A 143134-nucleotide genomic window follows, 5' to 3' on the forward strand; every position below is an offset into this window, starting at 1 on the left:
TCTTAGGAACTCACCCTGATCCGGTGCCCAGCTCTGATGGTATTTGGGTTGGATCAGGGTCTGCAAATGCCTGGTGCACCCAATAACACTCCTGTCCACCACCAGCTCCTGCCTCCCTGATCTGCATTTTGGAATTTAATGCCCATGTGAAGTGTTACCTTAATTTTATGGAAAATAATTCAGCTTGCTCCATGGGATGCTTGGCTCAGGCAAACCTGTAACAAGGAGTGGGAGCTCAGGTAGATAGGTGGGAGGGGGAACCAGGCTGATGGGTCTACAGTCTCTAAAGCACATTTCCCTCCTGAACCTCCATTTGAACCCAGGCTTCCTGACTCTGTATGTTCCTGTTCCTGTGGCAGAGGCAAATCACCTAAACCAAAATGTTAACAAGTGGCCACTAGTTGTGTACCGCTTGTTTTCTGGGTGTTCAAGGTGAGATGGCCATGCAGATGTTGAGCACTCACAGCTGAAGTCTGGGAACGGAGCTTTGGACATCTAAAGTGCAATAAAAATGTGAGCTAGTCTGAAGACTCAGGCCCATGGTGTCTCCAGTTGGTCACCAACAATTAGTGGCCACTGTTGACATTTTTTACCTTTACTGTTTCAATTGCCCAGCCTTAAAATGGAAATAATAAAACCACCTAATCACAAAGGAATGTTGTAAAGATAAATTCATTAATGTTTGGGGAGCACTCAGACACTATTGTGAAAGCACCATACAATTGCCCAGGAGGAACTTAATAATTCTGTATTCATTGCAGGATTTGGATGGCATGTGGGCCACAAAATGAATGAGGAGGATTAAAAGAAATATTGAAGAATTCCTCATTCACTGATGGTGGCAGGGGTCCTGTGGAGGAAGTGGTATGGGATCGTGTCATTAAAAACTGTATCATCATGTGTATGTACACAGGTTCTGAATTAAGGTGACACCAGCAGCTTAATTCTGGCATTTCCTAACTTTTGATTGCTGAAATATGAAACCTTAGTGTTCTTTTAACATAGCATTTTGGGGATGTAATTATATGGCTCACAGCATTCCAGGTGCGTATAGCACGCTACAGAGACAGTGAAGGCCTGGTCCATGCTTTAAGAAGCTGCAGTCGAAGGGAGGTGCAGCAAAAGGTGATGCAAGGAGGACAGTTGACATTGGGCCAGGGTCACTGTGAGAAAGAAGAAGAGTTTGGAGGTGGGATTCAGGTTGTGTGGTGGACAGGCCCAGGGATTAGCCATCAACTACCAATGATGAGCAGCATTATGAACCTCCAGAGAGGCCAGAGACAAGCTAGACGACCCCTCCTTGCCCCTGCAGGGAAGAGCTGCCTTTCACTGAGCTTGTCCATTGGTATGGCTTGCTCTTTCCTAACTTGGCCCTCATTTTACAGAGATCTTCCAGGGGCGTCTGGGGGCATCTGAAAGCAGGACAGTGAAACTGATGGAGAGGCTCCTCTGAGGGTACATCTACACTGCAGCTGCAACAATGCTTCTTAGCTTGAGCAGACAGACACACTCCCTCTGCTCGGGCTAGCTGTAACTGGGGGAAGCACAGGTGGGGCTTGGGCTAGCCACCAGCCTCCAATGAAGCTGGACCAGTGAATACTCAGGTAGTTAGCCTGAGCTACTGCCCATGTTACCCCCCGATATGCAGCTAGAGCAGAGTTAGTGTGTGTCTGCCAACCTGAGCTGGCCGCACGCTCCCAGCTGCAGTGGTGGCTCCCTGGTGCACTCATGCGCCTGCCTTGTTCTGAATCACACTGTTATCGTTACCCTTCCTGGGAGCTGCTTCTGGGTATCCCAGCTCTTTGCAGCTAGAGGGCTCGGTGCTGGCTGTTTTCACAGATGAAGGGCTTGGGAGTGAAGGGCTGATTGCCTCCTTGAGCCCAGCAGCTCTGAAGTTCTGCTTTGTGCAGTGTGACACATGGCCTGAGTCTTCTCTTACTCCCAGCAGTGTAAATCAGACCAGCCTAGAACCAACGTGGTGGGAGAGGAGACTCTTACCCTTCCGTGACTGTAGCAGGGCAGAGTCCACATGGGCATGGGAGAGAGGACCCATGGCAGGGCGGGACCATCCCTTCCCCTAAAGTAGTGGTTCTCAACCTATTTACCATTGTGGGCCGCATCCAATACTACCTGTATGGCCCTGAGAAGGTCATATGGGCCGCAGCTCTGTGCTGATTGGGCTGCAAGCAGCCCAAGGGCCACAGGTTGGGAACCACTGCCTGAAGGAAGGGCAGGGGCACCTGTGCAGCAGGGATGTAGCTGCCTTATAGTCTATAGCAGGTAGGTGTGTTCAGGGTTAAGTGTCAAATCTACTGGCCCCTCTTTGGAGCCCCCCAGAAGCTCGCCCTCCCCTGCACTTTAGTGGTGGCCACAGGAGGCTGCTGACTGCAGTTATGTGGCTTCTTTGCAGGGGAAGAGCAAGGCCCTGGGTGGCCAAGCAGGGTGGGGATTTACCCTGGGAACATTAGTTAATTCATGAACCACCATGTAACTGGTGAGCTGGGTCTGGTGGTATACAGAGGAAAACTGAGGCAGAGAGTGGGACGTGCCCCAGGGCCATGCTCCCAGTTTGTAGCAAAGGTGGAGTTAGACTCCAGGCATTCCTGGCCAGCAGGCCTGTGTGCAGACTGCCAGCCCAGATATCTTCCCCGTGATCGAGCAGATATACCATGGGGCAGCGCAGACAGGGGCTCTCGTCCTGGCTTTACCATTGGCCGCTGGGAGATGGGGCATGGTTCTGCCCCTCCGTGTGCCTCAGTTTCCTGCCTCTTAAATGCCACCGCCCTCCCTTGCAGGGGGGTCCAGCTGGAGCTGACCAGCCCTGCAGCCAGCCGGGGTCGGGAGGGGTTCTCGCCTGGCAAAGCCGGGCGCTGGTACCCCCTCTGCCGCAGGCGGCCAGGCGAGCTCTGCCCCTTTAAGCGCCGGCTGCTTTGCCTGGCTCTGCCCCCTCGCTGACAGCACCAGCCACACGCCCGTGCGCGGAGCCCCGGCTGCAGGCGCCACCAGCCCGGCTCCAGGCAGGACGCGCGGCGCGGCTCAGCGCGCTCCCACTGCGGCTCCCTCCATGGCCGCTCCTGCCCGCGCGGAGCGGGGCACCAGAGGCCGGGCACCAGCCTCCCAGGGCGGGCGAAAAGGAGGGATCTGAGCCGCTCGCCGCCGGGCCCCCCCGCCATGTGGGGAGCTCCGGCGCCTCCCAGCCAGCAGCCCAGCCTGGGGCCGAGCCCCGCGCTCAAGGAGCTGCCGCTGCAGCGGGAGCCGTCCCGGCTGCCGTGCCCAGCCCACTAGCTCCGGCGCGGCCGCTGGCAGAGCCCTCCCGGCCAGCCGCAGGACCCCCAGGAGGGCTGTGTGTCGGCCGCAGACCCTGGCACCTGTGGAGCGGCCCGCGGGCTCTGTGCGCACGATGGGCCGCCGGAGCGAAGGCGGACGAGTGGCACTGCACTGTGGCGCTGGAGAGGGGGGGTGCGCGGCCGCCTCCCCCGCACACGGCGTGGCAGCACCCCTCCTCCTGTGAGCCGGTTCCGCTCCTCCACTCTCGGCGATCCAGCCAGAATAACAACAGGGCGCTCCCCCTCCCACGCCAGTCTCCCTTCTCCGCGCTTCCTGTCCGCCGGCAGGCTCTGCTCCAAGGGGCAAGGAGGGGACGGATCAGGATGGCATCTCCCGGGAGCAGCAGCCAAGAAGAGCCGCGGAGCTGGCTCTGGTGACCCCGGGGGCAACCGCAGCCGGAGCCCCTGCGCAGGAGACGGGAGAGCCGGGCTAGTAAGTTGCTGGTTTTCGTGGCCGCCTCGCTTGGCTTATGGCTCTCGCGGGGTGGCTGGTAGATAAACTTTGCGATGGCAGAGCTGGCAGCGTTTGACAGGCCGGCACGGCGCCCCAACAGTGCGCAGAGCCGGCAGCCGGAAGCTGGGATGCAGCATCCTCGTTTAACCTACCCCAGCGATGGGGGCTTGTGGCTGGTCACTGCGCCGGGAGGAGTTGGGCTTGAGGGGAGTCTGCGGGAGGGGCTGGTTCCTTTTGCTGACGCCAACAGTCCTCGCGGAGCCGGCTCCAAATCCGGGTCCCCTCTCGGAAAAGAAAGGGTCGTGGGTGGAGGGGGGACCCTTGCGATCCTGGCTCGGAGGCTGGCCTCAGGGCGCCCCGCTGGCCCTTGCAGGGATGGACGGGGCGAAGCTGTCCCGCCCCGCACAGCCAAGGGCCAGCCCGGCCCTTGGGGCCCCAACCCGGCTCGCCCAGTGACGCGTTACTGGTCTCTCCGCAGGAGGCCGGCGGCTCCCCGAGCCCCAGGACACCAGCCCCGGCCCTGGAAGTCGCCGTGGATCTTGCGAAGCGTTTTCCGAGTTCGTCCTGCTGCGAATATCCCAGGATCATCGTTCGCTGCCCTTGAGCCAAGTGGGCGAAGCTCGCCCGGACAGGTGGCCGCCGTGCCCGGAGCCGGCCCATGGGGGCTCAGTGCGCGCTACAAACGAGGCGGAGAGACTGAGCAGGTGGAAGAGGCGGCGCTGCTCCCAGCCTCTATAAAACATCCGGAGCTATGCCTTGTCCGGAGAGCCGGCAAGACCCGGGCAGACGGGCACTGCCCGCCCTCTCTCGCTAGCTGGGAGCAGGGAAGGAATCACTCAGGGCTCGCCTGCCAGTGGATCTCCATCGGCAGAAGGCGGCTCCTTGCGACCGGGCAGCGCTCCAGTCCCATGGGCGTGCGGCTGGGTCCCCGGAGCTGAGTTTGGTTAGTCCTGCCCCGCGCCTCGCTGCTGTGAGCTGCTGGTGCGGAGAGCGGCGAGAGGCAGAGCGCGGCTGCGGCTCTCTGGCGCGTGGGACGTTAAGATGGTGAGCTCTCCCCGGCCGAGAGGGGCTCCGCGGAGGCAAGGCCGGGCTGGGGGAGAGCAGAATGGACAGCGCCGGGCGCCCAGGCAGCTTGTGAAGGATGAGCTCCGGGGGCTCGCAGAACACGCAGCCCAGTGAAGACCCCGCCGGCGGCAGCAGCAGCGAGAGGCAGCAGATCAGGTGCCGCATGAAAATGGTGATCGGGCAGCTGGAGGGGATCCTGCAGGAGCTCAAGGAGGTAGCCAAGGAGCTCCGGGAGGTGAGCACCGCTGCGGCGGGGGCACCATGGGGAGTCCCAAAGCGGGCCAAAGTTCCAGGCTCTGCCATGCCTAAAGAATTCCCTTCATGGAGCAGGCCTGGCTAGGAGAAGCAAACTGTTGTGGGTACAGCCTGTGTATGTGTGTGAGTGTGTCCTCCATTGTGGGTACTGAGTGTGTGTGTGTATCTGTCTCCCCGGCCCCTGTTGTGGGTCCAGCCTCTGTGTGTGTGTGTGTCCGTCTGGTCCTCGATCTGTCCCGGTCCCCTATTGTGGGTACAGCTTCTTTGTGTGTGTGTAGGGGGCAAATTAGATTTCCCCTATTGCCCTAAACCCCAGACAGTCAAGTCACGAGTGCATATCCTGACTGCTGTCTGATTTGCACTCTTTTTGTGGAAAAGTCCATGACACCCCCCCACCACACACATACACCATGTCAGCGGAAAATCCGGCCCCCATTTTTTTGCCTTCCTCCATCTCCATGTTCAGGATAGCCCTTCACAGGAGAGAGGTGATGCTCCCCAAATCAGCGAATGCAACAGCTCAGTCCCAGCAGCGCCCTTAGCAGGGCTGCCTGTGCCTGTTTTATGTTTATGGTGGATGATTTCCAAGAAGCAAGAAGGGCTCCCAATTGCCCTTGACTCCATTGACTTCAATGCCATGGGCTGCCCAGCTCCACACAGGATCGAGCCCAGTGTAGAGCTCGGGGCATCTGACCCCTGGAGGATTGGGTCCAATAGGCCCCCATGTGGATCAGGTCCTAATATACCAAGCTGTGTCTGTGAATCACAGAAGTAACCTAGACATTCCACCTGTGTGAACAGTGTAGTAGAGCTAGTGTTGTTTGGGTTCCCCATTGGATGTTATGACTTGCTGTGCTTTGGACTGTTATGTGCTGCAGTCAGGTCGTTTTTTTGTGTTTAATTTCCTTGCCTTCTTTAAAGAAAAGGGGGTGGAGAGAGGAGACATCCCCTGTCCTTAAATGATACCAGATAAGCGTTGCTTCCTTAAGGCTGATCTGGTGAATCCGATTGAATATTTAGCTACAGTTCACTGCATGCTGCCCTGGGTGACGAGAGTAGCAGCCTGTCAGTTTGGCATTGTGAAGATTGGATCTTTCAAGCAGAAAGAGAGAAACTTAATGATGGGGGGGAGGGGTTAATTGGGAGCTGGCATAAAATTGTAGACTGCAGCAAATCTCACAGAGAAACCCTGAAATCAAAGGATCCAGGAGGCCTCCACCTAACCCTCAGGCCAACAATTCTCCTGTCCCTCATATGAGTGAATTTTGCCATGGATGCAAGTTATTTCCAACCTCCCTTGGCCGGTTTGTCCAGGTGGCAGGCCTGCGTCTGTCAGGCTGGGCAGGAGGAAGTGCTGTGATGTCACAAACTGGGTGGTGCATCAACAGGGTCTGCTAAAATCTCAAGGCCAGATTCTCCATTGATTTCCACAGCCCTTTGCTGGTTTACATCAGCTGAGGATCTGGCCCTTAAATGGCGAATTAAATGGGTTTTTGTCCCACTCCCCCAGCCAGGAAGCAGTAGTAGCTGAAGAAGCTGGCTCAGCTTTTCCAAAGGGCATGGCACCAGCTATGGGCAGAAATTTCAAACATTTCCCTGTGTGAAAATAGAAGCTCCTGCTGGGAATCATTTGGGCATGACTAGCTTTCACTATAACGTGTCCATGAGAAAACATACTGGGCCACATTCAACTCTGGCTGAGCTCCAAGGGTATCTTTCTTTGCTCTTGCCTCCCCTCCTGCGCTCCTCCCAAGTCTGGATTGTGCCTGGGCCTGCATGGTGGACAGCATCACAAGGAATTCCCCTCCTCAACCTTGCACCCCTGTGCAGGGGAAATGGATAGAATGGCTGGGGAGCAGAGCTGAGGCTCCAGGGACCTGATCCAAACCATTGGAGTCAACGGGAGTCTTTCCATTGACTCTAGTAAGCTTTGGATCAGACCCCATCTTAGCACTGCTGGCAACACTAGTGACGTGGCAAAGGCAGGGCCATAGATGCAAAAGGGAGTGCACGTGGCATCCAGTCCAAGTGAGGAGGAGCTGACTGAGCCAGCCAGCTTGCCAGATCCCCACTTGGCACTGGAAGTCCTATACCTCTCCATGCCTCTTGGCCAGAGCTCACAGCCACAATCAAGCTCTGGAGCCTTGCCCAAAATAACCCATCTTGGGAAATAATAGCAGAGCTTTAAAAAACCAGCCAAGGATCAAAGACAGGGTGGGGAGATGCAAGCAGCAATTGCATAGGAATCTATGGGGTAAATCCTGCTGCACTTATTCCTTGGCTCACTGGATTTCCATTGGGGCGAAGAATCTGTGGGCATGAAGGCTTTGCAGAGGACAGAGGGGCAGGTTGCTTATTGTGGCTTGTTGTTCTACATCTCTCTCCTGACTCGGCCCAACCTGTGCTGTGGGAGGTGCAGGCAGCAGGAGAAACTCTGTGTGTCTGAGCAATGATCAAACCCCTCTTGAATGACTGCTTTCAGCACCAGGGAGTCTGTGAAATACACACATTCCCCTCTTTGCCCTATGGGACACTTTGGAGCCTAGAAGGAATCATGCACCATCAGGCCCATCCTGATGGTATGTGCCTATGGGGTCACATTTGGTTTGTTGGGGGGCTTTAGGCAAACTTGTAGCCCTGTTGCGGAGATGCAGGTGGCCAGAATCATGGGCTGCTTGATGGAAGGAACCAACCAGCTAGCCAAGTGTTATGTGACTAACAGCTAATCCTTCTCCTCTTTGGAGAGTGATCAATACCTGCTAGAGGGGAAGATTAGAAATGATAACACTAGACTAGGGAGCAGAGCTAGGGCTTGGCGGGAAGAAGAGAGAGAAAGCAAAAGTATTGGTAGCTGCTGTCCTCTGGCTGGAAACACAATAGTAGCTCTAGAAGAGACGTGTCTTTCAGCTCCCCAGAAAGGAGGCTGGGCCATGTGGTTAAGGCATAGGAAGGTATTCTTGACCTTCAGCAAGTCACTTGGCCTTTCTGTGCCCCAGTTTCCTCCCCTGTAAAACAGGGAGAGTGATATCTATCTGCCTCACCAGGCTAAATCCTGTCATGTCCATAATGTGCTTTGAGAGCCTCAGAAGAAAGGGCAAAGCATTGTTCTTGTAACAAATCCTGAGAATCGGCCTAGCAGAGCGATTCAGACAGAAAACTCTAGTAACAGAGGCTGAGCTGGGAAAGGGCCTAAAACAGGGCACCCTTGCGCTGGAGGTGATGTCAAGTGAAGAGTGCCCAATGAGTTTCCATGTGGGCATGTGGCTCATGCCCACTGGAGATGACCAGACACTCTTGCTTAGTTGGAGTCCTTCATCTGGAGGCTGGATTCTTGGAGCCTGTGCATTTTTTGACTCTGCAGCTGAGACTCCCGTGGAATCCTGTCTGAGCTGATAGAGTGGGATGAGGTCAGGTCAGTACAGGGATGAGGCCAGGTCAGTGCTGGAATGAAGACCTCCAGGGAAAAGCCTAGAGGTGAGTTGGATGATTCAGTGCCTGAGTTGCCCTAGTTTTGCCAGGTCATGATTCTGAGGAATGCACATGTAAGCTGAGTGGCAGAAGCCAACCCGTAGTACATGGCTCTCTTCCTTCTAAGTCAGGACAGAACCAATGCGGGTGCAGTGTTTAATGAGTGAGATGTTACATGGAAATCCAGAGCACTTGTGCACTTTCAAGGCCTGTTAGAACTTTTCACAACAGCAAAGGGCCTTATCTCCAACCTCCTGGCCAAATGCCACTATGGCTAATTATACCGAACTGCTGCCATTTCAATCAGATGCATTTTTCTTCTTCGCTTCCTGGCCAAAACTATAACTCATTGTTGCTCCAAGCTGTCACAAGTAATGCAGCTGCCCAGCCTCAGCCCGGAAGAGAGAGAATGTCAGGGGCTGCTGAAGTCTTTGCTGTATGTATCAATCTGTAACATGTTTTGAGATCCTTCAGACTGAAAGGCAGTGAGATCTGTGGGGAAAAGTGCTCAATAAGAGCCAGTTGTCATTATTTATTAGCACGCGAAGTTTCAAAGAAGCTTCCTGTTCCAAGCTGAACTCCCCAAGAGCTGGGATAAGTCTTCCTCATCCACACCTAGCACCCCAGTTTTGCCAGCAGATTGGTCATAGAATCATAGAATATCAGGGTTGGAAGGGACCCCAGAAGGTCATCTAGTCCAACCCCCTGCTTGAAGCAGGACCAATTCCCAGTTAAATCATCCCAGCCAGGGCTTTGTCAAGCCTGACCTTAAAAACCTCTAAGGAAGGAGATTCTACCACCTCCCTAGGTAACGCATTCCAGTGTTTCACCACCCTCTTAGTGAAAAAGTTTTTCCTAATATCCAATCTAAACCTCTCCCACTGCAACTTGAGACCATTACTCCTCGTTCTGTCATGTGCTACCATTCAGAACAGTCTAGAGCCATCCTCTTTGGAACCCCCTTTCAGGTAGTTGAAAGCAGCTATCAAATCCCCCCTCATTCTTCTCTTCTGCAGGCTAAACAATCCCAGCTCCCTCAGCCTCTCCTCATAAGTCATGTGTTCCAGACCCCTAATCATTTTTGTTGCCCTTCGCTGGACTCTCTCCAATCTATCCACATCCTTCCTGTAGTGTGGGGCCCAAAACTGGACACAGTACTCCAGATGAGGTCGTTGCCTTCCCCATGTGACTCTCCACCTGGGAAAGTGCTTTATGTTTAAAATAGGGGACATGGTCAGTATCCATTAAGCAAAGCTTAATGGCACTGGCTCCTACCTGAGATCTACAGCTTGACCTACTTCTGAACGGCTATACTCTGACAGGGGCTATCCTTGGGACTGGAAGCAGTGTTTTGAAAGGGCAGTTTGAAAAAGAACATTTCTTCCTGACCATGGAAACCAAGTGTCGTGCCAAGACATACCTATGATTGCTGAATCTGAAATGAATACAAGGGAGAATTTTTCTTCCATTTGTTTTTTTTATGTACTTGAACCCACTTGGTGTAGAATCCATTTCACTGATTCCATGGTATAGTCCATCAGTCGGCATCTCCCTTGCAGAAAAGACCCTTCTAAACATCTGCAAGGGAGATGAAAAACTCTTATAAAAATCTTGTAAAGGATTTAAAAAAATAATCAGAACTTGAAGCTGGTTTTTCATCTACACTGAGATCTCTGTACACCACACCAGCAGTTTAAAGGAGGCTCACAATGAGAGTGGATGTAATTTATGCTCACTTTAAGACCCCTTTCACAGATTCACAGATATTTAAGGCCAAGTGGGACCATTCTGATCATCTAGTCTGACTTCCTGCATAATGTGGCCAGAGCAGTGTAAAGAGAACTAAATGTAAAGGACAATCTCAGCCATGCTGTTTAAAGGGTGAACTCGCAGAATCAAACTTGGAGTGGGGGGGTTCAACTGGAATCACCGATTTAAAAAAAAAAAATCAGGTGGACGGTGTCCCGTTGGAGAAGAACACTTGGTCATGCGCTCACGGAGTCTGCTCACCAGCTCACCCCTTCCGTGTCATAGGCAACAGTATTTGAATTGGGCAAAATCTTTCTTGAGACTCTGCATTGAAATTTTTAACCTTTTCCCTGTCTTTGTGTCTTTGTGTTAGTCTGTATCCACAAAAAGAACAGGAGTACTTGTGGCACCTTAGAGACTGACACCTTTATTTGAGCATAAGCTTTCATGAGCTACGGCTCACTTCATCAGATGCTCACGAAAGCTTATGCTCAAATAAATGTGTTAGTCTGTAAGGTGCCACAAGTGCTCCTTTTCTTTTTGTGGTGTTGTTGCCCCAAAATTGCAGCCAGTTGCTGTATTATTATTTATATTACACTATCACCTACAGGCCTCAAGTAAGACTAGAAATTGTGTTACGTGGCATTGGGGAAGATATTGTACAGACACCTAGTGAAAGATAGCCCCCTGTCAAAGAGTTTACAATTTAAACAGAGACAAAAGGTAAGATGGGAAACTGAGGCACGAAGAGAGGAAGTGACTTGAGCAAACTCACACAGCAGGTCAGTGGCAGAGCTAGGAATAAACCCAATGTCTCTTGATTCCCAGTCCAGTGCCCTGACTACTAGACCACAGTGCCTCCTAGTGGTTGGGAGGTTTTGAGGGAACAGCTAATATTCAAGAAATAGTGCAAAATATTTCTGTAAAATGAATTTCACTTTTGTAATGAAACCACAAACGTGAGTTTAGAATAAAGTTTGTGAAATCAGAGCTCCCTAGTATACCATGTGACTTTTGTGGCCAATCAAAACAGCTAGAATTTTGACTACACACTAGTCACAGCAAACTGCTCATGTGTGAGGTACAAACTAACTATTATTTGCAGAAAGCATTCTGAGTAAAGAGTAAATCTCAGAAAACTCCACTAAAGCCCCTTTACACCTCTCTGGTAATGGTTCCACAGGCCCGGGCAGGGATGGGTAAAGGAGCAAGGTTGGGGGTGGGAGGGAAGGAATGTGCCCAGGCAGGGATGGGAGCTGATGGGAGCACTCTGTTCTCCAGTTATTCACTGCTTTCCAGCACCTACAGGAGCCATGGTAAGCACAGCATAAGTAAGAGCAGCCCTGTGGCTGCTCTAACTGATGTCAGGCATTGTACTGGACCCCAAACAGCCTCAGTATATGGGGAATGCAAAGGTGGCTTGAAGCAATCTTTGCCCCCACTTCCTCTGCCCCTGTTCCAAGTGCAGGAATGGAGTGGATAAGAATCAGAGATAGAAATAGGTGTCCTGCTGGCAGAGTCAATCAACATTAACTCCCACTGTAGCAAGTCATGGTGGACAGCTGGGGCCAGATTCATGCCTGGTGTGACTTAGCTGAGAATGAATTTGGCCCTTTGTTTAGTGCAATGGGCATTTAACTGACTATCCACACTGGTGCAACAGCTGGGCCTGATCCAAAACCTTCTGATGTCAGTAGGAGGCTTTCCAGTGACATTTGGATCAGAGCCACATAGAAGAAAGCTAGGATGTGTGCGGGGAAGGGTGTGTTGGGGGGCTTATACACTATCTATAGAACATCACCTTTCCTTTTCACGGCATAGACATAACCCCAAACATCCTTGTAACTAACTCAAAGTACAACCTTGAAGCCTTCAAATATCCTATCCTGCAGGATGGAGGGATGTCTTGTGCAGGAATTCAGTGCTATTCAATGCAATTCATCCCACAGGATGAGAAATATAGAGCAGGAAAAGTCACAGTTTAAAGGGACACCATCCACTTGAAGTGCAGTCTATTTCTTAAAAAAAAAAAATCAAAAATCTGTTTAACTGCTTCCAAGCCCTAAATCTTCCTGGTAGTTCCCTGCCCGTTCTCCTGCTTTTATAATCACAGTTTTCTAATTTAACAATATTTGTTTCTCCCTTGTTGCTGCCTGAAAGACCCATGCGGACAAGTGAGGAAACTGACTAATCGATTGCACAGAAGAAGCAGGGAAATTGACTAGACAAAAAGTACAGTCAAATATACAAAGCAAATAAACTGGGGTGGGGGTGGGAGGGAGGAGAGTGTTTTTTCCTCCATCTCTGTTACGGGAATTATAGGTGTTACAGCTGTAGCAAGTGCAATAATTTCAGACAAGGGTAATTTTTAAGGCCCTGATGTCCCTTTAAGGTTCCAGGGCTGAAAATTATGTCAGTCTCTTCCCTCAGGGTGAAAGGCAAATGAGATCCTCAGCTGCTGTATTTTTGGGGTAAGTCCATTGACTTCAGTGAAGCTACATCGATTCACATATGCTGGGGATCTGGCCCACAGAGTCTAGCTAAGTTGTGAACTGAGCTGTGTGAAACCTCTGCACCATCGTTTCCTTTGCCAGTATTCGCACTCAAGGCCAGATCTTCCCCTATCTGCCCTCTGGCCCCGCAAAAATTATCCAGAGAAAATGTGTTCTCTCTGCCAGCAATTACATTGTCATGTAACACAAACAGTGCAGTTGCACGCACTTTCCTACCTGGCACAGCAGATGCCATGAAAAATCACAGCTGGGCCTTGTAGTAGGAGAGAAATGTCCCCATGTCTCATTGCAAAGAAAGCTGTGAAATCACTGAGGGGAGGTTAGTGAGGAAAAAAAGCAGTGGGTAAACTAACCGTTTTGGCGTTCCAGGCTGAGCAGTAGCCTGGCAGATGTTGTGGGTGAGCCGAGATGCCCGTATTATGATTGGGATTTAGGCTAGCATGACATTGGGCGAAAGCCAGAAGTGTCATTAGACTGTTTTTGGGCACTCACTTTCACATAGAAGTGACCATGCTGTGTTTTAATCCTTATTTAATGATTTGGCTAGATTTGTAAATAAAAGAAAATGTGAGTAAACTCCAGATTCCCCAGATGAGCAGTGGTACACTCTGTTCAACCATGTGCGACGGGCTGTCCACCTCACATGAGCCCTGAGTGGGTTAATGGGGGCCGGGGGGCCAATTAACCTTAGACACTGCACCTGGAGGGGAAGCAGAGCCTAAAGGCAGAGGAAGCCCAGCTGAGAGGAGCTGGGATAGGCATGTAAAGCCAGGAAGGCAGAGCAGGAGGAGGCTGCAAAGAGGAGGCCTGTGGTCACTCCCTGGAGGGAAAGGTGCATTGGTCAGAGGCAAGGAGAGGATCCAAGGGGTGAGTGAGCCCTAAGGTCCTGCCTCGTCTAGGGAGCCTTACAAGAGGCCTACAGGGGTGAAGTGGGAGTGGGGGAAGCTCTGATGGCAAACTCAGAGATAGGGGAGGAGATAGAGGCTGAGTAGAAAGGAGCCCAGGGAATCAGCAACCGGGACTTGAGAGTGAACAGAGCTGGATTGCTAGTCGGAGGGTCCCTGGGCTGGAGTTCACAGTAGTGGGTGGGCCTGGGTTCCCCTGCCAGCCACGGGGACATGGCCCAGGATCTGGAGGTGGAACAGAAAGCTGCCTGAGGTGGCATGTGGACAGCTTATCCAGTGGGACTCTGTCACCCCAGGATGGGGGACTGTGTAGTGACCTGGCCAGAGAGTCGAGTTGTAAAGGAGGCGGGGCGGGGGAGGGGAGGTGGGCACATCACAGGGTGAATAACCAGTGGTGAGCAGTGCCAGATGGGGAGAGAGCTAATTTCCTGACCTAACCACAAGGATGCACACCTGTGGTGAGTGGGGCCCTTTACACCATGTTTACCTTGGTCCATGGCTATGTGTGAAATAACAATGGATCCATCTGTGGAAACTGACTTTTGGAAAGGGAAAACAAAGGATTGAAAATAGAAGTGATTCTCTGTCCCACCCACCGCCCCACCCCATTAAATAGACATTGTTTCCTCACCCCTAGAAATGGGACCCCGGCATCAGGGGATCCGGGTTCCACTGTCAGCTTTGACTCAGGGTGCCCTTGGCCTGGAATAATTCGTAAGTACTGTAAGGCTCCATTAGTGAATGGTGAGCAAAGCAGGCAGAGATCTGACCCTGCAAGGTGCTGAAGAAGGGTGAAATGTCGTTCAACTTACCAGCGTTAAGATTTTGTTGGGTGGGGAAGGCAAAGTTCTCACACCATATGGTGTTGTTTCTGTCCCGGGGGGCATGTTACAAATGCCAGAAGAATGAGCAGCAACTGGTCAGCAGCATGTAATGTCAGCATGAGACAATAAATGCCCTAGCTAGAGATGAGCCCAACCTACAAAATTCAGGCTAAGAGGAGCTCTGATACAGCGGCTTTGTGAGACCCATTATAGTCGCAGGGACTTCTAACAGGCTAGCAGGTGCTAGGGCTCATATGGAGATGGAAAATCCCCGGAGTTATAGTCAGTGACGACACAAATGTTCCGGCAGGGATATTAGACCTCATGCTTCCAGGTTTAAACCAACCCTTAGCTACTGGAAAGCGGGGTGAGACCTTCAGTGGAGCAGATTATCCACATCTGTCTAGTGTGGGTTTCTTGTGCCTTCCTCTGAAGCAGTTGATGCTGGCCCCTGTCAAAGACAGGCTGCTGACCTAGATGGACTTCGGGTCTGATCCAGTTTGTCCATTCCTATGTTCAGGTGCTTGTACCTTCTCAGAAGGTTCACTGTAATCGCTGCTGACCCCTGCTGGGAAATGGGTCCATGAATAATACTGAGGTCTTGTAAACCTTACTTCCTGCAGGTAAGGAAAATCTTCAGGGGCCAGGCTGGTGTAATGGGGCTCCCCAGGAAGTGGGTTGGCCCATGGTATATTTACCATGGACCTGTGGTGCCATTACTAGATATCACCTCCCTGGAAGTCCTTGCCAAATCAGCCCTTGGTTGCCCTAAAAGAACCACACAGGATTCACAAATGCACAAGCTGCTAATCTGCCAACACAGGGCTCTTGGCAGGACAGAGGCGCTAAAGTGGAACTGTTTTACAACATGCCCAACTGAATGGCAATGTATAGCATTGATACAACAATGCATAAAACCCTATCCAAATGCATGAGGTGGCAGCACAGCATCCAGGCACGAAGACTCACCAAGCAGCCAGCTGGAGCTAGGAACAGACCAGAGCCCTGCTGTGCCCTGAGGTGGAGAAACTGTGAAATGGCTTGTAGAAAACGTGCTGGCGCAGGAATCTAGGACATGACATCATGCAACTAAGCCACCACTGAGAGAGTCCACCAGAGGGCACTAGCAGAGGGGGTGAAATTCCATGGCTTCAATTCTGTTTGTCCTGAAACTGAAATTCAAAGTGGAACTTGGGGACAGCAGCCCCACAGGGACAAAATACAAGTTAAAGAATCGCACGAGCCTCTGTGTAACAAAACTGAAGAGAGGGGCCTGAGTCTGCACCTTGTCGTCAATATCCAAACCATCCAGTAAGGAGGGGCTGGAACCTGGGATCAGATGCAAATATACGCAGCTGACTCTTTTTAAAAATGATCAGCTAATCCAAAATCCCAGAACCTGCTTGATCTGGGGGTGTTTGAAATCCAGGTCCAAAGTTTGTTTGTGTGTGTGTGAGAGAGAGAGAGAGAGAATGCTCCCATACAGAAAACTTTACATTAGCGGTGTGACTGTGACGTTACTGGGCTGTCACCTGACGTGCTAAAATTACCTCTGAGCCCGTTTTCCCTGCCTGCTTGGGACCCCAGAACCCTGTCTTGTTGAGCCAGACATGCTAGCCTGCTGCAACACAGACCCAGGGTCTGGGCCATGCCCCCAAAGCTGTAGACTTTAACTAAAAACAGCTCAGCATGTTACCTGTCTCCAGCACCCAGACACCCAGCTCCCAATGGGATCCAAACCCCAAATAAATCCGTTTTCCTCTGTATAAAGCTTATACAGGGTAAATTTGTAATTTGTTCATCCTCTATATCACTGATAGAGAGATATGCACAGCTGTTTGCTCCCCCAGGTATTAATCACTTACTCTGGTTTTATTAATAAACAAAAGTGATTTTATTAAGTATAAAAAATAGGATTTAAGTGGTTTCAAGTAATAACAGAACAAAGTAAGTCACAAAAGCAAAATAAAACAAACTCGCAAGTCTAAGCCTAATACATTAAGAAACTGATTACAGGTGATATCTCACCCTCAAAGATGTTCCAATAAGCTTCTTTCACAGACTAGACTGCTTCCTAGTCTGGGCCCAATCCTTTCCCCTGGTACAGTCTTTGTTAGTTCCAGCAGACATCTCCGGTGGTAAGCAGGGTTTTTTTCATGACTGGCTGCCTCTTTTGTCCTGCTCCACCCCCTTTTATAGCTTTGGCACAAGGCAGGAATCTTTTGTCTGTGCTTGTCCCTACCTCTGCCTCATCAGTGGAAAAGTACAAGGATTAAGATGGATTCCAGTATCCAACGGGGAGGGGTAGCTCAGTGATTTGAGCATTGGCCTGTTAAACCCAGGGTTGTGAGTTCAATCCTTGAGGGGGGCCATTTAGGGATCTGGGGCAAAAATTGGGGATTGGTCCTGCTTTGAGCAGGGGCTTGGACTAGATAACCTCCTGAGGTCCCTTCCAACCCTGATATTCTATGGTCATGTCACATTTCACTTTAAGACCCCCTCGTCTCCATTCTTCCTGGGTCAGCCCACACAGACACAGGAAGTAAATAAACCATTTATAACCAATTGTCCTAGTCAATGGGAGCCATCAAGATTCTAAACCACCATTAATGGCCCACACTTTGCATAATTACAATAGGACCTCAGAATTATACTTCATATTTCTAGCTTCAGATACAAGAATGATACATGCATACAAATAGGAGGAATATATTCAGTAGGTTATAACCTTTGTTATGATACCTTACAAGAGTCCTTTTGCACAGTTACTCATAGGCATATTTCCATAAAACATATGGAGTGCAACATCACACCTTCCTCCTGAACTTACTGCCATACTCTTGGACACTGTCCATGGCAGAGGCACTACATGTAAAATCCCTGTATGTCTGTGGTCACATGCCCTCTCAGTACCTTTAAACCCTATGATGTCATTCATAGGTGTTCAAGCGAAGTTCTGGGTTCCTGGTCTCTGGGTGCCTGAAAACATGCCGGGGTGTAGTATTACTAACAGAATGCAGACAGCAATATCTGCTAAAATGTAGGTGTCTTGGCATTTAGCCACCATGCCATGAGGTGGAGTGCCTCAGTTTCCCCTTCCATACAGAAGTGTAGGTCTGTTATGCTCTTGCTGCTGTGCTGAGCTCTAAGCCTGTTTACAGGTATTAGCTGAGAAGCATCATGTTTGTGGTACTGTCTTGTTTCCATCCCTAGCCTGTACAAAAGTTTTTTTCCAAAAATCAGGTATGTTACACATTTTCACAGGGTTTGTCCATAGCATCAGCTCCATTGTCTTGACCCCTAGATGAAGTATCAAAAGACACAAGATTAACAGCCAATTTATGACAGACAGACTTTGTTCACATAGTTTGACTTGTTCAGTGTCTATTGCATTTCACAAACTCTTAGTGTGCCATGGTAGGTGTTGAGATACAGATTCTCCTGTTTCTTTGGAGAAGGTTCTCAATTCAGGTATGTGTTTGGGGTTTTGGCAAGGAAAGGGTACACTGCAACCATGCCTCCCCTCTGCCCCTCCCTCTGGAATCTTTTTGTGTTGGGCCCCACTGTTAGAGGGCTTATTCCTTCACCCTCTCACTTCCCTGGTCCTTCTCGCATGAACAGAGAGCAACAATACCCGAAGTCCGAAGGGGCAAACAATTCAATGTTTATTGGGGTGAACTTCCGGCAAGCTTAAATCCAAGTTCCTTTTTCCTTATTTCCGAATCCCAATTTACTTCCTGTTTGCCCCTAATTTATATAGTAATATTCTCAGCTATACCTTAACCAATCATTTTACTGAAATTTACCTAACCAATCCTAACATATTGTAACATAATTCTTTAACCAATTATATCCCACTACCCTAATTAACTTACGTCTAGCAAAATTAATTATACAGCAGACAGAAACAATTAGAGAACCAGACAGATGAACAATAGAAAAGTGGGGGCCATAAAGATAAAACATACAGAAATGACGGTTTCACAACCACAGCTATTGAGAAGTGATTTTTTGCCAGACAGGAGGCTATCAAACTAAGTTTTCTTTAACCATCTTTATCTGGAGGTGATAGGCACTATCAGGACAGGATTGTATTCCTAACAGCCCAATAGCACCTTATTTCAATGTGAACTAGTTTGGAATGTGAGGAGGTGACTGGTCGCTTCCCAGCTTATGGCTGCCTCTGCTACTTAGCCAAAGGTCTTAGCTTAAGAACAGGGCCTCAGACTGTCACAGTGAGAGAAGGCCCTTACACAGGCAGACAGTGATTTTGATCTTTCTTTATGTCTCTATAACTAGCTAAATGATAAACATATACCTAAATTCTTAAAGTATAGGCCTTTACAGGCAGACCTGCATATCTATATCCTAACATTCCACCCCCTTTTTTTCTTTTGGGATCCTCCTGCCCAGGTATCCCTGGAAAAGCATAGGACATATGGTGACACACTTCCTGATAAGGCCAGGCATCAAGGTGGAAGATGTCAATGCTCCATCTGTCCCACTGCCCCTTGTGTAGTACCGTGCCCTGCACCTTCTCTCCAGGGGTGAAAGTAAGTCTAGGGACTTACCAGTACGGGGCTGGGCTGGGCTGGTGCCGGCTCTGGCACCCGGAAGGGGCGGGGCCTCAGGCGGAAGAGCCAGCCCCAGCCCACCCTGTACCAGCAAGTGCCTCCTTCCCCCTCCCCAGGGTAACAGCGGCAGCCAGGGGCTCTGGCAGTGGTTTAAAGGGCCTGGGGAGGTAGCGGCAGCTGAGCCCTGGGCCCTTTAAATCGTCCCCAGAGCCTGCCGGAGCCCTGGGGAAGCGGTGGTGGGACTTCAGGGACGATTTAAAGGGCTCAGGGCTCAGCCACTGCTCCCGCCCTGGGCCCTTTAAATCGCCGTCCCAGCCCCGCCGCTGCTACCCCAGGGCTCCGGCAGCAGGGCTCTGGCAGCAATTTAAAGGGCCGGGGGCTCCAGCCGCTGCTGGGACCCTCAGGCCCTTTAAATTGCACCTGGGGAAGCCGATCCACCCTGGTACGGCGCACCGGTTCTTGCCGGTACGCCGTACCGGGGCGTACCAGCTTACTTTCACCTCTGCTTCCCTCATATGGGCATACCACACCTATTCCAGTTACTGTTCCAGACTTCCCATTACAATTGGCCCGAGAAGGTTGGGTCTGGGTTGTCTAGTACACAGAGGGGGAGGGCTTACTACATTACTTATAGGTTATAATTAGTGGATGTTCTCTAGCGGGTTGTGACCCCCTTGATTGTTTCCATATGCAATGTAACACAAATACAGTTAACAATACACCAGCTGCTATGATAATCCACAGCAACACCGAGAGTCCTGACCACCGCAACATCCTGGCCACCACCAAAAACACTTCTTTTCCTCCTTTGATAGGGTTAAAATTTTGTCATAACCATCCTGTAGTGGATATTGTAAGTGTGTCCAACTGTTGGTGCTTGCAGCAAGTTGCTCTTGTAATCTTTGTGTACTCTTGTCCATATTGTGTGTCCATTGAATATCCGCAGTGAAATCTGGTATTGTCCAAACCAATTCAACTACTTGGTACAGCATTGGGTAGTAGGTGCTGGTTCAATTGTTTACAACGATTAAGTCCACTGATCCATGGGTGCACTATTGTCCAGGTGGCAGTGTATAGAAGTTCATAATTTGGTCATATACTGGAAGGATTTTGCCTCCTAATGTTATATTGCAGGATTGCATACATTCCCAACAGAATACACCGTTCCCCATATATGTTACCCCTAAATACCCCCCTTTGCAATAGGCCATTGATCCTGCTCCTCCATAGTCATAGGTGAAGGGCACATCCATATTCCTCCTCTGGATATACAACTGCTTAATGTGATGACTGTCCAATTTACGGGGCTTCCATCGCCCCCACCTATTTCCTAGTGGCTCCCAGTGTGTTCCCCCTTCCTTAGTTACTCCCATAGGGTTCAAGGGGACCACCTTATTTGCATTTCCTTCCCATGGTATCATAGTAACAATAACACAAGAACTGTCCCCACAGGTCAGGTATGTTATTTTCCAGGTAGATGGCTATGTTTTTGCAATTGTGGATAAATATGGGCTAAGGGCCCGATTTAATACTGAAGGCCATTGTTATGACCAAGCATCTCTCATAATATCCATTAACATTATTAACTGAGCATTTTGAATACCTTGACACACTTCTCCCCATGTTAATCTTCTGAAGCCATCCCCCACCCATGTCACCAGGTCCCCTGCCCAATGAGTTAACTGCAAGTTTACCTCTACTGCTGTCCTCCACCCTGTGGTAACTGCCAATAGTTGCTGTGCCATTAATTCATTAATTTGTTGTTGAAATTTCACATTTTGGCTTATTAATTGTTTGGTTAACCACTTGTCCCCCAGATTCCACGTACCCAGCATAGTGTTCCCCGCTGCCCACAATCCCCTTTTCTGACAACGATTCCAGGTGTGTCCCCTCTCACCCACCAATTGAATTGTTGTTTCAATTCTTTTATGTACATACTACAATTAGGATGAATTTGGTCCACCCACCATTCCTTGGGGCGTACCACCCATGTAATAGAGTGAAAGGACATGTTAAAAAGTGCTGGCTGCACCTGCTCCCACAATGGCTCCCAGACATTTGCTTGTTGGGGAATATTCTTAGCTCCAGGCTGTGACCACTTTAAATTTGGATTCTTCCAACTTGGCATTCAGATCACCTGTAGGGTTACAGCTTGTGAAGCTTCCCAAATGCAAAATTTTTCCTTCTCCTGCCTTGAAGAGACAATGTTAAATTCTATAACCATAGCAGGAACAACATCTTTCAATGAAGTGCTTTGGGCTGTAAGATCCCCTTGGTCACCCCACTCTCTGTTCCCAAAAGGTCAGCTGGGTGGACTCTCCCTGCCAGGAGATCTGACCGCCAGTCTTCCCTTAAAACCTGATCCACAGGTGAGGGGGTCTGGCATTTCAGATGCAGACCCTTCACCCTCCTCCTGGGGAAAAGCCTTCCTACAAAAGGGGGGTAGACCTTCCTGTCCCCCCTCACCTTCCATCTGGACTTCCCTCTCTGGGCTCCCGGCTAAGGCAGACACCCCTCTGTCCCCTAAAAAGGAATGTGACCCTGATCCAATTGTGGGCTCACAGCTACCAGCTGTGACAGACCCTTCACTGGCCAGCAAAATCCACCCCCCTTCACTCAAGTTGGGTTTGCTCCCAGCTACAGAGTCCTTGGGGTCTGTTCCCACCACAGCAGTCACCAGGACCCCAACTTCCATCTCCGGAATGCATGTCCCGGTGCACCCTAGGGCAGAGCCTGTCCCCTGCTGACCTGCAACTTCCTGGCAGTCAGCAGCTGGGAAGGCCTCCCTGTTACAAGGTGGAACATCCCCCTCCCCAAGGGAGATGATCACAGGACAGGAGCTGGCTCTGTCCACCTCCTCCCACAGGGACCTGCCTTGAGCCCGGGGGCTACAGTAACTGGTCTCGACCATCCCTGCCCCCACAGCCCATTTTCCACTGCTACAGAGGAATTAAAGAGACACTCTGCTATTTCCCCAGCAGCACATGTGACTTCACCCTCCCCTCTGGGGCTTTCAGCACAAGATTCCTTCTTGCTGCTAACAAACCCTGGGACAGATTCTTCCACATCAAAAAAATCATTCCCCAGTAGAAACAGTTCAAAACTGTGTGCCACTGCTGCAACAGTTAGTTCAGCCTGAAAATCACCAGTTTCCATGCGTACCTTAGCTAAAGATGCAAGGACTTTGTAACCTCCCACCAATTCTAATTCCTGCATTTTTCCTGGTAACAAATCCTTCTCATGGATCAGGTCCCTCCTGACCACAGAAATCTCTGCACCAGTATTCCTCCAACCTTGGAGCACTTTGCCATTAAGTTTAACAGCATGCATATGCTCACTGCTTGATTGTGTAAAAGCAACCTTTACAAATCCTGTATGGTAATAGGCAGTAGCCTGGGATACCCCTGTGCTGTGAGAATCAGCAGTTCCACGTGTTATCTGCTGCCCGTTCCCACTCATCCCAGGACATTTATTCCTCAGATGCTCAGTGGAATTACAATGATAGAACCTTCTGGGCTCCTCTGCTTGTACAGGAGATTTTGGATGAGTAACAGGGGATTGGGGAGGTGAACACCCAGCCTCCTTTTTCCCAGGGGTAAAACGGTGATCCTGCTTTCCACCAACCCTGCACTCCGCTGCCAGTGGTTTATGTTTAATTGCAGCTTGTGATTGCTCATAATCGTCTGCAAACCCAGCTAATTGTCCCATTGCATCTGCCTTTTTGTCCTACAAATACAGTTTTACATCGTCACTGCAGATATTCAGGAACTGCTCCTGAACAACCAAATCACACATTTCTTCAAAGTCTGTAATGCCTTTTTCGCTCATGCACTTGTCTAACAAATCCCTCATTTCATTTACATAAACCACATTACTTAATCCAGTTCCCCTCTTAAGGATCCTGAATTTAACCCTGTAGGTTTCAGGTATAATCTGAAACTGTTTCAAAATCAGTTCCTTAAATATACCATAGTTTGAAGCATCAGCAATAGGGATCTTATTGAATATGTCCAGCGCTGTCCCCGTCAATTTTGCAACCAAAGTAGTCATCTTTTGATCCTCAGGAATCTCATGGAGAGTGCACAGTCTTTCAAAGGTGAGGAAATATTCGGCAATATCACTGGATTCATCATATGGTGGGCATAACTGTTCCCATTTGTGGATTTTGGGGGAAGTGGAGCCAGCTGCTGAATGATTCTGTCTCTTCCACTCCATTACAGCCAGTTCATGCTTCTGGGTGTCAATTTGTCCTTGTCTCTGGGCTTCAAGTTCTTTGCCTTTTAACTCCATGGTTCTTTCGTGAGCAGCTTTCTCCCTGGCAATTTTCAATTTGCATTTCTCTTAATTCCATCTGCCTTTTGTGTTCAGTTTGTGCTTGTCTCTGGGCCTCAATTTCTTTGTCTTTTAAGTCCAGGGTTTGCTGGTGAGCAGCCTTTTCTTTGTCAACCTCCAGCTGCCTGAGTTCCAGGGCAGCTTTTTGTGCTTCAAATTGGGCCTGTTTCTGGGCCTCAAGTTCTTTGTCTTTTAACTCCATGGCTCTTTCATGAGCAGCTTTCTCTTTGGTAATTTGGGCATCAATTTCCATTTGTCTTAATTCCATCTGCCTTTTGTGTTCATTTTCCTTCTCAGTGATCCTCAACCTGTGCAGTTCTAGCTTCTTCTGAGCTTTACTCTCACTCATTTTGCTTACTTTTCTTTCCCTATTTCCCTTACCCGAAATAAGCAAACATAAAATAACAAACCAGTAACCACTTTGTCTGTTCTCCAGCCACCACACTCAAAACTCACTTAAAATCATTACCATTGTCTCAAAGCAATCAGCTGTGCACATACCCTGTTTGACTACACCACTGTGATGGGTTCGTTCACAGAGATGCCCTTGGGACTGTCACCTGATGTGCTGAAATTACCTCTGAGCCTGTTTTCCCTGCCAGCTTGGGACTCAGAACCCTGCCTTGTTGAGCCAGACATGCTAGCCTGCTGCAACACAGACCCAGGGTCTGGGCCATGCTCCCAAAGCTGCAGACTTTAACTAAAAACAGCTCAGCAGGTTACCTGTCTCCAGCACCCAGACACCCAGCTCCCAGTGGGATCCAAACCCCAAATAAATCCATTTTACTCTATATAAAGCTTATACAGGGTACATTTGTAAATTGTTCATCCTCTATATCACTGATAGAGAGATATGCACAGCTGTTTGCTCCCCCTGGCATTAATTGCTTACTCTGGGTTTATTAATAAACAAAAGTGATTTTATTAAGTATAAAAAGTAGAATTTAAGTGGTTTCAAGAAATAACAGCCAGAACAAAGCCCTGGTCTGAGGGGGGTATCGATCTAAGTTACGCAATTTAAGCTACATGAATAATGTAGCTGAAGTCAAGTACTTAGATAGACTTACCGTGGTGTCTTCACCTTGGTGAGTCAACTGCTGTCACTCCCCCACCGACTCCGCCTGCACCTCTTGTGGTGCTGGAGTACAGGAGTCGACGGGAGAGCGCTAGGGGGTCGATTTATCGCATCTAGATGAGACACAATAAATTGATCCCCATTGGATCAATCACTGCCTGCCGATCCAGCGGGTAGTGAAGACATACCAAAGGAAGTCACAAAAGCAAAATAAAACAAACTCGCAAGTCTAAATCTAATACATTAAGAAACTGATTACAAGTGATCTCTCACCCTCAAAGATGTTCCAATAAACTTCTTTCACAGACTAGACTCCTTCCTAGTCTGGGCCCAATCCTTTCCCCTGGTACAGATTTTGTTAGTTCCAGCAGACATCTCAGGTGGTAAGCAGGATATTTTTCATGACTGGCTGCCTCTTTTGTCTTGCTCCACCCCCTTCTATAGCTTTGGCACAAGGCGGGAATCTTTTATCTGTGCTTGTCCCTACCCCTGCCTTATCAATGGAAAAGTACAAGGATTAAGATGGATTCCAGTATCATGTGACATGGTCACATGTCACTGTAAGACCCCCTAGTCTCCATTCTTTCAGGGTCAGCGCACACGAAGGCGTGCAGGTAAATAAACCATTTACAACCAATTGTCCTAGTAATTGGAGCCATCAAGATTCTAAACCACCATTAATGACCCACACTTTGCATAATTACAATAGGACCTCAGAGTTATACTTCATATTTCTAGCTTCAGGTACAAAAATGATACATGCATACAAGTAGAAGGAATATATTCAGTAGGTTATAACCTTTGTTATGATACCTTACAAGAGACCTTTTGCATAAAGCATATTCCAGTTACATCATATTCACACTCATAGGCATATTTCCATAAAACATGGAGTGCAATGTCACAATCAGTAATGTCCCATCAATGCAAATGATAAAAAGCAAGAAAATAAGTGGCTGTCATGAAGCAGCACATCTCCACTCCACTCATCAGTTCCCTTCCTCATCCTCAGCTTCCTCCCTTCCACCGCTCTCAATCACACCTCCCCCCTCATCCTGAGAAAGTAACCAGCACCCTGGCACTCTCACCATGCTGACTATGTCAGTTTTTTTCCCATGATGAACATAGAGCAGGTGGGCTTCGTAACTTGCAGGCTGTGTAGTTCTGTACCTATTGGTGTTTGAAGTAGAGATGAGATGCTTTGCCTGGGACATTAGAGAGAATTAATGTGACAGGGAGAGCAGCTTTGTTCTAACTCCCTTATGTTTCATGTCCAAAGGGAGTGCTGTGTTTGGTCAGAGTTACAGCAGCACATGGGTTGTGTGTGTTACACAGGCTGCAACACCAGTAGTTAACGCTTTCCAGTTTTCCACTGCTGCTCTCGCTATTGGTTAACTCAAGTGGCAAAGATCTGTGTGAGTCTAAAATTTCCAGCCCTGCTGATGATCCATGTAGGTGTCAACGTGGTTCCCTGTGATGGAATTTCAGCGGAGAAGGGGAAGGTTTGTTTGGTGTGTTTCCATGTTTGTTTTTCCAATTTGGTTCTTTTAAAACCCTAGGAAATTACACACAAAAACTGTTACAAGAACACTTTGCAATGTCACAGGTGTCCCTAACTGTGTTCCTCATTTTCTGTGTGTCCAGCTTGATACACTGGGCTCTGATTTTTAGGAGCTCTGAATACTTCCAGAAGTGTCTGTAGTCAATGGGAGCTGGGCTTTGAACATAGAAGGTACTACATCATGCCAAGCACTCTGAAATTCAGACCCTATGTATGTCAAATTAGTGCAAACTTTTGCTGTTAATGTCTCTGTGCCCCAGTTCCCCATGTGTGAAAGGGGAAAACATCACCCTTCACCACACGGGGGCATTGGGAAAATACATTCATTAGGGTTTTGTGACACATTCAGGTACTCCATATGGAAATTAATAATCCTGTCTCAGAGCAAGGTTTGACTAGTGGATAATAAATAAGGCCTGGACCACACACTGAACAATGAGGAGAAAACAAAATATTGAACAGCAGCTCATTCAGTGAGCGGTGTCCATTCTGTACTGCAAATGAGGCTGGAGTCCTGGGGAAATAAAATTCAGAAACCATGTAAAATTCAGAGGCTCCAGAATGGCAGTGGGGAGCACAGGCTATTTGCTGCATGAAGAAGGGAGATCACCCTGCAGCCCCCACACCCGTGGGACATGGACTCAGTGGTAAGGCTGCACCCGACCGTGACATAGCATAAGGCCTGGGCCTGCCCCAGAAACACCCTGGAGCCCTGCACCTCTGTGCCAGGCACACCAGGTGCGGGGCAGGCATGCTCAACCAGACAGGATCCAAACGTGGCTTGGTGTGGAGGGATCCAGGTGTGGAGTGACAGGATTCTGTGTGGGACAATCAGTGGGGTGGGGGGTCTAAGTGTGGGGGGATCCAGGTGCAGGGACAATGGGACTCTGCAGGGACTTCCCGGTGAAGGTGGTTGTAGCTCAGTGGAGGGGTCTGGGTGTGGGGGAGTGCGGCTTGGTGGGATGGGGGTCTGATTGCAGCTAGTTGGGGATCAGTGGCATGGAGGCTGGATGTGGGGGCTCAGGGTGGTGCAGGGGGTGGGGCATCAGGGTGGGGGTTTGAGTACAAGGAGCTAAGTGGGGGGTGGTCTGGGTGCAGGGGTGGGGGCCCAGAGTCAGGGGGTCTGGGTGCAGGGGGTCTCCAGATACAGGGGTTGAGATTCAGTGGGGTGGGTTTTGGGTGTGGAGGGCTAGGGGGGCTCTGGATGTACCAGGTAAGGCTTGGCAGGGGTGTCTGGGTATGGTAGGTCCGGATGCATGGGGGTTGGGTGGATGGGGGAGCAGCTCCTCATACAGTGACCCCTCCCCGCCACAACTGAAGAGCGATGGGGGCAGGAAGCAGGGGAGAACGCTGAGCTTCCTGCAGCTGGGGGAGGGTGGTGGGTATGACACAGCCCCAGCCACTCCTTGCAGGGGAAGAGGAAGTCCCGTCGTCTCCTGCCTCCAGCCCAGCCAGGACTAGCAGCTGATCCTGGCTCAGGGTAGGAACCACTGGCTGGGGTATCCCCAGCCCTGCTGTGATTTACCTCTCCGCTGGCTGCTCCAGGTACCTGAAACAATGTACCTGCACTGCTAGGGAGTGGTACATGACTGCTCTTGCATTTTCCCTTTGCTTCCCTGTCAGAAAATCATTTTTCTATGGGGAAGCAAAGAAATCTGTGGGGGACATGAATTCTGTGCGCATGCAGTGGTGCAAAATTCCCCCAGGAGTAAAGACTGTATCGTATGAACACACTCCAGGAGACTGATCTGAGGTTGCAGAGGCAGTCTTCATGCTGGCATTTCCTAATTTTTGAGTGCTTGACCTTGCAAACAGAACATTCTTTTAACGTAGCTTGGTGTGTGTGTATTTACATATTATCTCAGACTTCGGGGCATAACTTTTGGCATCCACTTCCACATGTAGGCACCTAAATAGACTGATTTTCATGGGTACTGCTAACTTCAATAAAACTGCACCTTGTTGCACCATCATTTACCTCAGAACAATGAAGGGCTGAATTGATCCAAGCTGACTTTAAACTGACCTGACCTCAGGAGCCTCTTCATTCCATTGGTTAATGTCAATGGGAGCTGTGCGTGCAACTGACATGGCAGGGGCGATCCTTAGCTCCCCGACTTCAGTTAGAGCTATGTTGCTTTCTGCCAGCTGAAGATTCCAGCTAGCTGTGGTCTAGACTATTAAGCTGGGCATCCAGCAGGAAAGCTAGAGATGGGTCCAAGCTGCAGAGCTGAGACTCCGATCCAGACCAGAGTCTAATGTTCTAGTTCAGAACTATCCTCAAGAGCCAGCTAGCTGAGAGCTTGACTCAGAGCAAAGTTGGAGGGACAGCACTGAGAATGGAGTCAAGCAGGAAAGCGATGCTGTGATAATCCTCAGAGATTACACAAAACGACAGGCTAATGAAATCACAGAACTGTCTGCGAACAGCAGTGAGAATGATGATCTGGTGGCAGGGGCAAGAGGGAGGTTCTCAGAGCTCTGAAAAGAGCCAGAGCCAGCTTCAGGAGGAGCCACAGGACTGGAACTCAGATCCGTGGGTCCCCAGGCAGCTTTTGCAGCTTGGCTGGATCTGGTGGCTTGCTACTAACTGGTGGGCTGAGTGGCTAATGGAGTCCTCGCCCCACCAGAGGCACCACCCATGGGAGTCCTGACTGTAGGACTGCCTGGCCGCACCACTTGGTCCAGCAGTGCTATTTAAGCATGAAGAAGGTACAGGGTGTTTTCTGTGTAACTGGTAAATTCCTGGCTGGCTGCTACGGTGCCCCCTGCCTTCTTCCCTGATTCCTGGTTCCTGCTTTCCTGACCTGTTCCTGGTTCCTGCCCCTGGTCTCTGACTGGTTCTGGCTCTTACCCTTGGATTGGATCACTGACTGACTCCTGCTCCAACCACTAGGTCTGTCCACCCAAGCCCCAGTCGTGACTTGTTGCTTCCCATCGAGCAAAGCTGTCAAATTGGTAAACGCGATAGCTGAATGTGCTCTGAGGCCATGAGCCATCCCCAATGTGGCTGGTAGTTGAGAAGCAGGAAGCTGTGGCAGAGATGGTGAAGCAGGGAGGTTAGGAAGGGGACAGACAGGCTGGATCCCATGCTGTCTTTCCTGGGCTTGCTGCAGCAGCACTGCTGGATCTAAGGCAGCAGATCTTGCTGATCTCTCTGTAGCGCAGCTAGCTGGGCTCTGTTCCAAGTGGCACACATCACTTACCAAACCCAGGGAGGCTGCTAAGAATGCAGCACCAAGCAGCTTCTGCAGTCCTAGGGGCTCACTTCCGTTCAAGGTAAGTCTTAATTACAATGAAATTATATGTGCTGGGCCTGAAAGTTCCCATTGAACGCAACAGGATAAACTGGGTCCTGTCAGTGGTGGGGTGGAGTGAAATGACAGCTAGGCCTTTAGGAATGACTGCTACAGAGCCACACCATCACAGCTGTGTTGAGCTGATGGGCTCTGTCAGTGGGCAAGTAGAATGGACATTGTCTAATGTAATGAACTGGATGGTGGCTGTGCGTGCCGCTCTCATGGATAGAATCAGAATTGCTCAACTGTGTGACATGGGCCCTAGCAGCTTGGGGCTGTTGCTCTCACTCAGGTGCTGTGCTTCTGCAATGCAGGATCTCAGCTCTGTCCCAGCTGGTACAAGAAGGCCTGAAAAGCACTGGTGTGCAGCACGGCAGTGCTGGTCAAGTGGCTAAGTGGCCACTGATTTGCTTTGGTACAAATCCGAACCCCTCAAAGGTTTTTTGGGTGTTTTAATGGAGATCATAGAATCATAAAATCATAGAATATTAGGGTTGGAAGGGACCTCAGGAGGTCATCTAGTCCACCCCCCTGCTCAAAACAGGACCAACACCAACTAAATCATCCCAGCCAGGGCTTTGTCAAGCCTGACCTTAAAAACCTCAACTAAATCAGGACCAACAACAACTAAATGTTGTCTTGTGTCATGGAGCTTCCCCCGGATCACTCCCTTGTCCTGCAAGGGGTGAGGGCAGGGAAACATTTGTTTTTATTCTGTGAAGAGGCACTGTCAAGTGGATTCATGCCCTTGTAAAAACAAGGCATGATCTAAGATTGGTGGTGATTAAAGATGGGCCTAAGAAACTCAGATCTACTCTTGGCTCCTCTCTCTCCCCTTCAGTTTCAGGGAGTGCTGAGTCGGACTTGTATCCCTGGAGGACTTGCACCCCCTAAGTGGAATGGGCCTGTTTTTTTGTTATGACCCAATATGGCAGAAACCAAGGAAGATCATCAGATGGCAACCTCAGGGGCCTGGCATCCAAGATTTCAGACACGGAGAACTCTGATCGACCTCTAACCCGATGTGTGCACCTCAGCTGACCCATAGTCTGGAGCTGAGCAGCGTCCTGTTGGCCTGTCATGTTTCTTTTTTTTAATTAAAATGTCCACGAAAATAACTTTTGTTTGGACTTGACCCTCCCCTGCAGGAGCCTGAGGTGTGGTATTTTCTGCACATTTATTTCATGGCCTAATTTGCATATTTGCAAATACTTTGAATATAAATAGGTTTTAGCTAATTGCCAGCACACCTGCCTCTAGCAGTGACGGGGGTACAACTCACAGATGCACAAAGTGTGGCAGCTTTATCGGGAGGTTGGGGGGGGGGCATTAGGGCAGGCGTGGGGGAGGGTGTGTTGCAGTGTTGGGTTACATGGATGGCTCAGTGGGTGCTGGATGGTGTCTGATGGGTGCTGGGTGGGTAAGTGCTTCAGACTGGGGGCTGCTCAGTGCTAGTTGGGTGCTACTGGAGGGGTGAATGAGTCACATGGTGGCTGGGGGCCCTGGGGTGGGTGGGTAGCAGGGGTCTCACTAGTGGCTGTAGGAGTCTGATGCCGGTGCCGCCTCCACCCATTCCTCTCCGTTGCTCCTTCCCTGCTTAGATTCACCACCCGATTCCAGCAGAAGGAATGCTGCGAGGGCGGGCTGCGGGGCTGCATCCAAAGCAGGTGCCAAAGCAGGCCCAGAGGAGCCACCACAGCTACAGTCTGCAGTCCGGCTAGCCACATGGCATCCGAGGCGTGAGTGTTACATGAGATGCCTGGCACTTGGCAGCCCTGTGTTTGCAACCCAAACATTGCCTGCAGGAAAGCCAAACTGGCTGCAAAAACCTGTGAAATTGACTATTTCGTTTTCCAAGAGGAGTGCAATGCAGAAAGTGAACTAAGTGCACTGCAAGAAATCTGATCTTAAAAATTATTTCTGTTGCCATAATATAGTGTGTTATGTTTTCTTGTTTGGTTGGGTTTTTTTGTTTGCTGGCATCATAGATCCATAGAAGTTAATGAAGCTAGGCCAATTTATGTCAGCTGAAAATCTGTCCTGGGATTTTTAACCTGAGAGTGACCCATTAAGTTGTCTCCCTGGTACTCAGAGTACCTTCACTCAGTGTTTGGATGATATGAAGAGGCATTTTGTGCTCTGTGATATTTCCTGTAGTGCTCACAAGCGGATCCATGAAACTCCTTACCCTATGACAGTGGAGTGCTGTAGAACTCTACAGAGACAGACAACCGTTCTGCAATGGGGGGGTGGGGTGGCTTTTGGCTTTGATTTAGTGAAAAATGTGCTGGCTGGATTATGGTTTTGTAAATCCGGAAATGAGTCTGGTTCTGGATCATGTTCACTTGTCCCCTCCACACACACAGACACACAAGGCCTGGGCAGGCTGGGATAAATGGTTCCAGTTTGGGCCTGTCTCTATCTTGTAAATTAGAAATGAGCCTGAGTCACATACTTCAGTCCTAGATGTCAACATCTTTATTTGTGCTATATAGCACCACCAGGCCTGAGGGTGGTAGATGCTGTACAAACACACGGTGAGAAACAGGTCCTGTGCTGAGGAGTTTTCAGTCTTTTAAGCAAACTAGACAGAGATGACTTACTTAACCATCAGTGGCTAGGCTAGGGTTAGAAGTCAAGTTTGCTTAGCAGCTTGGCCTGGTAGCTATCCGCTGGACCATGGTGCCTTCCTAATGGCCTTTCTGCATTCAGTTCTGTTGGTTAGTTCAGCCTGCTACAGAGACACGGGGCAGCTGTGAAGTCTAGACCCAGATCTGTGTTTCACCAGAGTTCAGGGGTGTTCAGATGTAGGATTCTAGTTCAGGCCCATCTCTATAAAATCCCTCCCAGTTTTATCCATTCATTTTTAACAGTATTATCCAAAAGGGAGGTGCCACCTTCTTATACCCCGCCACTCATGTATTAATCTTGGTAAATTCCCCGTGCAGTTTTAGGTGTCCATTTTATTCCTGATTATATTTTAACACTCTTTTTTTCTCTCCCTCTCTCTCCTCTCCTTTCTTTCCCTCTCTCCTTTTGTGTATATAATTATTCCCCAGATCTCCAAGACAGGGCTGTATTATGTGTAGGGAAAATGATTATTAAATCTTTGACTGAGATCACACATTTGAAATAAGATAAAACGGGAAGGCAGGTAATGAATGGGCTTCCGTGCTGGCATTTCCAAATTGACTAACCCTTATCAACGTGGTGCCTCTCTGGGCCCTGTCGGGGCGGCAGTGCCATGTGTCAGCACCATGGGAATGGTCGCGACAGGCCCCAAAAGCTGCTTGTGAGCTTGCAATTACCTTCTCCACAACCTGTGGCAAAACTCCAGAGGAAACGCAGGCACGGGCATTTAGTCCATCAATCCCCACACCCTTTTGACTTCATTTGGAGCTGTTCCAAATAGGGAGGCTGTTCAGTGATGTGGGATTGTAAGCCTGGGCGTAGCGCAGGTTGGTCTCTGCCCACTGCACCCTCTGGTTTTCAAATCCTGGATTCTCCACCCTGCTTTGCAGATGCCCCTCAATCCCAGACCCATACCCCCTGGCTACCCTGCTGCTCCGTCACTGGAGATCCCACCCAACTCTGCTGATATACATCAGTCCTGACCTGCAGCAGTCTCTGCTGTTCCAGCCCTGGCATCTCCTGCACAGAGAGCTGCCCCAGTAGGAAGTAGTATGATGGTTCCCTCTACCCCAAGCTCCTTTAGTTTGTGTTTTGAATAGGATTTGAATGGGGCTCCGTGTCTTCTGCCCTGTTCATAACCCAGTGAAGGGGAGGTCAGGGGCTGGCTATGGTCTCTCATGGTATGAGAGAGCTTCCTTCTCAGCAGCTGTGCTGCTGACACAAACTGAGAGGAAGGAGAGATCCCTGCACACTTGGCTGGCCCTGGGAGCACAACTCACCTCACCCAGTCCCTCTGCCCTCCCCAGTTGCTTGGCTCCTCCAGGGTCTGTGTAGCTACTCTGAGCTCCTTTTCACACCCCCTGCCTGCTGCTCCAATTTCCACCTAGCCCCCTGACTTTGCTCTGTTAGGGAAGGAGTATTTCTTCACTGTCTGTGCTCAGCACCCAACATGTGGGGCCTTTGGTGTCAGCATGGTAGTGCTCCATTCTTGGCTCTGTCACTGCCACAGAGTGTGACCTTGGGTCACCCCTTAAACGCTCTGTGCCTCAGTTTACCCATCAGCTCTGACGCAGTAATGCTTGTCTCACAGGGGGCTTTATGGGGCTTAGCTAATTAACTTATTGCAAAGTTGACATCTGGATCAGCTCTCCCCACTCTTTGCAGATGATGGGAGCTGTTGTTATGCATATAATGCCGGGGCTGCCTTGTTTTGTAGTTTTTCCATTGGCTCTACTTTTATTGCTGAACTGGATCTGGTTAATAGATCTTTTTAGTGCTCTTCATTGCAGAGCCTTCCCTTGCCATGACTGAGTGTCTGTTTGCACCTCTTAGATGCCATCATCATGACCTCTGGGGTAGACTGATCCTAGGATATATTGTCACCCATGTCCTGTACTCTGGGGGCAAGTAGGGGCTCGGAGCACCTGGAGGCCCCTCAAACCTGCGTTGATGTGCAGTGTAGACAGAGAGGGGAAGAATGGCACGAAAGCTACTGACAAGTTCATGGAAAGACATGTGGGCCCAGATCCTCACAGGTATGTAGGTGCCTAACTCTCTTAGAAACCAGTGGGAGTTAGGCAGTTAAGTACCTTTGAGGATATGGTCCCTGACAACCAAACCTCTTAATCTCTGTGGGACAGATTCTGATCCTTACTCATGCTGAGGGGCACCTTACTATGTAATCAGTATGATTTCCCCAGGCACTGCTCCGGGTGCTCACAATTTGGCTGTGTTTTACCCATCTGTGAACTGGCTTTAATACTTTCCTTACCTCTCTGGGGTGCTGGGAGAACTATTTACCGTTCCTAAGCTTTCCAAGATCCTTGGCTGATGGGCGCTCCAGAAATGTTACCATTATTATAATAAATCCCATAATAATATTGCAATCAATAGCTGATGAGTAGAAATTGCTTTGAAAAGTAAATGGTGAAAAGATGGCTTATTGTTCTAATCACATGTTATAGAGAGCTGTGTAAATGATGTTTAACTGCATAACAGCTGCTGATATCGCAAATGATCCGGCGCACTCTAATACACTGGAATAGACAAGATAGCACAATCATGCTGCGAGACAGTGTAACAGAAACCCATCTACTCACCATTCACTGAGAAACAAGCTGCAATTAATCATTTACTCATCATTACTTGTTTCCACGCTTCACCTCCTGTGGAAGGATTTCGGGAAATGCAGACAGGGAGGGCCCTTGACCCGAAAAGCTGGATCTTGTTTACTCCCTGTTGATTGGTGGAGGTAAGCATCTATGAATGAATTTTCCAGGTTACATTGTTAGGTCTGATTATAATGCTGGTTTGAACAGTATGGCTAAGGAAGCTGTGCACAGAGCTGGGGGAGGTGTGGTTCCCACTGAGGTTAATGGTAAGGCTCCCCAGGACATCAGCGGGAGCAGAGTTAAGCCAGTCAAAGCCCTGCACAGGTGCTGGGACCACTCCTGAGCTCACTGGCAAAATGGGGGCAGGCCCATTCATCTGCTGATTTCCACAGTGCTGCAGGTGTGCAAAGAAAGCAAACTGCACTAATTAGCCTGCCAGTGAGGGGTAGGCCAGTCCAGATGGGAACTGGTTTGGGGGCTAGTATTCAGAAGGGCTGGAGCTCCCAGTGCAAGTGCGCAGACTTACAAAAGTCAGAGCCTTGGAGCTTATCCATCTGATGGCCATTGGGTTCCCCCTGACTTCGGTGCAGGCTGCAGGTGCTCTGGACCCCTGCTGTGACTGTGATTTTGAACTATCAGACCCCCCGCCAGCTTTGTACCATACTGACAGGTGACCTCACAGTCAGCAGAGCTGGGAAGATAGCTGTTTTAAATGCCCCTCCATCCCTGCGCCTTGCTCTGGAGCAGTGCAGCAGTGAGAGCCGGGGAGCAGATGGGGCGGCTTCCTTTAAAGCAGATGAAGCTCCATTTTGGATGTTTGCAGATCCATCGGTTGGTGCTTTAGGAGGTTGCCAGATGTGCTGGCACCAGCTTTCAAGCTTGCACCCACATTTGCTTCTCTTGACAACCAGCACTTACAAGGAGGCTTCAAGCACGTCCACAAAAGGGTTTCTCAGACAGATCACAACACATTGTGGTCCCTTCTACATCAGCAGGGCCTCTTGAGAAGGATCTGGCCTTGAACTAGCTCTAGGGCCCGGCTCTTCTTGTCGGTGCCAGCGCTGAGCGCTGTTAAACATCTGGCTGTAGGTTTTCAATGCTAGAGATGGGCCAGCACCAGACTCCCACATCCACAGCTCCTGAACTCAGGGGAAGTTCGAGCTCAAACCCCTCTGAGCCCACCTCAGTTGGGGAGCTGGACAACCCCCAGATGGGGAATTGGGGGCCTTAACTCAGACACCCATGTTTGCAAACTGGGGCCCTGGTGTTGCCTAACAGGAAAAATGTGTGACTGTGTGTTTGTGTGCACAGGGTCTGATGTGGGAGGAACTTCCTTCTGCCCCAGCAAGTTGGTATTTCTGACATGGTAATAATGACATTTGGCAATTCTCTTGAGCTTTGTGTCCATAAATCTCCAAGCTCTTCCCAGAGACAAGCGAGGATCACTAGCTTCCTTTGACAGGTGGGGAAACTAGCTCTACAAGTTCAAAAGTGATGTCTGATGTTAGGTGCTTCAGCTCACGGTGCTTGATCGGACACCCCAGAGCCCTGCATGTCAGAGATGCTGGGTAACCAGAACTGCTGTAGATGTCAGTGGGAGCTGCCGATCTCTGGCACTCAGTGTACAGCTGGCCAGGAATTGCCCAATACATACGTTTTTTGTCAGAAAATGCCGATTTGTCAAAACCAGTGTCAGTTTTGATTAATTTTTTGACTCGGAAAAAAGAGTTTTGAAATTCTCTAAATGTTTTAGAGAAAAATTCTAATTTTCTGGTTTGAAACAATGTTTTGTTCAGAAATGTAAGCTAATTAGAGTAAGATTTAAGCTAAGAAATTAACCATTTTAAAAAATGCTCAAAATCAAAATGAAATAGACTATTGGACTTGATCATTTTGACTAACCCAGATCAAAAATCTTTTCTGATTTTCCAGATTTTTGACTTTTTCTCCTGATCTGGGTCAGGAACATTTTTCACTATCTCAAAAGTTGTCATGAGCTGAGAAACCCGCTTCCCACCCAGCTCCACCTTGGCACCTTAGATTGAGCCCGAAAACAGAAGCCCTAAAATCAGAGGCCACTTTTGCAAAGTTTGGCTGTGTGTGGCTTGCCCAGGGTCAGAGAGGCTGCGTCCACACAGCAAAAAAAGCCATTGCAGTAGCAAGTCTCAGAGTCTGGGTTAATGGGCTCAGGCTCATGGGGCTTGTGCTGGGGGATTCCAAATAACAGTTGTGACAGGGTCGGCCCAGAAGGCTACAGGAGAGTGATAGAAAACAGATATATTAGCCCCAGGTTAAGCAGGTCCCTTTTCCCTGGGTAAGATAACAGGGGCAGTTCCAAAACAATCAGGAACTTGCTGGAACCAATTAAGGCAGACAGGCTAATTAGGACACCTGGCACCAATTAAGAAGCTGTTAGAATCAATTAAGACAGGTAGGCTAATCAGGGCATCTGGTTTAAAAAGGAACTCACTTCAGTCAGTGAGGGGTGCGCAAGGAGCTGAGAGTGAGTGTGTGCTGCTGGAAGACTGAGGAGTACAAATGCTATCTGGCATCAGGAGGATGGTCCTGTGGTGAGGATACAGAAGGTGTTGGGAGGAGGCCATGGGGAAGTAGACCAGGGAGTTGTAGCTGTCACACAGGTGTTACATGAAACACTATAGACAGCTGTGATCCACAGGGCCCTGGGCTGGAATCCGGAGTAGAGGGCAGGCCGGGGTTCCCGCATCTCCCCAACTCCCTATTGGATACAGGAGGAGTTGACCTGGACTGTGGGTCCCACCAGAGGGGAAGGTCCCTGGCCTGTCCCCCGACCCACTAGGTGGACCAGCAGAGACTGCGGGGATTGTTCTACTTCCTTTTCCCCATGCTGGCCAGTGATGAGGTTAGCTGAGTGAACGGCAAGTTTAAGCCACTAGCAAAAGTGGCCGAACTGAGGGCTGCCATGAATCTCTGAGGTGAGCAAATCTGCCAATAAGCACAGGACCCGCCAAGGCAGAGGAGGAACTTTGTTAGTGTAGACACTCGGGCTCCAAGACCCTCTCCCCTCCCCAGGTTTCAGAGCCCAGGCTCTAGCCCAAAGTGGGAATGTCCCTTTTGAGCCCTGTGAGCCCAAGTCAGTTGACCCAGGCTCTGAGATTTGGTAACATGGGTTTTGTTGGGCTTTTTTTGGGTGTGTAGATGTACCACAGAGACAGAGCCTTGACTGGAACCGAGGTCTCCAGATTGCCAGCCCCAGGTGCTATCCAGTGCTGACAGTACACGATGGTGGGGTAGAGGGGGGCATTCCACTTCTTCTGGATGGAGCGTCCATTGAGCAAATTTCTTCTGCATTCCCTTTGCACGTCCTCTCCTGGCTGCTCTCCCAGTCCCTGATCCCTGCACACCCAGATCTCAGGAACTCATCCCTGTGTGATGTCCATATTTCTGTGCCCTGCCCACCTGTCTCCGACGGCTTTGTTCCGCTCTGCGTTGACAGCCACTGATTGCCGTGGCTGCAGTGCTCTCTTGCTCCAGGGGAATTTGGCAGTCCCCTACACACCCCACCAGGAATCTTGAATCTACTAGGGGGTCAGTGATAGCAGATTGGTAATCAAGCCGCTCACTGGGCTGCTTCCATCTTTGGTAACCCTTCAATTACTCGGTCAGCCCAGGATTTCATGGAGCCGATGCCTCAGCGAACGGGGGCCTGGAAGGGGGCTAGTTGGGGCGGCACTCTCCTCCCGCATTGTTTTATCACAAACATGCAGGCCCAGTTAGTATTCGGGCAGTGTGCAGCGGGCACTGACTCAGGATGGCAGCCATGGCAGCCCAGCTCTTCTTCCCGCTCATTAAACCCAGCTCTTCTTCCCGCTCATTAAACTGGTGCACCAGAGGGAACTGGTGCACCTAGTTTCTGGGGTCAGGCTGCTATTGGTGCCTATCTACTGTGACAATCAGTCATCCCTAGATACCTTAGGGAAGGAGGAAGTGTCTGCCTGGCTAGATCCTTACAGGGACCCTAATAAACATGAATGGATTTCTCCTCACAGTTCTGCTGGGAGGTAGGGGAGCATGATCCCCGTTTTACAGCTGGAGAACAAAGGCCCAGAGTGGGTTAAGAAACTTGCATGAGGTCCCACAAGGAGTCTATGACTGGGCTGTTAACTGAACGCAAGTCTTCTGAGTCCTAGGCCCGCCTGCTCCCCACTAGGCCATCTCTCCTCCCGAAGCATCAGCCATTTGCTTTAGATAGTGTGTTGACAGTGGATCGGAACTGAAGCACTGGAACCAGCCATCGCTTGGACGTTAGGTCACCTTCAAATTCCAGATCTGAGTTGTCCACACTCCCTCTATCTGTATGAGCCAAACCAGAATCCCAGCATCACTGCTCCACATCTCCAAAGTGTACCCAAACCTCTTGGGTCTGCATAATTTAGTTGCAAAAATCAGGCACACAGTCTTTCTCATGAGCTTGCCTGGGCCATAGACCTCTGATTCACTCAAACACCCAGCAAACCCAAGCTTCTTAGTGCCCCTAGGGCTTTGGCTGACTCTTCTCTCTTCTCTGGGTCCCCCAGCCTGGCTGCACAGCCAATTGGCACCTGCCCAGCCATTGACACTCAGGAGCCAGGACTGTAATTGGCAGGGGTAGGGTTGGGGTGCATGGACTGGTTGCACCAACCACCAGTGACCTCGCCATAGAAGGAATCACAGCCACAGGGGAACCCTCCTGTTTCTACCTTCTCACAAGCAGAATGTGGAGGGGTTTTGCTTTCTGCTGCTTCTTGGCTTGTTGGTTTTCCAGGGTGGTGTCAGAAGCTCTGCTGGGTGCTCTGTTTGATTGATGAAGGGGCTGGGGGTTGTTTTCTAAGGCCTGCGCTCTGTCACATTTTCTTAGGTTTAACACCATGTGAACACTGTACCCTTACTGCCAATTTCCTTCTATTAAAGCCCCTGAGTGTAAAATGCTAGTTAATCAGAATGGTACCGTTTTGAACCCATGGCAAGGAATACACAAGGCAAAGACAACAGAAAATGGCAATGTCTCCAGTATTAGACCCAGTGAGCCAGAGTCTTATTTCATTCATTGCACAGCTGTGAATCTGGAGTAACTCTACCGAAATCGGTGAAGTGCCTCTGATTTACACCACTGTAACTCAGAGCAGATCTGGCTCAGTTACTTTATAGCTTAGAAATACCTTGAGTAGATTCACAGCTATAACCCAAGCATCTATGTCTAAAGTGTACAGTAGGCTCAGTACATAGTGCAACTAAGATTGTAATATAAACTCAGCTCCACGAGTTTCATTCGCAAGCCTTCAATAGCTCTATCTGCAATGTCTTGTAACCAGAAATATTGAGCAAGATATCTCACTGAATTGGACAGAGTCCAATCCCCCTACAGCAGTCTCTGGTGTCATCGCTTATATTTATAGATTCATAGAACCATAGAAGTGTAGGACTGGAAGGGACCTCGAGAGGTCATCTAGTCCAGTTCTCTGCACTCATGGCAGGACTAAATATTATCTAGGCCACCCCTGACAGGTGTTTGTCCAACCTGCTCTTAAATATCTTCAGTGATGGAGCTTCCACAACCTCCCCAGGCAATTTATTTCAGGGCTTAACCACTCTGACAGTTAGGAAGTTTTTCCTAATGTCCAACCTAAACCTCCCTTGCTGCAATTTAAGCCCATTGCTTCTTGTCCTATCCTCAGAGGTTAAGGAGAACAATTTTTCTCCCTCCTCCCTGTAACAACCTTTTATGTACTTGAAAACTGTTATTAACTCTGTCTTCTCTTTTCCAGACTAAACGAACCCAATTTTTTTAATCTTCCCTCATAGGTCATGTTTTCTAGACCTTTAATAATTTTTTGTTGCTCTTCTCTGAATCTCCAATTTGCCCACATCTTCGAGAAAGTCCAGAGAAGAGCCTTGTGCTCCCAGAGTCCAAAGCACTTTGCTAACTGTCTAGATCCAGGAATCACTTCACTTACCACACAGGTGGAACTGGGTAGCTACTTAACACCATGCAGCAGTTTAGCACAGGAAGTGAGGAATTCTGTATCCAAGGGCAATGAAGTAAGTGGAAGGCAGCTGCTCACCTTGGAATTCTGCCTTGGAGACACTAGAGCAGATTACCTGCTCCTGCATGAGGTCTGTAATGATCATGTGTGGTCAGTACTGCTGGAAGATGACAAGTGTGAGTAGCACAGTGCCCCCTAGTGCCATGTCACGGTGCCTCCAAGGGATGTGTCCTACATCACCAACATTGCTTCCTGCAATACCTAAAGGGTTCTCAGCCAAGCCCAGCCCTGGGTTGCAAGATCTGATCCTATCCTGCCCGTTTCCATTTCTCCCTGGCTCCACATTTCAGGGACCCTGGCTTTGATCCTCTGCACCTAAATAAACAATCCTCCTTCCCAAATGGTTTGCTTTCAGGAAACATAGATCTGCATTGCTGGAGCAGGGTAAACTTGCTTCAGTGACTTTATTGTGAGGAAGTAGTTAGTTCATGATGCCGTGACTGTGAGTATCTTCCATTTGCTTCTCAGTCTGGTCCTTCTCCCATCCCACCTCTGCTGTTTTCAGAAATAGATGCATCCTCAATTACAGACCAGACCTCTTCCCTTACTATTAGCTAATGAATCCACACAGCCTATTCAACTGGGGAACTTTGAAGTACCTTTGTCCTTGTCCTTTGTCCATTGATGACTCTCCCTGAGGCAAAGAACTGAATGGGTTAGGCTCAGTAATAACCATAATGGACAAATGTTGAAACTGAGGGCACTGATCCTCAAATTGGCCACCTAACTCCAGAGATAGGCAGCTGAATAAAACGCATCTTGATTTTCAGAAGTGCTGATTACCCCAAACAACAGGAGGAGAGAATGAAGCAGATGCTTAACGTCTGCAGTACAGGTGTGTCAAGGCTGATTCCCCACTCTGGCACTTCGAGTGCAGAAGGGGGGCACGTGCAAGGATTCTAAAAATTAATACTGGCCACTCCAGGCTTGTATTAAACTCACAAGGTTACAGCTTTTCTCTGACCTTGGATGGGTAGATGCTGCCACCATCCAAGTGCAAAAACCCCTTTGAGAACCCAGGAAGGTGCACTTGGGAACTCCTTCCTGTGGGGTACCCTCAAGCCCTTTCATACCCCTCCCCCTCCAGGGAAGAGCTGAGAAATAAAACAAAGGAAATCAGCTGTTGCCACCAGCTAATTAGACAACATGTGCACCAACCTCTTAAGACACAAAACTCCAATCCTGTTCTTAAAAAAGGTAAACTTTATTTAAAGAAAAAAAGAAAAAAAAATCTCAAAACGTAGGCTATTGCTAGATTTAAAAAGAGCAAATACAAAAATTAAGAAATTTTAGCTTTCTTGAGGTCCAGCTTATAGGTTACAAACAGAACAAAAGCACCTGGGTTAGCACAGAGGAGTCCACAAGCCATAAAGAAATAAAAGAGATAAACCTAATTGCGTTTTCCTAGACATTTCCTGATCTACTTTCATATCTGGGATTCCAAATGAGTAGTTTCTAGGTATGATCTGATGATTTTTCATAACTGGCCCAAGCCTTGTCTCTGCTCTCTGGGAAAACAACACCTACTCCCCTGAGTGCGCTGCCGCTCTGCTTCTCCCCCCTCCCTCCCAGGCTTGCTGCGCAAAACAGCTGTTACGCGGCAAGCCTGGGATGGGGGAGAAGTGGAGCAGCAGCAGTGTGCTCAGGGGAGGAGGCGGAACGGAGGTGAGCTGGGGCGGGGGGGTGGGCAGCCCATTTTTCCCCGGGGGTGCTCTAGCCCCGGAGCACCCACAGAGTCGGCACCTATGGGCACATTTCCATGGGCGGCACATTTCCAGGGGCAGCATTCTGGCCAAAAAGGGGGGGCAGCCAAAAATTTTTTTGCGTGTGGTGGCAAAAAACCTAGAGCCAGCCCTGCCACTCCCTTCCTTTTATCTATGGACTTTTTAACCCTTTACAGGTAAAGCAAGTAGAGAACAGCTACTAAGAGGGATTTTTTAGCTAGCTGGCTGGCTGGGTGTCCATAAAAGGGAGCTACCACCCCCCTTCATTTATCACAAGGTGGCTTCTTACTGGGAAGTTAGCTGCCCACCTTCAGGCAGACAGATTTTGAAAATGTTAGGCAAGAAATCCCTGGGCTAAGTGACCACTGTGAAGAAAGATGTGTCGGTAGCAATTCATTGGGATGAGTACTGCACAGCCTAGTAGGGGCAAACCAGCATGGGTTGTCGGGGGAAATTATGCCTTTCCAGCTTTTTGAAAGTGGGCCAGTGACCAGGTTGGGCTTGTGACTAAAGCCCAAGCAGATATGAGAGGCAGACAAATAAAACCTTGATTAAAAACCTAAAAATAAGCAAACTGTGGGTTACAGGACTGGCCAAAGGGCAGGTGGCCAGTGAGTGGCTGGAGTATTTTGCTGGTGACACTGTTATTTATTTATATTGTGGTAGTGACTGAAGGACTGAGGGATCCGGGCCGCATTATATACACATTTAGCAAAGAGTTGGTCCCTGCTCTAAAAAGCTGACAATCTAAAGTATAAGGTGGGAGACAAATGGATACAGCATCCAGAGGGAGCCCAAGAGAACAGAGAGGCAGCTGTGAGTGGTGTATTCACAATCGCTGCTGCACCCCAGCTATCAACCATCATCCTCAATTGCCTCGCTTCTGTTAGTGGGAAAAACAAGTAGGACTGTGAGAAGTAGAGCGGGGCGAAGAATGGATTTTTCGGTTCACGGCAATTTCAAAAGATCGGGGGGGGGAATAATTTTGGATGAACTGAAAATTAATTTTTTTAAAATTCTCAGTGACTCAGAAAGTTGAAAACTCTTGTTTCAGGTTGCATAAAATGTTTTGCCTTTGAAAACGGCAGAAAAAGGAGAAAATGGAGGGAAAGGGGAAAAATCAAAACCTGATGAGTGAAAACACCAAAAGTTTGGTGTTGGGCTGGGGGGGCAGGATGGGAAGAGATAAAATTTTGAACTTTTGGCAAGAATTTACAAAAAAGAAGATTGATTGATTAATTAATTAATTTAAAAATGCACAACATTCTGTCCACTGGCTCAGGAAATACAGTCATTACAAAAAGAAAAGGAGTAACTGTGGCACCTTAGAGACTAACCAATTTATTTGAGCATAAGCTTTCGTGAGCTACAGCTTACTTCATCGGATGCATACTGTGGAAAGTGTAGAAGATCTTTTTATATACACACAAAGCATGAAAAAATACCTCCTCCCACCCCACTCTCCTGCTGGTAATAGCTTATCTAAAGTGATCACTCTCCTTATAATGTGTATGATAATCAAGTTGGGCCATTTCCAGCACAAATCCAGGTTTTCTCACCCCCCCTCCCCACCACACACACAAACCCACAGGAGAGTGGGGTGGGAGGAGGTATTTTTTCATGCTTTGTGTTTATATAAAAAGATCTTGTACTCTTTCCACAGTATGCATCCAATGAAGTGAGCTGTAGCTCACGAAAGCTTATGCTCAAATAAATTGGTTAGTCTCTAAGGTGCCACAAGTACTCCTTTTCTTTTTTCAGAGTAACAGCCGTGTTAGTCTGTATTTGCAAAAAGAAAAGGAGGACTTGTGGCACCTTAGAGACTAACCAATTTATTAGAGCATAAGCTTTCGTGAGCTACAGCTCACTTCTTCAGATGCATTCTTTTCTTTTTGCGAATACAGACTAACACGGCTATTACTCTGAAACCAGTCATTACAAAGAACAACGGCTTCTTCTTAGCTGCAGAACAGCTACCTGCATCATCCTCCTGGATGGAGAGCTTGTTAACATTGAAAAGGTCCATGGAAAGGTAACAGAAATGGCTAGCAGGATGGTCCCATTTGCTATAAGACTGCACAGGAACATCCAACTTAACATGGTAGAGCAGCTCAATGGTCCACTGAGTCTGGCTCATTGTCTCCGAGAGTGGCCATTGGCTACAGCTTCAGAGGCAGACACCCTTTCCACCAATCAAGCATTTGTCTAGTTCAGCAGTACCATACTCTGGAGGAATTCTCTTCTAACTTCTCCTAGTGATTGAATATGAGAAGTGACAGCCCCTATCTTTGCTAGTATAAGATCAGAGCATATTCTAATAAGCATCAGTGTAGGGAGCCGGGGTGGCCTTCCTCCAAACCAGAGGGTAAAGAGCCACTCTCTCAGCCTGAGTGGGTGGGGCCAGGCCAAGCTTATTCCACCCCCCGGAAGGGGAGGGGTGGAACAGGAAGTACAAAAGGCGGGGCCCTTTGCCCAGTGGAAAAAGGACCAGGGAGGGAGACAGACACAAGCTGCTCGCTGTTCTATGTAGATGCTGCTGCTGAACCAGGGGACGCACTGGGCCAGGGGAAGCCTGACCCAGAGGAAGGACTCGGGCTACCAGCACTGCCAGCTGCAGAGTACCCCAAGGAACTGGAGGAGCTGGGAAGTGCCCCGAGCCCGAGTGAGCCCGACGCTCAGGGTGAGCTGGAGTTACCAGGGCTACTGGTGGCTGAATACCCCAATGAGTTGGAGGAACCAGAGGGACCCACTCAAGAGACTGGGTAGGAAGTAGCCCGGGGCGGAGCTGGACAGTGAGGTGAGTTAGTGTTTGATCAGTGTGTTGCAGACGGATCCCTGCTGACCCAGTGGTGGGACCCTCTCCTCCCACACCTATCAGGGCCCTTGGCTGGAACGCAGTGGAGTAGGGTGGGCCTGTGTTCCCTTACCCCTGCCACCCCACCTCAGGGTGGCAGAACCCCACTAAAGTACTAAGGACTCTTGCCGGCGCTCCCCTGCCTGAGGGGCGTGCCATGGACTCTGGCCAGTACTCCAGCATCACGCCAACTGCGATAGCACACCTCCCTCCACTAATTCCCCGTCGACGGAGAGGTGTGACCAAGGCCTTTTGGCAAGGCAGTAGCTCCCCATCGCCCCCCAGCAGCTCGGTGGACCAACTGAGACCTTGCTACAATCAGATCCTTTAAAACAAAGCTCAGTCGACTATTTGCATCAACATTATCTTGTGGCAGGGAGTTCCAGAGGTGAATCCAGTGGTGCCTACTCTGAAAAGAGGAGCAAAACTCCAGTAAAAGGGCTTCACTCTTTTGCAAAAGTGCTGAAACACAATGGGGTATTGGGAGTTAATTCTTAGCCCCACTCTGTGGCACTCAAATGGCTGCCCACTGCTGGCTACTGCATTATACTGGGAAGCAGAGCCTGCTGCTCCCCGCCATGTGTTGTTTTGGCTGTATGAATCTAGGCCGTGCAATGACCATGCCCCTGTTTGTGGTGGTAACACGCACTTGATCCACTGTGGAGACCCACTGCCCAGGATGTCAAGGGTGAGCAGCATGCCTCTGAATGGACTTTTCATCATCCACATTCTTGCCCGGTGCAGATGCATGGATCATCTCGGGGGAGGGGCCTTGCCCAAGTCTCAGAGCCATTCAGGAGAGAACAGCTGCAACTTACCCTTGCTGTGTAAGTTGGATGAATGACTAAATTTCTGTGTCTCAGAGCCCCGTGGAAACAATAACAGGGGTATTAAGAAGATAAATGACTCAGTGGCTATGGTATGGTCAGTGGGGTTGCCCCTCCTTGTGCTTGCTGCCCTTTTCTGGACCTTTGTTATTTCCACTGTGTGATCTCGAAGGGGAAGAGACCTGGACTGAATGCCCTGTTGCAGCTGAGGAGGTAGCACTTGTCAAGGTTCCTCCCCCACTCTGAACTCTAGGGTACAGATGTGGGGACCTGCATGAAAAAACCTCCTAAGCTTATCTTTACCAGCTTAGGTCAAAACTTCCCCAAGGTACAAAATATTCCCCCCGTTGTCCTTGGACTGGCCGCTACCACCACCAAACTAATACTGGTTACTGGGGAAGAGCTGTTTGGACGCGTCTTTCCCCCCAAAATACTTCCCAAAACCCTGCACCCCACTTCCTGGACAAGGTTTGGTAAAAAGCCTCATCAATTTGCCTAGGTGACTACAGACCCAGACCCTTGGATCTTAAGAACAATGAACAATCCTCCCAACACTTGCACCCCCCCTTTCCTGGGAAATGTTGGATAAAAAGCCTCACCAATTTGCATAGGTGACCACAGACCCAAACCCTTGGATCTGAGAACAATGAAAAAGCATTCAGTTTTTTACAAGAAGACTTTTAATAAAAAATAGAAGTAAATAGAAATAAAGAAATCCCCCCTGTAAAATCAGGATGGTAGATATCTTACAGGGTAATTAGATTCAAAAACATAGAGAACCCCTCTAGGCAAAACCTTAAGTTACAAAAAAGATACACAGACAGAAATAGTTATTCTATTCAGCACAATTCTTTTCTCAGCCATTTAAAGAAATCATAATCTAACACATACCTAGCTAGATTACTTACTAAAAGTTCTAAGACTCCATTCCTGGTCTATCCCCGGCAAAAACCAGCATATAGACAGACACAGACCCTTTGTTTCTCTCCCTCCTCCCAGCTTTTGAAAGTATCTTGTCTCCTCATTGGTCATTTTGGTCAGGTGCCAGCGAGGTTACCTTTAGCTTCTTAACCCTTTACAGGTGAGAGGAGCTTTCCCCTGGCCAGGAGGGATTTCAAAGGGGTTTACCCTTCCCTTTATATTTATGACACGCCCCCCAAATCTCAGCTAGGGTGAAACACTGGCTGGGATTTCTTCCTGGAGCTCTAGGAAAAACAGAGTTAATAAGACACATGCATCTCTAAATATACTACCAAGTACATAAAGACTAACAATATTTTCCACATCTCAAGGACGATTTTAACCAGTTGATTCTGGGAAACTTTCACGGGAGAGTGCATCAGCCACTTTGTTAGAAGCTCCTGAGATGTGTTGGATGTCGAAATCAAAATCTTGGAGAGCTAAACTCCACCGAAGAAGTTTTTTGTTAGTTTCCTTGACGGTGTGAAGTCACTTCAGTGCAGCATGGTCGGTTTGCAGGTGGAAACGCTGTCCCCAAACATATGGGCGTAGCTTTTCCAGAGCATAGACAATGGCATAACATTCTTTTTCAGTGACTGACCAGTTGCTTTCCCTCTCAGACAGTTTTTTGCTGAGAAACACTACAGGGTGGAATTCTTGATCAGGTCCTTTCTGCATTAAAACTGCTCCCACACCACGCTCGGATGCATCTGTGGTTACTAGGAATGGTTTGTCAAAGTCTGGGGCCCTTAGTACAGGGTCAGACATGAGTGTCGCTTTAAGCTTGTTAAAGGCCTTCTGACACTTTCCGGTCCACTGAACAGCATTTGGCTGTTTCTTTTTGGTTAGGTCTGTCAGTGGGGCAGCGATTTGGCTGTAGTGCGGTACAAATTGTCTGTAATAACCGGCCAAGCCTAAGAAGGATTGAACCTGTTTCTTTGACTTTGGGACAGGCCACTTTTGGATAGCATCCACTTTGGCCTGTAGGGGGCTGATAGTTCCTTGACCCACCTGGTGTCAAAGGTAAGTCACTCTGTTTAGGCCTATTTGACACTTCTTAGCCTTAACAGTTAGTCCTGCCTCCCTTATGCGCTCAAGGACTTTTTGTAGATGTTCCAGGTGGTCTGCCCAGGAATCCGAAAATATGGCCACGTCGTCAAGGTAGGCGACTGCATATTCTCCTAATCCCGCTAGGAGACCATCTACAAGTCTTTGGAAAGTGGCGGGTGCATTTCGCAGCCCGAAAGGGAGTACATTAAATTCATACAGCCCGAGATGTGTGATGAAGGCTGACCTTTCCTTGGCAGATTCATCTAGCGGTACCTGCCAGTACCCCTTGGTTAAGTCCAAGGTAGAGATGAACTGGGCCCGTCCCAGTTTCTCTAATAGTTCATCTGTGCATGGCATTGGATAGTTGTCTGGGCGAGTTACAGCATTTAGCTTACGGTAGTCCACGCAAAAACGTATTTCCCCATCTGGTTTGGGAACTAGAACCACTGGAGAGGCCCATGCACTTTCAGAGGGGCGGATTACACCCATCTGTCACATATCCTGGATCTCCCGTTCTATAGCAGTTTTAGCTTGAGGAGACACCCGGTAAGGTTGGACCCTAATTGGGTGAGCATTACCTGTGTCAATGGAGTGGTATGCCCGTTCAGTCAGTCCTGGGGTGGCTGAGAACGTTGGCGCGTAGCTAGTGCACAGCTCCTGGATCTGCTGTCGCTGCATACGCCCAAGGGTCATGGAGAGGTTCACCTCTTCCACACCACCAGCACATTTCCCTTCGTAGTAGACACCTTCAGGCCACTCAGCGTCGTCTCCTCCCTGGGCTGTAAACTGACAAACCTTTAATTCTCTGGAATAAAAGGGCTTTAGAGAATTAATATGGTACACCTTAGGCTTTCGGTTGGAGGTGGGGAATGCTATGAGATAATTAACAGCTCCCAGGCGCTCCTGGACCGTGAATGGCCCTTCCCACGATGCTTCCATTTTATGGGCCTGGAGCGCCCTTAAGACCATGACCTGGTCTCCTACTTTGAAGGAACGCTCTCTGGCATGTTTATCATACCAGGCTTTTTGCTCTTTTTGAGCATCCTGTAAGTTTTCTTTAGCAAGGGCTAAAGAGGTTTGGAGGGTGTTTTGTAGGTTGGTTACAAAGTCCAGAATATTAGTTCCTGGAGAAGGTGTAAATCCCTCCCATTGCTGCTTCACCAACTGCAATGGCCCCTTAACCTCACGGCCATATACAAGTTCAAATGGGGAAAACCCTAAACTGGGATGTGGTACAGCTCTGTAGGCAAAGAGCAACTGCTGCAATACTAGGTCCCAATCATTGGAGTGCTCATTTACGAATTTACGTATCATGGCCCCCAAAGTTCCATTAAACTTCTCCACCATGCCATTTGTTTGATGGTGGTAAGGAGTGGCAACCAAGTGATTTACCCCATGAGCTTCCCAAAGGTTTTCCATAGTTCCTGCCAGGAAATTAGTCCCTGCATCTGTGAGGATGTCGGAGGGCCAACCTACCCTGGCAAAAATGTCTGCTAGTGCCTGGCACACACTTTTAGCCCTGGTGTTGCTTAGAGCTACTGCTTCCGGCCATCGGGTGGCAAAATCCATGAAAGTCAGTATGTACTGCTTTCCTCTGGCTGTCTTTTTCGGAAAAGGACCCAGAATATCCACAGCTACTCGCTGAAATGGAACTTCAATGATGGGGAGTGGCTGGGGAGGGGCTTTGACCTGGTCTTGGGGTTTTCCCACTCTTTGGCACACCTCACAAGACCGGACATAGGTAGAAACATCCTTGCCCATTCCCTCCCAGTGGAATGACCCCCCCCCAAACGGTCTTTGGTCCTGTTCACCCCAGCATGGCCACTAGGGTGATCATGGGCTAAGCTCAAGAGCTTGGCCCGGTATTTAGTTGGAACTACCAACTGTCTCTGAGGATGCCAGTCTTCCTGGTGTCCCCCAGAAAGAGTTTCCTTGTATAAAAGTCCTCTTTCTACAACAAACCTGGATCGATTAGAAGAGCTGAGAGGCGGTGGGTTGCTCCGTGCCGCCGTCCAAGCTCTCTGGAGGCTTTCATCTGCTTCCTGTTCGGTCTGGAACTGTTCCCTTGATGCTGGAGACATCAGTCCCTCATTGGATTGTGGACCTAGGCTTGGTCCCTCTGGAAGCGATATAGGGGATGGAGCTGTTTCTGTTGGCTGTGAACCGCTCTCCGCTGGTGCACTATGTTGGGATTCAGGCTCCGGCTGAGCCTCTTGTGTAGGGTTATCGGCTGCTGCCAGTTCAGGTTCAGTGGGGTCCTCTGGTGTTGAGGTTGCAAGTACTGGATTCAGTGCTGACACAGGGTCTGGTGTTGGTTGTTCGGCTGGTTCCGGTTCTGGGACTGGTTCCGTCTGGGTCTCTGGGACTGGATCCACTACTGCTGTTGCAGACATTGGCCTGGGGTCCGGGTCCATCACCTCTGACCGGGTCCTGATAGAAGTTTCCGGAACAGAGCTAGGCCTCACGGCTTGTTTAGCCTGGCTGCGGGTGACCGTTCCCACCCTCTTGGCCTGCTTCACATGATTGGCCAAGTCTTCCCCCAACAGCATGGGGATGGGATAATCATCATAGACTGCAAAAGTCCACATTCCTGACCAGCCCTTGTACTGGACAGGCAACTTGGCTGTAGGCAAATTGAAAGAGTTGGACTTGAAGGGTTGAATCGTCACTTGGATCTCTGGGTTGATTAAATTGGGGTCCACTAAGGAAGCATGGATAGCTGACACTTGTGCTCCGGTGTCCCTCCACGCGGTGACCTTCTTCCCGCCCACACTCACAGTTTCCCTCCGCTCCAAGGCTATCTGGGAGGTATCTGGGCCTGTGGACCTCTGGTGTGATTCCGGTGCAATGAACTGTAATCTGTTGGGGTTCTTGGGGCAGTTGGCCTTTACATGCCCATTTAAAACATCGTCCAGCTGACGGGTCACTGGGGCGAGGAAGGTTGCTGGAGAACGGGGTGGTGGGACGATAAGGGGTCTGGAGGGTTCTTTGGGAGGTAGGTGGGGCTTTGGGCGGCCCCCGGTAATAGGTGTGGTCTGGGGTGGTCCCTTCTGGTCTCCGCTCCAACTGCGACCAGTTTTCTTCTTCTCTGCCACCTCCACCCATCTGGCTCCAATCTCTCCTGCCTCGATTACAGTTTTGGGCTTCCCGTCTAGGATGTATCTTTCGATTTCCTCAGGAACACCCTCTAAGAATTGTTCCATTTGCATTAGGAAGGGCAAATTTACTGGAGATTCAACACTTGCTCCTGATATCCAGGCATCCCAATGTTTCACAATGTGGTAGGCATGTCGGGTAAATGACATGTCTGGTTTCCACCTTAGGGCTCTGAACCTCCGACGAGACTGCTCGGGTGTTATCCCCATTCTGACTCTCGCCTTGGATTTAAACAGTTCATACTTGTTCATGTGTTCTTTAGGCATTTCAGCTGCCACCTCAGCTAAGGGTCCACTGAGCTGCGGCCTCAGCTCTACCATGTATTGGTCAGTAGAGATGTTGTACCCAAGGCAGGCCCTTTCGAAGTTTTCTAGGAAGGCCTCAGTATCATCGCCTGCCTTGTAGGTGGGGAACTTTCTGGGATGGGAAGTGGTACTTGGAGAAGGATTACTAGGGTTTGTTGGGATATTCTGCTGAGCCTTTATCTTCTCCATCTCCTCCACATACTTCCTCTTTTTCCTTCTCCTCCAGTTCTTTGTCCCTCGCTTTCATAGCTCTCCTGTGAGCAGCCACTTGGTGTTGTTCTGCTGCTCTCGCTGCCTCCCTTTCTTGTTCCTTCTTCAGCCGCATGAGTTCTATCTGTCTTTCATGTTCCCTTTGTCTTTCCTCAGCCTGAAATTTGGCTAATTCGAGCTGTAGTCGAGCCGCGGATTTTGCCATTCTAACCTCTCTGTTTTTAACTAACTTTACACCCGAGGTTTAGAAATAAACAAACAAAACTTGGCTGTAAAATTTTGCTGTGCTGGAATAGAATACCTATTCTCTGATAGTGATTGTCAGCCTACAGAAAAAGACAATTCCCTTGTCTCTGCTCTGGGCCCAAATTAAAGCAAAAAACCTCCAACTACTTGGAAACCTGCTTACCCAGCCCAAAGAAAAAGCAAATGGGTAGAACACACACCCCCTATTTACTTTTAGGAAGAAAAGAAAAAAAAACTTCTGGGTTGGAAGACTGTGAATTTCCCTGCAGGAGTTAAGTACCCTGCCTCCAGGCAAAGAAAACCTGCAATTCACAAGATAATCCCCTTTTGTCTCTGCTTGGCCACAAAGCAGAGAGAAACCAAGCTGCTTTCAGTTTCAAAGCTGCTTTCTGGACTTCCTAAAAATTCCTTTTTAAAATCTGTATTTCTAGTTCAAAAAATCTCAACTGGATCTCAAAATGATTTCAGGTTAATCCCACCACTGTGCCACCATGTCAAGGTTCCTCCCCCACTCTGAACTCTAGGGTACAGATGTGGGGACCTGCATGAAAAAACCTCCTAAGCTTATCTTTACCAGCTTAGGTCAAAACTTCCCCAAGGTACAAAATATTCCCCCCGTTGTCCTTGGACTGGCCGCTACCACCACCAAACTAATACTGGTTACTGGGGAAGAGCTGTTTGGACGCGTCTTTCCCCCCAAAATACTTCCCAAAACCCTGCACCCCACTTCCTGGACAAGGTTTGGTAAAAAGCCTCACCAATTTGCCTAGGTGACTACAGACCCAGACCCTTGGATCTTAAGAACAATGAACAATCCTCCCAACACTTGCACCCCCCCTTTCCTGGGAAATGTTGGATAAAAAGCCTCACCAATTTGCATAGGTGACCACAGACCCAAACCCTTGGATCTGAGAACAATGAAAAAGCATTCAGTTTTTTACAAGAAGACTTTTAATAAAAAATAGAAGTAAATAGAAATAAATCCCCCCTGTAAAATCAGGATGGTAGATATCTTACAGGGTAATTAGATTCAAAAACATAGAGAACCCCTCTAGGCAAAACCTTAAGTTACAAAAAAGATACACAGACAGAAATAGTTATTCTTTTCTCAGCCATTTAAAGAAATCATAATCTAACACATACCTAGCTAGATTACTTACTAAAAGTTCTAAGACTCCATTCCTGTTCTGTCCCTGGCAAGAGCAGCAGACAGACACAGACCCTTTGTTTCGCTCCCTCCTCCTAGCTTTTGAAAGTATCTTGTCTCCTCATTGGTCATTTTGGTCAGGTGCCAGTGAGGTTACCTTTAGCTTCTTAACCCTTTACAGGTGAGAGGAGCTTTCCCCTGGCCAGAAGGGATTTCAAAGGGGTTTACCCTTCCCTTTATATTTATGACAGCACTGATTTATAAATTGCCCTAGTAATAGATAGGATTCTTTAGTCCATAAAGGAGATGAGTTAAGTTGGGGAAAGGCTGGTGGGTGGGATGGAATTTATGACAAAACAGCTCTCGTAATACCAATAATTGATGGCTCCTAGGATTAAAACCTTCCTTCACCTTTGAGAAATGAAATCAGGCTGGGTCACAGCTTCCTGGCTACCAAAGTCCAGGATAACAATGAAAAGAATTCTTTTGCATGCAAAGTGTGATTAGACTGTGGAACTCACTGCCACAGGAAGTCATGAGGCCAAGAATGTAACAAGATTCAAAGCAGACTGGAGCTTTCCATGGCTATTCTATGATGATTCTATGATCAACACCATCCAGAATTACCATCCTTAATGATAACAAAAATTCTGGCAGAGATATTAAACCTCATGCTGCAGGATTTAAGCCAATCTCTCACTATTAGAGATCAGAGGAGTTCTAATATGGGGGCAGATTATCCCACATCTGCTACTGTGGGGCTCTTACACATTCCTCTGAAGCAGCTACTATCAGAGACAGAACACTGGGCTAGATCAACCCAGGTCTGATCTGGGCTGGCTGTTCCTTCTGCTCCTGGAGCTCTTGGACCACCTGGCCTCCTTAGTGCTCATAGCTGGAGTGAAATTCTGGCCATAGGTCAGCTACTTCCTGCTATGCCTGTGACTGCTCCTGCTCCCTTGGCTGGCTGGTCCCCTAAGCCAAGGGAAGAGTGCCCTGTTGAGCAAGCCAGGCACCCTCTGGGGACCTCACTGCCATTTGCACACCAACGAGAGCAGCATCTGTATCCATGGCCAGACAAGAGGGGAACCTGCTAAAGGGTGGGGTGGGGGCAGGCTTGGCTGAGCTGATCACTGAGCTTCTCAGCCAGGGGAAAGGCAAGGCTGGTTGTAAAGGGAAGGGATGTAAGAGAAGGGAAGATTGCTGCAGTGATCAAGGGAAGGGGAAGCACCTTCAAGTCTCCATTCCAATCACGTCCTCTCTCATGCTCTCACACACACCACACGAGAACAGGGCTCCCAGAGCAGGAGAGACGAGTCATTTCTGAACCTGTGACAGGGACACAAGGGCCCGGAAGGGTCCTTCCCCATGTCCCCTGGAGAGTAAATCAAACCAAGGAGGGTCAGAGCCTTCCTCCTTTGCTATGCACAGACAGCTGCAGCAGCACAGGAGCCAGCAAACAGAGCTGTAAACAGGGGCGTTTGAGTGGGAGTTTGCAAGGGGAGTTTGGGGGGAAGACTAAGAGAGCCAGGCAGAGGAGCAGACAGGCTAGTGAAGGGAGTGTGTGGTGGTCTGGCAGTGTTTTGGTGCTCGTTGGGGGTTTGTTTTGCTGTGGGTGGTGATTGGTTTGGTTTGGTTTGTGTTTCCCAGACTAACAGGACTTAGATGGGAAGGCTATGACAGATACAGAGGCAGCAATGGTAGTGACCCAAGCAGTGGAAGACACAATGAAGATGACCACTGGGATCCAATTTGGATATGGATAGAGCCCTCTTTAATGTTTTTAATGAAGTAAATACTAATGGGAATTGTGTGATCATGGGAGATTTTAACTTCCCAGATATAGCCTGGAGGACAAGTGCTAGTAATAATAATAGGGCTTAGATTTTCCTAAATGCAATAGCTGATGGATTCTTTCATCAAGTAGTTGCTGAACCGACTAGAGGGGATGCCATTTTAGATTAGGTTTTGGTGAGTAGTGAGGACCTCATAGAAGAAATGGTTGTAGGGGACAACTTGGTTCGAGCGATCATGAGCTAATTCAGTTCAAACTAAATGGAAGGATAAACAAAAATAGATCTGTGACTACAGTTTTTGATTTCAAAAGAGCTAACTTTCAAAAATTAAGGAAATTAGTTAGGGAAGTGTATTGGACTGAAGAACTTATGGATCTAAAGACAGAGGAGGCCTGGAATTACTTCAAGTCAAGGTTGCAGAAACTATCAGAAGCCTGCATCCCAAGACAGGCGAAAAAATTCATAGGCAGGAGTTGTAGAGCAAGCATCTCAGAGAGGTGATTAAGAAAAAGCAGAAAGCCTACAAGGAGTGGAAGATGGGAGCCTTTAATGAGGCTAGTGAGGAGCTTAGGGATAATGGTAGGATGACAAATGGGAATGAGGATATGGAGGTAGATGTTACCAAATCCGAAATAGAAGCCAAACTTGAACAGTTTAATGGGACTAAATTGGGGGCCACAGATAATCTGCATCCAAGAATATTAAAGGAATTGGCACATGAAATTGCAAGCCCATTAGCAAGAATTTTTAATGAATCTGTAAACTCACGGGTTGTACCATATGACTGGAGAATTGCTAACATAGTTCCTATTTTTAAGAAAGGGAAAAAAAAGTGATCCGGGTAACTACAGGTCTGTTAGTTTGACATCTGTAGTATGCAAGTTCTTGGAAAAAAATTTGAAGGAGAAAGTAGTTAAGAACATTGAGGTCAATGGTAATTGGGACAAAATATAAAATGGTTTTACAAAAGGTAGATCGTGCCAAACCAACCTGATCTCCTTCTTTGAGAAGGTAACAGATTTTTTAGACAAAGGAAACGCAATGGATCTAATTTACCTCAATTTCAGTAAGGCATTTGATACAGTTCCATATGGGGAATTATTAGCTAAATTGGAAAAGATGAGGATCAATATGAAAATTGAAAGGTGGATACGGAACTGGTTAAAGGGGAGAGTACAATGGGTCAAACTGAAAGGTGAACTGTCAGGCTGGAAGGAGGTTACTAGTGGAGTTCCTCAGGGATCGGTTTTGGGACCAAATTTATTTAATCTTTTTTATTACTGACCTTGGCACAAAAAGTGAGGATGTGCTAATAAAGTTTGCAGATGACACAAAGCTGGTCCCTCACCAAAGGGTCTTAAGTAAATTAAGTTGTCATGGGGTAAGAGGGAAGATCCTTTCATGGATTGAGAACTGGTTAATAGACAGGGAACAAAGTGTAGGAATAAATGGTAAATTTTCAGAATGGAGAGGGGTAACTAGTGGTGTTCCCCAAGGGTCAGTCCTAGGACCAATCCTATTCAACCTATTCATAAATGATCTGGAGAAAGGGGTAAACAGTGAGGTGACAAAGTTCGCAGTTGATACTAAACTGCTCAAGATAGTTAGGACCAAACCAGACTGTGAAGAACTTCAAAAAGATCTCACTAAACTAAGTAACCGGGCAACAAAATGGCAAACGAAATTTAATGTGAATAAATGTAAAGTAATGCACATTGGAAAAAATAACCCCAACTATACATACAATATGATGGGGGCTAATTTAGCTACAACTAATCAGGAAAGAGATCTTGGAGTCATCGTGGATCGTTCTCTGAAGACGTCCACGCAGTGTGCAGCAGCAGTCAAAAAAGCGAACAGGATGTTAGGAATCATTAAGAAAGGGATAGAGAATAAGACGGAGAATATCTTATTGCCCTTATATAAATCCATGATATGCGCGCATCTTGAATACTGTGTACAGATGTGGTCTCCTCATCTCAAAAAAGATATACTGGCATTAGAAAAGGTTAGGGGAAGGGCAACTAAAATGATTAGGGGTTTGGAACAGGTCCCATATGAGGAGAGATTAAAGAGGCTAGGACTTTTCAGCTTGGAAAAAAGAAGAGTAAGGGGGGATATGAAAGAGGTATATAAAATCATGACTGGTGTGGAGAAAGTGAATAAGGAAAAGTTATTTTCTTGTTCCCATAATATAAGAACTAGGGGCCACCAAATGAAATTAATGGGCAGCTGGTTTAAAACAAATAAAAGGAAGTTCTTCTTCACACAGCACACAGTCAATCTGTGGAACTCCTTGCCTGAGGAGGTTGTGAAGGCTAAGACTATAACAGGGTTTAAAAGAGAACTAGATAAATTCATGGAGGTTAAGTCCATTAATGGCTATTAGCCAGGATGGGTAAGAAATGGTGTGCCTAGCCTCTGTTTGTCAGAGGGTGGAGATGGATGGCAGGAGAGAGATCACTAGATCATTACCTGTTAGGTTCCCTCCCTCTGGGGCACCTGGCACTGGCCACTGTCAGCAGACAGGATCCTGGGCTGGATGGACCTTTGGTCTGACCCAGTATGGCCATTCTTATATTCTTATGTTGCGGGAAGCATGTACTGCGGAATGGTGATGCTCAGCCTTGCACTGCCCCGGCACCACAGTGTGTTGTTCCTGCCTCAGGAGCAGTCATCAATGCCCAGCTCCTCCTCACCCCATTTCCCAAAGCCAGGGCTGGACCTGTGGCTGAAGGTCTGTTGACTGCTGTATAAGTAATGGAGGGGAGGGATAAGCATCAGGGGCACTTGACCCTAAGTGCATCTCCCATGGCTTGGGTGTGGGCTTTGGGTCTAGCTGGGTCAGGATGCAGGGACTTTGGCAAAGTGAAGTGGGGGACAGATCTGCAGGTCAGGATGGTTGTGCATTGGGACAGCTATGGGGATCCAAAAGTAGAGCAGCAGAATGTGCTGTGGGTCAGGACTGGACTGCATGGGCACAGCTGTGGGGAGCCCAGGGCTGCAATAGCAGTGGGTACATGAGGTCAAGATCTAGGTGCATTGACAGAGCTGAGGTATGTTGGCAGATCTTCATATGGAAGTGCACAGCTCCGACCTATAAGCCTCTGCCTGGCTCTGGTCTGTGCTAGCGCTCTCAGGTCCCTCCCTCTCATGATCCCTGAATTCCCTCCAAACAGAAACCCACCATCATAGTGCACCAAGCTGGCTGACCCCAGTCCTACGTGGAAGCTGAGATTCCCTGTGGCTCCCAATCAGTATCTCTGCCATAGCACTTTCAGGGCCTTGTAAATGGAATCCTTGAATGGAACGGAATTGGGAAGATTAACCGGAGAACAGCTAAGGGAGTCCAGGAGAGCTTGGTGCTGCCCCCCTGGTAGGGCTTTCCTCCTCCAGCCCCAGCAGGACAGCATGGGGGACCATTCCCTGGTGCTGCTGGGAACCGTTCCCTGGTGCTGCTGCTGATGAAGTGCCATTAACTGAGGCACCATGGTGGGGGCAGGGCGTTGTCAGAGATGCCTGCAGTCTGGCATCCTCTCTCAAAAAAATGTCTCTCAAAAAATAATTGGTATTTTTCCATGTGTGCAATACCAGAGTCCTTAGAAGTAGAATACCTAGAACCCTAATCTAACATGAATTTTCTTCCCGTGCTCTTTCTTCCAGGGTGTTGATTTTACAAAGATTCTTCTTTGTAGTGATGCCAGTTGTCTAGTCAATAGGTGTGTGTAACGTATTCCTGTGTATTTAAAATAGGGTAACTGATCAGTGTTGTTGTGTTTTCTTGTGCTTAGAACACAGGAGTGAAAACCAGATGGTTTGTAGCAGGAAGATCCACTGCTACCATGAGGATCCAGGTGGCACAGTGCCAGCTGCAAAGCCCCAGATAGGTGCTGTAGAACTATTACTTAACATAGACTCCATGGTGGGTAGGAAAGGCACTGGTCACCAGACCAGACAGGGAGTCAGAAGGGTAGACGCTGAATAGTGGATGAACAATGCTAGGGATTCATCAAGGCGAAAAACCAAGCACCATCAGGCTGCATCCTTGAAGGCATCCGTGCTCACTCAGCTCCAGACATGTTCTGAGACTTGACAGGTAGCGAATGGCTCTCCACCACATAACCCAGTTAGCTCTTATATAACCACTGATCTGTAGGCACTTTACCAAGTATCATCATCTGCATGTTACAGATAGGGAAACTGAGGCAATGAGCAGGGGCGTGACTTACCCACGATCACACAGAGAGCTGGGAATAGAACATAAGTCTGGGCTACCAGTCCCCTGTTCCTGCCACTAGGCCACACTCCCCCCCCACTAACCTTGGCTAACCTTCCAGAGCCATGTCTGTTCCACCCAGCAGCTTCCCTTTAATGGTCCATGAAATACAGCTATGAAATGGCCTTGCTTACTAGAGCACAAGTCCACCTGCGCTTTGAAATGCCTTCCAGATGTGGCAGGAAGCGCTTGGGTTTTCGCATGATCAGTTTAGCACGCTGCTTGATCTGAATGGTAAATCGGTGATTAATTTCACACTGAAAGCAGGAGTTTGGAGGTAGGGGTGGGAAGTGGGTATGAGCACATTAGCCCTTTCCCTACCTTAGCAGTTTGAGATGTGCTGTAATTTCGTGATTAATTTCACGATGGAATACTTTTCTCTTTGGCAAGGGATCAGCAGAAAGCTGCCTGGTTTAGTGCACTTATTACGCTGGGACTTCCTTTGTGAGACTCTATATTATTCTTTAACAATTACAGTGCCTGGCTTTTTCACAAATCACTTGGAATCTCTCTCTCGCTCTGATTCTGATTCTGTCACTGACAAAGCTCTTCAGGTTTGGGGGGTTTTGGTTGTTTTTATTTGCCTAAATAATTGCACATCTCCTTATTATGTCATGAGTGCTATTCCTCCCCCGCCCCTTCTCAACTGGACATTCGCATTGCTGTTGCTGCTGCATGTGGAGAGAGACATGTAGGAACAGCGCACTAGACAATAATATTGTACTGGGCTCACCAGGGTGTGTTCCCCTCTCTTATTTACATCCGTACTCACACCTGCGTGCTGAGCCACACAGGGGTTTCATGCCAAGCAGGCTTTTGTGAGCACATACAAGCAGCATGAAGCCTTCAGAAATCTCACAGAGAGAATTCAGTGTGCTGGTGAAACTGAATGAGCTGTTGTGATGTTCGGCAATTTTACATGAAGATCTCAGAAATGTAAGTGAACTAAGCCTCCCAGCCAGCCAGCCAGGGAGCATCGTCCCCATTTTGCAGGTACGGACACTGAGGCGAGAGACACTGATGCAGGGCTGCAGAATGAATCCGTGTCAGAGCTCGAAATGAAGCTGTATTCTGGGGGTATGATTATAGCACCAAGTGTCAACATTGCAAAAATGTTTGTTCCAGGACACAAATGTTGGTTGTGTTTAGCCCTAAATTTGCTATTTGTTGTCTTTAAGCTACAACCCAGGATTAAACGTGACTAGCCATAAATATTTTGTCTGTTCTTGAATTTGTGATTGTTTTAGTCAATGAGCATGTGTGAAAGCACAGCGAGAACTCCAGGTGTAGATAGATGTGCCCTCAGCCCTGCCCTTTTGCCCCATTGTCACACAGTGAATTTGCAAACTGTGGGGGTAGAGATTGGTGAGACGTCTGTGGTTCACTGGAGAATTCTAGAGATGTGAAAGCCAGAGAGGAAAGATGTTCTTGTGGTTAAGGGTTAAGAGCTAGCCCTTCAGTTATCAGCTCTGCTACAAGATCCCTGTCTGATGTGAGTCACCTAATCCCTCTGCATCTCAGCTCCCCATCTGTAAAATAAGGGTGCTTGTCTACTTAGATTGTATGCTCACCAGGCCGGGGCTGTTTCATACTATGCGTCTGTACAGCACCCAGCACAACAAGTCCCTGAACTCACCTGGGGCTGCTAGGTGCTATTGGGATCACAGATTCAGTAGTAATAATTTTCTACTCTCCCACTGTCCATCAGGTGGTACATTCTGTCCAGAAACCCCAGGATGGGTCTGTGCGCAGCAGCTCTGTCCCTTCCAGCTGCACAGGAGAGTGCCCAACTTCTTCCCGCCCTGGGCTATCCAGCTGCAGCCATGTCCCATGCATGGTCGGGATGCCCTGTGCCCGTCCCAGAGGCAGTGGTGCCGGTCATACCTTCCTCCCAGTTCTGGGTGCAGCAACTCCTGGCATTCCCCCAGGCACACTCTGTGGCATTCAATGAAATGAAACGGTGGCAGATTCAAAGCTGATGAAAAGAAACACGTAATGGTGGCAGATTCAAAGCTGATGAAAAGAAACACGTGTTCACACAGTGCATAATTACACTGGGGAGCTCACTGAGTTTAGCAGGAGTCAGAGTGGGATTGGCTATTTACATGGATAATGAGTTGAGCCTAAGAGAAATTATGGAAGGGAGATAAAACCTGGTGCTTCAGGGCTCAAACCAATTCACTAGAAATCAGGATGAGACCAAAGGGGGGTGATTATCCCACTGCAGGGTTCTACCCCCTTTCTCTGCAGCAGCTGGTGCTGGCCTCTGTCGGAGACAGGACCCTGCGTTACATGGACCATGGCTCTGATCCCTACACTATGCCTGCACTGACAGTGTGTGCAGTCCTTATGGGGAAACAGTGCCAAATCTTTGCATCCATCTGTGAGTTCACACATACCTCGTTGCCATACTTGCTGAGCACCGGGAACCGGGAGCAGTGTTTGCTGTTGTCTTGCATGGACAGGAGGTTCTTGCACTGCTATCCAGTGTCTGCCTGGCTAATGGAGAGCCAGGAATTCTTCTTGGACTATAACACATGGCCAGGTCTCCATCAGCTCCTGGTGGTGTGTTAGGGACACCAGCCGGAGCGGGGTAGGGGGACTGTGATGGTGGGTTCTCCCTTCATGCCAGGAATCCTGTGGCTAAGCTCTGACCATGGCATGGCAGCACCGCCTGTGCCTGGCTGACTGGTAATATTACGCTGCGCAATCAGCTTTAAAGCTGTTTTTTAATTAAAGGAATAAAGTACCAGTGTGGGCTCGGATTCTATCTAAAAGAACTGCAGGCACAGCACAACTCCTGGCTCCTGGTTCACTGGTATCTTTTACAGTAACGGGAACCCTTGGTTTGTTGCCTTAAGTCTCCAGGCTGAGATCACTGCATGGCTTCTCCGACACCTGTCAGAGAGGAGGACAAGCCAGTAGCAGACCTGACATCTGTTCCAGGTGGGCTCCAGAGTCCAGTTCAGATTCTGAGCCTCCTAGGAACTTCACCTGCAGTGTGGTCCAGGTGGGGATAGAAATCTAACTCCGGTTCTGGTTGGGGAGCTGGCTCCGTGCCATTCTCCCTGCTGCGGAGTCTGACACTTTCATTCGCAGAACCCTGGTACCTCCTCAGAGCAGCTGCCCCAGGAGGGGAGGCCGCTGCATGCGGGGATGGACTGTCTCCCACTTCCCTACCCCCTCCTCCACTTGGGCCTATAGCCGTGCAGGTCAGGGAGTGAAGCAGAGCCAAAAAAGGCCATAGAGCCCTCCTCAGCTCCAGGGATCCCTGCTCAGACCTGCTGAAGGCCCCTTTATAGTGTCCCCCACGCCTGCCATGGCAGCCCAAACAGCTCCTGCTCAGGGCCATGCTCAGGGACCCCGGGGAGAATCTCCACACGTGGGAGAATTAACTAGTGGGGCTTCAAGCAGCATCAGTGCACCTTGTGCATCCTGTGCAAATTTCACTCCTTGCACAGTGGGGGGAGGGAAGGAGGGAGGGAGCTGGCATCCAACTCCTCCCCTTTGCTCCCTGGCTATGGCCCCTGGCCCAGGCGTGGCTCATGGGAGAGGAGCATCCATGCTGTGTAATCCCCATGCAACATTCCTTCCTGCAGCTTTGCTCCTCTCCAGGGGCACTAAGAGACCTAAGGGCACTGTGTTCCTGGCCGATCTCTCCTCCCCCATCCCTCTCTCTCACTCACCCCGTCTCATTCATATTCTCGCTCTCTCTGTGTCTGTGATCATCTGGGCTAAGACACTCTGACAATCTGCTTCAGTAAAGTAAAAAAGCCAAATCCTACTTTATATTTAAATCCAGCTCCCCGCTGCTGCTGGGTCACAGCTCTAGCTGCATTTAGCCTCATCCCCCTTTTAAATAGAAAAAGCCAGGAGCGCGTACCTAAAAATATCTCCAGCCCAGTTGCCTTAGCTCAGCACTAATCCTTGGGTGCTGCTGCCATGTGCCAGGCATGTGGTGGTCCGGAAGGGCTGACACCATGCTCAATGCTGCCAGGCACAGAAGGGCTTGCCTTGGGATGTCAAGGCAAAAGTCCCCGGGATTTCCCAATGGAAGGTAATATCAGGCACTCACACCCATTACAGATCCCGTGGCACTTTCTGTGAGAGAAACAGTACTGAGCCCAGTGTCCTGGCCAGATCCCAGCAGGAAGGATTGCACTCTGTCTCCTTCAATTCCCCTGAATTCAATTCAGAGGAGTCTCTGAGGGGGATATCTGAAAATAAAAACCCACACCGCCAAGTCTCAGAGCCAGGCTCAGTGGATTTGGGCTACGAGGCTTGGGCTGCGGGGCTGAAAATAGCAGTGGAGATGTTCCTGGGGCTGGAACCCGGGCTCCAAGACCCTCCCTCCTCTCCAGGTTTCAGAGGCCAGGCTCAAGCCTGAGCCCCATTGCAGCCTTTAGCCCTGCAATGCCAGCTCCAGGGAATCATCTGGGCTCTGAGACTCGGCGCCGCCAGTTCTTCTTTGCTGTATAGCCTTGCCATGGGATGCTCTTTCCTTCACTGTTGGCTGAGCTTGGTGCAGGGAATGCATGATCTAGCGACCAAGACAGAGGCCTGGGACTCAGGAGATCTGCACTGACGTACTATGGGATCTGGGGCAAGTCACTTTACATCTATGCACCTCTGCCTCCCATCCTGTTTGTCTTTTGTATGGGAGATTATAGGCTCTTTAGGGCAGAGATTGTCTCTTGTGACATGCTTTGTACAGCACCCAGCACAATTTAGCCCTGATCCCAGTTATGGCATCTAAGTGCTACTGTAGTGCAATACTGAATAATGTTGCTCTGTGATGTTAAACAGCCGCTGGGTTCAGCCCTAGAGCCAGCTGCACCTCAGTGGTGGGGGAAGTGATGTCCAAATTATACTAGTGAGGACTGAAAAAACTAAGGGGGAATCCCTAGCCCCATTGAAGTCAAGTGGGAGTTTTGCCATTGCCAGGATATCACCCAAGATCTTTGGAAGGGAGACAAATCCTCCTGCTTCTGGACATAAATCAATCTTTAATGAGAGCTAGGAAGTAATTTCCCCTGGGAGCAGGTTATCTCGTAACTGCGGGGATTGTTGAACCTGCCTCTCAAGTCTCTAGTGCTGTCCATTTCTGGAGGTGAGATACTAAGCCAGATGGACCCACGGACCCAGTCTGGCAATCCCTGTACCCCCATATGTGTTGGTGATTCCTCTACTAACTCAGCTGATAAAGTACTTGGAGATCTTTAGATCACGGGAGGGCAAATTCTAGCCCACAGGCCAGATCTGGCCCCTCAGGGCTTTCAATCTGGCCCGCGGGATTCCCAGCCCTGTGGTGTAGTGGGGGCTAAGGCAGGCTCCCTGCCTGTCCTGGCCCTGCACTGCTCCCGGAAGCAGCTGGCACCATGTCCCTGTGGCCCCTGGGGGGGTGGGCAGAGGGCTCCATGAGCAGCCCTCACCTGCAGGCACCATCCCCCGCAGCTCCCATTGGCTGCAGTTCCCTGTTCTCGGCCAATGGGAGCTGCGGGGGGCGGTGGAGCCACCTGCCTCACCCCATCCCCAGGAAACACTGCCAGACATGCTGACCACTTCCAGGAGCGGCGCGGGGCCAGGGCAGGCAGGGAGCCTGCCTTAGCTCTGCTGCGCACTGCTGCCATCCCGGAGCAGCTTGAGGTATGCGGTGCTGGGCCGGAGCCCACACCCCAACCCCTTGCCCGGAGCCCCTCCTGCACCCCGCACCCCTCCTGCACCTCAAACCCTTGCCCTAAGCCCCTTTCTTCACACCAGACCCCCACCCATACCCCGCACTCCCTCCTACACCCCACCCCCCTGCCCCAACCCTACATTCATGGCCCTGCATACAATTTTCCCACCCAGATGTGTCCCTCGGGCCAAAAAGTTTGCCCACCCCTGCTTTAGATGAATTGTACTACATGTACACAAAGTCCTTATTATCAGCATTAGAGCTTGTCGGAAAGATATTTTAGGAAAAATTTCAAAATCAGTTTCATTCTGCAGGTTTTGAATTGGAACCATTCTTGGTTTATTTCAAATCTGTTATGAATTTATAATAGAAATATTTCAGGTTTTGAGGTGGTGGTTCCTCCTTTCTTTTGTCCCTGAAAAATTGGGGGGGGATAAAGAATAAAAGTGGGGAGAAAAAGGAAAAATCGCAAACTTTTTTTTCCTCTTTTGGGTTGCACGCAACAAAAATAAACAATTTGGGGGGTGAAAATTTTTATTTAAAAACTGCTTTTTTGATGGAAAAAAATTGGAAAATGGTATTGTTGGTGTTGTTGTTTGCTGTACTTTTGGATCAAAGGTGCTATACACAGGCTTGGAAGGATTATATTTTTTTATTGGTAAATGTTGATTTCACTATATACACACAAACTGATTAAAGATATTTCCATTGAATAATAATCAAAATTTACAGGTAGGCAATGTAAGAAAAATGCTATTGAGTACTTATTAGAGTTTGACTTAAGGATATATATTATGTATATTTTGAAATGTGATGTTGATAATTTGTGTTTTAACGGTTATAAAGCTTTACCTTTTTGAATCTCAGTGTCTACTGCTATTAAATAATTATTGTATAAATCCCCTACAGTCTAGCATCCCCTTTTAATTTCCCACAACTGTGAAAATTTAAATAGCTAAAATAAAAAAAATTCTTAAAAATAAACATTGATATTATTCATCGAAATTATACAAAATAAACATCATATTCTGCCAAGCCTATGACAGGTTTCAGAGTAACAGCCGTGTTAGTCTGTATTCGCAAAAAGAAAAGGAGTACTTGTGGCACCTTAGAGACTAACCAATTTATTTGAGCATGAGCTTTTGTGAGCTACAGCTCACTTCATCGGATGCATACTGTGGATACTGCAGAAGACATTATATACACAGAGACCATGAAACAATACCTCCTCTCACCCCACTGATGATCACTTTAGATAAGCTATTACCAGCAGGAGAGTGGGGTGGGAGGAGGTATTGTTTCATGGTCTCTGTGTATATAATGTCTTCTGCAGTATCCACAGTATGCATCCGATGAAGTGAGCTGTAGCTCACGAAAGCTCATGCTCAAATAAATTGGTTAGTCTCTAAGGTGCCACAAGTACTCCTTTTCTTTTTGCCAAGCCTATGTAAACATATCATCCCTTCTCAGTGTCATTGGAATGAGCTATTTTCTTGTATTCTTTTTTTTTACTTTCTGAGTTATTGGGCTGGGGATAAAAGTATCATTTAAGTACAAACTGATGATGGTGTAGGAGAGCCCAGAATCCAACCCCTATGAAACTCAATCGTATGAAACTTACCATGTAATATTCCAGCTATCCCTTTCATGAGCTGTGACCTTTCCTAAGTATTAACATTGTTATTATAGGAGCCAGGCAACTTGTAAATGCGTGTATGTGGGTGTGTCTGCATTTCATTGCCTTTACTGGCTGGAATCAGAACCACCCAACTATGTGTCATAGACAGTATGCTGCTTACAGCTCATGGGGATTCTCTGTCAGTTCAGGTTGTAGGGCTGATCCTTTGGGGGGCAGGAAGATGTGAGTTTGGTGCCCATCCAAAGCAGGTAGTGGGCTTAGCTGTTCTGAGGCATGTAAAAATCCATGGATGTTTGAGATGCCTCCAGAGGGGTTTGGAATGGAACCTCTCCAGTCGTGCCTTTCCACTCTCTGCTCCATGGCTGCTGCTGAGCCCACTTCCCGCCCCGTCTCAAGGCACTTTGCAAACTGTCATGAAATCGCTCATCATCATTTGTCCAAACACATAGCTGGTTCATAGGGCAGTTAAGGGACTTGACCATGGATACACTACAAGTCAGTGACAGAGGTAGGAGCAGAACCCAGGACTCTAAGACTCTTGCTGTAACCACCAGATCACAATTTCCTCCACTAAATTCATTAGATTTTTTGTTAAAGAGGCTGTGCAGGAAAGAGAGTTTGAGCCCAGCAAAAGACCCATCCTGTAATGCAAAGATTATGTATGTGATTGGTGCCTTGAGTTGAGCAACACCACCTAGTGGCTCTGGGTGGTGCAAATCAAGTGTCCGTCTCTGGGTGCCCCTGCCTTGTGTGTTTATCTCTTATAAGCCCCTTCCCCACTGCAGTGCGGAGAGAATGTCTATTTCTCTTGGCTTTGCACATTGTCAAGAGGTTGTTTCAGCCCAAACTGATTGTTAACTCTGCACCTGCCTCTGACCTTTCCCAAGTGCAAGGCACCACATAGCTCCAAGGTTTTGAACCACAGTCAAATACTTGGCTGCTTTGTTTTAATGTGCTTAACCCCCTGGCCTTTATTCCTTTTGACTTCCTCTAATCCTTTGTAATCATCTCAGCTTTCCTGATTCTCCTTGTCTCTCCTGCCCCAGCATGGCAAAGTTACTTTACTTTTTTATTTTTTAACAATCATCAGTGTGCTGGAAGGCATCTGTGCTGGTAACCTGCCTCCCACGGGACATGCCGAAACTCACGCCCTCCAAACATGGCTTGATCCTGGACCCTCCACGCTGTAAGTCAACTGGAGTTGCACGCCTGAGCTTGAAGGTTAAAGGGGGATCATAGAATCATAGAAGATTAGGGTTGGAAGAGACCTCAGGAGGTCATCTAGTCCAACCCCCTGCTCAAAGCAGGACCAATCCCCAACTAAATCATCCCAGCCAGGGCTTTGTCAAGCCTGACCTTAAAAACCTCTAAGGATGGAGATTCCACCACCTCCTCCCAAGGTAACGCATTCCAGTGCTTCACCACCCTCCTTGTGAAATAGTTTTTCACATGGCGCAGGGTGGCTAGCCCCTTTAAATGAAGCAGGTCCAGGTGCTCCCAGGCTGAGCTTAATGAGGGACGGGCTGACACCTGAGTCAGGGGATTAGGAGGGCCACAGAAAAGAAATGCGGGGAGCTAGCACAGGGTAGCCCAGGAAGGGGCTGAGTCTAGAGCCTGGAAAGAATCTGTGGAAAGCTGAGCCCCAGAAAGAGAATGGCAGGAAAAGCTTGACTGTCCTTCAGGAAATAAGGTAGGCTTAGGGGAGCGGAGATCTGGGCTCTGAGTGAGCCATGCTATGGTTAGGGGACTGTTGTGGGAGGGGAAATGAGGACTGCACCCAGGAAAAGGCAACTGAGTGCCTGAGGAACCTGATGCGGGCTGGGGGGTGGTAACAGAGCTCCATGGGTGGAGAGTTCTCTGCAGTGTGAATAAACCAGCACCAGGGCTGCTTCATGCAAAAACGGTGTCTGTGCAGCAACTGAAGAGCAGGTGTAGTAGTGGCTGGGGCAGTAGGTTCATACTCAGCCAGTAGAGGGAGTACCTGGACAGCCCTGACTGATAGCCAGTGTAACAGTCCACCTGCAGTGTTGCCTAGTGGATAGAGCACTGGCTTTGGTCTCAGGAATAGGGGAGCTCTGCGGCTGGGTGATCTTGGGCAAGTTGCTTCACTGCTCAGTGCCTCAGTTTCCCCAGCTGTAAAATGGTGCTGGCCCCCTTTATAAAGTGCTTGGAGATCTCCTGGTGAAAAGAGCAGGGTCTGGTTACACGCCAATGGCCAGCTCCTCCTGCGGGGATGGAGTGGCGGTAGGACTCAGGTAGCTGCAGGTATTTTCACCTCCATCTTGTGGCCCCCCCCTTGCTCAGAGCAGGTATCAAGGGCAGCAATGTCAGGGGAAAGTCAGCCTAGTGTGGCAGGACCTAGTGGTGATGGGGGAGGCAGACCACAGGACAACGCCAGGCTGAACATGAGGAGAAGCTTGCTGTGCTGAGATCCCTCCCCCAAAGAGCTCACCATCAAATCAGACAAAGGGCAGCAGGGGAAATAGAGGGGCAAGTGATCTGCCCGAGGTCACACCAGGAAGCTAGGAAGAGACCCCCATAGTCTGCGCCCTCTCCCCAGGCCACCCTGCCTCTGCCATCTCTTGCTTATGGGGCATCAGAGATCAGATGGCCCAAAGGCTCTGTGGCATGTGTGCACTGTTGCAGCAGAGCCCCTGCTTGCCCGTCAGGCTGCCTGGCCTGGCAGTCAGCGTAGTGGGCTGGCAGTCAGGAGACCCACATGCTGTTTGTGACACTGACCCGCAGTGCCCACTGTCCTCCCCCTGGTTAGTCACTTACAGCTGCGCAACATGGGTGAAAAGAGCAGCCAGGGCTGGGACTGGAGAATGCTGATAGGCCAGTATCTTGCACCCACTTTTCCCAGTGTGGCCAGCTGCCCTGGGGAGGGTGGTGGGAATGGAGAGGGATGTGAGGAGCTGTGTGAAGACTGGGGGCGTGTGTCATGCTGAGCCAGCCCCTATTGCATCCAGAGGAAGCTGCAGGGTAGATGCACCAGGCTGTGTGTCCAGAATCCCCTGGCTCCAAGGAGCCTGCCTCAGAGCAGGATCTGAGGTTGCTGGTTCAGCCTGAGCTGCCTCCACCCCAGGCCCTCCAGCATCTCCCCCTTCCCCCTACACACACCCACACCCACCCGAGAGCACTTGGGAAGCTGGCAGGCTCCAGGGCGCAGTGCTGCCCCAGGGAGCAACAGACCTGTCTGAAGGTTGGTATCATCTGATCAGGGTCAGTCAAGATTTGAGGTCCCCCCAGCCCTCTCTCCTGGGGCCATCTTTGCTACTCCTCCCCTAGGTGCTTCCCCCACAGCCAGCACGCCATGCTATGCTTGTTGTCGCCTCAACCCAGCCAGCTGGAGCAGCTGTCCCGGATGGGTGGAGAGATGTCAGGTACATGGCACTGGCCCTTCTGTGGCAGGAGATGAGGCACCCGGGAAGGGTGGGTGGAGCCGGCACTCTCTCCTCACGTTACACACAGGCTGGATGTGCTCAGCAAAGTCAGAAAAACTGCAACCTGGGGTTTCTTTTTCTGCTTCTCAGCCTTAGCGAGGAGCTGAGGAGCTGGTTGTGTAACAATGGCCTGGGGACAGACTGCAGCAGCTCAGAGGGCAGAAGAGGGAACCTCCTTTCTTTTGGGACCGGGTTGGTATTAATCCCTATTCCACCCTGTTCGCTCAGGAAAGGGGCAGCTGGTGGCTTCTGGTCAGGACAAACCAAGCAGCGAGGGGTTAGTCATTATCACCAGTCTCATCTTCCATATCAACCACAAACTCCAAACCCCGGCATTCAGTTTTAAGCCCCTGTATGACTCCACTGAGGGGATGTGCACATGGGAGCAGAGGGATGTCCTTTCACCATTGGGGCTGTTAGATCAACCCTCGCTTGAGGCACAATGAGAAATGAACTGGGGGAGTCTATTCCCGATTAGCCTTTATTTACATTGCAAAATCATCCAAGAGTTATACTCCCAAGAGACACAAAACCAGAATAGAGGTGCCACAAGTCCTCCTTTTCTTTTTGTGAATACAGACTAACACGGCTGCTACTCTGAAACCTGTCATTATCCTTAAAGCCAGAATAGAAGGAGGTGTTGGGGGAGCCCAGGACTGAGGAGCACTGACAGAGATATGGGAGGGTCCAGGATTAGAGCAGGAGGGGGCACTGCAGGTCAGAACTGAGGGGCATTGGCAGAGCTGGGGGTAGCCCAGGGCAGGAATAGCTAGATCCAGAGTGACACATCAGCATCTTGAGCAAGAAGGCTTTTTAGAAGGGATCATGTGGGAGCCTGTATTTGAGGTGAATAATCCCCCTACATAATTTGGGACCCGCCAGTTCTGCTACTCCAAGGGTTTATGAGCAGGTGTACGTAAAGGACTAGGTTAGCCCCGTGATGCCAGGAGCTGGGCCTGCCTGTTGTGAAACACGCATCCTGCTATGGGTGCATCTGCAACCATGTGGGTTAAAAACAAACATTTCCCAGTGCCTTTGCAGCGCTGCTCCTTGCAGTGGAAGGGCGCAGTCACCTGACGTCCCGCAGGAGCCGATGTTCTGAGCTGTCATCTCCTGCACATCACTGACCTACATCAAAGGACTGCCTGTAGATGAGTGAAATGTGCTGATTGCACACAAAATGAACAGGTGGGGGTGGAGAACACAGAACGCTGCCAGTAGCATATGATATTTACCAGTCTTGGACCTGCTGTTAGGATGGCAGTTTCCAAGAGAGTGTGGGGAGCGGGATCAAATGCAAAAGTGAAAAGCAAGAGCATTTGCAAAGGGGAATGATGGGAGAGGATGGACGGTCAGTCCGGAACTTGCGCTTTGGATGGGATGTTCTGGTTTGTGAAAAGCCCATGCTGATAACACAGGAGATTAGCTGTTTTGCTTGGCTGAGCTTCATGGGAATGTTCTGTTTGCTTTCCATGTGTGTGAGTCCACAGCTCACACACCCACATGGCCCCCACTCCTGGGTTTGGCTCTGAGGTGGGGTCCAAATAAACCCAAAAGACTGAAAGCAATATTCAGTGAGAATCAATGACTTTTGGCTTTGGGGGGGGGGTGTAGAAATTGCAAAATTTGTAACATTTGGATTAGAGATGTGTCTGAACTGGAACCCCAGATCTGATCTGCCCAGCCCTGTAATGGGCAGAACCAGAGCTGCAGATCCAAACCCTCCTGTCCTTGAAGGTTTGAAATCCAGATCAGAACTTTGGGCTTTCTGGTGTCCATTTGAGGGTCTCCAAACATGTTAATTTATTAATTGAGACTTACAATGCCTGTGTGAGGCAGCCAAGGATTAGTAACTCTGTTTTACAGATGGGGAAACTGAGGCACGGTAACTTGCTCACGTCTACAGAGGGAACGAGCAATGGACCACTTGAAACCACTAGACTGCTGGCTCTCCTGGCTAGGACTAGAACCCAGGAGTCCTGACTTCTGATCCCATCCTATCCTGTAGACAGCATTCTTGAGGAGACAAAGCAGATGACAGTCCATGTCCCTTTCACTAAAGAGCCAGCACATTCTGAGATGTACAATTAGTGGCTGTGTTCCTGCTTCCTGTACATGCATCCATTGCTCCCCTGGCATTAATTGATGCTGAGGTTAGCAGCGCTTTCTCTAGTAGAAGCAGGACAGCCCCTGTCACTTACAGACAGAGACAGCTGTAATGTGTGCTCTGCAGCCCTGCTGACTGCTGTGGCTTTAAGAAAGGCAGGGTGTGAGGTTTCAAGGAGCCTGAAATGTTGTAAGCGTCTCTCTCTGATGCTTGCCGTCTGTAACCTCTAGCCTTGGATTTCACTTGGGCAAGCCAGGGATTGGAGCCCATTGTTGGCTGAAATGTATAAAAGTGGGCCGAGAGGATGTATGGTCTGTGGATAGGAGCAGGGAATTGAGCGCCAGAACTCCTAAGTCGTGGAGATGGGGATATTGGCCCCAGGGAGAGCTCTCCAGGGGGTAAGACTGGGTAAGGCTTAGTGTGGGTTTGGGTGTGCTAAGGGCACTGTCATCATGGCAGCCGGAGGGGCCTTCTTCAGAAGGCAATAGAGCTTGAAGCTGAATGGTGCATGGAGTGGCGGGGGAAGCCAAGGGACAGTAGCAAGGGGAAGCATGGAGCTGGAGATGGGGGAGCCAACCAGACCCCCAGGGGAACAATCTGGAGTGGGCAATCTGGCCCTAGGACTGGAATTGCAGGAAGTGCCAGCCATCAAGGCTGCAGTTTATCAGGAGAGCTGCATGGAATGTCAGGCCTGTACGGGTGCTATCAGGCAGGCCTCGGGAACATTGACAGAGGTGGTTGGTGGACCCAGGACTGTTCTTCAGGACAAGCCTACAATGTCTTGTCAGAGCTGGAGGGGAGGGGGAAGGACTGGAAGAGCAGAGAGGGGGCTGCAGGGCTGGAATGAGAGGCATTGTCAGAGAGTTGGGTATCTTTCCAAGATCCAGCCTGTACTGCAATGGTGGCTACTCTCAGAATCCAGTTAAAGTGGGCTCCAAAATCCAGTTCTTCACCTCCTTCTTCCAAATCCATTTGCACCCTGCTGGAGTCTCCCATCTGTTCATCATCAGTGGTTAATTAAAGCCAGTGAAACTGGTGAAACTGATCTGCAGATGGCTCTATGTAATTTCTGTGTGTGCTGTATACTGACGTATGTCAGATAACACGACACGTTTTCTTGAGTGGCTGGACATGAGCTCTTTCCAGGCTATTGGGAGGTAAAGATCAAGCCATTTGTATCTGGTAAGTGAGTTTCTCCTTAGGTCTGCAGTAAAAGTCTTGGACTTGACAATGACCCCTGTATTGGAAGCCTTTGGGAATTCTTAACATCTCCATTATTGAAACACATGACAAACTTGAGAGAGAGTGTGTGCATGTGTCCATCCATCCATCCCACATTATCCAACTGAGTCTTCGTCCCCTGTAGTGTCTGGACCAGGTAACAAGTTTATGAATCTGTTACCACATCAAAAGACTTGATCCTTTGGCTGAAGCAGTAGAGGCTTGTTCTAGATCCAGTGGCCTCGAGTTCAGTCCCTGCAGCTGGCCCACCCCCAGGCAGCATCATGTGTAGGCAGCTCTATCTAATGAGCATATGCAGAGAGATAACAAGGTAATAAATTACATTAATGTAACTTTAAGGTTGCACATTTGCCCATGCAAAAGCCAGTCTAGATAGTAGTCTAAAAGGCAATGTGTGGGGACTGTGTTGCTGGGGGAATCTTTCAATTTCGGGCCTTTGTGTTCACGTACGCAGCCCAAGGTGTGTCAGTGCCATAGGTGCCAACTCTGTGGGTGCTCTAGGGCAGAGCACCCATGGAAAAAATTTAGTGGGTGCTTAGAACCCATCGGGCACTAGCTCCCCTCCTCCCCTGCCCCCAGCGCCTCCCACTTGCTATGATCAGCTGTTCCGCAGCTTGCAGGAGGTGTGGGGGGAAGGGGAGGAGAAGGGATGGAGCACGCTCAGGGGATGGAACTGGGTAGGAAGAGGTGGGGCATGGGTGGAGCGGGGGCAGGAAGAGACAAGGTGGGGGTGGGAGCTTGGGAGAAGGGGTGGAGCGGGTTGGGGGTGGAGCAGGGGCAGGAAGAGGCGGGCTGGGGGTTTGGGGGAACAGGGCGGGGGGTTGAGCACCCCCAGGGCGCAGAGGAAACCGGTGCCTATTGGCAGTGTAGGTTTTTACAATGAAATATAAGGTCTGACCAGTGCTTAATTTGCAATGAAAGAGGTGCCAGGGCTCAAGCAATTTTTTTTTAACTTTCATAACTGATGCACCAAGCCCAGAGAGGCTGGGGCTCTGAACCACCAGGTCCAGAGGGGCTGGGGCACAAATTAAGCACTGGTGTACGCTGTAACTGTTATGATGCTATATAGATCCAGGCCCAGGTTATCCCTGTGCTGTAGAGCCACGCTGCCAGCAGTGGGGTGCCTAGTGGCTGTGGGTGGTGTCTCCTGGCCATAACTGGAGTGAGGGGTGTCATACATTCTTGTTGAGGGAGACCTTAAAGGAAAGCTACCTGCTTACACGTACACTGCCACTGGAAGCAAGCCACCCAAGTTTAGGCCCTGGGAGTTGAGGGGCTTGCACTTGGGTGGCTAGCCTCTGTCATTATCCCCACAGCTATTTTTAGCATGCTAGTTCGAGCAGAGTTAGTGCATGTCTGTCCCAGCTGCAGTGCAGTCAACTCTACGGGGTATCTCAGCCTGCATCTACCCTGCAAAGTAGGTGGGTGAGAGCCTGTGTTAAAGTGAAACCCAGGGTCTAACCTATACAGCCAGCCAGGTAAGCAAGTCTGGGTTAAACCTCAGGTAAAAGGGTTGTTTGTGTGTGTGGTCGATAGATGGGGTTAGGGCTAAAAGCCAGGCAAGAGCCAGGGTTAACTCTGCAGGTGTGAGAACAGTTTCTCTGTGAGAGCTGCTATGTGGCTAGGAGCAACATGCACAAGTAGCGATATCAGTAGAATAATCAAGGATAGATCCCGCCTCTTATGTTGGACAATAGAACTAACTAGATTATTGAATCTCTGTCTAGACAGAGAAGTAAACTGCAATGAAACAACATTCAATTGCTCAGTTAATTAGGGCCAATTGTACAATAAAGATTTTCTGTGAAAATTTTTGAAAGAAACAAAAAATGTCCACTTTATTCAAAATTTTCCTTTGATTTTTTTTTCCTTTTTTTGTTTTTTGTCTAAATGAAATGAAACAAGTTTTGAAAATGTTTCTGTTTTTTCTCTTTCTCTCCTCCCACCCCACTAGAAAAGGAGGAACAACGGGAGCGGGGAACACAGAAAAAACACTTTTATGGAAAAATGTTGAGCAAAATAAAAATTTGCCCAGGAAAATGCGTTAATTTCAGAGAGAGCTGATTTTTTGTTTTTGTTTTTTTTTGGGGGGTGGGGGGTGGGAAGGGAAACTGTTTCAACAAAAATAGTCCAACCAGTTCCTCCTGTTCTATATCAAGGGGTGGGGCTACTCATGCGTGACAGATTGACAAGAAAGAAGACACACCCCTCCAGTGGGAACCTTTTGAGTCTGTAGATCGCTCACCTCCAGTCCATCATGTGCAGTGTTTATACCACATTGTTTTCAATGTGTTTATCTGTCAAGGGGGAAATTGGGGTTTTTCTCAGTTCACTTGCTATTGGATTCTGAGTATTGCACCTACCAGTCTGTGGGTCTGCCACATTCTGGGGTGCAATCCAGACCAGTGGAGGGATGTGTCACCACCTACCCTGCAGGCTCAGGTGCCTCACAATGCTTTACTGTTGTAGCTCACAACCTGTGCCACTCACAAACAGCCAGACACCATGCAGGTCACAACCTGAGTGTCTGTATAGTCACAGCTCTGGTTCAGCAACTCTGCCCCAGCAGCCTGTCTGCAACAGACGAGCCACTCTCTGGCTTCCATCAACCTTGGTTACTGCTCACAAGGTGACCCCAACACACCCCCAGTCCTGGATTCTCCCAGAAACATGTGTTCTGCACTGTCATGCCCTCTCCTGAACAGTCCAGAGATTAAAGGTCTGTTGCCCCTGTCAACAGTCAATATTCAACAGACTTCTACGCTAACTGGAATTACCAAACAGTTCCATTTAAACACAGCACTGGATTGGTTTAGATTAAATATAAAAGAAGTGTATTAAGAAGAGAAGATAGGATTATAAGTGAATTCAAGTATGGGAGATAGTCAGAAATGGTTACAACCAAATGAAAGAGAAAACATGCATCTAAAACTTAATCTAGCAAGTTTTGGTTCAAGGCTTTAGATCAGGATGGCCTTTCTCACCCCTCTCTTCCAGCCAGATGGTGACTGACCCTTCCCAGGGTCAGGATCTCTCCCCAAAGCCCAAACATGGTGGCATCTTTGTCTTCTTAAGTGAAAGAGAGAGAGAACTTGGGGTTCTCCCCCTTTCTTTTATAGTCCAGTGTACCTTTCGTGTGGATTCTTCTGAAAGTTATCCCTCGGAGTAAAGGGTAACCAAGCAGTGAGGAAGGCGACATGCAGTCTGGTGGTGAAGGAGGCTCCATGCTCTTTCTTCCTACCTGTGTTTGCTGAAATGCAAATTCACTTTGTCTCCTGCCATCTCCTCCCCACTGTCTGAGGACCCTGTTTATTATGTGTGTTACCTCAATTTACATGTACATTCCTGTGATTAAGACAGACCCATTTAACAACTTTTGTCTAGGCAGAGCTGTCTGGTTTTAATGTGCTCATAACATCACAGAGGGGATGTCATAGCTCTGCATGTAATGTTGCTACACAGGTTTCACCATGATACTGTTGAGCAGCAAGTTGTTAGTTACCAAATGAAACTTCACAAGGCACATTTTGTGCAAAGATTATTACAATGGTGTGTAGGGTGTACAGGGCTGCTTTCATTCCTTGGATCTAACCAGAGCTTGGCCCCAGGGGAGGGGGCTATGGCAGGGGGTTCCCAGGAGATGTGTGTGGGGTGGTCAGGGTGACTTCCCTGGGGTGCAGAAGGCAGGAGAAGGTATGGCCATGAGGCTGGTATGGTAGCTGGTAATAGTGCAGTTACATTTATCCTTGATAGGATACATGGTGAATAATGTCCCATAGGTGCCGGGGTTAGAGAAAGGGACGGAGCACCAGGACACCTGGGTCCTGGTCCTGCTTCTTCCACTGATTCACAGTGTCACCTGGGTGAGTCATAGCATTCCTGGGGGCCTCAATCCCCTTCTCTCTAAAAGCAGTGATGCTAATATCTTGGGGGGTTGGGAAGGCTATTTACAGAGTATTTGTCAAGTTCCTGGGACCCAGGTCTTCCATCAGTTCAATTAGGCGTGTAAACACTGGCTGTTTGGAAAACAATGTCAGATCCTCTGACAGAAGGTGCTGCCGAAACCCAGGGTCTTGTTACCACACCTCTCGCTTTCTGGGGTGGAAAGAGATCTGGCTGGGAACACAATTCAGCATCACTCCGCACCTACCTTGTGAGCCTACTCCGCCCTACCCTGAATCCATGGTAGAGCCCCTGCAGCATGTTATGAATGATGGGTGACTATCTCAGCAAACCCCTAGCTAGCTGGGGTGGCATTGTGCTGTGTCGTTCCAAACCTCATGGTAGCAACAGGGATAGAACATGGCTCTTCCTTGCTCCAAGAGCCCCCACTCAGCATGTTGGAGAATCCCCCTCAGCTGTTAGTACTACAAATCCTGTGACACACGTCAGAGCAGTTCTGATTGTACCCAGTAGAGGGCAGTGTGGCGCACATTAGTCATCCTTCCCCAGGGCACATGGGTTGAACTGCAGAAGGCTGAGTAATCCAGGAGATTCAGGAACAAAATCCAGCTCTTACCCAAGGGCAGACCAGAGGGTTGCAGTGAGCTCCTTCTAGTGCCTCTTAGAAGAATGGCTCCTGCCTGAGAGCTCCCTCTGGTCCCAGCCCCAGTGCCCCTTCTTCTCAGCCCACTCCCTTCTTACATGCCAGCATATTCCCAGGCACCCCGGAGCCCTCCCTCCTCCTGTGCGTGGGGATCTGAGCCTCCGCAATGCATAGCTCCCCTTCCGTTGTACGGGGCACTCTGTGCAGGGAAGGCTTCCCACGGGTCCTCTGCCAATCTCCGCCAGCGAGAGCTGGGAAAGAGGGGAGAAAATCCAACTTCCCTGCCAAAAATATGCACTTAAAAATGCTGCTGATCTTAAATTTTGCTCCTTGCTTTGCCTCCCACCCACGAGGCAGAGAAATGCCACCCACACGCACAGAGCTGTGCAGAAATAACAGGGAGGAGCCGCTGTCAGTGAACCAAACCCAGAGCTAAAACAAAAACTCTGGAAGTCTGGAAATCATACCGGTGGGATGAAGGATACTAAAACAGCCAAGCCCAAGGTCCAGACTCTCTACATACAGAGTAGTGGGCAGGCCTTGCCCTGAAGAGCTCACAATCTAGACAGACAAGGTAGACAGGAGACAAAGGTGACTTGCTCATGGGCACACAAAAGGGCAGTAGCAGGGCTGGGAACAGAACCCAGGCCTGCTAAGTGCCAGGCCCTAGACCCTCCCTACCTTTCCTGAAGCAGGCTAGCAGGTGGGTGTGGAGCGGGAGCTGACCTCCCACCTCGGACACCACTCGCCTTCCCTCTGATATGCACAGGGGCTGCAGACTGGGTGGCACAAGGCAAGGTGCGGGTGGAATTTGGTGGTTTCACTCCAATACTCAGGGTAAGTCAGTTGCAGGTGAGTAGACCCTGGGAGCAAAGGCGTCTCTGCGCACATGGAGCTTGTCCTGGACAGCACAGCCTCCCTCATAGGGCTCAGCCTGACACTGGAGAAGTGAGTTCAGGCCCAGGCAGCCTTTGGTTTCTCTGGCAATGAGGGAGCCACCTGTGGGGTGGTTTGTGTAAAGCAGGCTGCTCTGAGACCAGCCATTCCTTGCACATTTGATCACAAAACTGCTGGTTAGGCCTGGCTGGCCAGGGCCGGAGTCAGGCTGGTGATCAAGGACCTGATTCAGTGACCAGCCAAGCGAGTGTGTGTGTGTGTGGGGGGGTTGCAATGGCTGGTGATAAGGGAAAGGCACCAGGCCCCATTAACAATGCCCTGAGCCCTCCATCCAAACATTTCCTGATGGAACCAAGCACCTGTTTCCAGCCACGTTACCCCACTGGTAGAGTCTCCAGAATGAGTGGCTTTGGTTCATCCACAGCAGATCTTCCTCACCCCCACAGACATCTAGGAACATGTGGTCCCTGACAGGGGATGGCATTTGGGGGGACACCTAGACCCTACTAGGAAATATCTGCGTTGAAATAGAGTCCTCAATCCTCATCCTTGAGCTAGTAGCACTGATGTGAGCGCTGGAGTCCTGCTCTGCAAACTCCTTGGGCTTCTGCCTTTCTATGTTCTTGTGCTGCATCTCTCTCTCTTATGACATTCCTCATTTCTTAGGGTAGCTGAACCAGGCAGCTTCATTTCAGTCAGCATAGCCACGAACAGACCTTGCCCTCTTCTCATCAACCAACGTTGGACTGTAGATGTCCAAAATGGAAAAGACCGTTTCATCCATCCCCTTCCCTTGGCCACCGCAGGACATTCCATGGCTTATCCACTGTCGTTTTAAATGCCCCAAGCCATGGAGCTGGAAGGCTCAGTCCCATTCCCAGCTCTTACAGCCATCCCAGCATTACGGTAGCACACAAAGGCCCCAGTGGAGATCAGCAGCCTCCTCTAGTCTATGCAGATTCTTCTCTGACCCCCCTCACCACAGTGTCTGAGCGCTTTCCACGAGTGCATTTGTCATGTCTGCTTCTCTTCTCCCCCAGGGAGAAGCCTGGGTCTGGCGCTGTACAAATATGGAATAAGAGACAGTCCCTGACCCAAAGAGCTGCCAGGCTACGAGACAAGAGAAGCAAAGGGTCGGGGGGAGAAAGGAAAGATTGGTCTCCCCTCATTGTACTGATGGGGAACTGAGACCCAGGGAGGTCAAATGATTTAGTCAAGCTCATGAGGGATGCAGGTGCTGAGCTGGGAAGTGAGCCCCGATCTCAGGCCTCATTGGCCCTGTTTCCTTCCACTACTCAGGTGCCCACTACACACTGATGCTGCCCATGTGTCCTGCTTCCCCAAGAAGCATTTACCGCCCTTGTGTGGGAGCACAACACCTCGGTCAGGGACCCTCCCCTCCCTGGAATTCAGAGATTCCAAGGCTGGGTGGGACCATTGTGATCCTCCTGAATAGCACAGGCCCTAGCTTTTATCCCCATCTGAGCAGCTCATGCACTTCAATGCATTTATCCTCTCCCCACCACTGTGGGGCAGGGCTCTGCTGTTATCCTCATGGTACAGATGGGAAGCTGAGGCATAGGGACACCTAAGGGCTTGCCCAAGGTGCCTCAGGAAGTCTGTAGCAGACCAGGGACCTGATCCAAAGCCTCCTAAATTCTAAGCTAGAAGTTTAATCATCGAACCATCCCTCCTCCCTTTTCACCTCAATGGTGGTGCACAGTGTTTCTGAGATGGGTTCTGATCTCACTGCCAACCCACTTCCTTTAAAATGACTCTGCAGTTGCACCACTTCAACTGGGCTCAGAGTCCAGCCCTGGGAACTTGCCATCTAGGTAAGAAATGAGGGACTGGGTGAGATGTAGTGAGATGTGACACAAGACTGGGGGGTAGAGAGGGCCCAGAAGGCTGTGAGGTTGTCTGAATGCATAACATATAAACAAGTAGGCTTCCCGTTGTTATCATAGGTTGAGACTTTCAAGGCTGCCCACGGGTCTGAACATCCAACTTTCCTTACTATGTGGGAACTGGGTGTCCAAATCCCCTAGATACATGTGAAAATCACATCCTTAATTTAGAAATTGTTGTTATTTCATTTCTCTTTTCATCTAGTTAGTTTTGCAGCTGACCCCAGGGCCCAGGCACTTTTATAGGGAAGCACAACTCCAGATCTAAGGAAGTCTTATGACTCTGAGAAACTGCTCAGGCAAAGCAACGGTCACCTCTCCTCCCCCTCGAGCCATGGTGCCTGCCAGTCGCTTTCGGCTGAAAGCTTTCTAAGCAGTTGCTCCCGCAAGGGGAGGAGAGAGAGGAGCCAACCCCGTAAAAAAAAAATGCACCTCAGTCCTGCTCCCCAGCCTCTCGCAGTTCCAGGCTTGGGCTCCACACAGCTCTGCCAATGCGCCTCTGTCCTGGCGAGTTGCAGTATCGCTACTGTCCCATTTTGTAAACAGCCACTGAGTGCAGTGGGAACAAAACCCTGGGCATGCCCCTTGGCCAGCCTCTGGGGTGGATTTGTGCTCAAAGACTTTGCAGTTAGGAAGAGCCCCTGCACTTCGCCCTGTCTGAAAGCCAACCTGGGGAACTCTTCAAACAGCACGGGTGGTATCTCACTGCCATTAATAGTTCTCTGAGTGAGCAAGTAGCGGGGCCCGTGTCTCAGGGTGTCTAGGAGCATTTTCTCCAATGTACTGCCAGCTCTCCTCTCTCCTCATCCTGCAGTTGCAGGAAAGCAAGCCCCTCCCCACTTCCCACTCCCTGGGCTGAACACTCATTGGCAGATCTGTCAGGCTTTCATGCCAGCTTTCCAAGTGAAAGGCCCTGATGCCAGAACCTGATTGCAGCTTTAAATACAGCAGGGAAATGAGCAGCAGACTGGATTGTAGCCCAGCGGGTGAGGGGGAGTGGGAGTGGAGTGAGGAAGAGGAGCAGGCGGAAGAGGAAGCTTTCTTAGGAACTGATCTCCTTTGCAGAGGTGAAGCAGACTCCCCTACTGTAATTTTCACCATTCCCCTGAGCTGAAGCTATAACCCAGCAGAGCATCTCTCCTTCACCTCCCCCTACCCCCACCTTTTGGTGTTGATCTATTAATGGGCCCAGCCCTGGGTGACCTGGCCATATGATGAAGCTGGAATTCCTGATTGGGGGTCTGATGAGGTTATGCTGCCCAGGGAGGAATCACCCTTATCTATTAACAAGACAGGGAGTGGGCAGGAGCACATACATCCCTGATGTGTCATAATATAAGCCTGCATCACTTATTCAGCGTAACCAGTGCACTTTTGTCCTGAGACACAGCCGGATGCAACTGACTGGCTGCCACCCCTTGCACCTGTGCTCCAGAAGGGCTAGCCATGCTCTTCCCAGAGTGGTCAGCAGGTGGTGCTAAAGAGTGCTCGGTGCCTGAAGGCTGAGGTTGCATGGCCAGCACCTCTTATCCCCATAGGCCATGTGACTGCTGCCCAGAATAGTGGTAACCTTGACAGCCCTGGCTGGGCCCTCCCCAAGGTCCGTGCTGGTGGGATCAATGGCTGGGCTGCCGCGCTGCATGCCAAGGGCGTCCTATCATAGAATCATAGAATATCAGGGTTGGAAGGGACGTCAAGAGGTCATCTAGTCCAACCCCCTGCTCAAAGCAGGACCAATCCCCAACTAAATCATCCCAGCCAGGGATTTGTCAAGCCTGATCTTAAAAACCTCTAAGGAAGGAGATTCCACCACCTCCCTAGGTAACCCATTCCAATGCTTCACCACCCTCCTAGTGAAAAAGCTTTTCCTAATGTAACCCTTCTGCACGTCAGAGTTGGCAGCAACAAGGTTCAATATCTTGAACAACAGGTTCAATATCTAGGGGATCCATTCCAATAACATAATACAAACCGGCTCGAGCCCCCACCCAGTGACCTGGGACAAATATATACCACCCCCGCTGGGCAATACTTCCCAGAGGCAATACTTCCCCTCTTGCAAGCACCTAGTCTGAGTGTAGCAAAAAGCCTTTTAATAACAGAGAGAAACAATGTGGCATTATGTTGGGGAAACACCACCAACAGGATTCATAACACAACCCATAAGCAAAAAAACCCACCCCAAGCAAATTGGGGCATGCCCTTTCCCTTTGGTTCTTGAGTCCAGCAACCCCAAATCACCCAAAGTCCCAAAAGTCCAATGACCCAAAAGTCTCTGTCCCTGGTTAGGGCAGCCCCAGAGTTCAAAAGTTTATCTGCAGAGCTTTACCTCCCAACCTGGGTGGAGATTGGGGCGGGGGTAAAAGGCACCTTACATGATCTGAACCTGATCAACCCACAGCTCCATAAGCCTTCACTCCGCTCCGCTCCACCAGCCACCCCCACGAACTGCTTCGCTCAGCTCTGCGGCCCACAAGCAGCTCCCGCCATCCCACAAACTGCTCTGCTCCGTGTCCCACCAGCAGCTCCCGCCATCCCACGAACTGCTCCACCAGCCTGTCCACAAGGCACTCCAGCCATCCCACAAACTTCTCCACAATATATCTTCAGGCTCCCCCACTACTTAACACAGCGCTCAGTGATTTCAGCTCTTAGTCAGTTCAGCTCTTTGGTGAATTCAGCTTGTAGTAGAGGAACCTCAGTGCTGGTGCACCATTAGCCCAAAGTGAGCTCAGCAGCATGTAACTAGACGCCTAATGAAATCAAAATTAGCTCTGATATTCCACAGTGGAGAGAGGAGGAAGTACAATTAGCATGTAAGGCCCTCACCAAGGGGCCCACACCACCAAATATTAATACTTGTCCCCACCCTCTCTCAATTCACAGAGTTTTGGAACCCATGACCCTTGCCTAGCAACTGCTACTTAGTTGATGGTGAGTCCCTCCATCATAACAAAAGGCCAAGTACAGTTCCAAGCACAGTTCCCATAATCAGGGTAATAACAATTTATTCTTCCTGCCCCAATAACAGAGACACTAGGGATCCCACAGCAGCCAAAGTGACCATTTGGGCAGCTATGGCCTCATTCTAGGCGAGGTGGGTGTGCCTATGCAAATGAGATTGGCCCCTGAAGTTCTTTTCCACAACTTGCCACACCTCACCACCAGATGTCAGGGTGGAGCTCATCCTGACACTGCTTACATCCTCCCCCCAGCCGAGAATTTGTCGTCCCGACAAATCACACTGCCTTTATACCAACTCATTGGTTTCCTCCAAAGGGCCTCAGGAAGCCCACTTTAGCTTCCACAAGCCTGTGTGCTAAATGTATTGACTCCTCACTAGTCACCCCAGGTGCATCATAAGTTAACCATTTTACTGGTCTTATCACCCTGTCTCATCTATTGAGAATCTCTGTTGCCGAGGTAGGGGGAACATCCTCTTGAGTGACGGATGGAGAAGCTTCCTTTGAGGGTCCCTTGGCTACTGGCACAGGCCCCTGCACTTCTAGTTCTAACGCTGGAGGGTCCAAGGTGCCCAGGACATCCTCTACCTGTGTGTCTCCACTGTCCAATAACCTGTGTGTGTCATCACACAAGGGTCTCATCAGCGGCACAGGGGTGTCAGAAATGGGCCTAAATAATTCCGCCATGGGGTTTAGGGCGGAAGAGGGAAAACTCTCGTTTGGTTCAGCTGATCGAGACTGAAATCTTGTCTCTATCCCAGGGTACACCAGGGTTGTGTCTTCCTCCTCAGACTCACTCTCAGATGTGCAGAATAGGGGTAAGTTTGCTGCACGGAGCCCGCTGTCTGTGTTGGACGGCAGCTTTGGTCTAGCACCTCTGTTCTGCCCGGCTGCCCTGTCATGGCCCATCTCATAAGGGGTGCTTACCAATTCCCCCACAGGGAGCAAAAGGTTTCTATGCACTGTTTTTATTTGCCCTGGACCATCTTCAGGTTTGATCTTGTAGACCGGCTGATCTCCCAGCTTTTCCATCACCAGGTAAGGTACTGCCTTCCATCTGTCAGCTATCTTGTGTTTGCCAGCAATACCCAAATTTCGCAGCAGGACTCTTTCCCCCTGCTGGAGCTCCTGTGTACGCACTCTAGCATCATATCGATGTTTGTTGCGGTCTGCGTTCTTCCGAGCCACAGCGGTAGCTAAGTGATAAGCATCCCGCAGCTTTTCTCTTAGTCGGGATACATATTGCTGATGAGTTTCATAGCTATCTCCATCTCTGATACACCAAAGCACAAGTCTATGGGTAATCTTGGTTCTCGCCCAAACATCAAGAGATATGGGGTGACTCCCGTAGCATCATTCTCTGTGGCATTGTAGGCATGCACCAGAAATGCGACATACTGGCTCCAGATTGCCTTCTGCTCTGGTCACAAAGTTCCCAACATATCTAATAAGGTTCGGTTGAACCTCTCTGGCTGAGGATCACCTTGGGGGTGATAAGGCATTGTCCTAGACTTTTTAATTCCTGCTCTCTTCAGCACCTCCTTCAGAAGGTGACTCTCAAAATCCCGCCCCTGATCAGAATGTATCCGAGCCAGGAATCCATAGACTGAGAAATATTTGTCCCACAATACTCGAGCGACGGTTGTGGCCCTCTGATCACCTGTGGGATATGCCTGTGCATACCGTGTAAAATGATCAGTCACTACTAGAATGTTCCCAACATTCCTCTTGTCTACCTCTACAGACAAGAAATCAATGCATACCAATTCCAAAGGTTTGTTGCTGGTGATGTTCTTGAGATATGCAGCCCTCATGGGCAGAGTTTTCCTTTGAACACATCGAGCGCAAGTCTCACATTTCCTGCGAACATCTTCAGCCATTCGGGGCCAATAGAACCTACTACGAATAAGTTCCAGGGTCCTCTCCATCCCTGAATGCCCAAAGTCATCATGCAGGGCCCTCATGGCCAGGGTTCTGTACTTTTTTGTCAGTACTAGTTGTGCTCATTGTTTTTGTAAAGGGTCAGTGGTCATTCGGTGTAGCACTCCCTGAATCAGTTTTAGTTTGGTCCATTCTCTCAATAGTAGTTTACCCTCCGGGTTAGGTGGGACAACCGCAGCTGGGCTTCGCCCCTCCCTTTTGGCAAGTAGTGTATCACAAATGTCAATATCTTGCCGCTGGGCTTCTTGCCAGTCAGCCCATACATAGAGCATGGGCAAAGGAGATTGGTCCAATGCAATATAGTTCACTGAAGCAGAAGGCATGCATTCAGGGTGCAGGCCCAAAGCTTCTGCAACATATCCCTGAAGGCTCTCACGGGCCTCTGGCTCTTGGTGACTCACACTGCAAATAGCTCTCGCTCCATCTGTGGGTATCACAGCAACTTCTGGAGCCTGCAGACGCCTGGACAATGCATCTGCATCTACATTGCTTCTCCCTGATCGGTACTAAATGCTGAACTCATAGCTAGCCAAGGCGGCCATCCATCTCTGCCCTGTAGCACCCAGCTTAGCACTTGTTAACACATAAGTCAATGAATTGTTGTCTGTCCACACCTGGAACTGAGCACCATACAAGTAGTCTCAAAATTTCTCAGTGATGGCCCATTTCAAGGCCAAGAATTCCAGCTTGTGGGTGGGATAGCAAGTTTCACTATCAGACAATCCTCGGCTGGCAAAGGCTACAGGTTTACGTTTGCCTTCCCCCTCTATTTGACATTGGTGAGGCCTCATCTGGAGTACTGTGTCCAGTTTTGGGCCCCACACTACAAGAAGGATGTGGATAAATTGGAGAGAGTCCAGCGAAGGGCAACAAAAATGATTAGGGGTCTGGAACACATGACTTATGAGGAGAGGCTGAGGGAACTGGGATTGTTTAGTCTGCAGAAGAGAAGAATGAGGGGGGATTTGATAGCTGCTTTCAACTACCTGAGAGGTGGTTCCAGAGAGAATGGTTCTAGACTATTCTCAGTGGTAGAAGAGGACAGGACAAGGAGTAATGGTCTCAAGTTGCAGTGGGGGAGGTTTAGGTTGGATATTAGGAAAAACTTTTTCACTAGGAGGGTGGTGAAACACTGGAATGCGTTACCTAGGGAGGTGGTAGAATCTCCTTCCTTAGAAGTTTTTGAGGTCAGGCTTGACAAAGCCCTGGCTGGGATAATTTAATTGGGGATTGGTCCTGCTTTGAGCAGGGGGTTGGACTAGATGACCTCCTGAGGTCCCTTCCAACCCTGATATTCTATGATTCTATGATTCTATGATTCCACTTCCTGGTACAAGACTGCTCCCAGACCCTCCAAACTGGCATCAGTATGCAGGATAAATGGTTTGTTTGGGTCAGCAAAAACTAGGACTGGAGCATGAGTTAAGCAAGTAACGATTTCTCGAAAAGCCCTTTCACATCTCTCATCCCACCGTGGCCCAAATGGTTCAAAGGGGCCATAGTGTCTCTGCACAGGAGGCTTTGGGGACCTCCCCTTATTCTTGGACTTAGATTTGTTCTTGCTGGACTGATGTCCCCTGGTAAGATCATTCAGAGGCTTTACAATCGTAGCATAGTTTTTCACAAATCTGCGGTAGTAGCCACTAAATCCAAGAAAGGTATTGAGTTCTCTGTAGTTACTTGGACGTGGCCATGTAGTGAGTGCTTCTATTTTATCAGGATCAGTACTAACACCCTCTTGGGACACGATGTGACCCACATACTTCACTGAGGTTCTGCAGAACTGGCATTTGTCAATTGAAAGCTTCAGACCATAATCCTCCAACCTATCAAGCACTTTAAGAAGTCTTTCTTCATGCTCCTCTAAGGTTCTTCCAAACACAATCAGGTCATCCAAATAAACTAACACTTGCAGTAAATTCATGTCTCCCACAACTTTCTCCATGAGACGTTGAAAGGTGGCAGGTGCTCCAGAAATCCCTTGGGGCATGCGTTCGAATTGATAAAACCCTAATGGGCAGATTCTCCTTATCTTCTTCTCCCAGAGGGATCTGGTAGTATCCACTTCGAAGATCCAACACAGAGGACCACTGGCTTCCCAGCAAACAGTCTAAGGCATCTTGCACTCGAGGCATAGTGTACTGGTCGACCACAGTATGGCTGTTTAGTGTGCGGTGGTCAATACACATCCGGATTTTCCCATTCTTTTTACGGACTACCACAATGGGTGAGGCGTATGGGCTGCGGGACTCTGTAATGATGCCATTCGCAGCCAGCTCCTGAAGATGATGTCACACATCTTCCATCTCAGAGAGAGCAATCTTCCTAGATCTCTCCCTGAAAGGTCGAGAGTCATGTAGTCTGATATTGTGCTCTACTCCTTTTGCACATCCCACATCCCACTCATGCAGTGAGAACACCTTGGATCTTTCACAAAGTTTCTTCCTCAGGTGATCTTTCCAGTCCTCGGACACTGGTGAATCTCCAAAGTCAAACTTTGCTGGGTCTATTATCGGAACTTGAGTTTCACACTGAGGTTTTACAATCAATTCAGGCTCAAAGAGGTCTGCTATCTTTTGTCTTTGCTTCACAACAACATCACGACTCGTTTCATTAGCAATCAGTATAGTCACCTTTCCTGGGCTTCAGCAGGTAGGGTTATGACTCCACTGGGGACCAGCACTCCTTCAGGGAGCTCTCCTCCCATTGGCTGCTCTATCATTGCTAATGTCCGTTTACTGCCTTTCAGCCAGGTACTCATGACAAGCACTTCTTGCTCCGTCCTTGCAAACACTACTAAGGGGGTCATGCCCGCGAACTTCAGTGCCCCAAGCGGTAGCTCAGATGTGTCCCTTTTAGCGCTCTCAATTTTCCTATAGGCTTCAGCACAAAGCGTATGGATCATCAGGGTGTTCAGGTACTGGTCCCCAGCCTGCCTTCTGCAGTAATCCGCGAGTACCTTGAAGAGACTGGAGTTGGTCCCTATCAGCACAGACACATCAGAGGTCCCTTTAGGGTCAGGTCATATTAAGGCAGCTGTGTCTACGTCTTCTCTTACCCCAGCAACCTCCTCTGGGAATTCCAGGTGCACTATGACATACCCTCAGTAGGGGTATTCATCCATGCTGAGGCCACACAGGCCAAGGCCAGTCAGTGGCTGTATAGGCAGGTGCCTAAGCATCTGATGGTAGAATGACTGAAATATAATAGTCACTTGAGATCCAGTGTCAAGCACTGCTTTACACTCCACCCCTTCAATCCTCACCATGACCTCTGCTCGAGGCCCTGTCAGTCCTGTGGGGATCCCAGCTGGACAGTCTTTTCTGGGGGAATCTTCAAATCCTGCAGACCTGGGGGGGTCCCCGTTCCCAGACCCTCTGGCAGCTACCAGATCTCTCCCAACTGATCCTCAGCTTTCCATACACTAAGGAGGGGTTTTCTTCATTACGACACTTGGCAGCACTGTGTCCATCCTGACCACATCGGTAGCAGAAGAAATGACCTTTCCCCCTTCGCCTGGGTGGGATGGTGGCTCTAAGTGCGGGCTTCTCAATCACCACAGTTTGAGGCTTCTTATTCCTGGAAGTCTTAACTTGGTCAACGGTACTTTGCAGCTCAGCTATCTGTTCCGTCAGGACCTGCATTTGTTGGGCAAGTTCCTCTCTGGTGCTCACCATCACCGTTTGCAGTGGTGTTGTGCTGGCTGGATCTGATGTTTGGGCTTCCCAAAACTCACTGGCAGCCTGCCTTTCTTCCTCCTCTCGGACCTCTTTTATCAGCTGGGAGTAACTTGGGGGATGTTCCTGTCGTTCTCTTAGCTGGAGATGAAGTAGAATCAGGTTCTGATACTGAGTTCCTCTTACAATTTGAGCCAGTCTGGTCTGATCCATCTGCTCAGCAGTCACTGCTCCCCTCATGACAGCTCTCTGAAGCAGTCTCTCCAGTCTCTGTATGTAGGCTGAAGCCTTCTCGCCCTTTTGCTGTCGGGAATTAAGGAACTTACAGTAGCTGTCTTCAGGGCCCTCTACGCTCCCAAAGTTGTGTTCAAGGGCCTCTAGGCAGTCCTTCACACTGACCCCGGGGTCAATGAGCTTCAGGGTGCGAATCACATCTAATGCTGGGCCTCCAAGGCTCTCTATGAGGCATCTTCACTTTTCTGCATCTGGTACGGCCCACTCTTGCAGCATTTCAGTGGTATGCTCTAACCAGGGTTCAAACTCCTCCTCCCCAGCAAATAATCTTAACTTACGACAAGAGTTTGACGCAGCATGGGACAGCACAACCTTTTCCAATGTTTGCCCCAGAGCTTTTGTCCAATCATCAGCCGAGGCTGCAGCCTCTGAGCGAGAAGCTGCTGAGCCAGGGCCCAACAAACCTGACATATTAGCCATTATACAAACAGTAATTTCCTCAAAATATAAGCACAAACAAAAAAAATGTAAATTGTTTCCTAATGTAGTGGATCACTCAACAGGTGCTTGCAAGGGGTACTGACCCAGGCATCCTGGACGAGCCCCCAAACTTCTCCACAATATATCTTCAGGCTCCCCCACTACTTAACACAGCGCTCAGTGATTTCAGCTCTTAGTCAGTTCAGCTCTTTGGTGAATTCAGCTTGTAGTAGAGGAACCTCAGTGCTGGTGCACCATTAGCCCAAAGTGAGCTCAGCAGCATGTAACTAGACGCCTAATGAAATCAAAATTAGCTCTGATATTCCACAGTGGAGAGAGGAGGAAGTACAATTAGCATGTAAGGCCCTCACCAAGGGGCCCACACCACCAAATATTAATACTTGTCCCCACCCTCTCTCAATTCACAGAGTTTTGGAACCCATGACCCTTGCCTAGCAACTGCTACTTAGTTGATGGTGAGTCCCTCCATCATAACAAAAGGCCAAGTACAGTTCCAAGCACAGTTCCCATAATCAGGGTAATAACAATTTATTCTTCCTGCCCCAATAACAGAGACACTGGGGATCCCACAGCAGCCAAAGTGACCATTTGGGCAGCTATGGCCTCATTCTAGGCAGGGTGGGTGTGCCTATGCAAATGAGATCAGCCCCTGAAGTTCTTTTCCACAACTTGCCACACCTCACCACCAGATGTCAGGGTGGAGCTCATCCTGACACTGCTTACACTAATATCGAACCTAAACCACCCCCACTGCAACTTGAGACCACTACTCCTTGTTCTGTCATCTGCTACCACTGACAACAGCCTAGATCCATCCTCTTTGGAACCCCCTTTCAGGAAGTTGAACGCAGCTACCAAATCCCCCCTCGTTCTTCTCTTCTGCAAACTAAATAATCCCAGTTCCCTCAGCCTCTCCTCATAAGTCATGTGCTCCAGCCCCCTAATCATTTTTGTTGTCCTCCACTGGACTCTTTCCAATTTTTCCACATTTGTCTTGTAGCGTGGGGCCCAAAACTGGACACAGTACTCCAGATGAGGCCTCACCAATGTCGAATAGAGGGGAATGATCACGTCCCTCGATCTGCTGGCAGTGCTCCTACTTATACAGCCCAAAATGCTGTTAGCCTTTTTGACAACAAGGGCACACTGTTGACTCATATCCAGCTTCTCGTCCACTGTAACCCCTAGGTCCTTTTCTGCAGAAGTGCTGCCTAGCGACTCCCTAGTCTGTAAGAGTGCATGGGATTCTTCCGTCCTCAGTGCAGGACTCTGCACTTGTCCTTGTTGATCCTCATCAGATTTCTTTTGGCCCAATCCTCTAATTTGTCTAGGTCCCTCTGTATCCTATCCCTACCCTCCAGCGTATCTACCTCTCCTCCCAGTTGAGTGTCATCTGCAAACTTGCTGAGGGTGCAAGTCCACGCCAATGCCTCTCCGTCCTCCCTGCAACCTCCTGCTGTTCTCCGAGGCCCTGGATCCTTTGCGGCTCTGCCAATGCCCCTCCATCCTCCCTGCAACCTCCTGCTGCTCTCCCAGATCTGGGACCCCTCATGGCTCTGCCAAGGCCCCTCTGTCCTCCCTGCAACCTCCTGCTGCTCTCCCAGACCTGGGAACCCTCATGGCTCTGTCAATGCCCCTCCATCCTCCCTGCAACCTCCTGCTGCTCTTCTAGGCCAGGGATCCCTCCCAGCTCTGCCAAGGCCCCTCTGTCCTCCCTGCAACCTCCTGCTGCTCTCCCAGGCCCAGGACCCCTTGGGTCTCTACCAATGTCCCTCTGTCATTCTGCAACCTCCTGCTACTCTCCTAGATCCGGGACCCCTCACGGTTCTGCCAGTGCCCCTCCATCCTGACTTGTAGCCTTGCCTTCTGCTGTTCCACCTCCGAGCATCTCTCGAGCCCAGACTGTCAATCAGACCAGACTGTAGGTTTGTTTTTTAGACTCCCCAGGGTCTAATGTGAGACTGACCAAACTCATGGCACTGGTGATCTGTCCCATATTTTATCCCACATCTCCAGAGGTGAATCCAGTGCTTCTCCCTACGTTCAGGTGGGATTTGGGGCCCCCCACCCTCTGTGTTTAAGGGATAAGTAAGTGCCTTTTCCCCAGCTGCATAGTATCCAGCTTGCTAGGGCACTCCACGAGGTTCCCTGGGAAGGTAGCTGGCTCCCAGACACATTCCCATGCTCCATGGGGCCTTATCATTGTGGACCATGCCCACTCGGCTTCAGCAGCCGTGAGCAAAGGCAGAATGCTCTACCTTAGACTAGCTGGAGCCAGGAGCATGCTACAGACCCTGCTCTGCTGTAGCCAGCGCCAGGAAAGCCCCTGGGTCTTCCCCTGCCTAGTGTGTGGGAGCCACTAGCCCAAAGAGAAGCCCCTTTGCTCCCTCCCTCCATGGGCCGGTGGAGTGGAGAAGAGAGCTGGGCTGAGGGAAGATTGGGAAAGGGCAGGAGGAAAGTGAGCAAGTGGGGTCCAAGTCTCCATAGGCCATAGATGGAAGGAATTGGGAGCCAAGACTCCCTCCCCTCGGTTTCCTGCATTCTGCCCCATTGGGCCTTGGCATCACAGCATGTCATGATCCTGCCTAAAGTTGCTCCTGACAGTGATGGGCATTCAGGAGTGTGCACCATAAGTGCAGGATTGGGCCCGCTGCAAGAGGCATCTTGAAGCAGCAGGAGTGATCTAGAAGCCACGTGCTAGAATGCCAGCAGGGCTCTGGGTCTCGGTCATAGCTCAGGCATAAACCCTTTCTGCTTGCTAATGAATTCCCTAAGCAGTAGCCATGGCAGGATATTCACAGCATATGGGTAGGTTCTTTGTCAGCAGGGCTTGCCCTTTGCATCGCAGCACCGCCTTCTAGTGCTTGAGCTACAGGACTTGCTAGTCACAGTTCAGGGCAACAGCACATGGATTTCCCTGCTTGTGGTTCAGCAAGGGCCCTGCAGCCGTCACCTCTCGTGGGTGGAGACTGTGTCTCTCTCCTTCCTGAGCAGGGCTCTTCCAGGCTACACAGCTTCTGCCTATACTACGATATTCCAGCAAGCCAGTCAGCCTCAACAGCCTATGTCTGCCCGTTGCTTTCTCCTCAGAGACTCTGAACAGCGTAATCACCCACAGTGGCAAGTTACCACCCTGCCCTTTCTAAGCAAGCCCATTTATTCTGAAGGTGAATGTGTTACAGAGAAAGCACGTTAAAAACAATACAGGAACCTACCATGCCTGCTGCTAAGCTGGCCAAAGATCACCCATCAACTCCAACAAGGGCTCGGGGCAGTGAACTGTCCTTCCAACCTGATCAAGGAGTGGTTCTATGGTTACAAGTGCACAGTAGCTGCTAGCTCAGAACAAGCACCCCCCTGACTCTGTGAGTCCCTCCTTTGGACAGCTCAGGCCTTTGTGCTTTAGGATCCAGAAACAGGTAATCAGCAGACTGCAGGTTTCTTCTCAGAGAATAGCTTCAAAAGTTTGGGTCCAGAGGTGGGAATCTGCCTTTCCCTCCTCCCAAGCATGTCCTAGGAAACCCACTTAACTTTGTCTGTCCCAAAAGTTCCTTCTTGTCTGGCATACTGATTCAAATGATTGTTGGACATCCCTAACCCTTCCCAGGGTTTCCATTGCTCACATCTCCCCCTTTGAGAAGTTACATGCAGTCCTCCAATAAGACATACATTTTGCATTTATAATACAACAGACTCTAAAGCTACTTAAACTTAATTCCGTAAGAGCTCCCAAGCATAGTGCAGGAATTGCCATATCTATCTCACCACTTCCTTCGCTGGCAGCAGTATTAGACCAATACTGTCTAATAGAGCAGCCATTAGAGCGGGACATGATGCACACTCTGCTAATGTGTTACACTGGGAAAGAAAGATTGATTGATCAGTTTCAGGGTTTTCTCTTTATTCCTCAGCCTACAGTGATTTTAAAATATAATTCCACCAGCTTTGTTCTGGCCATAATGTGAACTAGGACATTATGATCTTTTAGTTTTAGTTTTTAAAAGGCTTGTTTTATTAATGCCTAAAACGCAGCTACTGCACTGTGCGTTCTCGCTGCTCTTTGAATACGGTTGTCCCTATTAAGTACACCATAAAAGCTTCACGCTCAGAGGGCTTGTGGTGCTCTCGGGTCATGTGTGCAGAGAGCACCACATGTGTATACCTCTGCATTAGCACCAGCTTTGTGTCATCTGCAAATTTGATCAGTATGCTCTCTATGCCTACATCCGGGTCACTTGAGACCTCCCTCCAATCTGACATCATTCCATTAACAGTTACTCTTTATTTGATATTGTTTAACCAACTATGTATCCACTTAATGGTAGTTCTGTCGAGCCTGCATTCTCCAGCTTACTTATCAGAATAGCATGTGGAACTGTGACAAAAGCCAAGCTGAAGTCCAGGTATATTAAGTCCACGGCATTCCCGCATCCACCAAACCAGTTACCCTGCCAAAGAAGGAAATCAAGCTGGTTTGGCATGATTTGTTGTTGGTAAATCCATGCTGGCTGGTAGTGATCACCCCTCCATCCTCCAGGTATTCGCAAATGGGATGTTTTATACATTGCTCTAGTAGCTTCCCAGGTACTGAGGTCAGGCTGACTGGTCTATAGTTCCCCAGCTCCTCCTTTCCCCTCTTTTTAAAGACGGGAACTATGTTAGCCCTTCTCCCGTCTTTCAGGACCTCTCCTGAGGCCTTCATTCCCTTTATGACCCCTCACAGCTGTCCCATTATCATTGGCAGGATGAAATTATGGTAGCAGCTAGTGGCCAGTTATGATCAAGGCCCCATTGCACTCGGTGCTGTACATGCTTATACAGAGAGACAGTCCCTGCCCAAAGACCTTCCAGGCTAAACAGACAAGAGGTGGGAGACGGGGAGTATCTTTATCCCATCTCACAACTGGGGAACTGTGATACAGCAAGACACAGGGGCTTGGCCAAGGTCACACAGGGGAACTGTGGCAGAGCTGGGAATTCTGTCCTCACTCTAATCCCATTGCTTTACCTTTAGAAAAGTGCAAGAGGACTTAAATTTCACTAAAAGAAAAGGAGTACTTGTGGCACCTTAGAGACTAACCAGTTTATTAGAGCATAAGCTTTACTGCTCTCACCTCTTCCTCCTTGCTAGTATTTATAGGACCGGCAGGCAATCCAAGACCCACTGTGCTCGGCTCTGCACACACACAGTATGGCCTTGGCCACATGGGAAAGGTTTTCCTGTACAACCTCAGGTGCGAATCAAAAGCGATCTCATTACACCAAGATACTCTAGATACTCTCTCCTCTGGGACAAGAGGGCCTTTTGGGAGTGTCACTTGGGAAGGGGTTTTAGCTAAACTGAGAAAGCAACGTATACCAGACCCCACGACAGGGTAGTACTGTCTGACTATACCTGTATAACCGCACCAAGATCTCTGCTTTCTGGCCACAAGGCCACAGAGACAGTGCCTTGTCTGATGGGTTATAACCAGAATAGCCAAGAGAGACAAAGAGTTGGAGGGGACATGATTTGCCCCAGGGCACCAGCAGGGCAGAGGCAGTAATAGACCCCAGGCTGAAGGCCCACTCCAGGTCACCGGATCATCCTACCTCTGCAGACACATGCCTGAAACAAACAAGACCATGAGATCTTCTCAACAAGCTGCTACAAACAAACACACTCCGAGCCCATGAGCCGAGGGAAGCAGCTGAAGCCAGAGCTTTCCATTTCCTGACATCTCCTGGCTCCCTTCCCTGCCTCAGCGTCAGCTGCAGCTTCTCAGGTTTCTCGGGGGGGGGGCACTCCCGGATTTTGTTTCTGAATGGTCAGGATGGGGGACGTGCCAGCTGACTTTGCACAACCGCCCCCGAGCCATTCTGAGCACGTGGATGGCTCCTCCGCAGCCCTGTATGCTTCCCAAGAGCTCTCCTTGTGTTTGAACAAAGAGCCATCTTCTCACTGAGCCGGGGGACAAAAGCCGCCCACAGTCAGGCCTCATTAGAGCTCCCTTGATGAAAACAATGGAGGCAGCTGCATCCCAGAGCGTGTTCCCCCACAGGCAGTGTGTGGGGTGGGGGGAGGCTGTGAGGCAGGCAGTGGGGCCTGGGGAAGCTCATGGGACGAATTGATCCATTCTTTCTTCTACCCCACTCCTCTCTGCCAGATGGAGCGCCTGCCAGTCGTGCCTTGACCTTCCCTGTTCCCTCCCTCTGCTTTCTCCACTGGGTCGCTCCTCCCCTCCTACCCACGCCACGCCTGGGATGAACTGGCACCAAGGAAGTGGGCTGAGCTGGCTCAACTATCCCATAGGAGACAGCAGGCCCAGGATCCAAATAAAAGCAAGGTCATGGTGCATCTGCTCCCTCCCTCAGGAGGGAAAGGGGATGGCAGATTTTGGACAAGAGTCTCCCATAGCTACAGAGCCTGAGACACCTCCTTGCCCAGGAGCCAGCCCCACTGGCCCCACTCTGTACTGCACTGCAGCTCTGTATTGCACAATAATAGGACCCATTGTGCTAGGTGCTGTACAAGTGCATAGTGAGAGACAGACCCTGCCCCAAAGAGCTGCCAGGCTAAGGCATACAAAGCATGGGAGGGGAAACTGAGGCACAAAGTGGGGAAGTGACTTGTCCATGGTCATGCAGAAGCTCAGTGGCACAGCTGGGAGTAGCCTTGAGGTCTCCTGACTGATCTCCTCGCTCCAGACCATACTTCCTTCCCCCAGCTTTGGCTGACCTGTCCCGGTTGCACCGTTTCACCAGCACTGCATCAGTTCTGCTTCCCTGCATAGCCAATCCATACTGCCTGTGGCACCCATTCCTCTTAGGCCCTGCACAGGCTGGCTTTGTCCCGCCCACCCAGGGTTGGTCAGGCCGACTGTCCAGCCCAGCCGCAGCAAACGGTCTCCTGACTGCTGTTTCCTTCTGCCACCCTTGCTGCACAGGTGGATCCCCTGACAGACTTGCTCTCTGCCCTGCATTCCCCAGCAGGTCTCCCCATGGGCCTATGCAGCTCAAAGGATTCTGCCTTCCTGGTTTTCAGCTGTGCATGACCCCTGATCCCCCAGCTTCCCTGCTGTGCCCACTAAGTGCCCTCTACCAGCCCCTGAGACCTGTCACCTTTCTCAGCCGACACTGGTCCTCATACAGGCACGAATCCCATTTTAGTCCATGCGGATTTTGCTTTGCATAGAGACTAGGAAAAGTCCTGTGAGACGCTGCTCTGCTTATCCTTACTGTAGAAGGGTGAGCTGGGGGAAAAGCACAGCACTAGGAATGGGAAGAATTAGGTTGTACCCCTGGCTCTGCTGGACACATCACTGCCCCACTCTGTGCCTCAGTTTCCCTGTCCATAAAATGGGGCTGGTGACCATTGTCTGTCGCTGGGATGTGATCAGTTAATGTCTGCAAAGCACTGTGAGAAAGGCACAGCATCCCGATGACATGCCAATGAATCAATTCTCCTTCCCCAAGCCCCAGGGCTGCCCTGCCAGCCGACTGTGCACTAACAGGGCCCTTGCCAGCTAAAGAAAGAGAAGCCAGTGACTGGTCCTGGGCGACACAGGAATCCAATGTGCAGGACCTAGGAGCTGCATGCACAAGTATCAGGCAGAGCTAGAAGTCCCTGCGGCTGTGCATGTTTTTGGAACATGGGCCAAGGGAAGGACTGGGAGTGGATTCCTGCCACGACTTGGAACAGGCTCTGGATCCAGCAGGCAGTAAAGGAGGAGCCTGAGCTGGGTCTGTGCAGCCGTCCCATCCAAAGCTGTGATAACGTTAGGGTCTGGTAACAAAACTGAGTCAGGTGCAAGTCTCAGGCCCCTGCAATGCCCCGGGTGCTTATTAGCACACTGGTGGCAGGTGCAAATTACATGCAATGGAGCTGCAAAGCCAGAGCACAGAGAGGGAGGACCCAGGGGGTGTACAGAGCTAGTGCCTGCCATGCATACCCTGCAGAGACCCTGGTTGCAAAGAAGATGGTTGGGTGAAGATTTGCACCCCCAGGGTAGGAGGCGCTGGTGCGATGCTGCTGTATTTGCAAGGCTGTTTAGTCCCTCTGCCATGGGGCTCGCTCTCCTCCTCTAAAACCGCTCTGCTCCATGGGTCTCTGGTGCACCTGGCAGGCAGATCCTTTCCTGCAAGACAGTGCAGCAGCTGGGGCCGCTGGGAAGCCCCTTTGGAAGAGCTGCTTGGCCCCCTCCTTTCCCAGCACACTCCCCAGGAGGAGGGGAGGCTGGCGTCAGAGGGGCTATACCTTAGGGAGATGCTTAAAGTCTGCTCCTGCTCGGGCCTAATTGTGAAGCCTGACCCAAACCCTTCTAGACCACAGCCAGGGAGAACCTGACCCGAGGCTCAGAGTGCCAAGGGGTTTTCATACCCGCCCTGACCTGAACCTGACACCTCTAGTTGGCTTGGGGTTGGGTGCTGCTTCCTGGGCCTAGGGGGCATTGTGCTGCTGCGGGTACTGGGTTTCCGAGGAGGCAGAAGCCCTGACTGCTTCTCTGATGTCCTGGCCAAACTCCACTTGGGCAATAAAGTGCTAAGTCCTCATTCATCTCCAGCCATCTCTCGTGTCCTCCATTAGTGCAGTGTGTGGCTCTGGCTGGACAGGGAGTGTGGCACCAGTAACAAGCTTTAGCACAGATGGGTCGTGCTGCTATCAGATGGGACTTCTGCTGGGTTAGCCTCTCCAGGACAAAATCCCTGGCATAGAAAGGATCAAGATGGTGTCATCATGGCTTTTGCATTACACCCCAGAGCAGTCTGCAGTCTGGGGAGGCTGGAGTAAAACGGGCCCCCTACAGGTTAATGTATTGGGTAGAATCATAGAATCATAGAATATCAGGGTTGGAAGGGACCTCAGGAGGTTGTCTAGTCCAACCCCCTGCTCAAAGCATGACCAATCCCCAATTAAATGATCCCAGCCAGGGCTTTGTCAAGCCTGACCTTAAAAACTTCTAAGGAAGGAGATTCTACCACCTCCCTAGGTAATGCATTCCAGTGTTTCACCACCCTCTTAGTGAAGAATTTTTTCCTAATATCCAACCTAAACCTCCCCCACTGCAACTTGAGACCATTACTCCTTGTCCTGTCCTCTTCTACCACTGAGAATAGTCTAGAACCATCCTCTCTGGAACCACCTCTCAGGTAGTTGAAAGCAGCTATCAAATCCCCCCTCATTCTTCTCTTCTGCAGACTAAACAATCCCAGTTCCCTCAGCCTCTCCTCATAAGTCATGTGTTCCAGACCCCTAATCATTTTTGTTGCCCTTCGCTGGACTCTCTCCAATTTATCCATATCCTTCTTGTAGTGTGGGGCCCAAAACTGGACACAGTACTCCAGATGAGGCCTCACCAATGTCGAATAGAGGGGAACGATCACGTCCCTTGATCTGCTCGCTATGCCCCTACTTATACATCCCAAAATGCCATTGGTCTTCTTGGCAACAAGGGCACACTGCTGACTCATATCCAGCTTCTCGTCCACTGTCACCCCTAGGTCCTTTTCCGCAGAACTGCTGCCTAGCCATTCGGTCCCTAGTCTGTAGCTGTGCATTGGGTTCTTCCGTCCTAAGTGCAGGACCCTGCACTTATCCTTATTGAACCTCATCAGATTTCTTTTGGCCCAATCCTCCAATTTGTCTAGGTCCCTCTGTATCCTATCCCTGCCCTCCAGCATATCAACCACTCCTCCCAGTTTAGTATCATCCGCAAACTTGCTGAGGGTGCAGTCCACACCATCCTCCAGATCATTTATGAAGATATTGAACAAAACAGGCCCCAGGACCGACCCTTGGGGCACTCCACTTGACACCGGCTGCCAACTAGACATGGAGCCATTGATCACTACCCGTTGAGCCCAACTAGCCCGTCTAGCCAACTTTCTACCCATCTTATAGTGAATTCATCCAGCCCATACTCCTTTAACTTGCTGGCAAGAATACTGTGGGAGACCGTGTCAAAAGCTTTGCTAAAGTCAAGAAACAATACATCCACTGCTTTCCCTTCATCCACAGAACCAGTAATCTCATCATAGTAGGCGATTAGAGCCTCAGCTGGGGTGAATCGGAGTAGCTCTTGGTCTGGCCCATTGAAGTCAATGGAACTATGGTGATATACAGCAGCTGAGGATCTGGCCCCAGGGGTATAAATCTGCAAAGTGTTTGGGTACATGCAGAGCCCCCCTAGAGTGGATGCTGCCATTTGGGGAGGAGGAACTTCAATGCAGCTGGCGGGAAGTTGCTCTGGGTTCCCCCAGGCCAAGATGCCGAGCAAAACTCCATGGCAGTGCATCCTGCTCTCCCCATGGCCGTCAGGCTGGGGATGAGTTTCACAGTACAAAGTGCTGGTTCCTGGGAGACCTGAGCTGTGGTATGGTGAGCAGCAGGGCGAGCCAGGCAGTGAGCTGCAGGGAGAGTGGGTGACTGTAGGTTACACCCATACAGAAATCTAACCGGAGTGCAGCCAGGGTGGTGCATGCCAGGCAGGCATCAGCCAGGCCTGGGAATCCTCCTCAAGGACAGAGAGAAGGAGAAGGCTGGGCTCTGCTGCTGGTGTAAATCAGGCGTCTGGAGAGTTACACACTCGTGTAAATTAGAGGCGAATTGGGCGCAGAGTGTTTAAATACAGTGGCTTCCAGGCACCAACTTTGCTAGCGCACCCTCTCCAGTGACTCTGTTTGTGCGTGCACAGGTGAGCTGGTTCCTGGTGTTCATTGGCCTCCCCATGCCAGCTCCTCTCTGATCTGCCCATTTCTGACCCAGCCTTGTCTCGGCCCAATCTGCAGCGTGAGCTGTCTGAACGCCTCGGGCTTTGTTCTTCCTCCACAGGGGGCAGAGAGGGAGAGTGAAAGAGGTGTGGGCTGGCAGAGCCAGAAGGAGAGAGCAGGCGGAAAGAGGAAGAGACACTGGGAGCAAGGGGGCAGAGAGCAGCCGATAGAGGAATGCAGGCGGAAGAGAAAACCATTGTAGGAGAGCATGAGACAGAGGAGGAGAAACAGGGGAATTGAGTGTATCTCGGAGCAAGGAAAACAGCCAGATCTGATACAGTCATGGGAGACAGCCAGGGGCCTTGTGCCAGTGGGAAGCAGAACAGGGAGTAGTTTGACCCATGCAATCTCCTATCCCCGCCCGTACCACACTGGGTAGCGCCTTGTGGTGAAGAGGCATGCTTAGAATGAGACGTGTGGTTGTCAGCAGGTATTATTGGCGCGCCAAAGGAAACACCAAGCAGGATTCCCGCACCCTGCTGCAGCACCCCAGAGTGTCTTATTACTTGTACTGGAGGCAGCACTAGTATAAACCCCACCCCAGCCTAGGCAGTGGGAATTTGCTACTGGGACACTACTGGGAGCTCTGGACCCCCGGCATACATGAAGCTCTACAACAAAAAGGTCTTCCAATGAGCCACCCTCCTGCTCTGCAGCTCTCCTCCAGGTTCTGCTAATCAGGGACTTAGGGGCATCTGCCACTGTCTCTCTCTCCTGACTCCCATCACCACTCAGAGGTGGGAGCAGCCCATCAGAAGTTGCCCTTTCATGTGTCCTTCCAGTCCCAGAGCCTTTGCCTAAGCAAAGTTCCTCCTGCATGCTCAACTGGATGTGAGCAACCTTCCCAGAAGGCAGATGCTGGGGGAGCCACAAACACATCTGGGGAGCGTAGCAGAAGCAGGATCCAGCTGATTAGTTGGAGCTTCGTCAATGACACAGGCCTCCTGGGCCAGTGGAAATAGCCTTGCTCCTAGCATGTCAATACTTTCAGGCCCAGCCTGACAGCTAAAAATACTAGCTGGAAGCTTTCACGAGTTTCAGTGACATTTCTATTGGAGTCTGGCAGTTGAGGGTGTGTTCAGGTTAGTTTCTCATCCATTTTGCCCACCTTTGCTAAAAACTATACTGAGTCCCACCAAAACTCATTTCACTTTTGGCCTCTAATCCAGCACAAACCTAGCTCTGCGATGGGGAGGAAATGCTAGTGCATCACACATCTGCACCGTGCTGCTCTGTCCCCCTCTAGGGACCAGGAGAAAGAGCAGTTTGAGTCTGCCGCTGGCTTTGAGAGCACAGAGTCTTTTAGCTCAGGAAGTGGAGTGTCTCGCTTTCAGATCCAATGGTCCCAGGTGTGATGGGTTCAGTTACAGAGACCCCCTTGGGACTGTCACCTGACATGCTAAGATTACCTCTGAGCCCGTTTTTCCTGCCAGCTTGAGACTCCAGAATTCTGTCCTGTTGAGCCAGACACGCTACTCCGCTGCAACACAGCCAGGTCTGGTCAACACCCCCAAAGCTGCAGAATTTAACCAAAAACCACTCAGCAAGTACTCCTGTCTCCAACACCCAGACACCCAGCTCCCAATCGGATCCAAACCCCAAATAAATTCATTTTACTCTATAAAGCTTATACAGGGTAAATTCATAAATTGTAACACTGATAGAGAGAAATGCACAGCTGTTTGCTCCCCCAGGTGTTAATCACTTACTCTGGGTTAATTAATAAACAAAAGTGATTTTATTAAATATAAAAAGTAGGATTTAAGTGTTTTCAAGTAATAACAGACAGAACAAAGTAAGTTACAAAGAAAAATAAAACAAAACACGCAAGTCTAAGCCTAATACATTAAGAAACTGAATACAGGTAAATCTCATTCTCAGAGATGTTCCAATAAGCTTCTTTCACACACTAGACTCCTTCTTAGTCTGGGCCCAATCCTTTCTCCTGGTACAGTTCTTGTTAGTTCCAGCTCAGGTGGTAACTAGGGGATTTATCATGACTGCAGCCCCCTTTGTTCTGTTCCAGCCCCTTTTATATCTTTGGCACAAGGCAGGAATCCTTTGTCTCTCTCTGGGTTCCCATCCTTCCTTCTAAATGGAAAAGCACCAGGTTTAAGATGGATTCCAGTACCATGTGACATGGTCACATGGGCTGTGAGATCCCCAAGCCTCCATTCTTTCTAGCCTGACTCAAATGAACACAGGAAGGCTTACAAGTAAACAGAGCCATTTACAACCAATTGTCCTGGTTAAAGGGATCCATCAAGATTCTAAACTACCATTAATGGCCCACACTTTGCATAGTTACAATAGGACTTTAGAGTAATACTTCATATTTCTAGCTTCAGATACAAGAATGATACATACATACAAATAAGATGATCACACTCAGTAGATTATAAGCTTTGTAATGATACCTTACAAAAAGACCTTTTGCATAAAGCATATTCCAGTTACATTGTATTTACACTTATATTTCCATAAAACATATGGAGTGCAACGTCACACCAGGTTCAAGCCCTGGGACGGCTGGCCTGCCCAGTGGGACTGCGTTACATTAAGGCTGGCCCGCTTGCCTGCTGTGGAGTGGTCCTGCCAGCCCCCTGATTGCTCTCTCGCTCTGTCTTCATGCAGGTAGTGAGCCAGATTGATAAGCTGACGTCGGATTTTGAGTTTGAGCTAGAGCCAGACGACTGGACCACGGCCACAGTGAGCAGCACATCCAGCAGCGAGAAAGGGGGTGGCACATTCGACCTCGGCCAGCTGGATTTCATGACCTCGGACATCCTCTCTGACAGCTGGGAGTTCTGCTCCTTCCTGGAGGTCTCCACCCCATCTGACTCTGGGGACGGCTCGGAGCAGCAGCCAGGCCGCCAGCCAGACTACCGGCTGATGAACGGTGGGGTGCTGACCCCTAACGGACCCCGGGTGGAGACGCCCGACTCTTCCAGTGAGGAGGCCTTCAGCTCCGGCCCCAACCTCAAAGCCCAGCACCAGAGGACACCGGGCATGAGGGAGCGGGTCCGCTTCAGTGACAAGGTGCTCTACCATGCCTTGTGCTGCGACGATGACGACGGGAACAGCCAGGAAGGCACTGGCGGGCCGCCACCGCCCAAGGACCTTCTGGAGGAGCCCAGTGAGGCGGGGCACAAGCTGCCGGCTGGGCCCTCTGCCAATCCGCTGCCACTGCTGCAGCGGCACTCTTCTCACCTGAGTGCCACTCAGCAACGGAAACTGATGAAGAACAGCAGCACACAGACCGTGTCGGACAAAAGCACTCAGACCGTGCTGCCCTACGTATCGGCCAAGCAGAAAATCAAAGGCAAAAACTGAGCAGGGGTGGGGGGGGGAGGAATCGGAGCTATGGGGACTGATCGGAGCAGGAGGAGGGGCAGAAATATATATATATATATATATATTTAAATAAATCAAAATACTAATCATAAAAACAAAACAAAAAGGTGTAAAACTAATAACAATAATGTCCAGCTACCTAACTGTCATTTTTGAGGCTCAGGGAATTTGAAATTATTTACTGAACAAAAGAGATCAAATAACCGTGTGGAACAAGGGAAATAATATCTATACATATAGACCCCCACCTCTGAAGCAGAGGATGGGAGAGAGATATGTTCAGGGGCATCCCCAAATGCCAGCCTAGCACCTCAGTTCACTAACTAGGTCTGTGGGTGGACGGCGTATGGGTCTTCTCTACATAGGGATAGTGGGGAAACGGGGCTGGGGGGGTGGGGGGGGCAAGTGAACTAAGACTGAAAGAGTCTCTGGGAAAGGAAGACAGGCCAACCCCTTGTGCTGCTGGATTTGTATCCTACGCCTCCCCGCAGCGTTCCAGAGATGGGGATGAGCCCCGGAATTTGGATTGACCTCTGGGTTTTGACCACGCTCCCACCCCTCTTCTGAAAGAAATCAGCCAATCAAAAACCTGTTTATTCATTAAAGAACAATTAATTTTTGTATGCTCTATTTTTATGAACAAATTGGTTTCAGATTGGCTGGACCTCTGAGCAAGTCAGTTCTCTAGGTCAATCAATGTTTTTTTGTGTTTGGCCATGGGTCAGCAAGTGACTCCTGTTCCATCAGTCAAGTGCCATTCATGGTGGTTAGATTTTCCTAGTCATTTGGTCAAATGGGACTAGAGTCAGAATGGGGTGTGGCTATGGCAAGAAAATAGCATTGGAGGACTGATTGCCAGACATGTCTGGAAGGGTTTTGATTCTTCATGCCTGATTCTCATCTCACACCAATTGTACACCAGTATAAAATATGTCAGTTAACTTCCCTGGCGCTATTCCTGATCTACACCCAGGGGAATGAGAAGAGCATCAGGTCTTGCATTTCAGTTCCAGACAAAACCCTGGTTTAAGGCCAGGAGCCCAGCTCTGATCAGGAAGTTGCTGAAGCCCAGGCTTCACTTTAAGCACATGCTTAAGTTCTATTGAGTCCAACTGAGTCTTAAGCAGGTGTTTAAAGTTAAGCACATGCTGAAGTGCTTTCTTGAACTCGGGCCTAGAAGGGCCAGATTCTGATCCAATTACACCAGTGTAAATCTGGAGTCGTTCTGGAGACTTTCATGGCATCACTGCAGCTTGACACAGGGAGTAACTGACATCAGGATTTAGCCCATGGGGTTTTAATTTTCACATAGAGGTGCCTATGCTGCCCCTGGGGCACATGCATGCTGGTGATTGGGCAGAGTTTGCAGCTGCACACAGTCACCTGTTTGCAGCCACACCTGTCTGGGCTTTCTGTGCAGAGCTGACAAGCACAATTTAGCCCCTTGGTTTGTGAAAATCAAGAATCTGACCCCTTGTGGCATGAGAGCGCTTTCTCAAGCTGGTTCTGAACTATCACAACACAGGGAATGAGCTGGCTGATCCATTCCCAACAAAGAAATCAACCAGAAAAGAAAACTGACTGTTCTTAACCTTTAGCCAGCCACTCTTTTAATCCTGTCCGAAGCCTGGGCTCCTGACCAAGCATAGCCCCAAAACAGGTACCTTGTTAATCACTAGCCTTGTTGATGATGAACTGGCAAAGCTATCTCATTAGCCTCCCAGCACAATAAAGCTTGGCATATGCACTTTAACAACAACAAGAAAAGCCGATGCGCTTTGGTTTGTTGTATTGCATGTGGCCTGGGGTGAACAAACCTTGTTGCCAGTATGTCTACCTCTGTGCCAGGGGGATGGTGCTAAGTTTCAGGGACTGGAAAGAAGTGCAACAAGCCGTGATGAAGGGGCTGGAGGCATTGATTTAAGAGAGAATCTTGCACCCACTGAAATCAGTGGCTAAACTTCTATTGATGTCGGTGGCAAAGGCCCAGTTCAAAGCTGTCAGGCACAATTTTCCATCGCTCTGTGCCTCTGTACTCCAGTGCTGGGCAGCTGTGAAACACACCCAGAGCAGAATGGAAGCGTTGTACACACACTCAGCTGTAGAGCACGGGTTCTGAGCCCCGCCATTCCCATATGGCCAACTGGGAGGGACTCTGGCTAGATGGGGTGTGTGGGTCCTGGTATGGAAAAGGGGATCCTGCTGTAGAAAAGATTGCTGCCTACAGGTCTAGTGTAAATGACCATGCATGGGGCAGGGTAGTGGAGGATTGTATTAATTTATATGGAACAAATGGGCCAAAGGTGTTTACATAATCCAGGCACTGGGCAGCACGAAACTGTTCAGCAAGATTTGGGGCACAGCGACCACAGCCTGCTTAGAGGGTGTCAAAGATGTAAGAACTGTCCTTTGGAGACAAGAAAAGTTGGTTGAGTAGGGCTTGAGCTAAATCCAATCCCGTTTCATATCGTGTGGTGTTTGGCTGTCAGCTGGAGCCGGTAGAGGTGGTGCTGTCATCTGGGTCCCACTAGCTGGCCCAGGCCAGTAACATAGCTCGTAGTTTTAGGATGAAGAGGGTCCCAGGAGATGTGGGGTGGGAGCCATGGTGGTGAACTTTGCTCCAGCAGCCTCCTTCTGTTCTTTTGTCTGTTCCCCCCAGTCTCTTTCTTTAAGGACCCAAAAGAGAGTGATGGGTGGAACAGCCCAAGCCCTCATTAGTTTGTCTCCCAATTAGGCCTAACAGCCAGCACACCAATTTTGGTTTGTTAATTTCAGGTTCCATCTCGCCTGTTATTCCCGAAATCCTCTGCATTATCTCAACATGGCCTTTTTTGCTGGCTCCCTTTTGTACCATTTCCTATCAGCAGTGTGTGACATTGTACAAGCTGTTACATGCGGCTTCCCATTGAGCTCACAACGAGGGGCAGTTTGTAGGCTCAGTTCTCACCCCAGACCATAGTCATTCCTAAGGTTGCCAGGTATCCTGTTTTCGACCAGAATGCCCCATAGAAATGGGACCCTGGTGGCTCCAGTCAGCACTGCCAACTGGGCCATTAAAAGCCGGTCAGTGGTGCAGCAGGGGCCTGGAGCTAAGGCATGCTTCCTGCCTGCCCTGGCTCTGCACGGCTCCCAGAAGTGGCCGCCAGGTCCCTGCAGCCCCTAGACGCATGGGCGGCCAGGGAGGCTCCGTGCGCTGCCCCCGCCCTGAGGGCCGGCTCTGCAGCTCCCATTGGCAGTGCATGGAGCATCCCTGGCCACCCATGTGTCTAGTGGCTGCAGGGACCTGGCGGCAGCTTCCTGGGAGCCATGGTAAACACTGCCAGGACCCCACACTCCAAACCCACTTCTGTACCCCAATGCCCTGCCCCAGCACAGAGTCCCCTCCCACACCCAAACTCCTTCCCAGAGCCCGCAGCAATACCCCAACTCCCTGCTCCAGCCCAGCATCCCAAACCCCTCATCCCCCGCCCCACCTCAGAGCCCACACCCCCAGCCAGAGCCCCCACCCCCTTCCCGCACCCCAACTCCCTGCCCCAGCCTGGAGCCCTCTCCCGCACCCTGAAGCCCTCATTTCTGGCCCCACCCGGAGCCTGTACCCCCAGTCCAGAGCCTGTACCCCCTCACACCCCACCCTCTGCTCCAGCCCTGTGAAAGTGAGTGAGGGACAGTGAGCGAAAGATGGAGGGGTGATGGGCAAGTCGGGGCAGAGCCTTGAGAAGGGATGAGGTAGGGACTGGGCCTCAGTGAAGGGGCAGGGCAGGGGTGTTCAGTTTTGTGTGATTAGGAAGTTGGCAACCCTAGTCACACGCCTGAAATCAAGGTCCCTGACTGTGATATAGAATCATAGAATATCAGGGTTGGAAGGGACCTCAGGAGGTCATCTAGTCCAACCCCCTGCTCAAAAGCAGGACCCATCCCCAATTAAATGATCCCAGCCAGGGCTTTGTCAAGCCTGACCTTAAAAACTTCTAAGGAAGGAGATTCCACCACCTCCCTAGGCAACGCATTCCAGTGTTTCACCACCCTCCTAGTGAAAAAGATTTTCCTAATATCCAACCTAAACCTCCCCCACTGCAACTTGAGATCATTACTCCTTGTCCTGTCCTCTTCCACCACTGAGAATAGTCTAGAACCATCCTCTCTGGAACTACCTCTCAGGTAGTTGAAAGCGGCTATCAAATCCCCCCTCATTCTTCTCTTCCGCAGACTAAACAATCCCAGTTCCCTCAGCCTCTCCTCATACCTCATGTGTTCCAGACCCCTAATCATTTTTGTTGCCCTTCGCTGGACTCTCTCCAATTTATCCACATCCTTCTTGTAGTGTGGGGCCCAAAACTGGACACAGTACTCCAGATGAGGCCTCACCAATGTCGAATAGAGGGGGACGATCACGTCCCTCGATCTGCTCGCTATGCCCCTACTTATACATCCCAAAATGCCATTGGCCTTCTTGGCAACAAGGGCACACTGCTGACTCATATCCAGCTTCTCGTCCACTGTCACCCCTAGGTCCTTTTCTGCAGAACTGCTGCCTAGCCATTCGGTCCCTAGTCTGTAGCTGTGCATTGGGTTCTTCCGTCCTAAGTGCAGGACTCTGCACTTATCCTTATTGAACCTCATCAGATTTCTTTTGGCCCAATCCTCCAAATTGTCTAGGTCCCTCTGTACCCTATCCCTGCCCTCCAGCGTATCTACCACTCCTCCCTTGTTTAGTATCATCTGCAAATTTGCTGAGAGTGCAATCCACACCATCCTCCAGATCATTTATGAAGATATTGAACAAAACAGGCCCCAGGACCGACCCCTGGGGCACTCCACTTGACACCGGCTGCCAACTAGACATGGAGCCATTGATCACTACCCGTTGAGCCCGACAATCTAGCCAACTTTCTACCCACCTTATAGTGCATTCATCCAGCCCATACTTCCTTAACTTGCTGACAAGAATACTGTGGGAGACGGTGTCAAAAACTTTGCTAAAGTCAAGATACAATACATCTACTGCTTTCCCTTTATCCACAGAACTAGTAATCTCATCATAGAAGGCGATTAGATTAGTCAGGCATGACCTTCCCTTGGTGAATCCATGCTGACTGTTCCTGATCACTTTCCTCTCATGTAAGTGCTTCAGGATTGATTCTTTGAGGACCTGCTCCATGATTTTTCCGGGGACTGAGGTGAGGCTTACTGGCCTGTAGTTCCCAGGATCCTCCTTCTTCCCTTTTTTAAAGATTGGCACTACATTAGCCTTTTTCCAGTCATCCGGGACTTCCCCCGTTCGCCACGAGTTTTCAAAGATAACTGGAGCCCAGCCTCTTTCCCCTTTGTGGGCCTATCTGTCCACATGGTCAGGTCACCCAGAAAGAGTTCAGGAGGAGGCAGGGCCAGGACTCAGCCCCACCACCTTTCCACTGGTCCCAAGAACAATCCACCCCGGTGCAGACTGCCCCAACCCCTCCCAGGGAGTCCCAGGCAGAAAAATCAATGCACAACCCCTCCTGGCTCTCCAGTAGGCACAGTGCAGTGGTGTACCTGGCACAGGGCAGTGGGGGCACTGCATCGGCTGGCCTGATGGCATTACACTGGAGTCACCCCCAAATTAACTGAGCTCAGCAACCAGCCCTCAAAGGGTTAATTTCCTCTCTCTCTCTCTCTCTCTCTCTCTCTCTCTTTCTCGGCTCGCTTGAGAGAGCACTGAGCAAGATTGGGAAGAGAGCAGCGTGTTGACTGTCTATAAGCCTTGATTGAAAGGACTTGGGGAGTGTGATCCAAGAACATGTAGCTAAAGGAAATTGACAGCTACCAGGGGAAATGGCCTGACAGGGCAATCACTGAGGCTGTGCAGTTGTCTCCCAAGGGATGGCGTGGACGCCACATTGTTTGTTCTGTTTAAACCTGCACCAGACCAAATGCTAGTGGCTATGGAGCAGTGTGACTACCATGCATTAGCTCGATGTGCTGTGGGAGTGGAGGGGATAGACTTCGGGATGGCCTTTCCCAGCTCTAAGTTCTCTGGCACATCAGGGGTGTCAGCACAAAACAATCAGGAAATAAAGGCAGCAGGGGTGACTGAGTGAAATTTACCCAGCCTAGAGGGCCAGGAAAAGATCTTGGCACCACTTCAGTCACAACCATTCCTCGGAGCCTGCTCACCATGCCTCTGGCTGGGGGGAAGAGTGGTTATTGACACTGAAACTCACACAAGCAAAGCTGGATCCCGTGAGAGGAAGACAAGTGATGGTTGGAGGTGAGGGGAAATCAAGCCAATTCCAAATGTGAGGACAGAGACCGGGTCTTCTCTGCCCTTTCTTCCTGGAAGACTCACTGGATGACTGGAGAGCTGGTAGGCTGATAACATCATCTGTGCCAAGGGAGTGAAGAACGTGTAACTGACAGGGGAAGGGCTGGTTAGAATGGTTTGGTTTTGTTAACCACAGTTGGACTCCAAGTCCAACAAACTGGAGGGAGGAAAATTCTCTTTGTTAAAATGTAACTACACCTGAATGTTCTGTTAAAGGCTGGACAAGGCCATTTCTCTGGCAAAGAGCAAAAACCAGTGGTGGGGGTGGGACCGCCCTGGCCTGAATTTTCCCCATGTGGCTATTGATTTATGAGGAGTTTGGGAGATCAGAGCCTGCGTCCCACAGGTGCTGAACACTGGTAATGCCGATGGCCATCAGACAGAATTTGCCGTGCTCAGCAACCCTGGGGGGAAGAGCCAAGCGCCCAAGACCAGAGGCACCCTAATTAGTGGCCTCTGTTGGAAAACGCAGCTCATATGTCTTCAGACAAAGCCGCAAAGGCCAGATCCTCAGCTGGTGCAAACTGCTGTTGCTTCATTGACTTCAGTAGTCTGGATCCTCAGCTGGTGTAAAGCCAGTGGAGCTCCGGGGGTACCGGCTGGGAGGCAGTGTGATCTAGTGGGTAGAGCACTAGACTGGGATTCAAGCGATCTGGGAACGATACGCACCTCTGTCACCAGCCTGCTGGGTGACTTTGGGCATGTCTCTTCACCACCCTGTGCCTCAATTTCCCAATCTGTGAATGGGGGATAAAGGTCCCCTCCTCCTTTGTAAAGTGCTTTGAGCTCCAACAGTGCAAAGAGCTAGGTATTGTTATGGCTTTTTTAAGATATAGGGCAGTGAATAAAGGGGACACAACCATTGTTTCCCTAGGCAGGTCCCCTTTTAGGCTAGGGATGGGAAAGCGGCTTCTTTGACAGCCCTGGAAATGTCTCCAGCTCCCAGCTGGGAGCGACTCCAGCCCTCTGGGAGCCTCAAAAGCATGGGGAGCAGGCCATTGTATGCCAACTGCCTTCCCACTCCCCTGGCTGTTCCCAGGCCCTGGAGAATCTCAGGGATCAAGATTTCCTCCTCTTCCTTAATCGCTGCCAACCTGCTGCTGCTTGCACCTCTAGCAGGGTGGAGAGAACACCAAAGGCCATGGGTCTGGCTTAACTCTCTGGGTGCAATTCCCTTAACTCTGGCTCCTCTCTGATCCTTGGGGCGGGTCTCCATTGCTCACTCCCTTCCCCACAAAGGGAACTAACATACTAGGGACCAGAGTCAGGCACCCAGGGGGCGGCGCTGAGAGGGAAATATTGCCCTGGGTTTCCAAAGGTGTTTTAGCTGCCATCAGTGGGAGTCAAGTGGGTTGTGCTAACCCCACGGCACCACGCAGATATGCCCCAGCTGAACACCTGCCCTCAAGGCCATTGAAACGTCCCCCAGTGTTCAGTGTGTGTTACTGGTGCACAGTGAGTGGTCACATGGGGAGGGGCAAACCCCAGAACCCTAAAGCAGCTGACTCCAACAAACCAATCCTCTCAGGGGCTGCTGGCTGTGGGAGGGGCCTAGGCTCAATATAACCTGGCTTCTTCTAGAGAGGGGAGGATTGTAGAAGTGCAGGCAGCAGGAGAGGCTATCACCTTGGGAAAGGGCACAGGCTGGGCGCTGCCTCCCTAGAATGCATTGGATTTGCCTGTGAGGTGAGAGAGTTTATGGGGGAATGGGACCAAAGGCTCTGTGCGTGGATGGTGATAAACTAAATCCTGATTCACCCCTCTGGTAAGTACTATTACAGCCTCTCTGGTGTCCTTTCTCCCTGCACCTTTTCAGTAGGCAGGTCATCCTGGCCCTCCAGGCAATGGTGTAGTGTTACTGGAGCTGGGAGAGGAGAGGTGTAGCTGGAGGGTCATCTTCAATGATCATCTGCTGAACTACCTGGAGCTGAAAACACTGGTGGAGAGAGACTAGCCTCCAGAGATACATGTTGTGTAGCATCCCATGGAAGGGCTGGTGTGGATCTGCCAGTGGAGCTATAGCAAGGCCTACAGGGATAGCAGGAGAAGCTCTTGTAGATCTCAGCTGTTCTGTGTGGCTCTGTGGTCCTTGGAGTCCCTGTATTGTCATAGCAGCCATAGAATCCTAGAATATCAGGGTTGGAAGGGACCTCAGGAGGTCATCTAGTCCAACCCCCTGCTCAAAGTAGGACCAATCCCCAGTTTTTGCCCCAGATCCCTAAATGGCCCCCTCAAGGATTGAACTCACAACCCTGGGTTTAGCAGGCCAATGCTCAAACCACTAAGCTATCCCTCCCCCAATGTCTGTTTTGAGCGTCCTCAGGAACACCCCACCCCCGATGGGAGATAAGCTTCTTATAAGGCCTATTGTTTTCTCCTAATGGCCCTTTAAGCTGAATGGGGCCTTCCCAGCCAGCCATCTAGACAAGGTGATAGCCTCTCCTGCTGCCCCTTTGTGGAGCTATTTCCCCCTTAGCACTTCTACAATCCTCCCCTCTCTAGAAGAAGCCAGGTCTGGCTTACATTGAGCCCAGGCCCCTCCCACGGCCAGCAGCCACTGAGAGGATTGGTTTGTTGGAGTCAGCTGCTTTAGGGTTCTGGCGTTTGCCCCTCCCCATGTGACCACTCACTCTGCACCAGTAACGCAGACTGAACACTGGGGGACGTTTCAATGGCCTTGAGGGCAGGTGTTCAGCTGGGGCACATCTGTGTGGTGCTGTGGGGTTAGCACAACCCACTTGACTCCCACTGATGGCAGCTAAAACACCTTTGGAAACCCAGGGCAACATGTCCCTCTCAGTGCCGCTCTCTGGGTGTCTGGCTCTGGTCCCTAGCATGTTAGTTCCCTTTGTGGGGAAGAGAGTGAGCAATGGAGACCCGCCCCAAGGATCAGAGAGGAGCCAGAGTTAAGGGAATGGCATTCTGAGACTAGACTGAGTGCATTCTACCTAGTGGGCGTTCCCCATATGTAAACACATTTGTAATAGATACATAGACAAGGAGTCTGGTGGCACCTTAACTACTAACAGATTTATTTGGGCATAAGCTTTCATGGGTAAAAAAACCACTTCTTCAGATGCATGGAATGAAAATTACAGATGCAGGCATTGTTATACTGACACATGAAGAGAAGGGAGTTCTCACAAGTGGAGAACCAGTGTTGATGGGGCCAATTCAATCAGGGTGGATGTAGTCCACTCAGAACTACCCAGAAGTTCACCTACTACAGGACAGTATCCAGAAGTCACCTACTACAGGAAAGGCCCAACAAGGAAAATAATAGAACACCACTGGCCATCATATACAGCCCCCAGCTAAAACCTCTCCAGCACATCATCAACGATCTACAACCTATCCTGGAAAACAATCCCTCACTCTCACAGACCTTGGATGCAGGCCAGTCCTTGCTTACGACAGCCCCCCAACCTGAAGCAAATACTCACCAGCAACTACACACCACACCACAGAAACACTAACCCACAAACCAATCCCTGTAACAAACCTCGTTGCCTACTCTGTCCCCATATCTACTCTAGCGACACCATTAGAGGACTCAACCACATCAGCCACACCATCAGGGACTCATGCACCTGCACATCTACTACTGTGATATGTGCCAGCAATGCCCCTTTGTCATGTACATTGGCCAAACCGGAAAATCTCTATGTAAAAGAATAAATGGACACAAATCGGACATCAGGAATGGTAACATATAAAAGCCAGTAGGAGAACACTTCAGTCTTCCTGGACATTCTATAACAGATTTAAAAGTAGCTATACTTGAACAAAAAAAACTTCAGAAACAGACTTCAAAGAGAAACTGCAGAACTAAAATTCATTTACAAATTTAACACCATTAATTTGGGCTTGAATAGGAACTGGGAGTGGCTGTCTCACTACTAAAGCAACTTTCCTTCTCCTGGAATTGACACCTCCTCATCAATTATTGGGAATGGAGTACATCCACCCTGATTGAATTGGCCCTGTCAACACTGGTTCTCCACCTGTGAGGTAACTCCCTTCTTTTCATGTGTCAGTATATAACGCCTGCATCTGTAATTTTCACTCCATGTATCTGAAGAAGTGGGTTTTTCACCCATGAAAGCTTATGCCCAAATAAATCTGTTAGTAGTTAAGGTGCCACCAGACTCCTTGTTGTTTTTTGTGGATACAGACTAACACGGCTACCCCCTGATACTTGACACAGATACATAGACAATATTCCTAACTTTAGATACAGCGATGATACATGCATACAGGTAGGATGATTATATTCAGTAAATCATAACCTTTCCAATTACACCTCACATGACCTATCTTGCATAAAATACATCATAATTATTATGATCTATCTGATAAAGGTATATCTCTATGAAGAATATGGGGTACAGTGCCTTACCCATGACCCCAGTGAGGTGGGCGTTGGACAGGGAAGTGGGAGCAGAATTAGTTTTAACAAAGGCACCTTAACTTCACCCTTCCTAACACGTTTTGATAACACTTTCCAAGGTAGCATGAGAGTCTCTGTCACAGAGGCAGCCCAGCCCAGAACTCTTTGGAGAACTTGGGCCTGCTAGAAATGCTAGTGGCGAAGTTCCAGCAGCACAGGTTTGTAAGTGAGCCATTGTCTCACCCACAGCACTCTTAGCAAAGGTTTCTGTTTTTATCTGCCAATTATTCTTCTGATTGCTCCAGACACATGCACGGTAAAGGTACCACAGAGAGGTCAATGGGAAGGCATTGCGGGCTTGATTCACCACTACGCTGCCTCTGAGGTAGTCATTTAGACAGCAGCTGCCAAGTGCCACCACTGTGATTTGGTAGCACATACCAGTGCCAGGTGCATGTAATAAATCCCTGTATGAAGGGGTTACTTGTGATCAGCAGCCCTGGGGCTCACTTCTTGTTTACATCTTGCATTCCTGCAAGCTCAGGCTTCAGGGTTTCAGCCCGCAGGGGTCAGCAGGGGATTCACCCCCTCCCCATGTATTCTAATGTTTTTTTGTTAGACAAGGGGGAAGTTTTTATCTTCTTCCTCTGAAACAACAGGGTTGGCCACAGTGGGACACTGGACGAGAGGAGCATGGTTCTGAGCTGACACTGAGCAGTCTCTCTCAGGTGCTTGCTGGCAGGTTCTTGCTCACATGGTGTCAGGGTTCCTTCCCCACTCTGAACTCTAGGGTACAGATGTGGGGACCCTCATGAAAGACCCCCTAAGCTTATTCTTACCAGCTTAGGTTAAAAACTTCCCCAAGGTACAAACTTTGCCTTGTCCTTGAACAGTATGCTGCCACCACCAAGCGTTTTAAACAAAGAACAGGGAAAGAGACCACTTGGAGACCTCTTTCCCCAAAATATCCCCCCAAGCCCTACACACACCCTTTCCTGGGGAGGCTTGAGAATAATATCCTAACCAATTGGTTACAAAATCATCAAAGACCCAAACCCCTGGATCTTGGAACAATGGAAAAATCAGTCAGGTTCTTAAAAGAAGGATTTTATTTTAAAAAAAAAAGTGAAAATCATCTCTGTAAAATCAGGATGGAAAATACTTTACAGGGTATTCAGATTCAAAACACAGAGGATCCCCCTCTGGGCAAAACCTTAGTTACAGAAAACAGAAATAAACCTCCCTCTTAACACAGGGAAAATTCACATAAAACAAAAGATAAACTAATCCGCATTGCCTGGCTTACCTATACTGGTTGCAATATTGGAGACTTGGATTAGGATGGGTTGGAGAAGATGGATTTCTGTCTGGCCTCTCTCAGTCCCAAGACAGAACAACCCTGTAAACGAAGAACACAAACAAAAACCTTCCCCCCCATCCCCCACCAAGATTTGAAAGTATCTTCTCCCCTTATTGGTCCTTTGGGTCAGGTGCCAGCCAGGTTAGCTGAGCTTCTTAACCCTCTACAGGTAACAGGATGTTGCCTCTGGCCAGGAGGGATTTTATAGCACTGTATACAAAAAGGTGGTTACCCTTCCCTTTGTATTTATGACACATGGTCAGGGTCTAACTGATCGCCTTATGTGGGCTTGGGAAGGTATTTCCCCCAGCTCCTATTGACAGTGACCTTGGGCCAGGAGTGGTTTTGCCTCCCTCTGTAGCATGTGCATGAGGATCACTTGCCAAGCTTATCTGGGTGTATCTCACTTCATCACTTTCCTGCCAGAGCAGGGACCTCCGGCCCTGGTGCTTCTTGTCCCTCCTGTTCTCTGCTTGTGGCTCTTACAAAGCCAGTCTCCTGTGGGCTATCAAACTTTGGTCTCAGCTCAGTTGTTGGGTTAGTGTCTGGGTGCTGGTGGCCTGTGATTTCCAGGAGGCCAGACTTGATGGTCTGGCCCCTTCTGGCCTGGAGTGCTGTGACTGAGCTGGGTCCAGAGCAATAGGGGATCCTGCCCTCCACTTCCGAGAAAGATGGTGCAAGAACTAGGTATCAGGCCCCAAATGGGTCAGAACTGCACGTTTGGATCTGAATCTGAAGTCCGTCCCAGGTTGGGAGGAGTCGATCCCAGTGTGTGGTTCAGGGCCCAGCTCTGTTTTAGTCAGAGAGGGTTAAAAAGAGGAAATGTTCACAAATGTCACACTCTGACCCCTCGAGCAGGTAAAAATGGGCATGGGGCTTTTTGCAGAAATGTTCCGAAACGTTCCCTGGCTTTTGTCAAATGTCAAAATCTGAAATTTTGGTGCACGCTAAAGTGGAGGCTGCTGAGGGGCTTCTTGGAGCAGCTTGGGGAGGGCATTTAAGAAACAGTCTTTTCCTTCTAGCCTGTCTTGTCAAACTCTTGTAAGCACTCATCTGCTACCAGCCCTCTCCCTCTCCCCCCACAACACTGGATGTCAAAGCCTGGCAATAGCCAGCAAAGGGGGGCTGGATTCCACAGGAAATTTTGTCCAGTTTCACATACAAAAGACACCTCTCCGGTGCACCCTGGCCTTGAACTCAAGCTGGCACTTCCTGGCTCTGACGTCATCGCCTGCACTGGAGATCCCAGGCAAGCTCCCAGGCATGGCAGGCTGGCACCCCACTGGCTCTCTTGGAGCAGGGCTGACAGAGCCTGGATGCATGTGCCAGGGAAGCTGGCTATGGCTAGGGTTGCCACCTGTCCAGGATCTCCTAGGATGGTCCCGCTTTCTGAGATGGCTGCCCTGGGAAATAAGGGTGCTCCCTGCACATGACCAGATCACCAGTTTGATGGATCATCCTGGATGGCTTGGGGCTTTCTCTACCTCTGAGGTGACAGCCTAGCTATGGCTGTGATGACCCACCTGGAGCAGCCCAGGTTGGCATGCAGGCGCCACAGGCTGTGGTGGGCTTGACTCCCTTGAATCTGGCACTCTTTGTGTCAGGGAAGTCCTTCACCCAAAGGAGACAGCAATCCCTCCTCCTTCCCCTGGGAGCTCTGCCAGGTAAAGGGAAGCAGGAAGCTACCCTGGCCTGGGAGTAGAGACTGATCGGGGGATGGGCTGGAGCAGCAGCACCCCACCCCCATACTCCGGGCTGCCCACTCCCTGGGTTTCACCAGCTCAGCACCCCTGGCCCACATTGGAGCAGGTAGCGCACGGAATTGTGGTGGGACTCCAGGCTGGATCCCTACCAACAGGGCCAAGCCCCTCACTTGTCTAAGTGTGATCGCACTGTGACTTGGAGATGATTGGGGGAGCTATGGGGGCAGAGGGAATGGAGATGGGTGGGGCCATTAGGGGGCGGTGGGAGGTGGGGCCACTGGGGGCAGAGGGAACAGAGATTGGTGGGGGTGGGTCCATGGGGGTCAGAGGGAATGGAGATGATGGGCTGCATCCACGACACCTCATGGCACTTGAAGCCACCTTTGCACCCCCACTGGTGCTCCCAATCCTGGGCCTGGCTGTAGAGCAGCCTCTGAGGGGGGCCTTGGCAGTGCTGGGGTGGACACAGGTTCTAGCACTGGAACAGCAGAGCTACCCCAAATCAGGAGCAAGGGGCACTGGCAGCTGGCAGAGGTGGACCATCCTGCTTTATGCCTGGTGCTGGCCAGAGCGATCAGCCCCTTGCTGTTCCAAGCACTGCCTTGGGGCAGAAAACGTTTCCTTTTGGGAGTTGGTTGCCCTTCAGGAGCTTCCTCGCTCTGCGTATCTGAATGTTCTTGGGTGCCTTCATCATCCTCTCCTCCCATAGGATCTCCACCCAGGCGGTGCTGGGACCCAGCCCCTGCACCAGCAGCAGCTGTGTAGCAGTGCTCAGCACAGGAAGGAAGGAATGATTCTTGCCGGGGGCAGTCGCACTCTGGCCAGGATGCTGGGGTTAAAGCCTGCTCCCCTCAGCCATGCATGGGCATCTCAAGTGCCAGCTCAACACCGGACTTAAAGGCAGGCCTGACCCTCAGACGTCTCCCTGCCAGTCAGAGCCACACTGTGGGCTCTGCTGTGTCACTGGAGAGCCACCTTGGGACCCCACCCAAATGCTGGGGAGTACCAGTTAGTGAGCGCCCATGTGATCACCAACAGTTGCAAGGGGCGGGTCTGGATTCCACTTCCTCGGTGCTGCTGGCAGAGAATTTCAGGGGGGTATTGCACCGCTTGGACAGAGGCTCCTCCAGTTGCACACACCCCGAGCCAAACATCCCCGTCATGCTGAGGCAGTGCAGTGCGGTGGTGAGAGCACACACCAGGCAAAGAGTGACAGTGGTCAAGCAGTGGGTGTGCTAAGACCAGAATTGCCTCCTTGTTTCCTTGCGCTCCAGTCTGTCTGTCTGCATCCACTTGGTGTCTCTTGACTTGTACTCAGATTGTGAGCTGCCTGGGGCAGGAGCTGGCCTTTCCTTGGGTGAGTGTATGCACCGGGCTCTGGTCCCTGACTGGGGCTCTCAGGCCCTAGCCCAATATGCTAGCTCCTCGGGCCACTGACATAACCTTGGACAAGGCATGGGGCTTCCCAGGGTTTCCTTTTGCCCACTTGTAAGGTGGGGAAAACTCTTCCCTGCCCCTAGGAGCATGGATTTGTTACAGTGCTTGTAGAGACAACAGGATCTGACCACTCACCTCAGCGCTTAGCCTCCTTCGCTGGCAGTTGCCATAGGCTTGGAGCCTCGGGGGCCAGCCACCACAGGGCGCAAAGGTGGAGGGTTTTCTCTTGTGGGTTGTGTGTGTGCAGCGCCCCCAAAGTGCTACTTGCAAAGGACTTAGGGAGTCATGAGGGTGGGTGCAATTTGAACAGCAATGTGGTTTGTTTCAGAAGAGGAGGGTTAGGGAGGCAGTGTTGCCTAATGAATAGAATGCTGGATGGGACTTAGGAGACCTGGGTTCTATTCCTAGCTTGACCTGCTCAGTGACCTTGAGCAAGTCATGGCACTGCTCTGTGCCTTAGTTTCCCCATGTGTAAAATAGAGATAATGACCTTAATGTTTCTTGTAAAGATCTTGGGAAGCCACCCTGCTCTTCTCCTCACTAGTAGTACAGCATGGAGTTCTGATGCTCAGCGAGGGCTCTGAACTCCCTGGAAAAGTGAAGAGGGAGTGGGCCAGAATTTTCTGAATTAATGTTTGTTGGAAAATGGCCTTTCTCAGAAATCAAAATGGTGTGTAACAGAACTCTGGTTTTGTTTGGAAACTTTCTAGTTGGGTTGGCAGGGCAGGGCAGACGGTTGTTTTGGAAATCAGAAAATGAAAAGCATTGCTTTCTGGTTTGGGGGATTCTTTATGTAAGCAGAGTCAGGATGAGCTCCACCCTGACATCTGGTAGTGAGGTGTGGCAAGTTGTGGAAAAGAACTTCAGGGGCCGATCTCATTTGCATAGGCACACCCACCTTGCCTAGAATGAGGCCATAGCTGCCCAAATGGTCACTTTGGCTGTTGTGGGATCCCCAGTGTCTCTGTTATTGGGGCAGGAAGAATAAATTGTTATTACCCTGATTATGGGAATTGTGCTTGGAATTGTACTTGGCCTTTTGTTATGATGGAGGGACTCACCATCAACTAAGTAGCACTCACTAGGCAAGGGACATGGGTTCCAAAACTCTGTGAATTGAGAGGTTTGGGACAGGTATTAGTGCCTGGTGGTGTGGGTGCCTTGGTGAGGTCCTGAAACACTAATTGCACCTCTCTCCACTGTAGAATGTCAGAGCTAATTTTGGGTCTGTTAAGAGTCTTGCTACAGATACTGTGCTGACTTCACTTTGGCCTTATGGTGCACCAGCACTAAGGCTCCCAGTACTATGAGCTGAAATCACTGAGCGCTGTGTCAAGTAGTGGGGAGCCGGAAGATCTAGAGTGCAGTGGTGCTGTTTGTGGATAGGCTGGTGGAGCGTTTGTGAGACAGTGAGGTGAGCTGTGCAGAGCGGAGCCATTTATGAGATGGTGGAGTGTTTGTGAGATGGTGAGCTGTGCAGAGCGGAGCCCTGTGGGGCAGTCAGCTTCAGGTCACGTAAGGTGCCCCTTACCTCTTCCTCCCCCCCCCCCCATGCACAATTTTAGCCAGACTGGGGGGTAACACTCTGCAGATGAACTTTTGAACTCTGGGGCTGGACTTTTTGGACTCTGGGTGATTTGTGGATTGCTGGACTCAAGAGACGTTTGGGTTCTGGGACTCAAGAACCCAAGGGAAAGGATGTGGCCCAATTTGCTGGGGTGGGTCTTTGCTCATGGTTTGGTTAATGAACACTAGTTGTGGTGTTTCCCCAATTTAATGCTGATGTCGTTTACTTCATGTTATTAAAGATTCTCTGCTACACCGAGACTCTGTGCTTGCGAGAGGGGAAGTATTGCCTCTTTGAGGCGCCCAGGGTCCCCAGGTGTAAGATTTTCCCAGGTCACTGGGTGTGGGCTCGAGCCAGTTTTGCATTTGCTTTGATGAGAGGGAACCCCTGTGTACTGAACCCGGTCCTTGCTGCTATCAACTTGGCCTGGCAGAAGGGTTATATTTAATTTACTCTTTTTTTCTTCTTCCCTCTTTCAGTGGCAAGCTCGGGGGAAGGGAGAAGTGGGTAAGAGACGGAAGAAGGAAAAAGGAGAAACAAATAGAGAAATGAGACTTCAAAAGCACACATTCAAACAAAAACAGTTTTGACAAACATTGTCCAAAGCTTTAAAAATTCCACACACATGCCCCCACCCCACCCCAGGCATTCCCCAACCAGTTCTTCCTAACTGCGCCAGTTCCTCTGGTAACTAACATTGGAACCACTGGTCTAAGGACATGGTGCATTCAGCATCAGCTATAGGAGGCAGTATGGCTTAATGTGTAGAGCAGGGGGCTAGGGTGCAAGAGATCAGGAATCTATTTCTGCCTCTGTCACTGGCCTGCTGGGTGGCTTTGGACAAGGTACGTCCCTGCTCCATGCCTCAGTTTCCCCAAATGGAAGTAATGACACTGCCCTCCCATTTTAAAGTGCTTTGAGATCTACTGCTGAGAAGAGCTAGGCAGTGGAGGCATTGTTGTCAATCTCTACAGCCAGACTGAATGTCTTTGTAAACGATATGCACCATAACAAGATACAGGCTGGATGCAAGAATCACAGGGTGGAGTTCTCTGGCCTGTGTTCTCCCAGGTCCCTTCAAGCCTTAAAATCTAAGACTCCTTCCCTGTGCAGTGTCACGCTCTGTCTTACCAGTCTCCAGCTGAGGGACCCTGGGAATCCAGAGAAGGGGATGTCTGGGCTTGGGGTTTAAAACCCCTTTATTCTAAGGCTACAGGAAGCCCTGAATGACTACATACCCTGTCAGCATCCTGCTAGCAAACCCCGCTACTTGGCCCTGGTGCTCAGGTGCTGGAGGCCTCGGAAACCTTGGTGCTCCCTCTATTCTGACAAGGCACTTAGGAGGAGTAGTCCAGGCAGCAGAGATGCTATTAGGTGATTCATTCTTTAATCCCTTGTACACGAAGGTAGCAATGCTGGGGTTTCTGTAAGAGCCCTGATCCCACTTTAGACTTACATCTTCCCCCATTACCGGGCGTAATTCCCTCGAGGGGGTGAGTGACTGTATTCTGCACAGCCCCAAGGAGAGAACGCCCTAGATAATGGGGTCTGCCTCTTCGTGGTAGTCTGGTTAGCAACATGTGACAATAGATCAGGCCATTCTGGGGATGAGGGAGTGCAATGGGGAGCAGTGAGGAGTGGGATGGACTGTGGGGACTTGGGATAGAACAGTGTGCGGGCTGGAGATATTGTGGGGCTTGGGGGAATAAGAAGAAGGATATAGATGGGATGAGGACCCGGGGGGTTGGTGGAGTGGGGGGAACAGGGGAGCCAGGATACGGGGCCTCTGCAGAACTCAACCCCTGCTGGCTCAGCAGTGAGCAGAGGCCACTGTCACCCTCTGGCCAGTTTCCTTCCACCTTTGTGAAGGGCAGCCAGCCTCAGTCCTGTTCCCCTCTGGGCCAGGCCCCACAAAACAACCACCCCAGTGAGCAAGAACCCCCCTGTCGGTCCCCCATGGGCAGCCTCATCAGAGGGGCCCAGGGCTGAATGGGCCATGAAGCCTGGACTCTTCTCTCCTCACTGGAGCTGGCCTTGCAGGGCACAATGAAGGCACAAGGAAAGGGAGGGGCAGGGACGCCTATCCTGTCATGGCCCAGGTTGCACCAGCCCAGAGAACAAATGCATTGTTCTTAGACAACCCCTCTCAAGCACTTTCAGAACATTATCTGAGAGAACAATTACAACAGCCCTCTGCGGTCAGGGTGGGCTCCATATACATAGCTTGCTTCCACTGCCACTGAAATGCAGCCACCTCTGGGCTGGAGTGTGACTGCCCACTTGGAGATCTATGGGTGGAATGTGCTGCTCTGATTACTGAGCCCAGTTTAGATCATTGCTTTCTGCTTTCCCCTTCTCTTCTCTTCCTGTCCTGAACTGTTGTGTAGTGATATCTCAAAGCTCTTTACGAACGGAGGCCAGGATCATTAACCAAACCTGACAGCTGGGGAAACTGAGGCATATAATGGTGAAGCGACTTAGCCACTGGCCTGCTGAGTGACCTTAGGCAAGACAGGAATGCAGTCCAGGTCTCTGAAGTCCTAGTCCTTCAATGACCACAGGGAGGCAGGATCTTAAATAGAAAACCCCCAGATGCATGGCAGCAAACCACAGCCTAGCCCAATGGAACTCTTCCTTCTGAATTAGGCTCCTGAACCCCCACAATTCCCCCATCATCTCTTAAGACAGTGGGGAATCAGGCCCCTGCTCCTTGGCTGGCCACTTACACCTGTGTGAAATGGGATGAAAAGCTGCCCTCCCAACCTGTTCTACCAGGCCGTGGAGAATCTGGCTACTGGGGTTTTTGGAGATGTCCCTCCCCCGCACAGCTAGCTCAGGTGCTCTGCTGAGATCCCGGTAACGACGAGTCACATAGGCAAGCTCTTACGGCTTCCTGATGGCACCAGAACCCACCCTGTGTGGAATGACTCCTTTGGAAGTTACTCCAGTTCATCTGTTATTCTCTGTGTAAACACCTGGGTGTCTGAGCCTGTTATAATCTGGTCCATTCAAATGAATGACTAATAGATGGAGCTGGTCTCTTTAATACTTCATTATGAAAGGTGCCAAGAATGATATTAGCAATAAATTTTTAACAGCCAAAGCTGTAACAGGCTGTTCTAAGGCAGATGATTATTGTGTCATATGGAGAGCAGGACGCCCACATCTGCACCTCCTAACATCCTTACACAGAGTGCTGTACAACTCCATAAATACTGAGTGCTGGCTTCCAGTCAGCTCCCTTGGGTGAATGGACCCCAGTGCAAATCCACTCCTTCAGTGGCGCTAATTGGTCCCTCACTTTTGGAGGACATTTTCCATCAGCAAAGGCCGCCACATCAAAATCAGAACATTTCATGGGAACATGCTGATTTTGACAGGAAAGTGTCAAACTGAGTCACTGAGACTTTGTTGATGCACTTTGACGTTATCAAAATGTCTTGTTTTGATAAGGTAAAAATGTTTCATTTTGACTTTCTCTTTTCATTTTGTTTTGACATTAATTTTCATGATAATTTTAATGTATGTTATGCATAATATTTAATATTTTATAATGTCTTAGAATGTCTTGACATTATTGAAATGCCAACTCCTGAGAACCAAAACTTTGCACAGGAAAGGATCAGTTTTGATGAATTTTTGAACTCAAAATATAAAATTCTGCAGAAAAGTCTTGAAATTAAAATGTTCCATTTTGATGTTTTTAGAAATGAAAAATCCTGGTTTTCAGATTCAAAAGACTTTTGGGTTCTACGTTTTGTGTGTGAGAGAAAAACAAACCCAAAATCAAAACATTTAAAAACTATTGAAATGAAACATTTTGATTGACCTAAACTTTTTTATAGATCTTCAGTTTGCAGAAAAATTGAGACTGACTTTTTGGAATGATTCAGCACAGGAAAGGTCTTCAAAATCTGAAACTTTCTGAGGAGGGGTAAACAATTTGCCAGATTGTTGAAATGAAATGTTCTGATGTTTGCAGATTGAAAATTTTTGGAGTTTTCATCCCAGAACAAACTGACTTTGTGTTCAGCTTCGGAATGAAAACAAATGTTGGAATTGCCCATGTGTAACAAGGCCTTCACTGGTCCTCACAACAAATTAGTCCGAGACCTCTGCTGAGTGCAATCACCAGTGCTTTTTATTTTCAGTGTCAGCTCCCACCACCTTCTATTTACAGTCTGCTCCAAACCAGCAACCTGGGGGAAAGCTAGCTTCTCCAGCCAGCAGGGTTGCATAGCCTTTGGCTCCACCCTTGCCACCCCCCACCTACTTCCTTCCTGCCAGCTTTGTATAGCTCCCAGCTAATAAGGCCTGCAGGTGCTTCTCTTCCAGCAATTAGGCCTGGCATACTCAGCCAGCCCCAATTAATACTTCTTAATTGGAGCTGGGCTAAATAGGGGCCTGGCTCAGGACCTCCTGGCCAGCACCTTGTTACACCATGGAAAAGAAATTTGCCAGCAGGGAGGCCGGATATGGAACAGGCTGTTAAGAATGGACAAATCTCTTGCCATTCAAGATGCTTCCCAGCAGGTCAGGCGTATGGCATGGTGATGGGGCAGCTTTGGAGGAACTTGTGTAACACTGACAGACCCCTGTTGTCGAAGGGCGGGATTGAACCTGAGATCTCTGGAGCTAAATGAATGAGCCTCCACTGCATGTGCTAAAAGCCACATGGCCATTAGCTAAGGCTGTAGCAGGTGCATTAATCTCTATGTGGTCTCTGTGTCACTAGAGGGAACAGAACATCACACCCAGAAGGTGTGTGGGTTATGCTTGCACTGCACTATACCAGGCCTGTGCAGAAACACAAGCCACTGGTCTCCAGGTCTGCCCCCTTCTACCCTGTCCAGTCTGGGAGCATCCAATCAAAATGCTGAGCCCGGGTCTGCAAGATCAGGCCCCGAAGTGCTAGCTGGTATCCTCTTGATTACTGCATGTGAGGATCAGAGGAGACAGCAGGGCTGGGGATTGAGTGATGGCGACACCCAGAGCAAACCCAATCCCTGTCGAGAGTACAAGTACTGGGACTCAGAGGGGGAAGGGGCGGAGGGGAAAACCTCCTAGAGAGAGTGGCCAAAGGCCCATGAGAGCTGGGCTCAGTAATATCCATGGCTCTGCTGCCACTGCCTGGCTGACCTACCCCAGCCCGACTCACCAAGTGAGGCTACTTTTACTTGTGTCTGGTCCCGATTGCCACGGCATGGGACCATGTGAGCCCCAGTGGTTCTCAACCAGGGGTCTGGGGCCTCCTGGGGGGCTGCAAACAGGTTTCAGGGGGGCTGCCAAGCAGGGCCAGCATTAGACTTGCTGGGGCCCAGGGTAGAAGGCTGAAGCCCACTGCATGGGCCTGAAGCCCAGGGCCCTGAGTCCTGCCACCTGGGGCTGAAGCCAAAGCCTGAGCAATGTAGCTTCACAAGGGCCCATGTGGCGTGGGGCCCCAGGCAATTGCCCAGCTTCCTACCCCCTAACGCCAGCCCTGGCTTTTGTATGCAGAAAACCAGTTGCTGTGGCACAGGTGGGCCATGGAGTTTTTATAGCGTGGTGGGGTGTGTGGGGGGGGTCTTAGGGAAAAAAGGCTGAGAACCCCTGCTGGAGGTGGCTGGGAATCCCTGGCATCTGAGTTGAGTGAGGCTGGGCCCAAAGGCACAGAGCCACTGGGACTCTGCTGTTGATATGGGCTGAAGCCAAGCAGCAGGGATGAAGCCAGAGCAGCCGCGAGGGCGGGGAGGGCTGTTTGTGGCTGGCTTTCACTGGAATCCTCCAAGGAGTTTTTCTCAGAGAGACAGGAGCTAGGTACAGAAGGCTTGTCAGGGAACCAAATGCAAGGAGATCTCTGTGCTATGCCTCTTCCAAAGGGGAGTTTGGGTTGGTTTCTTCTTCCTGAGTGCCTGGATTTTGACCACCTGTTTGATGGATCAATGAAGACAGCGTGAAGGACAAGGAACCATCCCGTCAAACATGGCTCCCGCTCTACCTCAGGGTAGGCAGGAGCTACAGCAGGGCTCGAGGGGAAACCAGCCTGTGATGAGGAGGAAGATCCATCCCGTTTTGTTGTATTGTTGTTTGCATTCTACTGAGAGGGAAAGTGAAGCATGGAGGGTGCTGCCCGGTCACCCAGGGAGTCAGTGGCAGAGCTGGAAATAGAGCCCTCGGTCACATGGGTGGCTCTCCCTGCTGCACAAAAGCTCTGTATATCCCTGCCACTGCATAGCACAAAGGTGCACTTCCACTGCAGCTTTGCCCATGGCCCCATGCAGGGGGATGCTCTTCCCTCCATATACCTCTGCCCCACTTCAAAGCTCTGGCAATGGAAGCAGGCAGCCTGACTCGGGCATGTGTGACCCCTATTAGCTGGTCAGTGGGTTACAAGAAGATCCTGATCCTGGTCTGTATGTTCTGGTTCCCCAAAGAATGTCAGGTGAGTCTGAAATGAAAGCCAGGGGCACGCTGGGCATTGAAGTCACTGGGAAATGTATGGGCAGATGCCATGCCAGGAATAACGGAGGCCTGCTAAAAACAGGTTTTAAAGTCTGTATCAAGACAGCATTGACAAGCAGGCTTCCTGTCAGACAACAGCTGTCTGTTCACCCCTCTGTCAGCATGTACATTGATTATCGTAGCTAACAAAACAGCTACACCTCCACATTGGAAGCCAACAGGGGCATATGAAATCAATGGGGAGGAAGCATGACCCAAGAACACCAATGACTGGGAAGGGTGGGGTGGGGGGAGTGTCTGTCCATGAAGACAGACAATAACTTAGGGGATAGAAGGAGAAGGAAAAACAACACCCCTTTAGCCTGCACTGTGGCAATGGGGAGGGTGTTTACATGAGTGACCCCAGGCTCTCAGTCAGCCTGGGTTGAAACGCTACAGAGGACACTTGGGGTGAGGCGTATTCAGAGTGGAGGTTAGCCTGCTAAGTTCAGTCTCCAAAAAGCATCTCATAACTTTGTTTTACATGTGACCCTTTTGCTTCTATTTTCCTTAATAGCTCTTGAATCTTTGTTGATAAATGTGTTGTTGGTTTCACTATAATGCTATCTCAGTGCTAGGATATTGAACTAGGTGCTGGCTCTCAGCTGAATAATCCAAACTGAGATGTAGACTGGTCCCTTGGAGTCAGCCACCCTGGTATGTCTGGACCCTAGAGGGGAAGACTCCAAAAGGACTCAGGGAGCAGGGAGCAAAGTAAGGGCTGTGGGAACGCAGAGGAGATGGGATGGGTGGCTAACAGACTGGATATGGCAGGGGCAGGGACCCAGTTAAGCACAGGAGGGAAAGAGGTAACCAGGTGTCTCACAGTGCTGGGCCTTCCGACGACCCTCACAGCTGGCACACGCCTCACAGTGCAGCCAGCTGCGAGGGTTGCTTTCTCACCCACCCCCTGTGGCATGAGCTGCAACTCCCCTCCACTGAGTGCTGCCTGGGGCTAGCTAGCACCTTGTCCCTCTAGCTCTGTCCCCTGAGCACAGGAGAATGCTTGTGACCCAGACTCATGGCTACTGGCTGCTATCAGTCATCAGCAGAAATCAAACCAAGTGTCAGCCCCTGGCACGTGAGCTAACGGAGCCCCTGCTGGGACTGCAGCATAGCGCAGTTGCTGTGGTCAGGGGGCACACAAGACAGCGTATTACACTCAGACACCACATTCACTCCTCAGCTGGTGTCTTTGCAGAGGGGAGAAGCCAAGATAACCAGCAAGGGTGGAGTTTGCCACGGAGACCAGGGCCCATCCCCCTCACTTACAGCTGGAGTCACAGGATCTCAAGGGGCTAGGCTCAGAGTTCATGTCCCTTCTCAAAACAGCACTCCTCAAGAACTGGACTTCAGCCCAGAATCCCCAGAACCATCCCCTGAAGTAACCTGGGCTTCCCAACCCCTGTACTGGCCCAGTCTCTTCGGCACCCCCTCCCCAAAGGGTAACAAAATGGCAGACGATTTGTGCTCCCTTGAGTTGTAACTGGTCTGAGGAGCATGTAGGCTAACTGGAGTTAAAAGCACAAATGCACTCAAGTGTGGGGACAGAACGCGAAGTAGGGTACATACTTGAGTCTTATAACACGAGTCCCCTTCGCAGTGCAGACAAGCCCTGACACTAACCCAAGAATGTTTCTCTTTTTATACATCTCTTTTGCCACCACGTGTAGAGTGTGTCACAGAATCATAGAATATTAGGGTTGGAAGAGATGTCAGGAGGTCATCAAGTCCAACCCCCTTTTCAAAACAGGACCAACACCAACTAAATCATCCCAGCCAGGGCTTTGTCAAGCCGGGCCTTAAAAACCTCTAAGGATGGAGATTCTACCACCTCCCTCGGTAACCCATTCCAGTGCTTCACCACCCTCCCAGTGAAATAGTGTTTCCTAATATCCAACCTAGACCTACCCACACTGCAACTTGAGACCATTATAGAATCATAGAATCATAGAATATCAGGGTTGGAAGGGACCCCAGAAGGTCATCTAGTCTAACCCCCTGCTCGAAGCAGGACCAATTCCCAGTTAAATCATCCCAGCCAGGGCTTTGTCAAGCCTGACCTTAAAAACTTCTAAGGAAGGAGATTCTACCACCTCCCTAGGTAATGCATTCCAGTGTTTCACCACCCTCTTAGTGAAAAAGTTTTTCCTAATATCCAATCTAAACCTCTCCCACTGCAACTTGAGACCATTACTCCTCGTTCTGTCATCTGCTACCACTGAGAACAGTCTAGAGCCATCCTCTTTGGAACCCCCTTTCAGGTAGTTGAAAGCAGCTATCAAATCCCCCCTCATTCTTCTGCAAACCCTGGCTCACACACCTGGGGCAGCAGGTCAGGCCTGCACAGGAGCCTGTCTTGGGCCAGAGAGGAGATTTAGAACACCTCCATCAGCTTGCAGCCCTGCAAGGATGATGGGTGTGGCGAGCACTCAAAATCCCCCTTTCATCATCATCATTACTTCTTGTTCTGTCATCTGCCACCACTGAGAACAGCCTAGTTCCATCCTCTTTGGAACCTACCTTCAGGTAGTTGAAGGCTGCTATCAAATCCCCTCTCACTCTTCTCTGCAGACTAAATAAACCCAGTTCCCTCAGCCTCTCCTCATAAGTCATGTGCCCCAGGCTCCTAATCATTTTCGTTGCCCTCCGCTGGACTCTCTCCAGTTTGTCCGTATCCTTTCTGTAGTGGGGGGCCCAAAACTGGACGCAATACTACAGATGTGTTCTCACCAGTGCCGAACAGAGGGGAATAATCATTTTCCTCGATCTGCTGGCAATGCTCCTACTAATGTAGCCCAATATGCCATTAGCCTTCTTGGCAGCAAGGGCACACTGCTGACTCATATCCAGATTCTCATCCACTGTAATCCCCAGGTCCTCTAATCCCATGATCAGTAAAGACCTGCTGCCCTGAAGTGAAGGGCTGGAGAGGGGAGTTCTGCACAGCTTGGCGTTGAGCCAGGTCTTCTTCATATTCTCCCTGAACAACGTGGTAATGGCGAGAACTGCACATGAAGAAAGCTGCCAGGTGCCACTAAAGGGGGTGGATTTGCACAGAGGGGTGAGGGCAGAGGAAAGGATCCAAAAGGAGCTGGGGGTATCAGAAACTGGAAAAATAAACTGGTGTTCAGGGGGAAGGGGGAACAAACCCACAACACAAACAGACCCGTTCTCTGCTCGCATGGCAGTGACGGTGGCAGAAAGGCAGGAGCCCTACACTCCATCAAAGGGAGAAACAATGCTGAAAGGCCCCCATCCTGTTGAGTGCCTAGCGGTGCTGAGTGCCTTCACTCTGGGTGGAGTCAGTGGGAGCTGGGGGGCACTCAGAGCTTACCAGAAAGCTCCGTACAAAAGGCAAAGAACTTAATAGTAACAGAGGCCAAAGTCCTGGCAAATGAAAACTTTAGCACTGTTCAAATGTGCCAAGGCAATTTGCACGGCTTTATGGGCTCACCCTGGGGTGATTCACTGGGGCCCACTCCACAGGGGGTAGGAGCTGTGGCAGCCTGGGGAGGGGTCTTTAGCTCATGCTGGAGTAGTTCATGTGTTTAGTTTTGCAGCTCCCCAGTTCAGTCCCTGGGGACTAGGACGAGATCATGGCCATCACGTCACACCAACACCTGAATTTTCTTCTAGGTCTTCCAATGGAGTGGCACTGAAGAGGGAGTAGAATTGATAGATCAGCAGCTTCTACAAGGGCTGAATCTGCCGTTACATGCTACCCTATCCCCCCCCCCCAGCAGTTACACTATTGAGCTCCTGTCCCAGCCAGCACGGGGCGACAATGGGGGACGTATGACAAATTAGTTCTAGATGGGGTCTTACACTGGAAGGAACTGCTAGCTGGTGAGAGGGAGGGATCAGAGGCTGCATGGCTCCCCCAAGATCCCTCCTGAAGGAACTGAGCTGTGCGACTCAGCATCTGTGTGCAAATCATCCTTCCTTGCTTCACCCTGGCTCACACACCTGGGGCAGCAGGTCAGGCCTGCACAGGAGCCTGTCTTGGGCCAGAGAGGAGATTTAGAACACCTCCATCAGCTTGCAGCCCTGCAAGGATGATGGGTGTGGCGAGCACTCAAAATCCCCCTTTCATCAGCAGCAGCAACTGCTGGGACCTCTGTTCTTCCACGCTTGCCCACACCAACCATACACATACACATGGGGGGAGGGGATGTTGATTTGTTTTACAATGCACTAGTTTGGGGTGGGGCACGTGCATTGTTGTGTGTGTGTTTTGCTCCCCTCGCCATAATGCCATGAGAGAATGAATATTGCATTAGCCCAGTAGCAGAAAAGGGACTAGTACAACAGAGTGGGACCTTTTTCAGACCCTGTGATAAAGTTTGAGATTTCAAAAATATTCTGTCCCAAATTGGGTTGAAATCTTGAAAATTTTCTTAAACCAAAAATCTGTAAAAATTTTGGGTTGGGTCAAGTGCCAGGTTTTGTTTTGATAACTACAGAATGTCTTGTTTGGAGTTTGACTATTTTTAAATTTCTTCTATTTACATAGTTTACGCTATATTAACTGAAATTTCGAAAGGAAAAGTCACTTTGCCCTATGGGTGGAATGTTTAACCATTCAAAAAATGGGACATTTTTGACAGACTGCACCTTCTTGTCAAATGTTCAAAATGTGTCATTTTTCACCAGCCCCGACCCCAGTTTCAGTTTGAGCAAATAGCCATTTTCCAAAGAAAAAATGTTTTTTGACAAATTCCTGCTCAGCTCTAGGGCCTGCCATTCTCACCTTGTCGCCATGGAGAGAGCCTTGCTCCCTGGAGCCAGCTGCTTCCGCTCTCTTCCCACTGGGTCTGGCTGAGGAATGCCAAACCCACACCACACAGGTGCACTCTTTCCCTCACTGACAGTGGGAGCAGCCAAAGAACCAGTTGGCGAAAAAGTGTGACATGCTGGCCCGTATCAGCTGACCGTTTCTTTGTGCCCCTGCCCCTGCCCCTGGTGTATCCACATGCTAGTCTTATACAGAACCTGTAGGACAGGGATTGTCTCTTTGTTATGTGTACAGTACTTAGAGGCCAAGGCCCAACTGTGCTACCACAATACAAAGAGTTAATAGTAACCCCCTCCCGGCCCCAGCCTGCACACCCTCCTTCCACCCCTTGGCAAGAGGGAATCCAGGCAGAGATTCCTGGCAGCTCCAGTAAAAGGGCAGAGAACCCTTCCGCAAGAGCCAGTTCCCATAGATATAGGATCCAGAAGAAGAGAAGAGCCTTGGGAGGCAGACAATAGAAGAAGCAGGCAGCCACTGGCCCCTCTGAGCCTGAGTGTAGGTGTCCGCCTACCAGTCCATCTCAGAGCAAGCACATGAGTTCATTCTCAGTTTCCCTCCCCGCGCACAAGCCCCTGTGAAGCAAGGAAGAGCCAATGAATTAAAAGTCTTGGGGCAGCACTTGGCTGGAGCAGAAAGGATGGGGCATGCAAAGGTGCACCCCGCACTCCCGTATGGAGAGAACAGCTCTGGGGTGCAATGCACTGGTTTGCCTGGCACTGTACCTTTGGATTATTTCCTGTGCCCCTGCTCCTCCTTCCAATAGAAGAGACACAGCTGAGGTTGGCCAGGTGCAGCCGCCAAAGTTTCTGGGTTGGGAGAAGTGGGCCAAGACAGCACCATGCATTGGGGTTAGCCAATCAGAAACAGAAACAGAAACAGATGGTTCCCAAAGAGTTTGGGCTGATTAAATTAGCCTCTCCCTTGACTCCAGAGCCCTCAGCAGCTGGTGGTGAGCTACAGCCTGCACTCAGGTTCACCAGTGTAAATCCAAAATAATTCGCTGGAGTCACTCCAGACGTATACCAGGGTTCAGTGCCTAACTCCCCTTGGCTCTTTTGAAAATCCCAGCCTGACTCACTTTGCTGGAGGCAATGGGCTAGTTCAATCCAGTGTTGGCCGGAAAGCCCCATCTTGTTTGATTGGGTCTCTGGTGCCATGCAGTGAACTAGCAGCCATGCATGTCTCCTGCGATGACCGCCAAAATAGCCCTTTGATTCTGGCTTCTGCAGTGGTGCATGTCCTGCAGGGAGTAGGGGCAGCATCTGCTTGTTGGGTGGGGGGGGCTCCCCAATGTTGGGGGGCTCCTCCAAGAAGTATGGACTGGATGAATGGACTATAAGGTAGATAGAAAGCTGGCTAGATTGTCAGGCTTAATGGGTAGTGATCAATGGCTCTATATCTAGTTGGCAGCCGGTATCAAGCGGAGTGCCCCAAGGGTCGGTTCTGGGGCCAGTCTTGTTCAATATCTTCATTAATGATCTGGAGGATGGTGTGGACTGCACCCTCAGCAAGTTTGCAGATGACACTAAACTGGGAGGAGAGGTAGATACGCTGGAGGATAGGGATAGGATACAGAGGGCCCTAGACAAATTAGAGGATTGGGCCAAAAGAAATCTTATGAGGTTCAACAAGGACGAGGCAGAGTCCTGCACTTAGGACGGAAGAATCCCATGGACCGCTACAGACTAGGGACTGAATGGCTAGGCAGCAGTTCTGCAGAAAAGGACCTGAGGATACAGTGGACGAGAAGCTGGATATGAGTCAACAGTGTGCCCTTGTTGCCAAGAAGGCCAATGGAATTTTGGGCTGTATAAGTAGGGGCATTGCCAGCAGATCCAGGGACATGATAGTTCCCCTCTATTCGGCATTGGTGAGGCCTCATCTGGAGTACTGTGTCCAGTTTTGGGCCCCCACTACAAGAAGTATGTGGAAAAATTGTCCAGTGGAGGGCAACAAAATGATTAGTGGACTGGAATACATGACTTCTGACGAGAGGCTGAGGGAACTGGGATTGTTTAGTCTGCGGAAGAGAAGAATGAGCGGGGATTTGATAGCTGCTTTCAACTACCTGAAAGGGGGTTCCAAAGAGGATCTAGACTGTTCTCAGTGGTAGCAGATGACAGAATGAGGAGTAATGGTCTCAAGTTGCAGTGTGGGAGGTTTAGGTTGGATATTAGGAAAAACTTTTTCACTAGGAGGGTGGTGAAGCACTGGATTGGGTTACCTAGTGTGACAGGGTCAGGCCGGATGGCTACAGGAGAGTCATTTTTTTTTTTTAAAGCAGAAAAGAGTTTTATTTGTATAACACTTACAAAGAATCACCAAGAAGGATAAAGCAAAACTATGCAACAAAACAAAAGCAAACGCAAGGTATAACACAGCAGCCTTCAGGAGGGAGAAGTGTTCAGGCTAGCCTGGGCCCAGAGCAGGGGGGCTTCCTCGACACTCGTGGTCTTCCACCCTCCTGAGTAACCTGGTGGCCTAGAGCGGGGGGGCTTCCTCGACACTCATGGTCTTCCACCCCCTCGAGTTACCTAGTGCCACGCCCAGTGTCACCGATTTTTCCTCTCCTGAGAGTGCCTGACAAGATGGGCATGGCTGCGGGGTGGGCGGTTTGGGGTGGGGGGATGTACACCCACGTGTGATAGGACCCCTCCTAGGTGACAGTGATGATGGTATCCACAGCGGCAACAGCTGGGGCTGGGGTCTCTCGCTCTTCCCCTCAATCAAAGGGTTAGACGGAGGGAACCGGACGGGGTCACCGAGTAGAGAACCTCGGACAGCACCCACCGCTCCTCGAAGGCGTCAAGGGAGTTGGTGGACGCGGCCCAGAGGAACTCCATCCGGTACGTGAATGTACTGAGTATCGTAAAACGGCCTTACAGTCACAGGACGCTTCATTGGCCAGCCTCCCCTTTCTGGTTTTATAGATGGCTGTTTTAGCTAGGGCTAGGAGGAGGTTAACCAGGAGATCCCGTGACTTTGTGGGGCCACGGATGGGGAGTGTGTAAATAAAAAGGTGAGGGGAAAAGTGTAGCCAAAAGCGTAATAAAATATTCGTGAGGAGCCGGAAAAGGGGCTGCAGCCTGGCACACTCTAAATATATGTGTGCCAGGGTTTCCCTTACGTTGCAAAAAAGGCAAGTATCCGGGATGGGGGTGAACCGCGTCAAAAACACGCCCGTGCTCACAGCTCCGAGAAGGAGCCGCCAACTAATGTCCCCAGCGGGTCTTGGGACCAAGGTGGAATACAGGCTGGCCCACTGGGGCTGCTCACCCTCCAAAGGTGGCAGGAGGTCCCGCCACTTTGTATCGGAGTGGGACACCAGGGTGTGGGTGTGAAGGGTATGAAACATGAGTGTGTATAGATGTTTCCGTGGCACAATTTGGAAGCTGACCAGCTGCAGTTCATGCAGCTGGCTCACAGTGAAAGGGTGAGGGGTTTGTTGGGATCTACCTCTATGGGGTAGAGGCCCAATTGAAAGGTCCGACGGGCCTGGGGTGGAAGGTGGGCAGGGTGCGCCCTCGCGCAGGGCTCGGTTGAGATAAGCCCGAGCAGTGGGCGTCAAGGCGGCCTTCACCTCCTGAAGTACGCGCCAGGGAGTACAAGGTCTGGAGAGCCCCATGTGCCGAGAAAGTATCAGGGGATCCAGCCAGTCTCCGTGGTTGTAGTCCAGGAGGTCTCCGACTCTCGTGACTTCCGCCAGGACCAAACTCTGGCGTACCGAGTGGGACTCCGCCATCTGCAGACGAAGCTGGGGGTTGTGTAGCAGGGGGCTCTGCAAGGAGATCTGCTCCCATGGTGACCGCCATGGCCCTGGTTGTTGAAAACAGTTTCCAGGTCCGGAGGAGGCCTGGTAGAAGACCTTTCTCACGGAAAACCTCTCGGACAGAGATAAAAAAGCTGCCGGTTGTATCGGAGCCCTTGGAAGCGGCGCAGTAAAGCGTGCGCCAATATGCTCCACGTCGAACTACCTGCACTATAAAGGAGCCTCTGCAGGGCCTGGAGGCGGAGGACACGGACCTGAGTGTACAGACACTTCAGGCCCTGCCCTCCTTCCTTCAGGGGTAGATGAAGAACCCCAACAGGGGCCCAGTGCATTCCTGACAAAAAGAACTCTAGAATCAATGTCCGGAGGTTGGTCAGGAAACCCGGGGCCGGGACCAGGGTGTTGAGCTGGCAGCAGAGCGTGGACAGGACTAGTTGGTTAAGCACCAGTGCTCTCCCTCAGAGGGAGAGACATCGGAGTAGCCTTGTCTATTTCCGGAGCTGCCCTATCACCCCACCTTCTAAATTTTGACAGTTCTCTGGTGGAGAAGGGTGCATGGCAGAAAGGTAAATGCCTAGGTAGAGCAGTGGACCCGCGCTCCACCAGATGGTCTGAAGCGCGGGTGGGAGGGAGCTCACCTGCCGCCAGTCCCCCACTGCCAAGCCAGAGCTCTTGACCCAGTTGACTCGGGCGGAGGAGGCTGCCAAATAGATGGCCTGGCAAGCCTCCACCCATGCCAAGTCGCCCGGGTCCTGGACCACAAGGAGTATGTCATCGGCATACACCGACAGGACCAGCTGCAGCTCCGGCTCCCACAGCACCAACCCTGTCAACCTCCTGCGGAAGAGAGAGAGGAAGGGCTCAATCGCCAGAGCGTACAGCTGGCCTGAGAGGGGGCACCCTTGCCGTACTCCTCGCCCGAAGCTGACCGGTTCGGTCAGGGTCCAGTTGAGCCTAACTAGACACTCCGCGGAAGCGTACAGCACCTGGAGAAAACTCACAAACTGAGGTCTGAATCCAAATGCCTGCAGAGTGCCCAGGAGGTATCCATGGTCCACTCTATCAAACGCCTTCTCCTGATCAAGAGACAGGAGGGCGGACGACAGACTGTCTCTACGCCCAAGTTCCAAAAAGTCTCAGACTAGAAATAGGTTGTCAAAAATGCTGCGGCCTGGGACAGTGTAGGTCTGGTCTGGGTGGATCACGTCCGCCATCACGGACCCTAGCCGCAGCGAGATTGCTTTCACTACGATTTTGTAGTCCGTGCTAAGGAGCGAGACGGGACGCCAGTTTCATAAATCGCGGATGTCCCCCCTCTTCGGCAACAAGGCAAGCACTGCTCGCCTGCACGAAAGAGGGAGGACCCCGCCCTGCAAAGACTCGGCCCAGACAGTGGCTAGGTCTGGGCCAAGGATGTCTCAGAACGCATGGTAGAACTCCACGGTCAGCCCGTCCATGCCCGGAGATTTATTGGTGAGCATGCAACGGAGGGCTTCCAAGAACTAGGCCAGGGTGAAAGGCAGCTCTAGTCGGTCTCGGTCACCCATGCTGACCGTGGGGAGTTACTCCCAGAGCACCCTGCAAGCGCCAGGATCGGTCGTATCCGGGGAGAAAAGGCTTGTGTAGAAGTCACGGGCCCTCCCACACATCTCCACCAGATCCGTGAGGGGGGTGCCGTCTTCTGCTAGAAGGCAGGTGACGTGTTTCTTGGCCCCCCTTGTTTTCTCCAGGGCGTAAAAGAAACAGGAGCTGCGATCCATCTCCCGAAGGAGGCGGATACGGGATCGAACAAAGGCATCTCGGGCGTGATGGTCCTTGAGGGCCTGGAGCTCCTCCTGCTTCTCCCGGCACGCTCTGCAGAGGAACGGGTCCTCGGGGCTGGCGGCCAGACGCCTCTCCATCTCTAAGACCTCCCATTCCAACTGCTCTATCGTTGCATTTCTCCGTCGGCTGGTGCCCCGGGTGTAGTCACGGCAGAAGAGCTTGGCGCACACCTTCCCTAGATCCCACCATCGCCGCGCCGAGGGAAAGGCACGCCGCTGCTCTCACCAGGCCAACCAAAGCTCCTGGAAGGACATCACGAAGCCCTCATCTTCCAACAGGCTGTTGTTAAAATGCCAATAGGCCGGCCCCGGCCTCTCTGCATGGAGGGAGGCTGTTATGGTGGCTAGAAGATGGTCGGAAAATGGGGCTGGCTGAATGTTGGAGGAGTAGGCTCGTGAAAGATGGAAATGGGATAAATAAATATGGTCCAACCAAGAGTAGTGTGACCGATGGGCCTCCACCCGGACAAAGGTGAACGTGGAAGTGTCATCTGGGTGGTGGTCATGCCAGACGTCCACTAGGGAGTGATGTTCGACTATTTCTCGGAGAATGTTCGCGGCGGCTGGGCTCAGCTCGGCCCCTGAGCGGTCCTGCTCCTCAAGGGTGGTGTTAAAGTCCCCTCTCAGGACTAGGCACTCATGAGAATCTAGGGTGCCAAGGAAGTCAGACACCCGCTGATAGAATTGTGGCCGTTTCGGGCTCGTAGTCGGGGCATAGATATTAACAAAGTTGACCACGAGCCCCTCCATACGGACTCGGAGATGCAGCAGGTGGCCCGGCACGGCCTCAGTGACCCCTTGCACCTCGGGCCATAGGTTGAGGAAGAACAGTGTCACCACTCCAGCTTGCCGAATCGTAAAGTGGTTAAAGTAGACCCTGTCCCCCCACTCCAGCCACCAGCTGTCCTCGGCAGTCGGATCCGTATGGGTCTCCTGCAGGAAAACCACAGAGTACCCCCCTTCCTGAAGGTAAGAGAGCACCTGGGACCTGCAGAGAGCCATCCTATGGCCCCTGGTATTCAAAGTTGCAATAATGAGAGGCGTCATGCGGAGGGTTGGGGGGGGGGTTCCTTGTTGGCGGGGGTGTTTGCGGCCCCTGGTGGGTCACGCAACAATCCATGACCCATCCCGTAAGTGACGGAAGCTGTGGGCCTGCCCGTAGGCTGCGGCACCGTGCCTTTCTTTCCCTCTACCCTCCTTTATAAGGGCCCTTGTGGCCTGGAGGATTTGATCAAAGTCCCCCCATAGCTGGAGAGCTAGCTGTACCCTGTTGCGGGAGCCACGGATGTCTTCTAGAAACTCCCGCAATGCTTTTTGCAGCTCATGAGGGGTGGGGTTGCGATTTCCTGGTGATTCCCTGGTGGGGCTCTTGGTGCAGCCTCATGGTGCGCTGAGGCAGGCAGGCAGGGTGCAGACCACCGACGGGGCGTCTGACAGGCTAAAGTTATTAGGTCCATCTCAAGCCTTGGGGTAGAAGGGGACGGCGGAAGGAAAATTGCAGCTCCTAATGGGTTGCGGCAGGAAAATGCAAAGGCTGCTCCTTGGGGGGGATCCGCAAAAAAAGGGAAAGAAATAACCCCAGGGGCAGCAATAGCATTGCAGGAGGAGGTGGATTGGGCAGGGACAGGGGTGGGGGCAGGGGCAGAGGCGAGGCTCTGGGCTTCAGGAGGCAAGCAGCTAAGAGGTGGCACCTCCTGAACAGATTCAAGGGTTAAGGGGGTGGGGAGGGGGCTCCCAGTGATGCTAGGCGCAGGCTCTGTGGTGGATTTGGCAGCCACGGTATCAGGTGGTGGACTACCTTCTGTAAGGTGCCCGCCCGGGAAGGCGGTTAGGGGAAGGGAGCATTGGGAAAGGGGGACTGGGGTGAGGTCGCTTCGGGGTTCGCAGGGGGTTCCGGTGATATTCGGGCAGAAGGGGCTTCCTCAGGGATCTCGGAGGGGAGGGTCTCCCGTGGAGGGGAGATCCTACCTTCCAGTGCTATTTTGTCTTCCCCTCCCGACACTGGCGGATGGATCTCACTCGTGAGCATAGCGGAAGGCTCAGTATCAGTGCCTCCCTTCCTGGTCTTCCGGGGGGCCTCCGCATCGGATGGGTGCAGTGGAGCTCGAGCCTTCCGCTTGCCTCGCTTCCCCTGGACTAGGGTCCAGCCCTCCATAGCATCATCTGGGGGCTGGTTAGGAGGGGTTGTGTCGGGGGGAGGAGGCGATGGTTCAGAGGTTTGGGGGGATAACGGTGAGGCAGCATGGGGGGGGTACTCCTTGGGGTGGGCCCTCTCCTATGCCCGGTAATATCTTTGCTGCACCCTCCTCCATAGGCTCTGTCGGATTGTTAACAGCAAGGGTGAGACTCCCTCGCTCATCTGGGCATTGTAGGGGAGGTGTCTCTTGGGCCCGGACGGGAGCAGCGGTAAATCAAGCAGGAGGAGAGGTGGTTTCAGGTGCCGGGCAGCCAGGGGTGTCGGCAACGATGGAGCCGATGTCCTGCTGGGTCTCGGGCATCTCGGGTGCCCCTCCCCGCTGGGCCAAGGGGCAGTCTCTTCAGGACATGCCCCGCTGATTGGCAGAGGTAGCACCGGGCCTCTCCTGTGGAGTAAAAAGACCCGATAGCGGGCTCCCTGGTAGGGGACTAGGAAGGACCCCTCGAGCACCTCTCCGTCACGCACCGGCGGCGGCGGTAGAAGCTGCACTTGCCGGCGGAATGAGAGGACGTGACGGAGGGTGGGGTCCTTGCAGCCCAACGGGAGAGGGCTGACGACAGAAACAAGTTTCCCCAGGGTGGAGAGAGTGGGCAACAGGGCGGCATTGGGTAGAAAGGGAGGGACGGAGGTGAGGACTAGGCGAACGCCCAGGTCCTCTAGCGGCTCCAGGGGGACAAAGACCCCCCCCACCGCCAGGCCCTTCTCCACCGCCTCCTGGGCAGCAGCCTCCGATGCTAAGAAAAAGACGACCTTCCCGTACATTTTGGAGGCCGCCACGATAGCCGTGGGTCCTACCACCCTCGCCAACGCACGTATGTCTCCACGTGGGGCGAGGCGGGCACCATGAGGCAACGGATGCCATGCTTCCTGGTCATGGTGGGAAAGGGGCCCCAGCCGCTATTGATGGTAGCGGAGGTGGTGGGTGGGCAAGATGACGAGGCGGCAAGCAGGGGTGGGGGTGCCACCGCCCGGGCATACGTCCCGGGGGCCGGGGAAGGGACGCTCGCAGAGCTGGTGGAGGGAACAGCGGGGAGGGACGTCATGGTCGATGATGAGGCCACAGCTGTGGGGGCAGCCCCTGCCATGGAGGGCCTGGTGGTTTTAGCAGGGCCCTTTCCTTTCTTCACACCCTGGCCTTTCCGGCCAACTGTGGGGGTTTCCTAGAATCTGGGGGGGGGGTGGACATTGTAGCAGCAGTAATTGCCTGGGTGCCTCCTGCTGCCGATGCCCCGGCGGGGGCGATGGCAGATGTTTTGACAGCAGGGGTGGGGGGGAGGGCTTGGGGGTTGGGTAGGGGGGTAGGTGGGGGAGGGGCAGCTGAGGTTGTTAGAGGGGCCTCACCCCTCTCATTCCCCGCCATTGTGAGCAGGGAGAGATGGGGAGATACCAGAAGGAGGGGGGGAGGGGGAAGCAGATTAACCACTCCTCCGTGCTGGGCTGCAGGCGGGGGGGGGGTGCCAAATGGGTCGGACTGGACGGGGGAGGAAAACAGGAATTGGGATCGGTAATAGGGGCAAACTGTGGGGTAAACAGTCCGGGGGGTGGGGTTGGGGGGGAGACGTGGACCCACGCACGTTTGTCCAAAGAGTCTCGTTTGGTCAACTGTTGTGTCTGGTCCGAGTGGCAAAATTCAAAGCAAACAGCTAAATCCAAAGGCAGGTGGCAAGTTGCCAGCAGGGACGGACGGTGGGGGGGCCGTGACGGTTGTAATAGTGTTGGGGGGTACCGATGGATCGGGGGGCAGCTCCGTGCCACATCCCCTGTGCCGCCACAAACGCAATTAAAACACAGTCAAACTCCCCCCACACGAGAGTACAATTCAAAAGTTACTCAGTCTTACGGCCCCCTCCACGATGGTTCGTAGCTTCCCTGGGTGATTTTTTTCTGTCGGCTATCTTCTCTTCCGGCCTTGTAATGAGTCTTTCAGCAGGCCAAGAATGTTGCAGAGATAAGAATCTTCCTAGCTCGGTACGGGTTTAGAAACAACAGCAAAACGGCTGGGTCTGGGGGCTTCCATTCCCCTCCTCCGGGTAGCGGGTCAGCAGTCCTCCCCCCCTCCTCCGGGGGTTTCAGCTGGAGCAAAAGCGGCGTCCGAGAGCTGGCGTGGGGGGGGGGGTTGGCAGCAAGCTCGCAAACGACCAGCACTCAAACGGCAGCAATAAAACCGGAAAAAAAAACCCCAAAACAAAACAAAACAAAAAAAGCGTCTGGCCCGGTCAGGGGGGACTGAAGCAGGGTCAAAAAATAAGAAAAATCCAGGCCAGGGGGCTTTAGGAGAGAATAGAAAGCAGATAGATTAGCCCCAGGTTAAGTAGGTCCCTTTTCCCTGGGTAAGGGAGCAGGGAAGGTTCCAGAACAATCAGGAACCTTCTGGAAACAATTAAGACAGACAGACAGGCTGATTAGAACACCTGCAGCCAATCAAGAAGCTGCTAGAATCAATTAAGGCAGGCTAATCAGGGCACCTGGGTTTAAAAAGGAGCTCACTTCAGTTTGTGGTGCACATGTGAGGAGCTGAGAGTGAGAACGCTTACTGTTGGAGGACTGAGGAGTACAAGCATTATCAGACACTAGGAGGATGGTCCTATGGTGAGGATAAAGAAGGTGTTGGGAGGAAATCATGGGGAAGTAGCCCAGGGAGTTGTAGCTGTCGCAGAGCTGTTCCAGGAGGCACTCTAGACAGCTGCATTCCATAGGGTCCTGGGCTGGAACCCGGAGTAGAGAGCGGGCCCAGGTTCCCCCCAAACCTCCCAACTCCTGGACAGACACAGGAGGAGTCGACCTGGACTGTGGGTTCAGAAAAACAGCCAAGCTGAGGGCTGCTGTGAAGCTCCAAGGTGAGCAAATCCACGAATAAGCACAAGACCCACCAAGGTAGAGGAGGAACTTTGTCACACTAGGGAGGTGGTGGAATCTCCTTCCTTTGAGGTTTTTGACAAATCCCTGGCTGGGATGATTTAGTTGGGGATTGGTCCTGCTCTGAGCAGCTGGTTGGACTAGGTGACCTCCTGAGGTCCCTTCCAACCCTGATATTCTATGATCCTATGAATGTTACAGGAATAAACTAGGTATGTAAAAGAACCTAGCTGTTCAGCTGGGGCATTTCTAATGTGTCCACCACTGGCAGAGTCAGGAGCCAGTCTAGGAGAAAGTCACAGTGAAGCCAGGGCAGGCAG

The 143134-nt window shown here is 50.3% G+C and overlaps 1 protein-coding gene across 3 annotated transcripts; it reads left to right on the forward strand.

Annotated features, from left to right (window-relative positions):
* Positions 1-2983: 2983 nt before the first annotated feature.
* On the forward strand, positions 2984-104499 carry INSYN1 (inhibitory synaptic factor 1). 3 transcript variants are annotated; one of them, XM_073363083.1, is made up of 4 exons: positions 4992-5080; positions 30242-30557; positions 31002-31139; positions 103414-104499. In XM_073363083.1, the coding sequence occupies exon 4, from the start codon at positions 103552-103554 to the stop codon at positions 104110-104112; it is 561 nt and encodes a 186-aa protein (XP_073219184.1). In that variant the 5' UTR covers positions 4992-5080; positions 30242-30557; positions 31002-31139; positions 103414-103551; the 3' UTR covers positions 104113-104499. The 3 variants fall into 3 exon arrangements, with proteins under 3 accessions (XP_073219183.1, XP_073219184.1, XP_073219185.1); XM_073363082.1 differs by lacking the exons at positions 30242-30557; positions 31002-31139 and adding an exon at positions 2984-3759 and having other exon boundaries at positions 4259-5080; XM_073363084.1 differs by lacking the exon at positions 30242-30557 and having other exon boundaries at positions 4993-5080.
* Positions 104500-143134: the final 38635 nt, after the last annotated feature.

This window comes from Lepidochelys kempii, chromosome 10, assembly GCF_965140265.1.
Source record: "Lepidochelys kempii isolate rLepKem1 chromosome 10, rLepKem1.hap2, whole genome shotgun sequence".
Lineage (NCBI taxonomy): Eukaryota > Metazoa > Chordata > Testudines > Cheloniidae > Lepidochelys > Lepidochelys kempii.

Bases quoted from the DNA above. Each gene is read 5' to 3' on its own strand.
- INSYN1 (XM_073363082.1), top strand. From the start codon at position 4,922: ATGAGCTCCGGGGGCTCGCAGAACACGCAGCCCAGTGAAGACCCCGCC. The intron at 5,081-103,413 runs GTGAGCACCGCT...GTCTTCATGCAG, and splicing joins TAGCCAAGGAGCTCCGGGAG to GTAGTGAGCCAGATTGATAA.